Here is a 141530-nt window from a genome sequence, read left to right as displayed (position 1 = left end):
TTTTTTATGGTAAACTCTACACCCAACATGGGGCTCAAACTCATGACCCCAGGATCCAGAGTCTCATGCTCCACCGACCAAGCCAGCCAGGCGCCCCGATGCGTTGTCTCCAACATCATCAAGATGATTATCATTGACGTTGTCAAAACACCTCTCTCTGTCCCTCCATCCCCCACTCTCGTGACAGCCTCCATTCCAGACTTAACAGCAGTCAGGACACCCCAGTCCTCTGCCAGTCATGCGTGAGTGGCTGGAGCTCATCTCCAGTATGAGTTTCCTATGGACGGACTCCGTGGGGACCCACGATACTTGCTGAGCTCCGCAACGGCCCGAATGGCCCCCGGGGCGCCATGATATATGAAGGACCGTTCAGCTGCATGTAAACTCCTGCGTGCCACTGTCTTGCCTCTGTTAGATCCCGTAGGCAGACTCTCCTGTCTTATGATACCTTAACATTGCTGCTGTCCTGGTCCCTTTAGACTACAGACCAGGCAGGAGTCAGGTGCTGGGGTATGGATATTTGTACGAAACTCCTTCTTCCCTTGTAGGATCCTAGACAGAGATGTTATCACGTTCAAGGTAAGCCCCTTGCTGACAGGAAGTATATTTCCTGAGACATCCAGTGGTTGAACAATCTTGCTGTCGATACTCTCTTGCATTGTTTCTGTGACCCCTCTCCCCGTATGGCTTTTATGCCGATTATAACTACTTTGGACAAACATTGTACATTATTTTTGAGTCTATGTTTTCTGAATTCTAGTTTGGCCAAGGATGGTGTCTGTGGGGACCTTTTATTTTCAAGATTTTATCTATTTATTTGACAGGGAGAGAGAGAGCACAAGTAGGCAGAGAGGCAGGCAGAGGGGGGGGGGGAAGCAAGCTCCCTGCTGAGCAGAGAGCCCGATGCAGGGCTCGATCCCAGGACCCTGGGACCATGACCTGAGCCGAAGGCAGAGGCTTAACCCACTGAGCCACCCAGGCGTCCCTGTGGGGACCTTTAAATCACCTCTCATAGGAGATCCCATAGGGAGAGCAGGAATATTGCTATCTCATGCTGACAAGCTCACGGCAACATTCTGTTGAGTCATCCCAGCAGCTGCCGCTCCCTGAGACCTACACTCCAGGTGCCACATACAGGAGTTACCCCTCCCACCAACAAGGTAGCCCCAGAGGCACTGGTCTGAGTAAGAGACCTCCTAGGGCAGAAGGTGCATCTTCCCCCTCAGACAGGGAATTCTTAGAGGACCTGAGTGATATCTCCCCCTTCAGACCCGAAAACTTCTGAAGGTAGAAGCTACATCTTCTCCCACTGTCCCACATACACATACAAGTTTATAATATATCCTGAGTACTGGGGAGAAAGTAAGGTAAGAAAGGGGGAAGAAAAGTCATGGAGGATACTAGTTTCATTCAGGCAGACTTCTCTGAGCAAGTGATATTTAAGCAGAGAACTCAATAACATGAGGAACGTGAGGGGCAGGCCATGTGGGGAAGAGCATGCCATGCAGAGGGAACAGCATGTCCAAAGGTCCTGGGGCCAGAGAAGCATGACTGTATAATGAATGGCAAGGGGGGGCCGTCAGTTTGGCTGGAGTGGAATGGGCAAGGGGCAGGTGAGGTCTGAAAGGTGGGCCATCGTGGCCCATGACACCGTTTTGGCTTTATTCTAAGTGGAGTGGGAGCCACTGTCGGATTTTGAGCAGAACAGAGACCTAATCTGACTTACTTTTGAAAGCATCACTCCGAAGCTCAGTAAAGAATAGACTGTAGGAAGACAGGAAGTAGGAAAAGGGTCAGACTCGCACGAATGAGTTTCTTACTTTTGCCAGTGACAGGCATTTAGCAGCTGAGGCTCAGAGGATGCCTGAGAGCCTCAAGTTATCCAAAGGCAACTTTGCAGGTGACTTTGGAAGTCACGTTCTGGCTCAGCTTTGCTTCGCGCAGAGAAGGGAATGGAATAACCACTAGGTGGCAGCATTGCTCCGCTGAGAAATCAGCGCGGGGCTAAGAAGGGGACCTTTCTGCCCTAAAGAGAAGGGAGCCTACCTGCCCTCGGCGACTGGGTTCCTTGGGGCCCTTCCCTGATGGGGATGACGGCAGTCAGTGTGGTGACTGTTCCAGGGGCTTCTGGAACAAGAAACACCTTTCATATCGGTTGACTTTTATGACTCTCACAGCAAATTCTGTGAGATCACCCTACTGGAACCTAGTAGCCCATTTTACAGATGAGAACAGGGACCCAAGGAGAGGACTGAGGCTCTGGCCCCAAATCCTTCAATGGCAGAGTCCAGGACTTCCTCTCTTATCTTTCTGCTCCTCCTGAACCTGGAACAGTGGTGGGGAGAGCGGCAGAGTGGGAAGGGGAGGTGGAGGTTGCCTTTGCCTGTGCAGGAGTACAGGGGTCCAAGAGGACGAGGAGCGTACGTGGAATGTGAATACAGCCTGGAGAGTTGACCGGAGCATACACCCTTGGGGACTCTTTCTGGGGGCTACCAAAACCCCATTATATCAGCTGGTAGAGGGGTATCGAAAGTCAACCCACATAAAATAAAAACCAGATCCAAAGTGATGGCAGAGGGGCGCCTTGGGTGGCTCAGTCGTTAAGCTTCTGCCCTCAGCTCAGGTCATGATCCCAGGGTCCTGGGATCGAGCCCTGCACTGGGCTCCCTGCTCGGCAGGAAGCCTGCTTCTCCCTCTCCCACTCCCCCTGCTTGTGTTCCCTTGCTCGCTGTGTCCTTCTCTGTCAAATAAAAAATATATATACTTTTTTAAAAAGGTGATGGGAGTAAAAAAAAAAAAAAAAAAGGTGATGGGAGAGGGAAAGGGGTTGTAATGGCCTGTCTTTATAAACACTCAGTGAATGGCATTATTATTATTCATTATCACTCCAAAAAAGAGAGAGTGGCTCCCCACATGTGTCTCCCCACAGACCAAGTCAAGCCCTCGTATAGAACACACCAAGTATCTCTCCTTTAGCCCAGATCTTAAGATCTAAAAGGAGATTTTTTTTTTTTTTTTTAGATTTCATTTATTTGTTTTTAAGGAATCTCTACACCCAATGCGGGGCTTGAACTCACAACCCCGAGATCAAGTTGCACGCTCCACCGACTGAGCCAGCCAGGAGCCCCTAAAAGAAGACCTTAGGTAACTATTAGATTATCCTCTCTGTCCCCTACCAGACTGTTAGTGCCAAGAACGGGAACTGGTCTCTTTGGGTTGCAAATGGTATCTTCAGCTCCCAGCAGTGGAGCGAGACACATAGAAGGTGCTCCAGAAACACGAAACACGAATGAATGAGCACGTGCATGAATGAATCAACACACGCATGAATGTCTTGCCCTAATCCCACGGGCCCCACTGGGTCCGTCCTGCCCCCCCGAGCTTTGCACAGCCCACAGAGGGAAGCAGTCTTTTGCTGTTTCAGGGGCAACGGCATCCCAGGGACCTGGAACTGAAGTAGACGAGACGGGCAGACAGAACAGAATGGGAGGTGACCCGGGAAAGCCGGTCGCAGCCCCACTCCTGTTCCCCCCAGCTCCTTCCCGGACCGCATGTCCTGCCCGGGCTGCAGGATGGAGAAGCCAGGAGAGCCCCGCTCATAAATTACATTTCAGGCAGTCTGCTGGGAAGATTAGGATCGCACTGGTCTGGAGCCAGAGTTTTCCAGCATCTCCCTACAGGAAAATCAGTTCGGGATAAACAGACTCAGCAGTGAAAGGGAAGGAGGGAAGGAGGGTATAGGAAGAGGGAGGGACGGGATGGGGAGAGGGTGAGAAGCGAGAGGGAAGAAAGGGAGAGAGGAAAAGGCGGAGAGATAAAAGACAACCAGAGAGATGAAGACCAGGAATCAGAGAGAAGGACCAGGAGACAGAGACGTAGACAGAGAGACAGCTAAGAGTTACCTATAAGAGGCACATCATGGAACGCAGCCCCAACTGCCTCTCCCATCTATGTTCTGGATCCTAGGTATGAGGCATACGCAAAAGTCTTTCTCTAGAGGATGAGACTGATGGCCTTAATGGTCCTGAGTCCCAAGGAGGAGAAGATCCCTGTTTGCATTTGTTGCTGCGTGCATCCCGTGTCTCGCCTTCGAGACCCCTCACCGTTTCCCCTCCATACGGTCGTGCCTCGTACAGAATGAACTCTTGCCTCCAGAAAGATATGCTTAAATTCAATTTCAAGCCATTACATTGTGGAGGGGAAAAGTCTGTAGCACTGGGGATTCAGGACACCTGGCTTTTGACCCCAGTCCGCTAGGAACTCACTGTGTGGCCTTGGGGAAGCTGTATGGCATCTCCGGGCCTTGTTTCCAGGCAAAAGAGGGCACTGGAGTAGTGGGCCCCAAAAGAGATGTCCAGCGCTAAGACTCCATAACAGCCTGCACACCTCTTTGCGAGCGAGCACCGGACCGGGAGTCCGGCATGCCCTGCCCCCAGCAGACTGAGCTCACACCTCACCTGGCAGGCTCATTAAAGTGCCAGCAACTCTGGTTAAAATACAAGCATGTCTTCCACCCGCGACGGCATCTGAGCCACCCCGTGGGTCGGGCTTTGTGATGGGGCCCATTATACAGAGACAAAACTGAGGCCGGACCCAAGGTGACTCAGCTCAGAAGCAGCAGAGCCGGAATCACACGGAGCGAGTGCACCCAACTCCGCAGCCGGGCTCACACGCACCGTGGAGGGCCGGAACCCAGAGAGGAAAACCTCAGAGGGGGCACAGGGAAGAGAGCGGTCACGCGCGCCCCGAGGCATGCCCGGCTCATCTGTTTTTAGGTACAGGAGATTCCAGGGCCCGTCTCCTTCCTAACCTCTATTATGAAGAAAGATTTCCTGGACAGACAGGGAAACCGAGGCTCAGAGGGGCTTCCAAAGCTAGGCTAGCCTGACAGGATACAGGACAATGTTTGGGACACATTCATGCTAAAAATAAAAAAATTAAAATTAAAAAATACTATGGATTGTTCATCTGAAATTCAAACTTCACTGGCGGTCCTGCATTTCAATGTGCTAAACCTGGCTGCCCTATATGGGACACGCCCCTCTCCCCACTCCCCAACACCCCTAAGGGCTAGAATGACTGGGGGAACCCAGCCTCTGTGTCTCTCCCTTTCCAGGAAGAGCCACGCTCACCCACAGTCCTGGGTCCTGCCATGAGCAAACACTGAACAAACACGTGGGAAACAATTCTGTTCCACGAAGCGGTGCGGCCCCGCCGTAGCTAACCGCCCCCAGCAATCTGGAGTTGCCCAAGAAGGGAGGCTTTAAAAGCGCCCCCCACCCAAGACCCTGCATTTCTGGCCTCTTCAGGATCTGTCAATTCCCAAATCACTCCTCTGGGCCTCAGTTTCCACATCTGGAAGCCCGTTCCTCTTCCCCTGTGGCCCTGGCCCACGGTACTGCTCCTACAGAAGCCCCATCCCTCCCCCGCACTGTATGCCTTCGGGGTCCCAGGCTCTGGTAGAGGCTTTGGGTCCCTCCTTCCAGGGTACGGGCTGCTTCTGCCCCACATGCCATGGGGCAGCACAGAGCAGGTGGGTTCTGCTGGCCCCCTGAACCCAGCCCCATGCATGCCCAGCTGTGCATGTCCTATGGCCCTAGCCCCCAGGATAGTGCCCAGCACACCAGAGTCCCCTCTCATGCTAAGTAAACAGCGTCCTGCCCCGAGACCCACAGGAAGCCGTCTGTGTGGATCGTCTGGTCTAATCCCCGCTACCACCATACACCACCCTGAGTGCGCTCTTCACCCAGAGGCCCTAGATTTACCTGCCGTGTGTTATCTGCCTGCCAGGCTGCGTCACATGAGCTCTGCCCATCCCATCTGCTGTGTTCGCTGCCGGATCCCAGGCTGGCCAGCCGGGCCAGGCTCGGAGGAGCTGGGCCGGATGAATGAGCAACACTATATATGGTGAGCGTTCCTGGCCCGTTACAGAGGAGGACACCTGCGGCTCGGAGAGATGAGGGAAGTGGCCCAAGACACAGACAAAGTGTCTTGGGCAGCCTGCCTCTGGATCCTGCCCTATTACCTTCCACCCTGCTGAGTGAGCACAGAAAAACAATCACAGGTAAGAATGAATGAATGCACAAATGCGTTTGCCGCCCTCCTCCCCTTACCCCGTTCCCACAGGGCCCCATGGCTCCCTAACAGTGGGCGGCAAAGCAACCCCTTCAAATCTGGAAGGAATCACCCAACCTAAGCTCTTGACACTTGACCCTGAAATGTCATCTCATGGGATCTCGCTCAGAGACGGGGAGCCACCGCCCTGAGTCACACAGCACCTTGGGAGGAGACAGGTGCCCAACCCCCTAGGCCCAGGCCCTTGACCCAACCCCCTGCTCCCCTCTGAGCCCGCCCTGTACTGATAACAGAGCCGCAGATGTCCAGTCCAGCCCTGCTCCTGCCTCGCTGTGTGACCTTCCGTGAGTCATCGCGCCTCTCTGAATCTCTCCTGCCCTTGAGCGGGACTGTTGCTCCCGAACCCGCAGGGCTGTCGTGAACATCACGAAGTCGTGAACATCACGAAGTGAAAGGCTGGACCAACAGCTCAGCTTCTGCTCCGTAGACCACACCAGCCGCCTCCCCCTCTTGGCCTCCACCCTGCAAGCACTGACTGGGGCCTGACAAACCCCAGAGCCGACCTGACAACTCTGTGAAGTCTGAATCAGAGGAAATAATTGAGGTTAATTCCTCAGCATCTCCATCATACCACCCACCTCTCCTCCCAGCAGGCCGGGGAGGATTTATGAGTTAATGGCGGCATTGTCATGTAAAGGGCTTTGAGATCCTCCGAGAAAGCCCTGGGGACGTGGGAAGTATGAAATGGGAGACATAATAGTATTAGCACCCAATTACTCCGGGATGATCACTCAGACTCCCCTGAAGCCATAACTGGAGAACCATCCCTTCCCTGCCACCCCTCCACACGCCCCTGCGAGGACCAGGCTGGGCCAGGCAAAGGCCACTTCCAGCTTGCTGTGTGGTCTTAGGAAGTTCACACACCCTCTCTGGGTATCTTGCCTCATTGGTGTCCGAGGGTCCCTACGAACAGATGGATAATGTGCCGTGCCGACCCCTCCAGCCCTGTGGGTGGCCCTACAGCTCTGCATCGAGGGACACGGGGGCCAGAAAGCCAGGGATCTAGCTCCCAGCCCAAGCTCCTTCCCGAACACTGAGCCCACCCACCCCATCGCAGGGCACAGAGTCCAGTGGGAATCGGGCCCTCTGATAAGAGCGGCTCTCACTTAACACACTGGGATGGGCCAGCTTCCATACAGCACACACAGTCCTCACCAGAGCTCCATCACGAAGCTACTGTAATCATCCCCAGTGTACAGATGGGGAAACTGAGGCCAGGCAGCAGGTCCTTACCCAAGGGAAGCAGCGAGCAAGGCTTCAAATCCAGGGGGCTCCAGCTCCACTCACTCTTCCTATGTGCTCAATAGAAGCTTGAAGGAACCGCCCCAACTTTCTCCATGTTCCCAATGGGGACATCTGCCACCTTTCCGCTGCCCACAGCCCTCTGCCGCCTCCCCCGGTAGGTAATAGAGCCTGATCAAAGCTTTACTGAGCCTTTACTGCACACCAGCCTCTATGCTGAGTGCTAGCCCTTCGTATCTAACTCACCTCCCAGGAAATCGGTGTTTCCATCCCGGTTAACAGTGGAAGAACTTGGCCTAGCGCGCCACCCGATTTCATATTCTTTACAACGCTTTTCGCTTGCCCAACTGGTCTTCTCAAGCGGCTGTGTCCAGGAAGGTGCCTATCCGGCTAGCCATGACTTTGCAGGCTCGTCGGGCCCTCCTATGCTGGGCTGGGTACCCCGCGTTTGGAAGGGTGCTAGGCACTGAGAGTTATAAATACGGGCTGGAAGGCAGCGTCTTGTAGGCCCGGGAGCCCTCTGCACAGGGGTGGGAGGCTCGCACTTAAAGGCAGCCTGAGAGAGACCCGGATGGGGTGGAGGCCGCTCACAGGAGAATCAGCAAAGGCGCGAGGCCAAAGCTCCGTCTGGCCCAAAGCCGCGTGATTTCTGGGACCGACACGCAGCCCAGCCCGTCTGGCACAGTTGGCACCTGCCGAGAGAGAACTCAGATCCCCTCTCTGGGGCAGCGAGGGGTCTCTGGGGTCCCAAAGCAGCTCGGGGTCCCATGGATGCTGGTGACGCACCCGTCTTTCCCATGCACAGCGACCCATGGTTTCTGGATAAATCCAAGGCAGCCCCCTCCCTCCTCAGATGCTACCAGCAATCTCCTTGTCTTTGCCGGGCCCTTCATCTTCCTCGTCCTGCTTCCCCCCACCCCTCCACGGCCTCCCCCACCCATCCGAAGTTAATTCCTCGGAAACTTTCCTTGGGAGCAATTTCCAGTTCTTATTATGCCCGCTGCGCCGGCCCAGCTCGGTGCTATCTAACTCCCTACAGCAGGGAAGACAGCTGACACTTGCCTGGAATAGCAGAGGTGAAGCGTGGCGGGGGCGACTCCCAGGATTATGATAAGGGCTCACAGGCCGTTTGGTATGCCGGCCCAGGCCACACGCTTTACCTTCCATATTGGGGTGATAAAGATGATTTTCCATGCTGGTCCCTATCTCCTATCAAGACCAAACATTCAAATGCAGCCCTTCATTCCCAACCCCCTCCCCCTGCAAGAGGCTCCCTCCTCCAAAGGAAATTGAACCTCACGATTTGAACGGGGGAAAAAAAATTAATTGAAGTAGCCAGGTCATTCCCTCCCTAGGACGCTCGGATTTAATGAAAAAATGGAGGTGATTTTGAAGGCAGGCGTGTTCGTGGGGTACAGAGAAAAAAGGGGCTGGAAGGTTTTTCTCTGGGGGGGGCACTCCAAGGAGGCCCCACTCCATCAGGAGGACTCAGGACCAGGGCACCAAGTCCCACCCCACTCCGGGCTGTGCTGACCGCAAAATTGTCACATCGCAGAGGAGCCTGCAAGCAGGAGGGAAATACTGACCCAAAAGAGAGGTACTGGGGGGAGGGGGTCCAGGGAGGGAGCGTGACTTCACTTCTCATCTCAATAAAATTTTACCAAAGGAGAAAGAGGCTTCAGGAAGGTGTGGGTTCCTTTTCTTGATTATTATTTTTTTTTTTAGGGTTTTGGAATTGTTTCCTGAGTTTGGAGTCTGTCAGCAGAATATTTATTGTACTTTATGGTGCATTAGTAACGAGATTGTCTTCCCTCTCCACAGCCGACTTCAACCCCCCCCCCCCAATCTGGAAGGAGAGTGTATTAAGTAGGAGGATTTCTTTTTTGCCAAAGTCAGCAGCTGTGGCAGAGACGCCCCAAGTCCCGGAACTCCGGCTTCGGTGGTATCGCCCATGGGGCCTCGGGGAGGGGGGAGGCACCCCGGCTGGGCCCGGCACCCATTGCTGTCCTCATTCCTCCATCCCTGCCCACACAGCCCCCCCCCGGCACCCCCACCGAGCACCTCCCAGCTTCTTCAGAGGGCCACTGGGAACCCCAGCGCCCCTGGGCAGGGCACCCCAGCCCATGATGGTCTCAGACCAGTCACAAGTTACAGCCCAGACGAGAGGATTACCAGCCGGCAGGAAAGGGCCCAGAGGTGGGGAGGACCGGGCTGGGGAGGCAGCCCATCCAACCCCCTCCCGCAGGAGCAGAGGGACAAAGGGGCCGGAACAGAGAGGCTGGCCGCCCAGCCAGCTGCCCGGCCCTCAGAGGCTTCCCATACAGGTTTTACAGGTCTGCCTCGGAGGCGGGGAGAAACTGGCCACAAGCCATTAATTACAAATTGGTTCGGGGAGGGGAAGGCCAGAGGAGACATTTCCACATCCCGGCTCCGATCTCTGGTGGAAATTCCTCCTCCGTCCAGGATGGGCCCCAGAGCAAGCCCAGGGCCTGGAGAGAGCCCGGCACCCGCCCTCGGTCTGCTCGGGAGGCCGCTCAGACGGCTGCCTCTCTGGGCCTCACTTTCCCCATCTGTCAGCCCAGGGGTTGGATCAGGTCATCTCGAGGGACAGTCCTGATTCCAATCGTCACCATGATGACGATGACGAGGGCTAATGCACCAGGTGCCACGTTTGCAATGTCACTGAGCCCTCCCAGCAACAGCGTGGCCAGCACTGTGACCCTCAGGGTGCAGCGTGGGGCCGGAAAAGGAGCAGCGAGTGCCATTGGCTCCCCGGGGCCCAGGAAGCCTCATCATGAACAGGGAGCCACGGGGCCCAGACCCCGTCCTGCCGGGCTCCCCCTACCCCATGACTCCACACCGCTACTTTGGACAGTTCCATAGGCCTCGGATTACCCATTCATCTTCCAACTTTTCCTCATCAACTAAAAAGAAAGAAAGAAATGTGTCTGGAATCTTAAAGACTCCTGGAGGAGCTCCCGTGCTGCAGCAGTTCTCTCCCAGGCCTGTGCAGATGCCAGCTAAAACGGGGGAAATCCAAGTCTGGGTCTTTATTCTAGGAGGTAGACAGGGCCACCAAGCCCGGATCGTAGAAGCACCGCCTGCTGCAGACCCTGGGCTGGCACTCAGCATCTTTCCTCTTTGGCCAGAACCCCTAGGTCTCTGGGCGCCTCTCCTCCAACAGACACCCCCGCCCACACTCCCAGGCCCGTGCAGGGCTTCTCAGGCTCACCACTGACGTAGGGCTCCGATAACTGTGGGGTGGGGCCCTCCTGTGCACTGTGGGCTGTTGACCAGGCTCCTTGGCCTCTGTCCTCGGTAGATGCCAGCAGCTCCCCGCCCGTCCCCCAGCTGCTGTAACCACCACAAATATTTCCAGGTGGTGCCTAGGATTCTCAGGGGGACAAAATTATCCCCCAGTGCAGATCCACTGCTCTAACAGTGAAAGGTACAGGGACCAGGCTACCTTGGGACAAATGCCCCTATCCTCTGTTCCTTAGTTGTGCCTTCAGCATGCTGCTCGGCCTCCCACGGCTCAGTCTCCACACTTGAAAAACGCAGGTGATAATGATATGCAAAGATATGACCTAGAGGTTCATGAGGCACATGTGAGGGGCTCAGTCCAGCATCTGACAAGTGTGTACAACCCAAGGAAATGATCATGAGTGGGGGGAACAGATAGTGTCACCCAGACAAGACAAACGCCGATGATGGCAGTCACTGGGGCTAGGGCCGATGTCTTCGTGAGCTGAGCATATCACAGGTTAAAATTTATCTTTGGGGTTTGAGACCCGATCCTGAAAGCCCTGGTGGTCCCATTCTCCAGTCCTTGATCTGAAGACTCCACTTCAAGGTTTGTGTCCTTTTATTAGGTCACCAGTCCTCAACCCTGGGACAGTTTTCACCGCTAGAGGACATTTGCAATGTCCAGAGACATTTATTGTTATTTTTATTATTATTATTATTATTACTACTACTACTACTATTCAGAGAAAGAGAGAGTGGGAGGAGGAGAAGAGGGAGAGAGAATCTCAAGTAGACTCTGTGCTGAGCCTGGAGCCCAATGTGGGGCTTGATCTCACGACCCTGAGATCATGACCTGAGCTGAAATCAACATTGGACGCTGAACTGACGAGCCACCCAGGCATCCCTGGAGATAACTTTGTCATAGCTGGGTGGAGGGCAGGTGATTTGGGGCAGGTTAAACATCTTACATTGCATGGGACAGTGCTCCATGACAAAGAATTACACAGCCCAACATATCAGTGGTACCTAGTCTGAGAGACCCTGCATCAGATAGATCAAACCCACTTGCTTTCCCTTTTTGCCTTGGCCACTAGGAAGCTCAGAGCAAAATTTTATATTCAACTGCCATAGCTTCTCTTGGCCAAGGTTTCTGACTCAACTCTTAGCTCCCCTCCCATTTTTAATTATATCTTTTTTTCTCAACCTTCCCAAAATAGGCCTATAGAATTTTTATCTCATTTTGATCATGTTTTATTGTTATAGGAAATGGGCAAATAAACCAAACCAAAGCTAATCCCTGTTGAGGTTTTTTGAAGGGATTTTTTTTTTAAGATTTTTATGGCTTGCAGTTTGTCTCATAAGTTATACCATCCTCTCGACAGCCATGAAAGGCGAGTGGGAGAGGAAGCAGGCCCAGGCAAGCGTCTCTGTGAGTAAATGAAACTGGAACTTCCACGTGAATTAAATGAGATATCAGCAACTGAATGTATCCTATCGATGTGCTTGGATAGGGAAGAGCAATAACTATCAATACACTGACCGATTAATCCCCATGGCAACTCTTTCAAAAATGACACTATTTCCTTTTTAAAGAAGAGAAACCTAACATTCCCAACCAGTGTGGATGACTCACTTAGTATCCTCATCCAGAAGCCAATTCGGTTAATTCTGTGTCTACACAGGCTACGTTCCCCGGATGGCTGGCACATTTGGGGCTAACTACCCACTCTCAGCCAGCCTCATCACCCCAGGGCCCCCTGCCCTCTGCTGCCTCAGACTGTCGGATGGAACGCTCAACTCAAAACAGCAAAAGTGGTACAACCCAACAGTGGAATGCTATTCAGCCATAAAAAAGAGCGAAGTCCTAAGACGCTACAACACGGAGGAACCAAGAAAACGTCATGCTGAGTGAAAGAAGCCAGACACCAAAGGACACATATTGTAGGAGTCCCTTTATAGGATCTAAATTCTCAGGAGAGGCAGATCTAAAGAGACAGGAGGTAAATTAGTAGTTGCTTAGGGCTGGGGTCAAGGGGAGGGATGGGGGGTGGTCGCTGTTGGGTGCTGCTCTCCTTCTGGATGGGCAAGAATGTGCTAGAAGTGGATAGTGGTGAGGGGTGCACATTGTGAGACTATCAAATGGCACTATGTTGTACACGTAAGATGGTAAAACATGGTATATTTCATGTATGTGATTTTTGCCACAGTTTTTTAAAATGTATAAAGATTAATGACAGAACATAAGAAAAAAGGGAGGGAGGAAGGCGGGGGAGGGGGGGAGATGGGCAGAACCAGTCTGACTTCCCTGGGTAAGAGTGTGTGCCCTTCTTTTTCTTCTTTTCATCTCATCTCTAATATTGGAATATCGTTTGCACAACAAACCAACCAAAAACAAAACAAAACAAAAAGAAGAAGAAACACACCAAACCCAGACCGCTGGGACAGCGGAGTCTCGCTAACGTTGTGGAGAATCAGCAGGTCAAAGAGGTGATCTGATCGGTCTGTCCAAGGGTTATTTTGTCTACACAACACGGCACAGCTGGTTCGAAGTTTGGGGTTTTGTTTTCTTTTCCCTCGCTTTGACTGGCTGCCTTAACTTGGCGAATAAGCAATTTGAGAATGACTGGGGAAAAATAATATTTTTACTCAAGCCTAGGTTTCCAAATTGTCCAATTAATAGAAGAGGGAAAGTCCTTTCTTTGAAGGGTCTGGCCTCAGGCACTTGGAGCCCCAGTGAGGTTTGGTCCCTCTCCAAGCCATGGGGAAACGGCTCAGGGAGCCTACTGGGCTACACTCGTCCCTGGGGCTGAGAGGAGAGGCTTTCCTTCCACAGGTGGCTGGGGGCTCATCCCAGCACTATTTACCCCAGGAAAGCACCCCCTCCAGTCTCAGTTGAGGGTCCAAAGGAGGTGCCAATAGCACCTTCCAAGCAGCTATTACATATGCTTGTCTTCAAGCAAACAAACAAACAAAAAACTAAGGACGCGAAGATACATTTTCACACAAATTTGAGTAAAACAGCCCTTGAGCCCATGGCATTATTGCAAATGGGAAATATTGGCAGCAAACACTTGAAAACGCAAGGAATATTTTGTGATGAGCGGTTTTGATTTTGTTCTGATACTTTGCAAAGAACGAGTGTTGCTTTTATCCTATAAAACTTTTTTTTTTTCAAATGTTTGCGGGAAATATCAAGGACCAGCTTTCCCTTTGAAACGGCTTCCAGCTTGCAAAGGGTCTGCACTCCTCCTTGCTGTCTGGCTGTCACTGCAGCTGCGGTGGGGGAAATCCAGATCACAGGCAAAGAAGCTTCTGCAGGCTGCTCCTGGCCGCGTCCCAGAGACATCGCCTCGGCACAGAGCGATAGACAAACCCAGCCTGAGAGAGGCAGTGGGGCTTCGGGGGACACACAACCTCCCCCCCAGGAATGTTTTTCCCCATCCCCCGTTCCTCCCAGGGTGGACTTCTAGAGAAGGTCGAGAGTGTCCTCTTAGATCCAAGTGAAGGTGCTTCTCCCCGAGTATTCCCTCCACTCCCGCCTCTCCACTTAACTGGTTGTGTGTCCTTGGGCAAGTCATTGGAATCCCTCACCAGGAAAAATAAATGCTTGTTCCCGTGAGGTTCAAATGAACAAGCCCAACTTTAACCCTGTGTTCAGGACCCTCCGAATCCGTGTCAACTCTACCAGTGGGGAAACAGAAGCCCAGAGTCCCACAGCTGGAAAATGGAGAGCCAGGATTCGAACCCAGATCCCTGGCTGCTGGGCCCAAGCTCTTTTGAATGGTTTTTCATTTTTTTAAAAAGATCTCTTGGGACGCCTGGGTGGCTCAGTTGGTCAAGCGGCTGCCTTCGGCTCAGATCATGATCCCAGCGTCCTGGGATCGAGTCCCACATCGGGCTCCTTGCTCAGCAGGGAGCCTGCTTCTCCCTCTGCCTCTGCCTGCCTCTCTGTCTGCCTGTGCTCACTCTCTCTGACAAATAAATAAATAAAATCTTTAAAAAAAAAAAGATCTCTTTATTTATCTGAGAGAAAGAGAGAGAGCACAAGCATGGGGACGGTCAGCAGGAGGGGGCTGAGAGGCAGAGGGAGAAGGAAAAGCAGATGCCCTGCTGAGCAGGGAGCCCGAAGTGGGACTGGCTGTGGGACTCAACCCCAGGACCCTGAGATCATGAACTGAGCCAAAGGCAGAGGCTTAACCCACTGAGCCACCCAGGTGCCCCACTGGTTTCTCCTTCTTGTGTCCTCGTTGCCCCTCAGGCTACAGCTTGAGGACGGACAACCGTATCCGGTTCAGCAAACATTTGTGAAGAATTTAAATACTACTTCGTTGTGCGACTCCCAGCTCTGAGCCACTGTGCCAAGTGCTGTCCGTGCATTAGCTCATTTCGTCTGTCAACAGTCCCTGAGAGGTAAGCATTGTTCGTATCCCCATTACACAGATGAAGAGATGAAGACACTGAGAAGTAAACAGACTCACCTGCTATCTCTGAGCTGGGAAATCAACGGATCTAAACCCAAGATCGTCTTCGGGGCTGAAGATTAAAATTATTGGCTCTGTGGCTTGGGTACTACAATGGGTATCTCTATAGGACCTGGGGTAATGGATTCCAAACGGACTGTTTGCCCCGAGTGGGCTCAGCCTATATGGCTGCCGGAAATCTTGACCTTGGCTCCGACTTACAGCTGGGCAGCAATGCTCCAGGCCTGGAGCTGGTACATGGAGACTCCCAGGATGAGGCAAAGACGGTGGTAGCGTGAACCAGCTGTGGACATTACCCAGCTGCTGGAGACAAGCTAAGATGTTCTTTTCCTTCTGGACCTTGGATGTGACCCGCTGAGAAAATAGAGGTGCTTCCTTCCTAACCTCTTACACATCATAACATGCACAGAAACGGATCCTAGTGGGGATAAATAGATGAGACCAACAACTTGCAGCCAGGGACAGCTGGCTCAGGCCCCCACACCCCTGCACTCCCACCCCAGGTTTGGGCGGGGAGGGTGCAAAGTTCGGGACACCAAGTGGGGAGGCATCGTTCAGGAGTACTCCTCACTACCCTCTCCTCTAGGATTTACTTTTCACCTGAAGGAAAAATAAAGAATATTCTTCTAAAGGATTTTGAAAGGACATCCAGGAGCGCCTGGGTGGCTCAGTGGGTTAAGCTTCTGTCTTCAGCTCAGGTGATGATCTCAGGGTCCTGGGACTGAGCCCTGCATCAGGCTCTCTACTCCGCAGGGAGCCTGCTTCCCCCTCTGCCTGCCTCTCTGTCTACTTGTGATCTCTCTCTCTATCTATCAAATAAATAAATAAATAAAATCTTTAAAAAATAATAATAATAAACATTTTTTAAGAATTGAAAGGACCCCCCGTTCATTCCAAGGAAGCTCAGCTTTAATGCAAATTCCCATATTTAACGTAAAACCACTCGTGTCCATGAGTACTTGAAAATGTGTTTGACCTGACAGCACATTTGAATGGCCCATATTTTGCAATCACAGCAACCCAGTATTAGTCAACACTTCCCTGTGAACATGTCTTTCAGGGAATAAAGAAAACTGAAACCTGCTCTTTTTATCTGTGCCCATAGGTATCTTCCTTCCTGTGGACTTCAGCCCGCATCAGTGTTTTGGGCACGGATACACACACGTGCACACACGTCCACACACTCTTTACAATCCCATGGGTTTCTTCGCTAAAATTAATCAATATGTGAGACATACTTCCATGAACCTTCTCAATAATGCCCAGCTCTGGACATTCAGGACAGAAGAAAATTTCTAGGTTTAAACCATGAATGCAAGCATAGGGACCATCTGACCCCATAATTAAACGGAGAAGCACATTGAGACCCAGAGGGGAAGTGACTTGCCCAAGGTCATACAGTAAATCTGTGCTGGAGCCCAAGTGGGTACCCAGGCCCCCTGGCTCCCGGTCCAGCACTGCCCGGAGAGGAATAAGAATAGAAGTCATTGTCTAAATTCAAAGGACACAAATACCACTTCTCCATCCCTGAGGAAAGCCAATGGAGGGAGTCTTTGCAGACACAATTGCCACAAAAAGTTTTCAAAGCCTTTCCTAACCTAATATATGTAAAGAAATCTTTGGAGAGTCATTCCCCATTAATCAGCTGTCAGCAGCATTCTGAGGGAGGGGAGGGGAGTGGAGAACGGAGAAGACGAACTCATTTTCCAGAGCCTGTCTCCAGGATTTCAAAAACGAGTTTAGCAGAGCCAGTCACTTTGGGGGCGTCTGAGAACATGAGAAACGGCTCTCACACCCTCGTATGCTCTAAACCTGCACCATGATCCTTCTGATTTAGTGTCTCACACTTTAGCATGCCTCAGAACCTTCTGGAAGGCTTGAGAAAGCACAGATGGCTGCCCTCACTCCCTCCACCCCCCACACCAGCCACCGCAGATACAGCAGGTCTGATGTGGGGTCTGAGAACTCGCATTTCTAACCAGCTTCCCTGTGATGCCCATGCTGCCAGTCCGGGGACCACACTGAGAATCAGTGCTCTGGGGGCCATTGAAGCTATTCGAATGACCCAGACAAAAGGGTGAAAAAAAAAAACCCCAACTTTATTCACCTGGGGGCAGAATAGTGTGGCAATCAGGCACGAGACTCAGAGCTGGGCAGAGGTGACTGGCGGCAAGCTCTGCACAGACTCCAGGGGCACAGGGCCATCTCAGCTGTTCATCAGTGCCTGGCCCCAGGGCTGGCACATCAGGATGCCGGAGGGACGTGTGCTTCCGGACGCTCTCTTTGTTGCTGGGTGGAGGCAAATCACACCGGTGCCTGCCCACTCCCCAAGCGGAAAGGAAGGGAGAGATGGCCAAGGTCTAGGGGAACATGGAGAGTGACCCATGAGACTCATTTCTTTGCCTTGATATTGGGTTGGGGGGTAATTCGGTACTGAGGCATGAACATGGCCCCCAAATCTGTTTCTTTTCATTGTAATAACTTCCATGTGGATGACTTCATTATTTAAAGCTATAACCCTCATTACAGAAAATTTAGAAAATGCCTGGAGGCAAAAAGAAGAGAATCAGTATCTCCCAGAATCTTACCCCGTGGTAGCACTCAGCATTTGGCTATACCTCCTTCTGGGGATTTTTCTCTGCACATACGTATCTTCTTTTTTTTTTTTTTTTTAAGTAAGATCATGCTGGGACCCCTGGGTGGCTCAGTCAGTTAAGCATCTGCCTTCAGCTCACGGCATGATCCCAGGGTCTTGGGATCGAGTCCCACATCGTGCTCCCTGCTCAGCGGGGAGCCTGCTTCTCTCTCTCCCTCTGCCCCTCTCCTTGCTTGTGCTCTCTCTCTCTCTGTCAAATAAATAAATAAACATCTTTTTAAGAAAATAAAGTAGGATCATGCTGATTTGGAAGCTGCTTTTTTTTTCCCACTCAATTTTCATGAACATTTTTCTGGATGATTAAAAATTCTGAGAGGTAGTACACTTCACCCCAACTCCTACCCAGCACAGCGTTCTGCAGAGACAAAAAAACAGGGCCATTCAAGATCCACCTGCATCTTTCCAAAATCATCTATTCACTCAGTTAAGAACAGCAGACCTTAAAGGTGCCTGGCTGGCTCAGTCAGTTAAGCGTCCAACTCTTGATTTTGGCTCAGGCAATGATCTCAGGATTGTGAGATCGAGCCCCCTATCAGGCTCTGTACTGAGCGTGGAACCAGCTTAATATTCTCTCTCTCCCTCCCCACCCCCCCCTCCTTCCCCTGTTCCCATACTCTCCTCAAAAAAAAAAAAAAACTTAAAAATAAAATAATTTTTTCTTTTTTTTCATATTTTATTTATTTATTTGACAGAAAGAGATCACAAGTAGGCAGAGCAGCAGGTAGAGAGAGAGAGAGGAGGAAGCAGGTTCCCTGCCGAGCAGAGAGCCCAGGACCCTGAGATCATGACCTGAGCCGAAGGCAGAGGCTTTAACCTACTGAGTCACCCAAGCGCCCCCAAAAATAAAAACAATTTTAGAAAAACACACACAGACCCTACAACTAGATTGTCTGAGTTCACACTGTATGTACCACTGACTAGGTAGGGGACGAAGGACAAGCTCCCTGACCTCTCAGTGGCTCATTTTCTTAGCCAAAACAACAGAGGTGGTAATCTTGGTACAGATCTCAAACAGTAGTGAGGACTAAATGAGCTAAGATGGTTGCTATCACAGAGTTAAAGAAACATTACACAAGTGTCGGTTTTTACAATGTGTCCTTATGATGGCTCCGGAGGATTCCTTTATATGCATGTTTCATGATATATTTGTCAATGTTATACTGTTTGAGATTTCTCCCCCCCCGTTTTCCCTATTATAAAAAAAAATTGTGAAGAATATATTTATATCTCTGCACGTGTGCGTGATAAGTTCCTAGAAGTACAAAGTGATATCCCAAGGATGGTTCTAAGTATTTCTAGAGCTTTTAAAACACACTTTGCAAGTTGCCCTTCAGAAAGCTGGTACCGATTTACTCTGCCACAAATAGTATAGGAGAGTCCCAGCTTCCAGAACTCTCAGCAACCCTGTTGCTTTTCCCCTCACAACTGCCACTTTAATGGGTGAACATGGCACCTCATTGTCTTCATTTGCCTTGCTTAGGTATCTGGTAAAATGGATAATTTTTCATATGCTTCTAGCCCTCGTGTATTAAAGATGTAGGTCTTTAATCAATTGCCTGCCTGTGTCTTTCTGCCTAAAGATGGTGTGTCATCCTTATTGATTTGCGAGAGCTCTTTATATAGCAAAGACACTGAAGTACTGAAAGTATTTTCTCTGGTCTGTCATTTTCTTGATTTTATTTTTGGTGGGTTTTTCCCTTGTGTGTTACTTTGTTCCCCTCAGATCCACTTGTTAACTAACAGAGGTGCCCTCACTCTCCCCCCATCAGTATCCTTCCAGCCGGGTTCCATCAGCCTGGGGCCCTTTTAAGTTTGTAGCCTGGGGCCATCCCTTTGATTTACTGCCCCCTACATAATGAAAAACCCAATTGGAAAGTGGTCTATCAGGTCTGTCCAGAAGTCCTAGATGACCCCAAGTCTGCTGGGCTCCTACCCCTGCTGGCAGCCCAGGTCATAGGTCATCACGCCCCAATGACCCCCAAAAAGGAATAAATCAAACCCCCTGGTGATAACAGTTGATGCCAGCCAACTGGTTTGGCTGCTTGCTTTTCTAAATTTCCCTGATAATTTCTGGTAGAACGTAAGATATAGCCCAGGGCTTCAAGAGGAAAAATAATACTCAACTGCAGATAAACCCTAAAAACCGCCCCTTCCTGAGCCCTGCTAAGTGCCAGCACTGTGCACACATCTCTCCAGCAATCCTCCACAAGCTGAGCGTTACTGTGCCCATTTCCTAAATGAGGAAACGGAAGTTCAGAGAGGTGAAGTCACTTGCCCTAGGAAACCCAGCTGGTGAGGACAGAAACCAAGATTAAAACGGAGCTCATCGGGTTTCAAAGCCTGCGCCCTGTTACAGAGCTCCACTCGCTGGACCCACCTGGGTTAACCCCCACTGTGCCCCCCGCTCACTCCAGGACACCAGGAAAACCACTTTACCACCCTAATCCCATTTTCCTTCATCTGGGGATGACCACACCCTTCCCCTGTACCATACAATATGGAAGCGAGAATTGAGTTTTTAAAAAACGGACATGAAGGGACACCTGGGTGGCTCAGGCGGATAAGCATCGGACTTCGGCTCAGGTCATGATCTCGGGGTCCTGGGATTGAGGTCCACGTTGGGCTCCCTGCTCGGCCCTCTCCCTCTGCCCCTCCCCTGCTCTCACACACACACACACACTCTCTCTCTCTTTCAAATAAATAAATAAAATCTTTTAAAAACTAAATTAATAAGCCAAAAGTACTGGTGGCATGAAGGATAAATCTCAAAAACACTGGGCGGAGCTTCAGAATGGTACACAGGGCGTACCGTTAAATAAACTGTAAAAAGTACAGATTTTCAGATAAATATGGAGTAAACTCATAAAAGCGTGTGTATGAATTTCCTAGGGCCCCTGTAACAAACATCTTCAAACTTGGTGACTTAAAACGACAGAAACTTACTCTCTCATGGTCCCCAAGGCCAGAAGATCCCCCGTCACTCTAATGCATGGCCAAAACCAAGGTGTCCCAGGACTTGCTCTTGCCAGAGGCTCTGTAGTCAATCCGTTCCTTCTCCTGGCTTCTGCTGGCTGCCAGCATGCCTGGGCTTATAGCCATATCCCTCCAATCTCTGTCTCTTCGACCACAGCACCTTCTTCTCCTCTGTGTCAACTCTCCCCTTTTCTCCTCTCTTATAGTGACACGTGTCATGGCATTTCAGGCCCCCTGGACCATCCAGGATCATCTCTCCATCTCAGGGTCCTCAGTCTGGTCCTATTTGCAAGGCTCCCTTTACACGGTAAGGTAACATTTACAGGCTCCAGGAATTAGGACGCGTGATTCAGCCTATGACAGCATGCATAGAAATGCAATGTGCCAAATTCGTGCCTGTGCTTGCTTCCAGAAGAAAAGAAAGGGAATGCGGGAGGGGACAGGTACATTAAGGGGCCAACAGCATCTGGAAGGACCCATCCTATAATACTGTCTGTGTGAAATATTTAATAAGTTATTTAAAAAAGGGGGGGGCGCCTGGGTGGCTCAGTGGGTTAAAGCCTCTGCCTTCAGCTCAGGTCATGATCTCAGGGTCCTGGAATCGAGCCCCGCATCGGGCTCTCTGCTCAGCAGGGAACCTGCTTCCCCCCTCTCTCTGCCTGCCTCTCTGCCTACTTGTGATCCCTCTGCGTCAAATAAATAAATAAATAAATCTTTAAAAAACAAAACAAAACAAAACAAAAAAACCTTAAGCCCTACCAGCTCCTAGCTGTGTGACCCCACGCAATTTATTGCACATTTATGGACTTTTGGCTTCTTGTCTGTCTTATGGAGTTAATGATACCTACCCCACTCAGACAGAGACTATGTCCGACGTGAAGTGCCTATTAACAGTTAATGGTAACGCGTCACCAATAACATCATTATTGTCGCTGTCCTCCTGAAACCGAGGAACATTTCCTATAGCACGCCCACGCACATGCACACGCGCGTGCCCACGCCCACCCTCCTGAGCGAGAGAAAGTTTTTCTGCTCCCAGCCCTGGTTTCTGAAACTCAGCACTGGGAGGGGGTGGGGAGAAGAGACCAGCTGAAAACTACAATGGCAGGAGCGGGGAGGGGGGAGCCCCTTTGCAAAGGTACTTTTTGATCTCCTCTAACTGCCACTATAGAGAATTAGATGGAATTCATTTTTGTGATGAAGGAATTAATGGTTATGGAGAGAATCAGGTTCAGGTGGAAGACTTGAATCCAAAGAAGGGAATAAAGCCTTGAAATTCAAATGAAAAATTATTATATAAGCATAAAGGAAACCTATTTTACACCTGTAAGACTAAATGTATAAATATGAGCCAACTGCTCCCTCTGGGAAATGGGGATTGTGCTTCTAATTCACCTAGACAAATATGCAGTGCGCCCTCCCTTCTGCCCATACATTTCAATGAAGACCTAGCACCCGCCAGGTGCTCCTGGGTATCCCCAAACTGGCCACCTCCTCCCTCAGGGTAGGCACTTTCTAACCAGGCAAAAGCCCCTCTGGCCTCCCCAGAGCGCCCAGGAGGGAAGTGGGCTCCGGAAGCAGAAAAGTCCTTGGACAAGGTCATCGCAAAGGCTCCCTCACCGAGCCACCATTCTCTGGTCCTGAAACCCCCATCCCCACCCCCATGGACTCCCGAGGCAGGACGTCCAATGCTATGGTTATTAGAATGTTTTAGCTTCATTCATTCATTCATTCATTCATTCATTCATTATTCAGTAGCACCTCTGAGCACCTGCCATGGGCCAGGCTCTGTGCTCAGTGCTGGGCATCATCTGGTCTATAAAAAGGGAAACTGAGGTGGCAAGAGACTATACAGGAGCAAGCAAGAAAGAAAGCAGACTTTAGCGTCAAAGAAGTCTTCGTTAAAATCCCTTCCCTACCACCTAATATCTTTGACCTTGGGCCAGTATTAATTTGACCTTGGATGTCCCAGGGTCTCAGTTTCCCCCCTCTGTAAAACAGAGATGCTGAGAGCCACCACACACGGGGACTTTGAGATTAAACAGCCTTGCTGTTCAATGCCTGGCACTGGGCAGGCATTCAAAAATACTAGTTATTGGGGTGTCTGGGTGGTTCAGCGAGTTAAGCCTCTGCCTTTGGCTCAGGTCATGATCTTGGGATCCTGGAGCCCCACATCGGGCTCTCTGCTCAGCGGAGAGCCTGCTTCCCCCTCTTTCTCTCTCTCTCTGCCTGCCTCTCTGCCTACTTGTGATCTCTGCCTGTCAAATAAATAAAATCTTTTTTTGAAATGCTAGTTATTAATATTGGTGCATAAGAGCAAAAAGTAATATGATCATTCAACTTAGCTCTTTATTGAGCACCCTCTGTGTTCTTCTAGACACTGAGCTCGGCCCTGGAATGCTTGCAGAGGTGAATACAGGAAGGTCCCAGCGGCCGACTGCAGAGGAAGTAGGAAGCGAGGAAGCCAGCGTGCACTGAGCACCGACTGCGGACCGAGGCCCCCCCAGTTCTCATCACTGCCACTGACGACACTGCAGAGCAGCCACATTTGAGTTCCATCGAAGCATCTTTCACCACACGTACGGCTGGTCACCCTCCCCACGTTCCAAGGGCTCTAGGAGATCTCAGCACACAGAAGGCACACACCGAAGGTTCGAAATCACTGAGAATCGCTGGTGGCACGAGATTCAAGCCCAGGTCTCCCCTGCCTTTTCCCAAGTCCAGATTTCCTGCTGGTGCTAGAATTCATTCATTCATTCATTCATTAGGCCAATGAAGATTCACAGAGCATCTCCTGTGGAACTTGGGCTACAACTATAAATACAAGGAACAAGGGCTCCTGTACCCAGGAGAGGAAAGACCCCTCCCTACGGAGGAGGCCATGGTGGAGGAGGGGTTTCCCCAGGAGACCAGGAAGGAGGAGCCCTGGGGACCAAAGGAGCCCAATCCATCAGCCTCCCCTCAGCTATCTGAAGCGGGGACCAGGCATCCTTTGATGCTTTTTTCCTCATTCCCATCCCACCCCACCCCCCAAAAGCCTGGGAGCCTGGAGGGAAAGTTGGTCTGGGCTCCTGGACTTCCCAGGAACCTGTGCACAGTCAGGAGCTCCAGGCCAGCCAGAGCGGGGCGCCAACACCTCCCCCCTTTGACTTGTTCAGTGAAAAAGCTTTGCCGACTCCATAGATCCTCAGCTGTGATAAGGTAATTGGGCAAACGCGCAGTCTACAACCCATGAACACCAGACTCGGCACAAATCGAACTTGGGAGTGGTGATCTAAAGGGGCCAGAGAAGGCAGCCCAGCGCCATCCATCAGACACTCGGTCTTTTGTTCAGGCAGCAGGAGCTTGGAAGGAGCCTTCCGTCCTGTCCTCAGGTTCCCCAAAGGTTCCCCAAAGTTTCCAGGAAACCGAGATTCCCCTCCCGCACACACCTCCAGTCCTCCTGCCTGCACTCCCGGGTGCACACCTGCGAACACATACATGTCCAGGTACGGGCACACGCATGTGCTCTCCTACACTCTGACATGGGTACACACCCGCTCTCAGCCTCACATAGGGCTCCGAGCACCCTGGCGCTGGGTCACCTCTGGGTCTCCACCCCCTTTAGGTGCCCCCCCCAATGGAAGAATCCTCCTCTCATTCTTACACCAGGAGTGCAGAGGAGACAGGGACTGCCCGGCAGAGGGGAAGGTTTCTACAGATATTAGGGAACACACTGCAAAGATAACCTTGACTGCATTTCTGGAAGCCAGTGGAACACAGTTAGCAGGAGCCCAGAGGAGAAAGACGAGGACAGGAGAAGTCGAGGAGAGGGGAGGAGAGGAGGCAGGAAGAGGCTCACCCAGATCCTATGAGGAGGTGGGCTGGGGAGAAGCTGATTACTATTACTGTTGTTATTAACCTTGGGAATTGGACTCCGAGACGTACTATTTTAGTCCTGTTTTATTTTTCTGGGGCAAAGGAAAATGTCAAACCAGAAAACGTCCCAGTTTCCCTCCCCTTCCTATTCTGGTTTGGACAGATATTTCAAGATCGCTCTTCCAGGAGTGGGACTTCTTACGAGAGAATTCTTAATAGGAGATTGCGGGCGTGGGGGCAAGGTGTTCTTTCTGGAGAGTTCCCCTTCATAAGCGGCACTGAGGAGTGCCAGCGTCCGGAACCGAGGGAGCCTCCAGAAGGTCCTTTGTTCATGGATATTCCATTTCTCTGCCCGTCCCCACGCCCACCCCCTCCTCTCTCATTATCAAACATTTGAAGACTGAATAATTCCGTTTGTTGATGTCTTTGGCCAGAGCCTCTGAACACGCAGAAGGCCTGCCGAAATCAAAACCCCCGGTTTTCAAGGTGGATTTATCACACCCTTTAAAGGAAGATTCATTGGGTAATCGCTTTCAGAAAGTGCTCATCGCACAGGGATCTAAAATAAAGAGTGCCCTCCCCCTTGGGCTGGGGGAGCAGACCACTGGCCACTGGGGCCAGGAACAAGGAAGCCTCAGTTGTGGCCCTTGGTCTCCCACCCGCTGGACCCACTCATTCACAGTCTGGGGTGGGAGCAGCCAGAGAAAGGCCAGCTTCCCCAGTTGATATCAACCTGGCTTCTCGCTCCTGATCCCTGGGCATAGGTCTCTCTTGGGAGAGACCGTTGGGAGGATTCATTTGGGAAACTTGGGAGGAGGAATTCCTAGGAGCACTGTTGTTGCCCTTAAAAGGAGGTGTGGTGGGGCAGGAGGTGGGGGACAGACAAGGAACTCAGACTGGACAGGGAGGGGAGGAGTTAGGAATCGGTTAGCCAAGCCAGAGAGCAAAGAGTACAGGAGAACTTTCTAGAGGGAGGGGGGTGCTAGAATCAGGCTGGGCTGGGCCGGGAGACACTCCTTTAGAGACAGCCCCAAGTAGACACAAAGCAGAGGAGGGGCCCTTCCGGAAGGTCTTTGCCCAAACCCATCTGGACCAAAGAAAGGACTTTTCCAGGAAAAGACCCTTTTCCAGGGTCTGAGGTATAGCCTGGTGCGGGATGGAGGCCCCAGGACACCAGAGAGGGGGTAGCAGTGGCCGGGATGAACAGACTAAGAGAGGAACACGGCTGGGGAGGAGTCAGAAAGGCAAGAGGTAAAAGGGGGTAGAGACAAAAAAGAGATGAGACAGAAAAGTGTATGTGTGTGTGTGTGTGTGTGTGTACATGTGCGTGAGCATGAGACAGAGACAGAGAGAGACAGGCAGATGGAGACAGAGAGAGAAGAGGGAGGGAGGAAGAAGCAGAGAGAGAGACAGAGATTAGGGTGAGGGGCTGAAGGGAAACTTTCCAGGCCAAGGCCAGCCCAACACAGACAATGCAGACCTGAGCCCCTTGGCGCTTACAGCGGCTGGAGGTCTTAGGAGTTGATGAATGTCTGTGTGGGGAGTGAATTTGGGCAAGAGGGTTAGCCATGGGGAGCTGAGAGGAGAGGAAAAGATCCCCCCCACCTCCAGCTGCAGCCGCCCCAGTTCCGAGGTGAACCCCCCTTTCCCCCGCTGGATGTGAAATTGCCATTTCACCCCGCCACACTTCTTAATTGTTGCAAAAATCATTTGTGAAATTGGTCTCCAACAGGCGAGAACCGCCACGCTCATTCCGACAGACACCCCCCTCCCTCCCCCTCCGCCTGCCCCGCGGGAGCCCACGGAATCCCCAAGCTGCAAAAAGTCAGAGTTGGTGCCTCCAGCGGAGGGTTTAGGGGAGCCTGCTCGGGGCCTCCCTGGCAACCGGACCCTCTGTAGGGTGCGGCCGGAACCAGGCGACGGGTTCGGTCCTCCCCAACCGCGCCAAATGCCTGGGGCTCAGTGTGCCCAGTCACAACCGACTGGTGGCCCCCTGAGCCGAGGGGTAGGGCAGGCTGTGTGCTCTCCCCACTCAGCTCAGAAGCCACACGGACACCAGCCACAAAGTCAGTGAGGAGGGACTGAAGGTTCCAGGGTCCACACCCCAGAAGTCTTTCCTGCCTCTGGGAACTGACCGAAAAGTACATTTACACCTTCCAGACGGCACTGAGAGCTAGCCAAGGCAGCATGGAAGAGACCCCAAAACAGAAACACAGACACAGATCCTCCCTTAGAAACACAGAGCTAATCAGACTGGCCTACAGGAGACCTACACACAAACCCACCTTCACGCGGACACAGGCAAAGACGCTCCCGGGTCCACCCACACATCCAAGAGAACCGGTGCCTTAAATCCCTCCAAGCCAGGACAGAAATTACTGATGAATGAATGAGTGAGTGTACAACATTTTGTAATACATACGTGTATATGTGTGTGTGTATTTATGCCTATCTGTATGTGTATCTCAGAATATACATACATATATTAAATACATAGCCACCTCTAGAAGTCAAGGCAAACCAGACCCTCCAGCAAGACAAGAAGTAAAATGTCCCAAATCGAAGTCATTTTCCCCCAGACATACACATTGTGGCTTCAAACGTCATCTCCCTGTCTCTCTCTCCGTGGGGGCTGTGGGTACAGTGGGGTCCACCTCCAATGCAGAAAGGGGCCCAGAAAACCTTGTAAGTTCCCTAAAACTCAGGGTTTTGGTCTCGCACCCTGGCCTGGGCAAGGCACCCTGGTGTCCCCCTTTCCAATTCCAAAGCGACTTGCCCACCCCCAATTCTGGAGCCACCGGAGGGTGTGGGTTTAACTGCTTTTCCGTAGGCCCCCATTCCCAGAAAGCCTCCCCGCCAAGAGCCTGATGAGCCCCTTGTGCTGGGAGAGAGGCGAGAGGAGGGAGTCTGTCACATGCTGAGAGGGGCAAAGGTCACAGGTGAGGAAAAGGGGAGGGGAGGGGGGCGCACTAGGGCCAGCCCGAGGAGAGCCCCCCAGGCCAAGACAGGGCTGACCCCAGGACCGGGAGAGGGCGGGCAGGGGCGGGTTGCGGGGTGGGGGCCGAGTTGGAGGGCTGGGTTTATTTTATTGTATCTTGCCTCCAGTGCTGGGCCGGAGACACTCTTTCCCGGGGGAGACAAAAGGCCTGCTGTCCTGGCGTCCTGCCCCGCTGGGAGGGCGTTTCGCCCCCGGGACTCGTGTCCCCGGGCAGGGGCGTCTGGTCACTCGGGCAGGGGGGAGCACAGAATTGCAGGACCTCTGATGACCACCCCCACTCCTGACCCTCTAATTGGGACGCGTCCCCCTCTAAATTGTGAGCGGAGCTCAGCATTGACGGGCCCAGCGCTCAAGGTGGAACCAAGTCCTGACCCACCTCCCTCCCAGACCCCCTCGCTGTCAGCCTCAGGGCGATGGACTGCCTGCTGGAAAGGGGTGCTGGGTTGTGGCCAGGGGGTCTGAAGAGGAAGAGAAGTTTAAGCCCCGCTGGAGACGGGTGAAGAGAAAGGGAAGAGGAGGGGGAGAAGAGATCGTCCCTAACATCTGGCACAGCCGGTTTTCTAAGCTCTCTGCTCTTCCCAGAGCTGCACAAAGCGGGCCAAGAACTGGACACCGGGGCTGAGACATTATTTCACAGAGAAAGTCATAAACCCTTCCCTTGAAGTCACCCCAGGCCGGTCCCCCGTGTGCCTAGTGGCAGAAATTTCAGAGTGTGTGAGTGAGATGAAGGAGAGAGGCAATCAGCTGACTCTGACCCTGGGAGGCCAGAGAAAAGGCAAGAATCCGGAGGAGCCACCAACCCGAGGCAGACATTCCCAAGCAGCCGGGACGCTGAGAGGGCCGGCGGCGGGCGACCGGGGGGCCGGGCCCTGCGCCGATTTGGCCCATTCGTCAAAAGAAGACACTTGCACAAAGTTGGCCCCCTCCCCTTCTGCGCCCTCCCCCAGCCCCGGGGCCTCGCTCCCTATGTGTTAACGGGCGGTTCAAATTCTCCCCCCAAAAAACGAGGTCGAGCCGGGGATTAGAAAAGAGAGGGAAAAAAAATATTCGTTGGCGATTTCTTTTCGTTATTGGTCCTCAGCTGCCTTCCGCCCTGGCCCCCTTCCTTTCTCATGAATAAAAGAAAAGTCCGAACCTATCAGATCTCGTTCGCTGCCTCCCCCCGCCCCCCACTTTGCCGACCCTCTTCGTACTCCAGTGGAGCACTTTTGCACAACTTACCCAGCGGATCACTCGCCCCCTCGCTTCCCCTCTTCTCTTCCCAACCCCGTCACCCCCTGTCGCCTCCCCTCAAGCCCCGAAACTCGAGAGCCACCGCCTTCCCTCCCCAAGCCTTGTGGGGGGCGGGGTGTGAGCGCTGGTGTGAGAGGGAGTCGTGAGTGTGGTCTGGGGAAAGGCGTGGAGAGGAGTGCGGGGAGCGAGCGCGCGGGCGCGAGGATAAATATATAAATAAATACGGAGGAGAATCCACTCGGCAGCCTCTGGGCGCAGAAACTTTGGCCCGGAGCGCGAGAGCGCGCCGCTGCCAGTCCGAGGCCGGGGCCCTGCCTCCGGCCGCGTCCCCCGAGCCCCGCTCGGCCGCCCGGCCTCGCCTCCCGGTTCCGCCCGGCGCGTCCGCCCGCACAACTTCTGGCCGAGCGGAGCGGGCAGAGGCGGACTTGGGGTTGCTGTGTTTGTTTGTTTGAACTTCCTTGTCACCACCTTCCCTCCCCCCCACCTCCGCCCCCACCTCGCCCCCCTCCCCAGCTTCTGGACGCGTTCGACTGCAGCCCGGGGTGGGGGGTGGGGGTAGGGAGCGTGTGTGCAGGGGAGGAGGGGGAAGAGGTTAAAAAAAGAGAAGTGGAAGAAGAAGGAAAGAAAGGGATCGCAGCAGGGGTAAAGGCAGCGGACGGGAAGCGATTTCGGCCGACTCTGGACTCGTCCGCGGCGTGCGCAAGAATGGCGGCCCTTCCCGGCACCGTCCCGAGGATGATGCGGCCGGCTCCGGGGCAGAACTATCCCCGCACGGGATTCCCTCTGGAAGGTAAGAGCGCCTGGGCTCGCCGCGCCTCCGCTCCCCCGCCGGGAACCCGAGGTCCTTGGAGAGGCAGCGACGTCCCGGGGTGGTGGCGGCGCCCGCGGCAGCGGGAAGGGAGGGGGTCCCCTTCTCTTCTGGGGACCGAGTCCGGGCGCTGGACCCCCGGAAGTTTCGGGGGCCGACACTTGTCCGTTTTTGCGCGGCTTTCGGTGACCGGCGGCCTTCCCCCGCGGGGCGGAACTCCCGGCAGATCTCGGCCCCGAGTAAATTTCAAGTCCTAGCGAATTTCAGTTCGTGGCCACTATTTTCAGATACTTTCCCCGCGGTTACTTTCTCAGCTCTCTGCGCACGCCGGCTACAGCGCTTTCTACTCTCGGTTTTGAACGGTTCCTTTTTTCTGTCCTGGTATGGTCCTCCAATCCCTTTTATTTCGAAATACCAGCCATGTGGGGATAGCGTCTATGTCTAAACCAGAAGGGCTATCCGCTTCTTCCAAAGCACCCGACAGGAATTCCTGCCTTTGGGTTAGAAAACAAACTAACTTGAAATAATAAGTAGTAACGATTTTTCCCCCAAAAAACTTTTCGCTTGGGCTTCGGAACTCTGCGACTCTCCTGGGAGAGACCCTCAGGACGGTGAGCGGGCACCGCAGTGTCCGGACAAGGGGAAAAAGTGAATTCTGTAATGTGTCCTCCGCCAATACCCAGCACCGGGGTGAGCAGAGAGGACTGGCAGTGCTCGGTTCCCGGCTGGAGGAAAGGGTGGGATCGCGCTGCCAAGACCCTTCCCTGCGTTTTGGTTTTGTTTTCTTTTTAAACTAAGGGAAGGCCATCAACCTGTCAACAAACCGAGGGGTCGCTGGGTATCTGGGGGTGGGTCGCCCAGGGTGTCACACAGAAGTGGGGAGAGATAGGTGCCACTTTCATTTTTTAATTACTCTTCTTGTAATTGTATGAGCCCCTTGTGCGTGAGGAAGGGTAAAGGAGGCGGGGAGGGGATGGACGGGCAGGCAGCCTGCGAGCTGGGGAGGGAGGGGTCCCTCTGGCAGCGAGATGGCGCGGGTCCCTGAATTAGACTGAGGCGAAAAGAGTGGCTCCGTGATCAAGTGCGCGCTTGCAGCCACGCAGGCGGGAGAGCGCACAAGCCCGGGGATTTGCCGTAGCACTCTCCTGTAGCGAATGCAAGTAAAACAGGCGGCCGAGGACGCACAGCGGATTAGAACAATATTTGCCCAACATGACGGAGAATACTGAGGAGAGCCGAGCGCCGGTCGCTAAAGAGGCTCTTGAATATAAAGTTGGGCGCTGGAGAGCTCTCCAGCGCTAATGGCATATCCCGCCACGGAGACCGAATGACTCTGACTTGGCGACGCACGATTTCTGATTAAATCCGAGGGTGGCTTCAGACACCTACTTTTACAAAGAGAGGTGGGGGGACCAGGAGCGCGAGGGAGGAGGCGGTAGGAACGGCTGGGCGGCCGAGCCCCTTCTCGCCTCCTCCCTTCCAATTACACTGGCGGCTCCCTCCACTCCCGCGTCTGTGAAATCGTTCTAATCTGCCAGATCTCCGCAGCCGCCTTGTCCCCAAATTGGGGGAATGGAGGCAGGATTAGTGCACCGGGTGCCCCCCAACCTTCTGTGAGGAAATTGTGTAGACTTTGCATTAAGGCTTCTGAGGAGCTCTTCCCTCCCCCGGCGCACTACAGCAGGGGTGCCTGTCTCCCTGGTTCCCAAAGTCACCCACACGGGGAGACGCTGGCCCATCCATGTACCACCCTCACAGAGCCTACAGGGACAGATTCTGGATTTCCGAACCCAAATAAGTATTTGATACTGGAGCTCGCTGACAGCGGAGCATTGCCCCCAAATTGCCCCAAAACGAAATTAGAACTTTGAGAGGCGTTGGAACCATGGGGAGTGCCTCAAGGGACAGCCAGGTGACCCCAGAGGCAGTGACCAACAGCATCGTGTCACCAGTTCCTCGGCTGTTCAATTATAAGTAGGAAGATCTGCTGTCCAGGCTAGGGCTGTAAATTCTGGTAATTAACCAGCCTCTTCTGGCTCCCCCCAAAATGGATCAGTCTTGACCACTTAAGGCATGGAAATGACCAGTGAGAGGGGCCACCTCTCACTAGCAATTGGCTTCCCTAAAAGGCAGGCAGCCCTGTGGCCCAAACTGCATCCTGGGGGATGGAGCCACTGGACCCCCAGACTCCCAAGACTCCACCAGCCTCTTGGCTCTGCTCTCTCCCTTCCATTCACAGAAGCATCAGATCCCTCATTCTCCGTTATGTGACAGGAGTGGGGGCACACAGCATCTGGGGGACTGAAGTCGCCAGCTCTCTCCATCCTTCCAGGACCCTCTCTCAGCTTTCTGACAGTTTTTTTCCTGACCTCTGAACAGCCACACCTCCAAATGGGGGGAACCCGCAGACCCTCTGTCAGGGGTCTTGGGGCTCACAAAACTGGAGTCAAGGGGCGTTCTCACTGTCTCATCCCCATTCACACCCTGTGCCTCTCTCCTTCCTCATTTCCCCCTCACTCCTCCAGTGTCCACGCCACTTGGCCAAGGCCGGGTCAATCAGCTTGGTGGGGTCTTCATCAACGGGCGACCCCTGCCTAACCACATCCGCCACAAGATCGTGGAGATGGCCCACCACGGCATCCGGCCCTGTGTCATCTCCCGCCAGCTGCGTGTCTCCCATGGCTGTGTCTCCAAGATTCTCTGCCGCTACCAGGAGACTGGGTCCATCCGGCCTGGGGCCATCGGCGGCAGCAAGCCCAGAGTGAGTGTCTCTGCTGCAGAACTGGCAGTCGGCCTTCCCATAGTTTGGGGATCCTGGCTGTGGCCCCTCTCACTACCTTCTGTCGTCCAGTGCCACTGGGGTGTCCATATGCCTCTTATGGAAAGTACAGGAGGAGAGTATCCTCACCCCCAGATATCCCCTTCATTATTTGGATTTCTAGGGGGTAAGATAACTGAGGTTCCAGGTTGTCCAGGACTTTGAGGCCAATGAGTCATCCCCTGGGCTGCTCCTACATCGGCCCAGACCCCCAGCATCATCCCAGACCAGGGGAACTCTCCCCTCAGTCTTGCCTGAAATAGTGAGCGATGGGGGGGGGTGGAATCCCAGGAGTCCTTATTAGGTCCTATCTTATTACCTGTCACTACCCTATGCACCGGGCTGCCTTCCTTGAAGGCAGGCACAGGTTTTGTGAAAGGGTAAAGCCAATCTCAGAAGGGGGTGGGGGAGGGGAGGGACATGGGACCCAGAGCCACCAGCCTGGCCTGGGGCTCTTGGGAGTTTGATATTAAAAGTGTCTCCTTCTCCCCACCTCGTGTCTCCACTCCTGCTCTCCACCTCCACCTCTGAAGCAGGTGGCGACTCCGGATGTGGAGAAAAAGATCGAGGAATACAAGAGGGAAAACCCAGGCATGTTCAGCTGGGAGATCCGAGACCGGCTGCTGAAGGACGGACACTGTGACCGCAGCACGGTGCCCTCAGGTGAGAAGGCAGCTGAGCCGGGCACAGCACGGTCTGGCTCAGCTCGGGCTGTGCAGGGCTGGAGCTCAGACAGGACGGAAGGTGATGAATGACAGGGAGCGCCAAGGAAAGTTGTGAGGAAAGAGAGCAGGAGGGCAGAGTTAGAGCAAAGGAGGGAATCAAAACCGAAAGGAAGATGGAGGGAGGGAAGAAGGAAAGAAAGGAGAGAAAATTAGGAAAGACAGAGAAAGGAGAAGGAAGAAAAAGAGGAAGAAGGAGAGAAGGGAAGGGTCTGTCCTAGGAGGGCTGATCTCCTCGGCTCCCTGGACCCCTTTCCCCAAGTCACTCTTTCCGTTCTGTTAATGCCACCAGCTGGCAGTGGGTCCCAAATAGGGAGGCCCTCCACCACGCTGCCCATGAGGCAGCAAGCGGCCTGGGGTGGACATGCATGTGTGCAGGTGTGCAGGGGGGAGTGGTAGAGAAGGGCATCCAGGTATACGAGGTGGGGACACACACCTGGTGTAGGGGTGGCAGTCACAGGGGCTGGAGGGCCTCTGGCAAGGTCCTGGGGAAGTGGGCGTGGGTGTGAGTGCATCCAGGGGTTGTGACCGTGTTAGGCACAAGTGTGTGCAAGGAGGAGTATAGGAATGCCACTGTGAGAGTGTCCCAGGTGAGTCCCCTTCCCTAGCCAGCGACTGCACTTGGATGTAAATGCTTAAATGGGGATGGGGGCGGTGTCAGTGGGTGTGAGTCCACTTGCCGTGCGTGGCGGGAAGGACTGCGTGGCTCTCTCCCCGGGGACCCAGGTCGCCTGGATCCGCTGCCCCAACAACTTATACTTGCTCTTTTGCCTTTGAATTTCTGAGGTTTAGTGAGTTCGATTAGCCGCGTGCTCAGAATCAAGTTCGGGAAGAAAGAGGAGGAGGATGAAGCGGACAAGAAGGAGGACGACGGCGAGAAGAAAGCCAAGCACAGCATCGATGGCATCCTGGGCGACAAAGGTAGGGAATCTCCGGGGGGTCTCCACCGCCGAACCCCGCATCCCCGCGCGAGATCGTGCGGACCAGTGGTTCGCTTCCGCCGCCCAGGGCTAGCGACCGCACTTTAGCGGGAGGACTCGCAGCCCCCGGGGCAGCCGGGAGCCCCTCCGGGTTTGCGGAGAGCGCCCCCCTCGGTGCGCCCCGCACCGGGGCAGAAGGCGGAGCCGGGGCGCGGACGGGCCTCGGCGTCCCCGCGGAGCCAGCCGCAGGTTGGTGCACTGCGCGCCTCCGAGTGCGCAAGCCCCGCGCGCTGGGCCTGGCCGAGCGCTCCGGGGCGTGTGCCCTGCGGGGCCGGCATTTTGGCGGCGAGTCCCGGTGTGGATCTATTATTTATAGGACGCTTGGACAAGGGGGCGGGGGGCGAGGAAGGAGGAGCCGGCCTACGGCTCCCTAAATGAATTTGTTAACCAGACCCGCACACGCTCTCTAAACGGTCCCTTGAAACCCTGCCTGACAGTTGACTGACCGCTGCAATCAATAAAAATTAGCGAGGGCCGCCGCCTAAGCCTCAGCCCCGCGTTGCCAGGGGCCCGAACCGAGACAGTGCCGGCTGGGTGCAGACGGGCGCACCAGTCAGCGCTTGCCTCTGGCGGGTCCAGGCGTGGAGGCCAAGTTCCCCAAGGCCCAGGATCGGAGGATCTCTCAGGCGGGGAGAAAGCTTCCCGGCGGCACCCACCCTCTCCCCTCGTGCAGCTCCGCCGCCCCGCCGGCTGGGGTCTGAGCCTTGCGCCCTGCTTTTTCTCCTGGTCGGCTAGGGAAGGCGTTTATCTTTCAAGCGCCTGCACGCCCGGGAAAGGGGCGTGTGCTTTTGTTTCTTGAGGGGTGGGGGGGAAGTCTTCAACATTACCGGCCCCCCGAAGTTCTCTTTGAGACTTGGTCAGTGTGCCTTAAGTGGGGGAAGGGGGTGAGAAACAGAAGTAGAGTCACAAAGACTGGCTGGGGAAAGGAGGGAGCCCACAAACGGGCATGCCGGGAGGCAGCAGGCAGACAGGAAAGACAGTGGTCCCGCAAGCCTGCAAAGCGGTAGCTGTGGAAAAAGTGGGGGAGTGCCCCAAACTTGGAAACTTGTAAAGAGCACATTTGGCTTGAATTTCTTTCCAGAGGTGTCTCACCCCTCTTCTCGCCTCCTGTGAACTCCTAGCCAGGGTCTCTCTCTCTGCAGTTGTCAGTAGTCTCTCCCAACCTTGAAGATGAACTTCACAGACAAAGCCCGCTTCCAAAGACAACACCCAGGGAGGCCCAGCCCCCACAGGCCTGGTGGAGGGGGAAGGTGGGAGGAGGGGCAGGAGCAGCCCCTTTGAGAGAGCAGCCAGAGCTGGGGAAGGGGCGGGCTATTGACATTCAGGGCCCCAAGTGGAGCCCAGTCCCGCCAGGGACAAAAGGGCAAGGGAAGAAAGGGAGCGAGCTGTGCCTGGCACCCCGCTGTGCCCGGCCCGCCTCGGAGCCCGGGGTCTTCAGTGGGAAGCCGCCTGGTGCAGCTCAGGAGCCCCTGGCTTGGCGGAGACAGCCCAGAGCCCTGGGACCCCTGCAGGGGGGGACCCATTCTTGACTTCAGTTTGTATCAGAAAGGGACTTGGTTGGGCTTCTTCTTTTTTGTGGGGTGGGACACATTGAACTTGAAATGATCTTTCCTGGTGAAATACCACACAGCAGACACCGTTTCTGAGAAGTACCGGGCAGAAGCAGAAGGAGGTTTGGTTTTATTCGGAGAGATTTTAGGGTGTGTGTGTGTGTGTGTGGCAGGGGTGGGGGTTGCCCAGCTCAGTCTGTGAGGAAGCAAAATAGGTAAGTCTCTTCTGAGAAGGAAGGAAAGGAGAGGCAGGGGATAGAAAGCGTGAGCTTTGGGGATCCCTTTGGCTCCAGGGAGTTCGGGCGCTTCTGGCGTTGGCCAGGGCTTCCGAGACCGGCTCACAGGCAGCTTCGCTAGAGAGAGGATTTCCCTGCAGCTGAACCAGGAAGCTCCAAATCTCCAAGGGTTTAGAAGGAGCCTGCTGGTTCCAGATGGGAAGGCAGAGAGCACAGGAGCTGCAGAAATGAAACGGAATCCTTGGGTCTGGTATCCAGAGAGCCTGGCAGGTTTTGAGTGACAGTGGGCACATCGAGTGCGGGGACCGTGAGCTGGATGGCTGTGTAAAAATGCATGTGACTCTCCGTGTGGCTGTTTGCCCATGGGCCTTTGGATCATTGTGCCGTGGGTCGTATTCTGTGCAGGTGGGGGTGGGGTTCTGCGTGGATGCGCAGGGTGATTGGACGCGGGTGTGAATGAGCAGAATGACAGTGGGGATGAGGGACGGTTGTCTGTCCCCCAGGGACAAAACATATCAACCCCCTGAGTACCTGGGGCAGTAGGCAAGCATCCCAGTGAACCACCCAGCTGGAACATCTCCTCTCTCTCCCAGGCCCCAGCCATCAGTTTCATGGCCAAGTTAAAGGGGAGAAGACCTCCTAACCTCCACCCAAGTCGACCAGGTGGGGAGAGGCAGAGAAGCCTCAAAGGGCAGAGCAGGGGGAGGGGTGCACACCAACAAACTTTGTTTTGGTTTCTTGCTCGTGACAAATGCTTTCTCCAGGGGTTGCCCCTCTCATGGCGGGGAGCCTTCCAAGAAGGGGTTTAAGAGCTCTCCTCTTTAAGCGCTAAAGAGAGATCCCTCCCTGAGTCCGTTTTTCCCTATCGTCCGCTTGGCATTTAATAATGTTAAGACTTATTAGAGCTGGTAATGAAAACTGGGGCTGCTGAATAGGAAACTGTGTTGCAGAAGGGTGTTATAGCTCCCAGGCATGGTAAGAAACTATTTATCCGCAATCAGTCCTCACTCTCGGAGTTTGAAGCACAAACGTTAAGTTGAAGGGTTTTAAAGCAGATTAAATTGAGCCTTTATTTCTGTGCACTTTCATCTCTGAACAGCTCACTCCTGCTCCCCTTGGGCTGATATTCATGAGGCTGTTCATATATTTTTTTTTTTTTTTGCTCTTATCCTTGTTAAGACTGAGTTATTAGGATTGTTGGTTGTGAGAATTTCAGACCGCAGCGGATAGGGGCTCCAGCCGTGCTCTGCTCACCTGGAGAGGAAAATGGACAGTTCCTTGCCCTCATCCACTTGGACTCTCTTCTCCTCACCCCTTCTCCGAGGATCAGGGGAGAGACACAGGCCAGAGACCCAACCGGGAAAGGTTTTGAGGACGGATGGGAAAGGAAAAGCTTCTTCTAGTTTGAGCCCAGGGAGAGTCTGGTGGGAAATTTGATAGGGGGTTGCAAAAAGTCAAACCATTTCTCTGTGGGAAGAAATAGCAAAAAATAAATAAATAAAATAAAAAAGAAAAGGCAGTAACAACAGCAATAAACAATAAGAACACCAAAGTCTCATGCATCTGACAATGTACAAACTTGGGCTGAAACTGACCAGATCAGACATGGGGCTCCACCTGGGTCTCTACGGTACAACGCTCAGAGAGGTCACAATTAATAGGAAACAAAGGAGGAGGTCGCAATATTTAAAAGAAGAAGAGCGAGCGTGCATTTCCTCTATGGGGAGAAGTGCCATGGTCAAAGTCCATCCAAGATTTGCCGACTTCCCGGGTATGAAAGACCATCCCGGGTGGGGGCCGAAGGTGGCGTGTGTGAGGCAGATCTGTGTTTCTGTGCGTTTTTCCTTCATTTATTTTTAAAGCAGCAAACGTACAGGTGTGGAGTGGGAGATGACGGAGAAGGCTCGGAAAGGAGGGGAGAGCCCGAAGTGTCGGTTTTAGACACTTGTAAAAGGAGGTGGGAAACAATTTAATTTGGCAGCGCCGCTAGCTGCTAATGCGGTTTTCGGTCGTTTGCTACCCTGGAGGAAGCTGTTTTGATTGTGTGTACAAGGACCTGCCAAATTTAATTAGGCTCCGGGGGAGCGCATGAATAGGGAAGGGGGAGCACGGCTCCCCTCGGCACACACCGTTTTTTTTTTTTTTTCCCCCAGCTTCACACCTGGAAGGGGCATTGTTTACCGGATAGGCCAGAGCTGCCGTGGGAAGGGGAGGAGGCGCAGAGAGAGGGGCCTGGGAAGAGGGAGCGAGGGAGGGGACGAAGATAGTCCATTTATCAAGAAACAATCTGCATTGATTTAAACCAACAAGTTCCCTCCTCTGTAAATGTGTGTTTAGAGAAAGGTAATTGACACTCCACCATATCAAAGGATTACCCCGGGTTGGCAATCTAATCAAACAGAGTCCAGGCGGGATTTGAGGCTGTTCAGAGTGGGATCAGCTTCGCATAATGGGGGCTCGGAGGAAGATGGGAGGGTGTCAGGCAATTCCCCGGCTTTAGGCTGCGCTCCGTGGTGGATATTCAGCGAGACCAGAGGGAGAGAGGGGAGGGGGAGGTGGGGGATGGGGTGAGCGGAGAGGGGGCGAGCCCACACTGGGCTGACAAGACTCCCCCTTTCTTCCCTCCATCCCCCCGACCGAAGAAGAGACAGAGGGGAAGGAGGGAGCTGAGACGAACGGAGAACAACAATGAGATAAGTATTACAAAGGCAAACACTGGCGCTCGCTCGCTCGCTCGCAGCCCCGGAACCCGCGGTACATAAACAAAGTCGGCAAACTGTTTGCCAGATAAACTCGTGCCTAAATCGAGTGTGACGGGCAAGGAGAGTAGAGACAGAAGGAGATAAGGTTGGAGGGGGAATGAACGAACATAATCTAATAGAAGACATTTAGCAAACAAAGTTGAAACAAGGGAGAACAGGCGATCGGAAGGTAATTATCCGCCCCAGAGATGGAGGGAAGACTTTGGAGGGCGGGAGGTGCGGTGGGGGGAGGCAGGAGCCGCGGAAGAGCTGTGTGTTTGAGGGGGGGGTGTCTTTGGGACTCCACGGGGAACCAGGAGAGGGTCCCCAGGGCCTGCAGAGGAAGGGCTGGGCTCCCAGATTGAGGATCCCGCGCAGCTCCAGTCTCCCAAACGCGTTCTAAACGGGGTGGGGGTCCCCCGCCGCGAAGGCGTGCGGGTTTTATGTTCACCTCCGGGCACGCACCGCCACACACCGGCTGTTTCGAGGCGTTTGTACCTAAAAGACTCGTGTGCGCGGCACAGCCGTGAAAGGAATTAGATATTTACCAGTTTGAAATAAGCCTGGCTAAGAAGAGAGAAGAGAGAGAGAGAGAGAGAGAGAGAGAGGGACGTTGAAAAGACGAGGCTGGGGGAAGACTTCAAACGAATTCATCATTTGGAATGGTGGAGGGGAGATTTACCAGACAGTATTGGGAAGTTATTTAGATATTAATAACACATTTTCCTGAGGCGCGACCACGGCAGCCATCTGCGCTGCTCTCCGAGCTATTTGGCTGGGTGAAATATGGGCGTCTCAAATGTTGGGAAGAGATAAGGCAATCAGGCTAACCCTGGTCCTAAGACGCCATTGCGGCGTTAAACCCGGATTAACCTCCCCCCACCCCCGCCGCCCCCTCCCCTTTCACAGCTTTCCAAATTTTTCAGTGGAATTTACATGGAAGGATTTAAAAGCACATATAACAGTAGCCTTAAAGCAGTAAGGTGATTATTCGGGCTTTTTTTTTTTTTTTAAAGAATGTCCTTCTGAAAATGATAGTTGTCACACACTACGTTTTATATAAATAATATTATATGAAAACATATATATTTTTATATACGGAGAGAAGGCTGAGCACATGAGATTTCCTACCAGGCTGCCTCTTTGGAGTTCCCGTTTGCCATCACCGGCAAAGTTGATGAGGGCTTGGCTCCTAATGGGCACCTATAGAAACTTGAAGTGTACAAGGCCCCTGGTTCTGGCCCCAGAGTTCGCCTAAAGCCAGACAGAACTCACACCCGCAGAGGACACCCAGAAGTGCCTGGTGAGGGGAAGCCTTCCTACTGCTAAAAGCATAGAAGAGAAACCCCAAAGGGGAGATGCTCCAGGGGCTTTGGGGCCTTGAAGGCCATGACTAAGATGGGGGGGCACATTCCGGGAATTCCAGAAAAATAGCTCATCTCCCTCTTCCACCCCAGACTAATGAGGTAATTAGGAAACCCAGTTGGGGATGGGGATAAGAGGGGATTGGAAGGTTGGGTTGCCCCCCTCGGTTTTTGCTGTCCTGCGCCTTCCTTCGTTCTCCCCCTCCCCCCAACTCTGGCTGAAAGAGGAAAAGGTGGAAGTGGGGTCAGCGCTTTCTGACCTGCTCTGGAGCGATTGGCCCCGGCTGGGGTCGGGCCGGGGGGAGGGAGGGAGCTTGCCTTCCCAAATCGAATCAAGGCAGAACGGTGACCTAAGGGGGAAACTTCGCCATTAGTAGATAGATCTCTCCAAAACTTCAAACAAAGTGGGGTGGGGGTGGGGGGAAGGGAGTGGTGAAGCAGGGTAGGCAGAGGCCAGGCAGGGAAGGAGTCCGGAGAGAGAGCACAGAGGGGACCAGGAGGCTGCAAAGGGGAGGGGCCTAGAGGAGGGAGAGAAAGGGTCGAGGGCAAAGGGGAGGTGGGGGCCAAAGGAAGGGGTGTAGGGAAGGGGATGCCGAAGGATGGTCGGCTGCACTTGGAACTTCAGCCTTGGGGGAAGAAGAAAGGTTTCCCCTCACTGCAGTTTCGGGAGGGATGAGGGGAAGGGTGTGCACCCCAAATCATGCTGCGATGAGGCCCCAAAGGCATTCCAGGGCGCCTGGGGTGCTCCCGCCTGGCCCTCTCTTGTGCAGCTGAGTGAGGGTGGGTTTCAAGAACCCACAGAGCTCTGCAAGCTTGCTGAGGAAGGCTCCCTCCGGTTTCCCTGAGACCGCGGGGCAGCTAATGGTCCAAGTTTTGGTCGCAGGGGCCCTGGCTGGGCGCTGGGTCTGAGCCCAGGTCGAGACCAAGGGAGGGATGGCAGAGACCGGGGAGACGCAGAGCCATGGAGGTGGCACGAGGAAGAGTCAGAAAGGAGGAGAACAGCAAAAGAGGGGAGCGAGGGAGATCGCTGCGCGTTGACAGAATCCCCGGGGAGCAGGCCTCCGAGAACCTGCCCAGAGCGCTTGAGGACGCTGAGAAATGCGGAGGGACCGAGAGGGGCGCGGAGCCGCAGGAAGAAAGACAAAAGGACGCAGAGTCACCGAAAGGCTGGCCTGGGACAGGCAGATCAGGAGAAACCGCGGGACCTGGAGACAGCCCGCGGGAGAGCGCGGGCGGAGAGGGCGAGCGCGCAAAGCCGGGCGGCGGCGGGAGGCGGGCGAGCCGCTGTCGTCCTTTTGATCCTCGGCGGCTTCCCCTTATCAGAAGCGCTTTCGGTGACACTGGCACAAAGGCGGTTCATCATATTACAGCGCGGCCCGGCGGCTCGCTGCGATCCCGCCGCTTAATTAGAGGCGAGCGAGTCGGGCCAGCGGAGCGGGAGGGAGGCCGACCCCGAGGCGGGGGCCTGAGCTCCGCGCTCTGACCCGGGGCGCTGGGAAGGGGCCGGCGGAGAGCCTGGCCCAGTCGGGACTAAGAACGAGGAGGGGGGCGAGCAGGAAACCCTTATTCAGAGCGCTGCTAAATAAACAGGACTGTCGGGGAGGGGGTGGTTCACTGTCGGGAGAGGGAGACTCGCTGCCTTCCGAGTTTTCGCAGCAGCCCCTCTAAGTTCTCAGCTTTGGGGAAGGGATGACGAGCCGGCCAGAGTCCGCACTCTTGGGCTTCCCACGCTGCCGAGTGGGGGCTGAGTGAAGGCAAGGTTGCAACCCTGGAGAGCTGAAAGTTCCGTGCTGCTCTGGGCCCAGTTCACACCCGCAGGTTCCCAGCGGCTAAGAGTCCCGTTCCCTGCTCCGAAGGCATGCCCTGTCTCCACCTGAAGCCAACTGCGCTAGGCGGGAGGAATCGGGAGGGGCAGAGTGCATTGCGGTGGGCCCAGGAAGGAAGGGTCCTCGAGTCTATCCTGCCCCCAACTCATGAGCAATGTCATCTTGGACAACTTGCTCAGTTTCTCTGGGTCTCCGTTTTCTCCCATGAAAGCCAGAGAACTGGACTGAGTCAAAGATTCTTGTCCTTTGGGGGGACCCTAGACCCCTTGGAGAATTGGATAAAATGGGAAAAAAAAAAACTGGCCAATCACACAAGGCCATTCAGATAGAATTTTGCCAACAGTATAAAGGGGTCTGTGGGCCTCTAGAGGCCACACCCCTTAGGAACCTCGCCTATGCAAGTTTCCTGGTGATTCCAGTGTGTGTCCCCCTGCCCCACACCCCCTCAGCAGCTCAACCCCAGAGCGGGAGCCCAGGAGCTCAGGATGAGAGAAGAAACTGGGGGGGGGGGTAAGAGTTGAGGCTGAGAGCCTGTCCTCCATCTGGTCCTTGCTGCTTCCTCGCCTTTCCAAAACAGAGGCAGCAGAGCCCCCCCCCCCATTCATTTGTTGGAAGCATCCTTTCTGAGGATAAAATGAGCACAAATGCTGTGTTGCCCTTTTGTCTGTTCCAGAAAGAAAGAAAGAAAGAAAGAAAGAAAGAAAGAAAGAAAGAGAAATTTGTTTCAAAGGGTCAATTTCTTCAGTCTATAAAATTTTGTTGAGCACCTACTATGTGCCGGCCATTGTGTTAAGCACCCAGGGGTACCTGAGAAGTCAGGAAGGTCCCTGCCTTCAGAAAGTTTTGAGCCAGGTGGTTGAGACGGAAAATAAACAAGCCCAGGAGGAACAGACCTGCCTCAGGGCATGTGTTTCTGTGCATGTTTACCTGGGTCTCCGTGTGTGCCTGCCCCCTTACCGGGCTGCCTGTGTGTTCTGGTGTTTGTGAGTGTTGCCTTTGTGTGTTTGTGCAGATCTGCGGGTGTGTGCAACAATGGGCTATGTCTGGGCCAGAGCCAGATTTGGCCAGGCAGCCCCCAACGCAGCTATGGGAGTCATAGACATCCGAAAGGGCCTGGAAGCACCCTGGGTTTGAGCTGAGCAGAGGAGGAAGGAGTAGCCAGGCGGCTGGGCTCCGGAGCCTCTCCCCTTCACTGTGCTCTTTGTTTGCCTCTGAAAAAAGATCAAACAGACCCCAGGACGGGACAGAAAAAGGGGTGGGGCATCGGCCCAAGAAGTAGCTTGGAAAACTCCACCCTGAACTTTTCTGGGGTCTTTTCCATGGGACCCAGACCAGGCGGAGCCCCACTAGAGGGGCTACCTGCCTCTCCATAGGACAACCCCCCCCCCAGTTGCCAGCCTCTGTGGGGGTAACAGGTGGAGAGGGTCCGCTCCTGGTTCGAATTACAGTTGTGGGTCTCTAAGCAACTGGGGAAAGTGGAAAGAAGGCAACATTCAGGGGAATTTCTGTGGGGTGTCCTGTGTTTGGATGGTGTGTTGTCTTACTTCTGCATGGAGATTGTGTATCTGGAATCAAGCCCTTCAGTTCCCTGGAAACCTACCTGCCCTATAGTCTACACCACCGGCTTTATCTGATTTAGAGTTCACCTCTAGAGCAACAACTTTGGGGTTGGTAGGGGTCAGGGGGAGTTCTAAGGAACCTTCTAGAATGATCTCATTCCCAGTGGAAGCCTGCAGAAGAGCTTCTTTCTCCTGCACTCTCTTGTAACCACAGAACCAACTCCCACTGTTGGTCCAGCAGCAGAATGGGGGAACCTGGAACTTTCCAGCCCAACTTTGTATGAACCCCTCCCACCCCCTGTCTACCCCCACCCCACCGTGGTCCTCATCCTTGCAATTTTTTCTCTTTACCTGGAGAGCTTGAGCTTGGAGTCACACTCTCCGGAGAACCAAAAGTCCAATAGGAAAAAAGAAATTCCAGTGTATGTGTATGTGTGAGAAAGGGCGCAGCTAGGAGATGCTCTTCTGCTTTCTTCTACCGATTTTTGCCCCCCTCTGCCCCAGTCTGTACCCCTTCCTCTATTATGTCCCTCCAGCTGCCAGCAAATGCCGGCCCTCTCCCATCTTTGGTGATGGGGGAAGACTGAATCATCAGGCGGGTAGTTTCTGGGATTGATTGCAGGTGCTGGGAGTGAACCCTAAGAAAAGAGGTTCTGGAACTTTCTTTAATAAATGGAGGTGGATAACTTTCCTCTCTCCGGAGTCGAATTGTGCTCAGTTTGGGACTTTTCCTTCGATGGCCTATACAAGGGACACGACCAAGCGTAGCTGGTGCGCTCAGAGCTCTGCGCAGGGGTGGGGGTGGGGGCGGCGATTAGGCTTAGCGCTTGTAAACGCGCCTTCCCCTCCCCCTGCTAAAAACAAACAAACACGCAAACAAACAGAAACACCTTTCCCCCTTTTGGCTGCGTGGTAGGTTTGAATGCTGGGAGCTCGTCTTCTGGCTCAGTGACTTCCGGGGCCCGAGCCTCAGGTTCCCCATCTGATTAGTGGGGATAACCGCCCCTCCCCACCTCCTGCGGCAGGAGGAAATAAGGCCCTGGAAGGCTCCTTGGAAACTGGTCAGCGGGTCCCAGGAGGGGGAGAGGGAGGCTCCAGGAGTTTCTCCTCCCCCGGCCGTGCACCGCCCCACCCCCTCGGGCGCAGTCCCCGCTCGCGCCTCAATGGCCACTTTAGAAATACAAACAACTTTAGAAATAAAGTAACCAAACCCCCGAAAGGGGCTTTGAAGGGGCGAATGCCTGGTGGCGCTTTACTATGGTGTGGGCCGAGGCCCCAGCCTAATCCCGCTTTCATTTTCACCGACGGCCGCGGGGGAAGCGCTCCCGGCCTCTCGGCCCCTCAGGAGGCTGATTAGGCCACAAAGGGCCCCCATTATCCCGAGAAGAAAACCGGGGGCGGCGCGGGGCCGGGGGAGCGGGGGGAGCGGGCCGCCCGCGCCCGGGCTATTGACTTAGTGGATGAAGTCAAGAGCGGGCACGCTGGGAGCCCCGGGGGAGGGGGACGGGGGCGCCGGGCAGGGGGGAGGGGCCGGCCCCGCGCGGGAAGGGGCGGGGAGACCCGAACAAAACAGCACGCACAAAACCCCACAACAAAACCCAAGCTGCGGGCGAGGGGAGCTGGCGGCGGAGGGACGAAGCCCTGGGTCTTCTGCTGGGTCAGCTGCCCCAGGCCGGCGGCCCGTGGAGGAGTGGGGTGCGGGGCGGAGGAGCTGGGCCCGCCCGGAGAGGGAGTCGGTGGCTTTCTTGGGGGGAGTGCGGGGGGAGGAGAAAGTCACGGGGCCGGTGAGACTAGCGTGTCTGTCGCTGAGCAGCGTGGCGGTGGCTTGGGCACGAGGCTCTGGCTCTCAGCCGCTCCCTTCCTCCTCGGTGAACCTGGGGAGCGGGGGTCCGGTGATGGGGACATCTGGTGAGCAGAGGCCACTCCTCTGAGATGCTCTCGAAAAGGTGCTTGAGTTAGGGCGGCTGGGGAGGAGGGGGTTGAAGGACAAAGATGAGCCCCCTCCCCAACCTGAAAGATCTGGGCAACTTTGAATGAGGTACCCCCCCCTCCCCCAAGCCTCAGTGCTCCTACAAAACCGTCCCACCCATTCTGAGCCTTTGGCTCAGGTCATGATCCCCGGGTTCTGGGATCAAGTCCCACATCTGGCTTTCTGCTCAGCAGGGAGCCAGCTTCTCCCTCTCCCTATACACCTCCTCCAGCTTGCACTCTCTTTCTCTCTCTCTCTCACTCACTCTCTGTCTCTCAAATAAATAAATAAAATCTTAAAAAAGAGAGAGAGAGAGAAAGAAAGAAAGAAAGAAAGAAAGCAGGCAGGAAGGAAGAAAAGAAAAGGAAAAAGTGGGCCCTGCAGGCAGCTCTTCAGGCCACGGAGGGCCAGGGGAGGAAGGCAGAAACCGCCCAGCTCCTGGGACCCAACAGACACTGCTAGATGTGTGGAGGGTCGTTCCTTCCTGGGTGAGTTCTGCCCCCTCCCAGCTTTGGTGGCCAGGGTGGGGATGGTCAGGGTGAGCCCTATTCAGTGATTGAAGGAGATGGCAGAAACCTCCTGCAGGTGTAGAGGAGGCTGAGGAGGGTATGAGACACAGTCCCCCCCATCACATCCCCTCCCCAAGGATAGCTGCTCCCCATTTGCTTGAAATAGGGGTTAGGTCTAGGCACTGTCTAGAAAGACTTGGAAGATGCTTTGAAGGCATCTTGGCTCTTCATCCATTCATCCCACAGTGGTCACTTAAGCCCTGCTTCCTGCAGGCTGCTGCCCTGGGGTGGGGGTGGGGGCCATACACTTAGAGCCCAGGCTGTGGGCCCCTCCAGGCTGAATTAAGAAGTTAGGACTTGTTCCAAGTGCGGTGGGGAGCCAAGGAAGATACTGCAGCTGGAGAGTGATGGACGGAGCAGAGAAGGGACTGGAAGGTGTGGGGAGGCCAGCTAGGATCTTAGGGTTTCGAAGGGAGCAGGGGAAAGGTACAGAGAAGGTGGAGAGCAGAGCATGGGGGGAGAGATGTCACGGAGAGGTTGCCCCAGCCTGAGAAGGGGGAAAGGCGGGAGGAGGCCTTGTTCAAAGTACTCCCCTTTTACCGGATGCCTTGGGGTGCTGAACCTGTGGCCGGCTCCTAGGACAGCTAGCCTGACCCTGGAATTAGGGGACTCCAGGGTGAGATCCCCAAGGATGAGTCAGAGTTGAACAGGTCTTAGAGCTGATCTGGCCATTTTACAGATGGAAAGGCTGAGGTCCAGAGAGTGTAGCATGAGTGAGCCCGGAGGAGGGAATGGTAGCTCTGATTCGCTGGCGGTTGCCTTCATAGAGGAGCAAAAGTGCTGGTTGAAGTCTTGCTTCCAGGAGCTCAGGAGGCCCAGGGTGAGGCCAGGGGAAGTCTGGCGTCTGTCCATCCCTGCCGCCTGTCACCCTTTGTGCTTAATGTGATGCCTGCTTTTTGTTGTTGTTGTTGTTCCATTTCACAGAGGGGGAAACTGAGGCTTGGAGAGATTTGCTCAAAGAAGTAGGAAAGGAGGGTTTTCTCCTAGTAGGACCCCGAGACCTTTATCCTCAGAAGCCTGAAGGGCACAAGTCCGGCCACCCTTCCTGCCCCATCGGCACAGCTGCAGCCGCCAGCCCCCGCCCCCATTCTTCAGGAACCCTAGATCCAGGCCCAGGGGAGACTGTGGCTCCAACCTGCATCCCCCCACGACCGCCCAGGCTCCCAGCACCCATGGCACCTGCTAGTATTTTGAGACTTGACAGATGTCACAGACTTGGCCACCTTCCTGGGAAGAGTTCTTATAGCAACAAGGAAAAATAAAAGCCAGAGGGAAAGGAATGGCAGTACCCAGTATTGGGGCTAGGAATGGAGTTCAGACCCAGTGTGAATGGCCCCCGCGGAGAGGCCCAGGCTGTGATGCTAACTGCTGTGTAACCCTCGACAAGCCACTTAATTTCTCTGGTCCTTGCCCTTGTGTCTGAACAATGGCTAGGCCCAATCAGTCTAGTGGTTTTCAAAGTGAGTTCCGTGGAGCCTTGGCTCTTTTGAGCCGGTAGCAGGCGAGGACCCTTGGAGCCCTGAGCCTCTAGGCATGTTTGCACTGGAGGAGAGGAAGTCAAAACCCAGCGTGTTCCCCTTTGACAGAGGGAGCTCTGGTGAGGCAGGGCTTTGTCCCAGGGCGGAGCAGGGACTACCTCCAGTGGAGGAGGGGGAGGGCCAGAGGAGCTCTCTGTTTACGCCAGGAATCAGAGCCCGGGGCTGTGGTTATTGGTCTTCAGAGATAAGCTGATATTGCTTATCTAGTGACAAATGATTCCACTCCTCTTCTATTGCCTGCATTAGGGAACTTTCTCTCCTGGCTAGGAGGTCTCTTCGGAAGAACAGGCATGGCTGGTCCCCAGGCACTGAGGTCTACCTTTTGAGTCCTGGCTCAGCTTGCTGTGTGCATAGGGGGGCCATTACCCTCTCTGTGCTTCACTGGCAGCTACTGGTAGTGTGGCTGGATTTCAGTGCCATCCCAGTGTGGTGCGGGAAGGAGGATTGAATGCAGAATAATTCAATGCAGAGTGTAGGAGATGGAAAGATCCAGGAGCCAGGACGGCCAAAGGGTGTGTCCCAGAGTCAGCCTGGTACTTGCGCAAAGGGTGCACACGTGGGCACTTTCTTGATTTGGAACATGGGAGAGGAGTGGCTTTTGGGTTGAGCTGCCCTGGTCCTTCTGATGGACACCCCAGTTGGCAGTCTCTGGTCCGCCGCAACACCCCTATTTACAAATGGAGAAACTGAGGCCCAGAGAGGGGAAGAAACTTGTTCCTTGTTGCCCAGCAAATCGGGAACAGAGTCAGAGCAGGGACCTGGTCTCCAGACTGTTCAACCAGGCACCATGAATGGACCGTTCTTCCAAAGTCCCTGGGTCCCTCACCGTTTATTACTGTCACCTGCCCCTACTGAGGGTCTGACCGGCAAGGCATCATCCCAGGAACAAGGGGACTGTAAGGGTAAGACCCCTGCCTGTCCTGCCATGCCAGACTCCTGCCCACGCCATGGGCACGGCCACCCAGACATTCCCTCTCATTTCAGCTCTGGGTCCAGCTCTTCCACCCAAAGGGAGCGGTGGGCAATGGCAGTAGCACTGAACTCCTAATCAGCAAGACCCCACGGTGGGTCCCCTGGCCTGCTGCTCCCCTCTCTGAACCTTGGTGTTTCCACCCACCCTTTGGAGATACAAACTCCAAAAGGAGCACAGGAGCTGAGACACAGAAGACGGGGCTGGCACCCAGGGCGTGTGTGGTCAAAATGAGGTTAAAAGGACTGAAAGCAGTGGGTAGGGAGCAGAGGACCCGTAGAGGCTCCTAAGATAAGACTTTCCCAAATCAAATGCAGATGGTGTTATCAGGGCCTCTAAAATACATATGCATAGTTTTCCATAAAGATTTACGACCGAAGTCATAGGTACCTGTAAAATGTCAAGTTGTTTTTTTTTTAAAAAGCGGACAAAATAAAAAATGGAAAATCTTTCTACTCCCCCCAAGATGATCTTGTTGAGTTTGGCGGTATCGCTGTCTGGATTCATGGGTCCTGATCTGTATCTGTATCTAAGCATCCAGCCGTGAGTCTAGATAGAGACCTGGGTAGTTAGAGTGGCAGGGTAGCAACTGAAGCTGGGGACACTAGAGACCCCGGGGGTGAGCGTGAGACCCTAGAATTGAATTCCAGGTATAGGTATGTGTATGTACACATGCATTTCCATGGGATCTTTAGTTTTCCTGGGTCTCTAGGGCTCAGGGTCCCCAAAAGGTTAAGCACCTCGTGGTAGGAGATTTGCAGCTGTGTGTCCTCTCTAAGGAGGGGCAGCAGAAGCTCCCAGTCCACCTCCCACTCCTCCCTGCTCCTCCCCAGGGCCCCTCAGCACCTCTCCCCTCCTCCTCTCTGTTGTGCACCTGCCTGGGCTTCCGGCCTCCCCTGCTTCAAAGCAGCAAGCCAGGCTTTACCTGCCTGAGCCTCCAAAGGGGAAGTGGCATTTCAGGCACTTAATTAGACCCAGGACAAGAATAGAGGCTGAAGGTCTGGTCAGGCCAGGCGGGATTGCTGGGGGATTAACACCCAGGTAAACCCATCAAGGCTCACCCGCCTCTTGGCGGGGGCAACCAAGAGAATCCCAGGCAGTGGAAAGGCTGGGCCGACAGCTGGGAATCACATTCCCCAGGTGGGGGGCGGGTGGACGTGTGTGCAGGGAGGGCAGGGGCTGGGAGGAGAAGGGAGGCCCCCTCCAGCTGCAGCCTCCACCATCTTTCTTCCCCTCCCCCCTCCCTAGTGCCCCAGGAAGGCGGAGCTGGAACTACCATTTTATTCCCACAGCGATGATGTGCGGAGCATCTCCTGTGTGCCAGACGCATAGTTCTAGGGGCTGGAAGCACAGCCTCGAAATGCACAAGGCCTCGGCCCTGGGATGCTGATGCCCTGGGGGGAGGGAGGCAGTGAGCAGGTTCACAAATCAGGGAACACGGTCAGAAGGTGCACAGGGATTGGGAGAACAGAACGCAGAGTCACCATAGAGAGTGGCCACCTGGGGAGGTGAAGGGTTAGCATGGAGTCCTCCCAGAGGAGGTGATATTTGCTCTGAGAGCAGGGTAGTAGGAAAGCAGCAGCCGTCCACTTAACATCTAATACTCAGAAGCCTAGTCCCACGGCAGCTGACCGTGTGCCAAGCATTGGGTTAAGCACTTCTGTGAACCCATGCAGTCCTTCCAAGGGCGCCTTATATTAAAATACCCATTTGTAGATACAGAAACCGAGGCACGGGGAGATGCCTAGACCCCTGGGCACAGACAGGCAGGTACGTCTCATTGGAAGCCTGTATTGTATTCTCAAGGTGCCCACTTCCTGCTACATACAGGTCCGGAGCAAGTGTTCTATTTGCTTCCTGTCACCTGACACCCCCCCCCCCACCGTCCCAGCCCAGCCCCACGGGGATCTAGTATCCCAATTTTGCAGATGAGAGCAGAATTCAGAGATGTTTGCTCTGGCCCCTAGAGTCACACAGCCAAGTAGCAGAACCAGGCCTTACGTGCAGTTCCCGCAAACTCTTCCTGTCGTGACGCACCAGCTCTGTGGCGGGCACCTGACTCTGGGATGCCCTCCTGGCAAACTCCGTGTGTTCCTGGGAAGTGGCTTCCCTCTCTCCGGAGCAAAGGGCTTGTCATTAACCCAAAGATTCCGCAGGAAGGCTTACGGGCATGTCTTCTCACAGGAGCGCCTTGCCCATGTGCGTGACTAGTGTTTGGGATTATGAATGGAGAAATCCCAGTTGGCCTTGGGAGTGTGTTGGAAGGGAGACATTGGGACTCTGCTGAGGGAGTGTTCGTTCTTGTGTGTATTTTGCTGTTGCAACTGTCCTGTGTACGCACGGCTGCTGATGGACCATCTTTTGGAAGCCAGGAAGGGAGAGTGCGGGTCCTGGTTAGATTGGGTAGACTGGGGCTGGGGGTGGGAGTGGGCGGCTCTCTGTCTTCTTCTGTTGGTGCGTGTGAGTAATTCTTTCCCCAGCTCCCCAGAAAGGTTTAAGTGACAACAAAAGGTTTAAATGCCATGGAGAGCCTGGGGGATGTATATACATGCGGTCACATGCATGTCCCCCTCCTCGTTGTGGTGTCTCAGCCTCTGCCTCTTCCCCGGGCCCCCAGCCCAGCCCTGTTGCACGCGGGTCTTTCTTTCTTGGGATTGCAAATATGTCAAAGATTAACACTGCAGCTGGCCGTGGCCCTGAACAATGGTGAGATCTAGGAAGTGCAGAAGTAGCCGGAGAGACAGGACAGCCTCGTCCAGAGATGTGGTTCACAGAGTCTGCCCACTTGACTTGGAGTGACCGCCCCCCCCCCAGCCCCACCCCAGCTCCATGCTCGCAACTGGAAAGGGAAAACAGTCTGTAACGAAATTCTCTCTGGAAAGAACCCTTCCCACAAAGTGCCCTGCACTGGACCAGAGGTTAGGGAAAGCTTAAAGGAGGGGGTGCCCCCTCCCAGGGAGAAATAGCCAATAAAGTAGCACATGAGAAAGGGGGCAGAAGCAGGGAGGGGAGCAGCTGGAATCCCACCCAGACCCTGTAACCCAGCCCGAGATGCATCCCCTCCAGCTCTGTTCTCCTGAACTCGGACGACAAAACACGACAAAGTAAATAAAACCAAAGCACAGGGATGTAATGCCTTTTTCCTTCCTGAATCTCTGCTCACCCACTTCCTCCTGGGGAGCGGCAAGGGAGACAGATGGCACCTGAGAACGTCATGGGCTGCCCGGGCTAGCAGAGGGGGAAAAAAACCAAACAACGCCGGGTGGGCTCCTTGCAAGGCTGCAAGTGTTAGACACGAAGAGGTCATCCTCACCCTCCGTGGGGATGCAGCTCTGGGAGGCAAGCTCAGGACGGAAGAGGACATGCCAAGGGAGGGGCGCTTCTCCCAGAAGCCCCACAGTCCCGCCAATATCACAGGTCTTGCTAATCCCATTTTACAGATCAGGCAGCTGGGGCTGAGTTCCTAAGATCAGGACTAGAGAAAGAGGCAGAAGGAGTTAGAACCTGGCCTCTTCTTCCTGCTTGGGGTCCAGAACTCATGTCAGCCCCTGGGCGGCTCAGGAAGGGCAGGTCCAGGGGAGAGCTAATCTTGGTTTGAACCTGCCTATCATGCCACAGTGACGTCTGCTCCAAGGCCAGAATCGCATATGCACCCCTTTTTTTTCGGCATAATTTTTATGATTTCATTTTGACTGTTACTTTGTCAGGAGCTGGTCACGTTTCTGCAAGCTCCTTCCCAGTTCATCTCTCCATAAAAAATAAATACCATTTTAAACAAAGACGACGTACTCCCTTCCCGTGGCCAGAAGCTGGTCTCCCTGGATTCCAGTTTCCACGGTCAGAAACAAGGGCTGCGGGCCCGTCCCAGCCCGGGCCTGGGAAGCTTAGAAATGCAGGTGGCAAGTCCCCTCCGCAGATGAAGCCACTTAATTACCACACAATCAATATGCAAACAAGTGCCAAACTGGGTTTGAATCAAATTTCTCATTGGGGACCCAGTGGGGGAGGAGAGCCCAGAAGAAGGGGGGCCCATCAGGGGTGGGCTGGCAGGGAAGGGGACCGTAGGATAAGGAGATGGGCTTCGGCGGGGACCCAGGCCCCCCCCAGGGGGCCACTCAGAGGTCCCCTGGAGCCCTCCCGGTGTCTGGCGTGGGGCCCGGCTCCCACTGAGGGGAGCCAGGGTCCATGGCCCAAGGCTGCCGTTGGCGGGAGGTTTTCCAGACCTGTCAGCTGAAGTCTGGCGGTCTCCACTAATTCATTTGACTCGGAAATCTCAAATTGACCAGGTTCCCCCTCCCCTCTTTAAAACAAACTCATTAAACTTGTCAACACTCATTAGGCCTGTAAAACATTGAACTAGAGCCACTGGGGAGACTCGAAGAGGCTGTGTGTGTGTGTGTGTGTATGTGTGTGTGTGTGTGTGTTTGGGAGCATGCACAGCAAAGCTGAACCAGGACCTGGGAGACGCACCTCCCAGGCTTGGCCAGGGCAGAAGTCCCGATTCCTTCCTCCTGCCTATGCCTTTCATTGAAGGTGGAACAGTGTGGGGGTTGAGGCGCAGTTCCAGAATCAGACTCCAGTTGGAATCTGCCTTTGCCTTCCCCCTTGTCTGATATGGCCCAGGCTCGTATCCTCTGTGCCTCAGTCTCCCCATCTGTAATATGGGGCTTTTATTTTTTATTTATTTTTTTAAATGATATTATTTATTTATTTGACACAGAGAGAAATCACAAGTAGGCAGAGAGACAGGCAGAGAGATGGGGTGGGGGGAAGCAGGCTCCCCGCTGAGCAGAGAGCCCGATGCAGGGCTCGATCCCAGGACCCTGAGACCATGACCTGAGCTGAAGGCAGAGGCTTTAACCCGCTGAGCCACACAGGCACCCCCATATGGAGCTTTTGATAGGAACCGCCTCCCTGGGCTGCTGGGAAAAGTACGTGTGGAAGGCTCTCGCAACAATGCCTGGCTCATTCTAAGAACACGGCCACTGGTAGCCATTACTGTTGGTGGTAGTGGTAATATTTTTAGCTATTATTATTAATAATAGCTTCAGATGGGGGTGCCTGGGTGGCTCCGTCCGTTGAGTGGCTACCATCGGCTCAGGTCCTGATCCCAGGGTCCTGGCCCAGCGGGGAGCCTGCTTTTTCCTCTGCCCCTTCCCCTACTGGTGTTCTCAGTCTCTCTCTCGCTCTCGCTCTCTCTCTCAAATAAATGAATAAATAAATAATCTTAAAAAAATAATAGCTTCAGATGTAAAAGACCGCTTAGTTGGGAACTTGGAAATTTGGAGCTGGTAAGATTTGAGTCTGGACCTCAGCTTCCTGCTTCGGGACCCTGGATCGGGGGTTCATTTCTCCGAGGCTCAGTTTCCCCGAGGAGGATGAGCAGGATGTGCGTCGGGACATCGGCTTGTGCTGAGAAGGGACTTAGGACAGATGGAGCCAGAGCTAGCGTGGCGTCCAGCCCCGTAGGACTGTGAGCGATACCCCTCCTTCTTTGTCCCACCTTCCCACACCTCACCATGCAAAGCAAAGCTGGGGTGGGGGTTGCCGATACCGGCTTCCAGGAGAGACCCCGCCTGCGGGCAGAGGTCCCCGTGGCCTCAGAAGCGGAAGGAAACACCGCACCCTCCCTGCCCTCGGTAAAGAAAAACTCCTCTGGTTTTTAAAAAACCGCCCGATGGGGAAGGCAACCAGGAGACCCCGGATCTAAGCGAGTCGCTGGAGGGCAGACTCCTGCCCGCTGCCCGTTCTAATACACACTCGGCTTCCAAGAAATTCCTTCTCTCTGGGCTCCCTACAGCTGCGAACTGGGCCTTCCCCACCTCTGCCAAGGGGACCAGGCTCCAGCGGGGCCCAGAGACCCTCGGCCCCGAGGCCGGCTCCAGGGCCCCATGAATAGCGGTTTTGTCTGGGCCCCCATTTAAGGATTTGTGGCTGTAGTTGCGATGTGTTCTCTCTGCCTTTAAAGTGGGGTGTCGACGGCCTTTCTCCCTTTCCCTCCCCCATTCACCTTCTTATTGAGAATGCCTCCTTAAAAAAAAAAAAAAAAAAAAAAGCACCACGCCGGCCTTCTGCTACTTTTCTTCTCTCTCTGAAAATGAGAACATCAGCTATTGAAGTGGATTGATGAACTCTTCCCAAAAGTTTATTAAGGGAAGGTTAGACAAAAGCCCCCAGGCCCGCAGGCAACTGAGCAGTCAGTATATATACTGGCCCTTTTGTCCCCCCAGGGCCGACGCATGAATACCTCTCAATGGCCCTCTTTAGAGTGACAAGATCAAGCCAGACAAGGGCTTGTTAAAAGGAACTTCGAGCTGTTTCTCTTTCCCCGGCCCGAAGCTCCGTCCCCCACTCCTCCTGCATTAATGTACATCTGCCCCGGGAGGAATAATCAGCTGGAATTCTGTCGGTTTTGTGTGGGTTTTTCTTTTTTCCTAACTACGCCCCTCCTCGCCTCTCCCCTGCCCCCACCCGCCCCTCCTCCCCGGCCCTGCCCGCCCCCTCGCCCAGAGGCCCTCCGGCCATATGTTGCCAGCGCAGCCTGCTGTGTCTTTGAGGGACCCCAGGGTGGGCGTTCGTGGAGAAGAGCAGAGAGTGGGGTTCTCGAGACTCTCGCTCTTGCCGTCTGTCCTCCTAGTAACAAGCACCCTCACCGACCCTTCCCTGTGTCCTAGGGCTGGAGGATGACCCCGTGGGCGTCATCGCTCCTGTGGGCATTTACGGCAAGCTGGAGGTCCCTTCCCGCAAGTATGGACAGAGCAGTGAGGCGGCACGGCCGTGCCTTTCGCGGGGACCAGTGCTGAGTTGGGGGGTCACTGTGTGCCCACCGACTCCGGAGCCTCCCCTAACCCCCCTCCCGTTTTCCGGCGGCTGCGTTTGGAGAGGGTTGAGACCCAAAGCCTGTGTCACCCCAGTTACAGGCCGGCTCGCTCACCGGCTGGCTGATGGCTCGTTGGGCTCAGGGAGGGTCCCCGCGCCCCGAGAGGGAGGTCGTCTGGGAGAGGCCTGGACTCCGGCATGCTGGGTGGGCAAGGCTGAGTGCCACCTGACAGGAGGCTGGGACGTGAAGGGTCCCTGGGAGAATCCTGCCCTGTCCGTCACGGCTGAAGGAGAAGATGCTTCCGCTCCAGTAAGGCCTGGTGCCTTCTGACTGGGATGCGGAGTGTGTGTACACGTGTGTGTGTGTGTGTGTGTGTGTGTGTGCGTGCGCGCGCGTGCGCAGATTCACTGTCCTGGTGAGCTTAGCTCTCTGCTCCTATCCCCGAGCCAGACTGGAATGTCCTTTGAGGGTTTTCTCCCCAGTCCCAGCACAACACAGTAAGCAGAGTAGGTGCCCAATAAGCACTTCCTAAATCTAGAACTTTCCTTATACACTTGAGCAGTGGACGGGAGAGGGAGAGGGACCACCAGGCCTCTGTGAGGCTTGAGGCTTAGCCCCTCCCTCACCACCCCTATCCCTGCTCCTCTCCCTTCCCCCTCAACCCCACACCTGTCTTAATTTGGGTTCCAAGGAGGCCTGAAAAGGGAGCACCCTTAAGGATCATGGATCACAGCGTCACTTAACTTCAGCTTCTGAACAGCCGGCCTCACGGCACAGTCGGGGAGGGTGTTGGCCACCGTCCTCCCTGGGGAAAGGGATGGAGAGAAAGGGAAGGGGGTTCCGGCAAGTAGCAGGTAGAAGGAAAAATCACTCTTGTCACAGAGGTGGGAGCCTGGCCTCGGCCCCTGGTCTTCCCTCCCCCGTGGGGCGACTCGCTGTCCCAGTCTACCTGAGACTGTCCTGGTTTCAGCACTGAGAGTCCCGTGTCCCAGGAAACCCTTAGTCTTGAGCAAACTGGGTGTTGGGTCCGTCTGTTCTCCGGCATGCAGGGATGGTCCCTGTGGCCTGTGAGGCTCAGGTCTGTCACCATCCAGTGGGGACATCTCAGCCTCACACCAGCTTTGTGAAAGGACTGGGTGGGCAGGGAGAGGGCCCGCAGAAGGGCTGTGAAAAGCATGGGGGAGCCCGGTGCGTGGAGGCATTCCCTTGGAGAAGCCTTTTGGGTGTCTGTACTTTGTGCTAGGTGGCTGGGATGGGGGCCGTCCTCCGTGGCTGGAGCCTGGGGTGGGGGGCCTGTCAGGGGAGGGGAGCTCGGCCCCTTGCTTTAGACTAACAGAGTTCTGGGCCACGATGGCTGCCGGCAGAGTCACCCCCAGGTCTGGGACACAAAAGTGATACCATCCAAATCCAGATCTGCTCCCAACAAAGTGGGCCTCTAGCAGATGCTCAAATCCTCCCTTTTTTTCCTACTCTGCTCATCCCCCAGACTCCTGATTTTTTTTCTGGCTTAAGGACAGAATTAAAGGAAAGGAAACGGGAAATCCAGATGCGGAATCTATAGAGAGAGACTGAGGGAGGGCCGGTGGGGGGGTGCGGGCAGTGAGTGGGGCATGGCGGGGCAGGGGTGAGTGGGGCACGGCGGTGTAGGGAGGTTATTGGGGGACAGGGGGCGAGTGGGGCAGGCGTGAGTGGGGCACAGTGGGGCAGGGAGTTTGTTTAAGAATCATCCTTATGTAAGAAATCTGCCTGTCCTCCCTCCCCACAGATGAGTGTTGCTATTTCATGGATGATTCAAGTCAAACGTCCCCCAAGGAAGGGCTATGACCCCTGACCCCCGTAACCCGCATTTAGCACGTTCAAAAGCCCCTCCTAGCCCCAGAGAGCTGACCTGAGCTGGGACCAAGGCAACCGGGCAGGCAGAGCTATAAACTCGCCAGGCTCCTCGGGCTCAGGAATCCTGAGCGAAAAACCAGAAGAGGACCAGAGGTGGGGCCTGTGAGCACATGGCCGAGGAGGGGGTGGGTGCGGACAGGAGGGTTGTCGGGAGGTGGAAGGGCTTGGGGGGAGAAGTGGACGTCGACCCCTCGCCTAGGAATGGCTTTCCTCTCTCTGACCCTAGTTCCCACCTGTGAAATGGAACCAGAACCACTGTCTCCAGCAGGGGTTTGGTAAGGATTTGGTGAGATAACATGGGTGACAGCCACTGCCGTGAGCCTGGGGCATCACAGGGGCTCAGCCGAGCCAGAGGGGAAAATGACAGGAACAATGTCATCAGCTGGGGGCACAGACTAGGTAGGGGTCGAGTGAGGATTTCGGGAGTTGACCCTGCTGTCCTCTTTGGGCCCTGAGTAAATGCCAGGCGTGGGGCAGAGGTGGACGGCAGCATGGGAACGTCCTTGTCCTCAGAGCCCCCCTTGTCTCCCTGGGGGAGACAGGAAAACATATTCAGTGTGAGAGGTGCTTGAGGTGGGACCCAGCCACTGTAGGAGATTTGGGCTTTAGGGTTCATGAGATGGAAATGCACTTTTCTTTCTTTCTTCAAACTCACATTTCCTGTGCATCTTTCCAGAAACTTTCTGATCCCTGCTCCCACCGGCCACCCTCACCCATCTCAGACCGGCCTTGGTGTGTCTACGTCTCCTGTGTTAGCCTAGAGATCCCTCCCCTCTAGATCTTCTAGAAGCCCACGTGGGCCTGGGTTCCATGTCAGCTTAGCTCTTTTCTGCTCTGTCATCTCAGACAAGAAATAACCACTGTGAGCCTCAGTCTTCTCATCAGGAAAACAGGGTGAATGACCCAACGCACAGTGTGGGAAAGATCGGAGCGCTGGGTGCCGTGCCCACACACAGTAGGTCTTCAGAGCAGGGGTGCTGGTGCCGGAGGCGGGCCCGGAGCCCAGGCTGGTTTCTGGCTGCAACACAGCAACCCAGGCTCCGGCCTGGCCTTTGAAGCTTTGTGCATCTCCTTATTACCGCAATTAATTACCCAGGACAATGGCGCTCAGCCCTGCCCTCTGCCCGCGCCTTCGAGTGGCAGGGGGTGGGCGGAGGGCACCACCGGGAGGAGGGAGGTTAAGCGGCTGCCTGTTTGTTTATGGGCCCAGGAAGCTTTATTGGTTTTACACTCCAGCCTGTTTTGAAATCAAAGAACGTTTCCAAGGAGGGGGTGGAAGCCAGCCTCCGGAGCCCAGAGAACAGCCTTATTTATTTTTTGGTCCCTGGTTGAGCCCAGCCTGGTCCTCTGAGGTCTGCTCCAGGGCTGGACCGAGGGGCTTGGCGCTTTGCCAGGGACAGGGCGGGCACTCGGGGGCCAGGGGAGCAGCCTCTCTTCCGTGAGCTTCTGGCAGGCCGGGGAGGACCCCGAATTGGGGCGGGGTGGGGGAGCAGGGAGAACTCCGGCTTCCCAAAGCCCACAGCGAGCACTTCTGAAGCATGTGACCGGGGCCCTGGCCAAGTCACGCCTCGCCTCCTCTCTGAGCTTCGGTGATCTTGTCTTCCAGGGGGGCCTGAGGTCTGTGACCCCTGCCCACATCCTGGACGGACACGCTGAGGATGCTCAGTGGTGTGACATAACCTTTGTGAAGAAGGCCTGGCGTTGCCCCTTTGTTCCTCCTTTAGCTGGCTCGTCCCTTCATTCATTCCTGCCATCATTATGCGCTTGCCCTGTGAGACGGGCCACAGCTTCCGGTCAGGTTTCTGCTTGGAATGAGGGGAAAAAGGAAGCTGGTGTCCGACGTTCAACAACATTTTATTGGTTCTTTATTATACGAGAATGACACGCTTGTGGTGGGGAAAAGAAAGTCACAGGCTAGAAGGGTGTAGAAGGAAAAGGTTTGTCCTTCCCCCCGACCCCCGGACCCCCGAGCCCCAGTTAAATATTACAAATAATTTGGGAATCTGATCGTCTAGATATCTCTCCTCCGGGAAAGGTGCGCACGTACACATATGTTTATTTTGGCAAAATGGGCTCTGCAACGCACACCATTCTGGACTTCGGTAGTGAACGGCACGTTGGGGACGTCGTTTTCTGGAGGCTGGTACAAGGGGGCTTCCTCTACTGGATGTCTCGCCGACAGTGAGTTCTATCAGTGGCTTTAGTCGCTGTCAGTCTGACAGGTGAGGACAGAGGTGCCTGTCCCCGTGCCTGTGACGCCCACCTGTTCATTCTAGAAGCCATTGCTGTCCCCATTTTACAGAAGGTAAGACTGAGGCTCAGAGGCCAGGAATGATCACCACGGGCCTCCTGCGGGAAAGTAGCTGAGATGGAATTTGAATGTAAGTTTTCTGATTCTAAGTCCTCTGGAATATTCTGGGGTGTGTGGAGGGGTTGGCCCCGCCCTAAAATGTAAGCACCACGTTCAACGGACAGACTCCAGTTAGGAACAGCAGCCTCTCTCTGAGGCGAAAAATGAGCAGCCCTGATGTTCTCCTGACCCGCCAGGAGCCTTTAGGTGGCTTTAACACGAACTAGAAGTGAAGGTCAGCTGCTCCCGGCCCATCCAGGATGGGTCACTACCACCCCAGCCTCCCCCCTCCCTCCCCATAAGAGAAACTGGGAGGTTTAGTAAGCACGCCCCTCCCCCATTGGCATTAACAACACGGGGTGTCTGGGCTCTAGTTTTCTTTCCTGATCTGGGACCTTGAAACTCACAGCTGCCCCAGATCACTGTACAAAGATGAGGCTTTGGAGCAGAAAAAAAAAGGGTCTCCTCCATCAGCACCTCCTCCCCTGTCAGCCCTGGAAGCATCCAGCCTGACCCTCTCACTTTCACAGATGGAGGGGCAGAGGCTCCAGAAAGGTTAAGTGACTTGCCCAGGGTCACACAGATGATGATCGGCAGGCCCCGCACAGATCCCAGCCGGCTGGAAAGGTGATCTTATCCCTCTGACGCAGCGGTGACCTCTCTTGGGGCCCCCACACGGCCTGGAGCCACATCTGGGTTTTTTTTCCCTCCCCACTGTTGAGAGTCTTCCGAACCCGGAGGAGGCCAGGAGGTGTAACAGATGGGGAGCTGGCGACCTGGGAAAAGGCAGACAAAGCTTCCCATGCGGCCAGTGCTCGGCAGTTCCCGAAGCTCTCCCAGGATTGCGACCCTCCCAATCCTCTGTGAAGTGGCCCATCACCCCTGTTGTACACATGGGGAAGATGAGGCCCATAGGGTGACAGACACCAGTAGCTCCGAGTCACACAGTGAGCGATGGGGTGTCAAACCGGAGGAGAGGAGGGTTTTGGACCATCTAGATCAGTGCCCCCACTTTACAGATGAGGAGGGTGAGGCTCGGAGGAGGGGGAGCCAGGAAATCCCTACTCTGGGACCTCTTCCCTATACATAGGCTGACCCCCTGGACACATGACAGGTGAACCCCAGGTCCTGAGAGGAAACAGGCGAATGCGGTCCCTTTCCCGGAAAACATTTCATGAGTTGTAGTCAGAGATGCCTCCCGCTCCTAGTGATTCTAACTGTGGCGGTGTCAGGTGGTAGCGAGGCTCCCAGGTCCCGGAGTCAGCTAGACCCAAACGCCCATCCTGACTCTGCTGTGTGTCCTTGGGAAAACTACCGCATCTCTCTGGGCCTCAGCTTCCCCAGGGGCAACACGGGGCTTCCTATAGATCAGCCGTGTCCCTTAGATGGTATGACGCATGCACACAGCTTAGCAGACTGCCTGCTTACTGTAAGTGCTCGATAAATGTGGGTGGCTTACTGTTTATGCAGTCAGGGCAGACAGAGAGGGGTTGACGGCGACCCGGCTCTCCACGGCAGTGGCCTTGACGACACTCTAGAGCGTTTATGGTCTCTGGCCAACACAGAAGGCCGAGGTAGGAGACTGAGCCAATGAAACTCATCCCATTTCAAAATAATTTAGTGTGGAGGGGAAAATGCCCAGTTCTACACTCACCCCAAACCTCAAGCCTCTCCCACCCCCTCCATGAACAGTGGCCCAGTTGTGGTCTAGGGGACACCCTGAGGGCTCTGACCTGTGGGCTGGGTTGGGGTGGCAGGCTTTCTGCCCCAAGCCCCAGGAGGGCTAGTGGCACAGGTGAACACACCTGCATGTACCACATTCTCTCTAATAGCTTCGCCGTAAGAGCTTGGGGAGCACCGTGGGGCCTGCCTCCCCCCGTCTCCGCCCCCCATGCCAGCCAGTGACCGTGGGACAAGCTTCCGGGTGGGGGAAGGGGTCAGTGGGCCCAGAGGTGACCGTGGAAGGCATCTGGCCAATCATGGAGCCCAGGCACCTCCCCGTTCATTCCCTGGCAAAGTCCTCGGGGTTCAGCCCTTCACCCAGGTGCTACGTGGCAGCGTTCCACCTGAAGACAGGCTTTGAAAGTCAATTATTTGAAACCAGGGAAGCCAAGGCCTCAAGGGCCTCTCAGAGCAAACAAGCTTTTGGCACGTTTGGAGGAAAGGAAACAGGATTGAATTTCCCCTCCAACTCACCTGGGGAAACATTCAGACTGGTTGGTGGGGGTGGGGGACAGGCATCTGGGAGCTTGACTCCAGTGGTAAGCGGAACGGGGCAGGGGTCCTTTGGGGTCATCAGGAAAGGCCCCCGAGACATTCTATAGCTTCCCCCAAAGCAGCTGGTGGTAGGGCATAGACTTACTGAGAGCGAGCAATTCTTCCTTCGGTCCGACTCCGTTCCCTCCTGCTGCAGATCCAAGACGGCGTGACCCCAGAGGCTTGTTCTTGGCTCGGCAGCTGAGCTGAGGAGCCAGGTTCAAGACCTGACCCTACCACAGCTACACGCGTGTGCCGCTGGGCAGCCCGCGTTACTGCTCTATGTCTGTTCCCCATCTGTAAAACGGGGGAGAATAATAACACTGTGAGGCTCTTGGTCAAGTGTGAGGTCTTGCCGAGAGCGAAGGGGCAGGGAGACGTTAGTTCTGTGGCTGGGCTTCCCCTCCATCCTTCAGAGAGCCGCAGGGCAAAGAAGGATGCTTCAGTCTCACAGTCCTGACTTTGCAACAGCCCCGTAAAGGGAGACCTTTTCCCAAGAAGCTAGACCATCACACAATAAGGGAGCACAAGGCAGCCCAACTCTAGCAGGTGTACTCTGGAGGCTGGAGTTGGAGGGGTCTGAGTTTAGATGTGAGGAAATGCACACTTATAGTCTTTACAAGTCACGAGGTCCTCGGGGTGAGGAGGGAGATGAGAGGGGCAGGTGTGGGGGTGGTATTTGCTCTGAGAATGTGGTAGAGGCAGTGGACCACCCCCGCCCCACCTTCCGCCCAGTCCCAGGAGCTGCTGCCCCACTTGTCAGCTTTGCCTGGGACCCCTTCCCCTGAGCTGGCCCAAGAAGCGCCAAGGTTTGGGGAGGGTCTAGTCTTTTCTCTACCCCCAGCCAAGGCCAGTGGGTCACATGCCCCCTCCCCAACTCCCAGTTCTCACCTCCCTCTGAAATCTCCATCATCTTTCCTCCCACACTCACTCTGAGCCTTGCTGCCTCGGGAGTTGAATAGGAGAGATGGGCAAATCCAGAGCAAAACCCAGGGGTCCAGAGGGGTGGCTCTCAGCATCCCAGTGCCCAAGCTGCACCGCAGACCATTATTCTGGGATTCCAGTGAGCAGCCCAGGTTGAGGACCCCTCGCCCAGAGTCAGAGCTGTGGGTGTTGAAACCACACGATGCCTGAGCCTCCCTGTCCTGGCTTCCACGTCCTCACCTGCAAACACCTGGGGCCACCAGAGCCTTCTCACAGATAGAGGGGCCACAGTGTGTGAGACAGCACCTGGTACCTAGTAGGTGCTCATTAAATGCTTGTTAAGGTAATAATGGTTTCCATTCAAGAAGCCCTGCTCTGAGCCAGGGATTTTTGCATACATTTACATAAGCTTTTCTCTGGACCTGGATTCCTGGCTTGGCACGTCTTTGCCCAGAAGGAGGGTTGTCTTTGTCCTGGTTTTGGGCAGGCTGGTGTGTCTGGAGGCCCTGCAGGAGGACCCTGGCTGGTTCCTGTCTGGACGCATCTTAGGTAACCTTCGGCAAACAGTGACTCAGCCCCAGCCCAGTCCCTTCCCAGGCCAGGACTTCAAGTTTCTTCCTGCAACATGTTAGAGCCCACGAGGAGATAGCAAGCAATTGTGTCAGTTTTCTTTGGGGCCCCAAAAGAACGGACGTCCTGAGTACCGGGCCCTGGGACCTGCCGCCTTCCTCCCTGGCTCCAGCCCATGGCGGTGGCCGTTCACGCCGCCCCAGCTGCCCAGCCCTGGCCCAGGCCTCGTTCTCCAGCAAGCACCCTCCTCTACCCTCTCGCTTCCCCCTTGGGGTGGGGGCGGGCTCTCAAACCCTAATTCATGAAACCTGCTAACTTATAGCCGAGATCCGCAGTCCCTTGGGAGTATCCGTCTCTCTGCCCATCTGTCCGTCTGTCGCACGTCACTCACTGGTCTGGCCCAGGGCCTGGGGAGTGGGTGCCGGCCGGCCGGGGGGGGCTGCAGGCTGTGCAGACCACAACCCACACCTGCGTGCCACCATCCACCTGGCTCCTCATCCCATCAGGCACCACTTAGGGGCATGTACCCTTAAATGTGGAGGGTGAAGGCAGGGCGGGAGATGCCTTCAGAAATGGAAATGGGACCCATTTGTTTATAATTTACTCTCTGACACTTAACGGGAACCCGATGGGACCAATAAAGGCCCCTCACTCACCCAGCTCCTACCTCAAAAGTGCTGGAGCCCGTCCAGTTCTCTGGAGGCAAATGCATCCGGCAGCGGAGGGGACCGCCTCGCCCCCCCACCACATGCCTCCCTCCCACCCTCCGGCCCCTCTCTAAACTTTTGAAAGACGCCTCCCTGTTCCCAAGATCAGTGGGGCTGCCAGCCTTTCCAGGCTGTGGGGCAGGAAGGCGGGGTGGGGGGGGGCTTGCTTGCAAGGTAGAGAGGGGCCAAGGACTAGAAGAGTCTGGGCACAGGATAGGCAAAGCGAGGGGGCTGGTGATGGAGGAGAAATCCAGTTTTCAATTTTCCTTAAGAGAAAAATGAGTGCATGAGAGACAGAATAATTTTCCAGTGTGCAGGCTGTAAGTGAAACCTCCTTGAGACATTGCGAGTTATTAAGAGGAGGAAAGAAAAGAAATTGTGAAATCAGTTTGCCTTTAGCGGGACTGTACAATGAACTCTTATTTCCAGGGGAATCTAATTAGCGGGCAGGCAGCCGAGCCTGAGAGCCATGGGAGCCGAAGGTTGGGCTGGGGGGCCCCCCGTGGCTGCGTGCGAGGGGGCTGGGAGGGTAAACACAGGCTCAGCTGGCTTGAATTCGAATCCTGCTCCTCGGGTCTGCTTTATGTCTTTGGATAGGCTTGGCGCCCACTGGGCACTCCGTCTTGGCTTATTTCCGTCCTTCAGCAGCCACTGAGGTTACTAGTGTCCACACCTCCAGCACAAACCCCTCCGTCATCCCCAGGCACTCTCAAGAATTCCTGTGACTCAGAATCTCCCCTCTCTCACCACTGACCCTCTGAATCTGGTCCCTGGGTCCCCTCGCCTGGCATCTCACGTCTGTGAGGCCCCCAAACAGTCCCCCTCCCCTGACCCTTGCAGGATACGTAGGACTCTTTTACTAAAAGATCATATTTTGTTGTCATTGTTCAGAAATATGCAACAGAAAGTGAAATCGTCCCTGACCATAAGCACATGCACGCACATGCGTGCACACAGTAGGACCATGGCGAACAGTAGGTGTGTGTCTTTCCACACTGATTCCCCAAAGCCCAGGACCCAGCACCTTCCCATGAGAGCCATCCGTATCTCAAATGCCCCATCCCCTTCCTCCACATGCAACCCCAGGCCCGAGGAAGCCGACCTTTCCAGCTGCCCCGATCAGGGCTATTTGGAACCGGCACAGTATGGCACTTGGGAAGAAGGGGAGGGCGCAGGGGAGGGTCAGAAAAGACGAGCTGGCGGGGGAATGTTCTCCACCTTCCAAGGCCTTTCCTCCACCCTCACTTAGAGAAATGAAAAATGAAACGGCAGGGGTCTGCGCGTGGGCTCGGAGCCCCGATGGACTGGAGTCCCGGCCCTCACGTGGCCATGTGCAGCTGTGTGACCTTGGGTAAAGCACCGCCCTTCTCTGAGTCTTCTCCTTGGAACCGCTCGGACATCAGGGCCCGCCAGGTCTGAGTGTTGGGGGCTGATGCCAGTCACCTGGGGCACCAGCCAGGCCAGAGTACCTGGTTCCAGGTAAGGGCATCCCTCCCTGTGTTCCCTCTGTGGGGAGGACCGAGTGCCCTTCAGAACTGGGAAGCCCCATCCCTCCGCCCCTTGAACCTGACTTTGCCCTCTGAGAACTGCTACATTTTCAGATTCCACCCCCTCCCTGCTGGTTTAATGTAGCTAACCTGTGGCTGGCCACGTTTTGGAAAAATAGCATTATATATTCTATCAAGAATCAGCAAACGGGGCCTGGAGTAGTAATTACCCCAGGGTGCGAGTAACAGATTTTATTTTTATTGATCAAAAAAATTTTTTTTATCAAAAGCACATCAAACTAGAAAAGGCGTAAGCAGCAGGATCAAATTGGATTTTAACTCCCTTAAAAACTGGCTCCCTCCAGCAACCCACGGCCAAAGCCGAAGGCTCTTTGCCAGGAGATGCTTACCTTACGGTCCGGGGTGGCTGGGCGATCACCCCACGGCAGTGGAGGTGACCTCGAAGACGTCATTAAGACACCACATTTGCATTGGGGCCACCTCTGAGTGGACCAAACATCTGGGTGCAGAAGGGAGAAATCAGCGGAGTACACGTGTGTTGGTTTCTAGAGCATCAGTCCTCTGGATCTCTTGGAGCCGTTCAGATGGCTAGCTGGGGCTCTCAGCTTGGGGCCAGGCGTCTGCTGTTGCATGAACATCTCTAATGAGATGGTTTTGCTGGACGATCCTAACCTGCTCACCAGGAGTCACTCTGGCTTGAAAAACAAACTGTCACAGGCGTCTGTGGGAATGTTCCAAGTTACTGCATGGCTCTGGGCACATAGGAAGAGGCCACACAATCATGCATTCACTCACTCGCTCATTCATTCATTCAGCCACTGGACAAACATGTGTTGAGCTCTTCCCATGGGCCGAGCCCTCTTTTGGGCATTGGAAATTAAGCAATGAACAAAACAGATTTAAAAAAAAATCATCCTTCTGGAGCAGAAACATTGCCTCTCCAAATAATTCAAACTAGGAGACAGGAAGGTGGGTCAGGGAGGAAGCAGGTGTCAGGTGTGGTCCCTGATATCAGCCTTGTAAAGGTCAGTCTCCTGATACTGTGACAACTCTTTCCTGGGATGGTAGGGGGAGGGGGAAGAGGACCCAGGTAGGGAGCCAAGGCAGAGAGAAGGGGGGAATGGGTCCTGGTTGGGACTCCAGGCATCCTGGGCTGGGGTTTCTCAAGAATTTGAAGACCGAGGGGCACCTGAGTGGCTCAGTCAGTCAAGCATCTGCCTTCGGTTCAGCTCATGATCTCAGGGTCCTGGGATTGTGCTCCCTGCTCAGCGGGGAGTCCGCTTCTCCTTCCCCCCACCCCCATTTGCATTCTCTCTCTCTCTCCTCTCAAATAAATCATTAATCTTAAAAAAAAAAATCTAATGACCCAGACACCATGGCAAGTGGCAGGAGCAGGGACCACAGAGAAGAAAGTTTACCTGCCAAGCTTGGCTCCTTGGCTGGGCCCATCCTGGGCTGAGTCTTCTCCCCACCAATCCCCGTGTGAAGAACACATCAGGTTTGGGGTCCGTTGGGGGACAGGGGGTGCGGGCTTGGCACTCTGTTGCAGTCCCTCTGTTCTGATAAGAGGGAAGAAGAGTCACATGCTTCCCCTTCCCCCAGAGCAGCGTGGTTTTTGTGTTGGCTGTTGCTGCTTTTCTCCGTTTCTGTAGAACAGTGGTTCCAAAGTGGGGTCCCCGCCAGCAGCATCAGCACCACCCGCAGACTTGTTGGAAATGCTCTTTCTTGGCTCCATCCATCCCACCCGGGATGGATTGGGGTGGGGGCCGACACTCTGTGTTTCAGCAATCCCCCCAGGGGACTCGGATGGGCTAATGCTGGTCTGCAAGGTACAAGGGAGGGGGCTCGATTTACCTGGAATGTATCTGGTGACTTTGGGATCCACCCAGGGTTGACGGAGGCTTTACAACTTAGCATCTGAGAAAGTGTCCACGCCTTTCCCGAGGGTTCCCGGAGGAGCACTGAGATGACGGGCAGGAAGGTGGTGAGAGGACATGGTGCCTGCTGAGCTCCTGGTACACAGGACGCCCTCAGTAAACCGGAACCCCTGTCTTCCTTCTGTTCCTTGACAGTGGTACACCAGTAAGATAAGAGCCTAGTGTTTCATGGGGCCAGTGCTGGTCACCTTTGAAAAATCAACTTCATCAACTGTGAGAGCAAGAGGATCACAGCATCAGGGAATCATGCCCCAAACAGGGATGATTTTGTCCCTCCCACCCCCTTTTTTTTTACAGTTGAAGAAACAGAGGCAGGGGACACAGCATGTCCCAGCGTCCCCGTCCTCCCTCCAGCAGCCCTCTTCTGGCCACTCAGCCCACCTCCTCCCCCCTCCTGTCCAGTCCTGAGTTATCTTGCACAGAGACACACAGTGAGGAGTCCGAAATGAGCCCCAAGGTGCTTCCCACGAAAATCTTTTGAAGCCAGACTTTGCGTCTGTTTCATTCTGCGCTGCACCTGCCATGGCTGGCTCGAAGCGGGCACGTGCTCGGCACCTACGCGAGGAGCGGGTGGGTTCCCATCTGAGGACAGGCGCCTGGGGCAGGGAGAGAGGGTGGCGGGCCCCGGGGGCCCCCTGCTCTCGGTGGGTACAGGGGATGGCCCTCCCACCGGCCCGCCAGAACCCTGGTCCCTGGGACGTGACTCCGAGCCGGTGTCTGCTTTCAGGACCAAGTTTTCCAGGGTTGGGGCATCTGCCTGACATAATACGTAACAGTAATTAAGAAATAAGCCGCCTTGCCCAGCTTCACAGCGATCATTTGGCTAAGTAACTATCATGGTCCAGTGCCTCAAAAATCACCATTAGAGTACGCTCCTTATGGCCATAAAATTTCTCGTTTTCTGCCTTTCATCGGCCTCCCCCTGCAATCTTCGCCTTGCTTTATTTATACATTCGTCCGCAAACAATGGCAATAAACTCTTTCCCAGAGTGTTGCAAATCAGAAATTTGTCCACATTTTTCCACCACCTTCCACTGTGGACTTGCTCTGCCTGGGAACAGCCCAGCCAGGCCAGCTGGAGAGGCCGGGGTGCGGCAGATTGATGGGAGCGGGACAGGGTGGGGTTGCCCGGGAGAACGGGCGGGGAGGGGAGGGGAGGCCGAGAATGCACCATGAAAGGCCTCTGGCTGCCCAGCGACCAGCCCAGCCTGAGACACAAGGGGCCCAGGACTGGCCTGGGGAGGGGCGGCGAGGGGAGGAGAGGGAGGGAGAGGGAAGGGGAGAGATAAGCCTTCTTCCCTACCCCCTTCCCCTAAGAGAAGAAGAAGGGCCTGGGGACGACTGAGAAGCAGAGTAGGAGGGCCTTGAAGTCTGTCCTTCCCCCCGTCCCCACAAGAACAGAAAAATCTCTGCTGTCCCACTGTCCCACAGCGCACCGACTTAGAATCCCAGTCCCTTCTGGACCTCCTCCCTACTCCCATCGATCGGTCATTATTTATCTACCAATAGGCATTTATTGAAAGCCCTGTTGTGTGCCAGGAGTGGTATTGAACTCTGGGAGTGTGAAGTAGTGAGTATATCAGATATAGCCCTGGCCCCCTTCTCAGGATTGTTCCTAGAGATCCAGGAGGACCTCTGGTTTTTAGGATCGGGAAAATGGTGCTCAGAGAGGGGTTCAGACTTGGCAAAGGTCACACAGCAAGTTGGAGGCAAAGTCAGGGCTCTAACCCAGAGCTCCTAGTCTTTCCCACCAGACTCCTTGGGGTCCCAACTCTGGGCAAGGTGACCGTTGCCTCATCTGGCGAGGGTGCTGGGTGCCTGTAGCCGGGGTGGAGGGTGCTTCTGCCGCAAATATTTGCATTTTACCCAGAATGCCTGGACGCAGCAAAACGTGGAGCAGTACCTCTAGTTCTTGGCTTTGGTTTTGGTCTCCAGAGAGGAAGTCTGTTCTAGGAGGTGGCCTTCCCAGGTCAAGCTTGTAGTTTCTTTCTTTTTTTTTTTTTTTTAAATTTATTTGACAGAGAAAGATCACAAGTAGGCAGAGAGGCAGGCAGAGAGAGAGGAGGAAGCAGACTCCCCGCTGAGCAGAGAGCCCGATGTGGGGCTCGATCCCAGGATCCTGAGATCATGACCCGAGCCGAAGGCAGAGGCCTTAACCCACTGAGCCACCAAGGCGCCCCAAGCTTGTAGTTTCTAAGGAGGGAGGCTGCCTGCTATTAACGCACCTCATCCGCCCCTGGCAGTGGAAGCTTGGCTTGCTTTTCCGTTCCTACCGACTGTCATTAAGAACATTCTAGAATGATAGGACCCGCAGTGCTGTTACCCAGAACGGGGAAACACCCAGTTATAATAGAGAAATCAGAGTTTCCACCTTCGAGACACTCCCAGTCTGATCGGGAAAGCACAACCTCTCTCGAAGGCCGAGGGTCCTCAACTGGATGGCAGGGAGACCCCGTCCTCACATGCAGGAAGTTCGGCTGAAGCTCTCGCAAGCCGGATGATCCGGTGTATTTGGTTAACAGAAGAGATGAATTAGACGTTCATCGTCCGTCTCCAGCAGGAGCCAATGCCAAGTGCTGGGAGGGTGGCGCGGGCGGCGGATGCCTCCCTCGGGGGTCCAGGGAGAACCTCGTGGTCTAGGTGGACTCGAGGTGCAGCTTTGCAGGAGGGGGATCTAGGAGGTAGAGTAGAGCATCAGCCCAGGCCCCAGAGCGGTACGAAGGCCTGGAAGGGACCTGCAGGGTAAGGGGCTCCTGGGCCCTTGCAAAGCCATTAGATGCCTGGCTCCAGTGGGCCTCCGGGGCCAGCTGCCCGGCTTTCATTTACCCTTTGAGCCTCCTTTCCCCACCTATAGAATGCGGCTCCTCACACCCGTCCCTCTTAGGGTTTCCGCAGGATGCTGCGATTCGAGGCGGTAAAGGCACCCGGCGTGGCCAGAGCACGTCAGCTGCTGCTAGGTTTGTTCTCCGGAGGCCTTCGTGCCCAGTCCTGCCACGGGAGGCTTTGTGCGACCTCAGAGCCCCGTCCTCAGAATCCGAGGGTCCAGCGAGCCCCAGGTAGAAGCCATTCCTCGGGGCTGAGTCTGGAGGCAGAGGGTTCGATGGACGAAAGGAGGCAGGGGCCAACAGGGGTGCTGAGCCCTTTTCCACTTCTGCCTCCTTCGATGACTTTGCAACTGGCTGAACCCCTCTGCCTCCCGGAGTTCTAGCAGCGAGGAGGGGCGAAGGGGTGGCGGGCAGAGCCAGTCGGGCCAGCAGGCTTGACTTCTCAGGCATATGGCCCTTTCACAGTGGCATTGTGGGGCGCCGACGGGTGGCCGGCTTGCCTTTTCCTCGCCCGCCATGCGGGGCAGCTTCATCTGGCCGCTGGGGCCCCAGCTGCTGTTTCCCCTTCGCTGACCTTGAGGCCTCAAGCCAGGCTTCCGCCAGGACCCACTTCCTGAGGGCCGGGCTCCCTCTTTGGCCCTTCGTGCCTGCGAGTTCCTGTGCCTGCTGTACCCTCTGCTCAGCGGGCGCCTTCTACGTGGGGGATTACCTCCCCGGGGGAAGGAGGACAGGGGCGGTTTGTGGGCCTCCTGGGGTTTGTGCCAAGCACTCGGCTCTAGGAGAGCGAGGGAGGGATAACAAAGGGGTCTCCGTTCATTCAATCATTCATTCACACGTGCATTCATTCCTTTGTGTTGTGTGCTCCGAAAACGTGCCTGCCTGTGGGCGGGGTGCAGAGGGAGGTTAAATTCTCGGGTATGCCGGCACCAGTAACACCAGCCGTAATGAGGGGCGCCTGGCTGGCCCAGTCGGTGGAGCGGGCGACTCTTGATCTCGAGGTTGTGAGTTCCAGCCCCACATCAGGAACAGAGATAACTTAAAAATAAAGTCTTTTTTAAAAACCCAGCAATCATCGCCGTCATCATCATCATCATCATCATCATCATCATAGTTTGTGTATATTGAGCACTTGCTGTATACCCAGCGCTGGTATAAACCCTTGTCTTATAGTAATTCATTTAATCTTTGTGCATGATGACTTATGATTACTTTCCTCATTTTACAGATGAATCTGTGACCCAGAGGAGGGGAGTGACTCCCGAGTTAGTGTGGGGAGCAGGCCAGAAGTACCGTGTGAGAGGCACCGCTTGGTGTTTCTTGAGGTCACTCCCACCCCCACCCCGTGTAGCCACATGGCACCCTGCAGGGTCGGCACACGGATTCTTATTCCCAGGAATGGGTGGGGAGATGGGGATCCCAGAGAGTGAGTGACATGTTCAGGGTCACACAGCAGCTCAGGGTGTGAGCCTGGAGGACCAGCTGCCTCCTGCCAGGCTCTCTGAACCAGAGGGGACTCTGGGTCTGGAAGCACAGCTGCTTAATGGCTCAGTGTGGGGAGGGGGCTCTGGATCCCAGCACCATCCCATTTCAGAAATGAAGAAAGCAAGGCTCAAAAGTTCAATGATGCTGCCCAGCATCTACAGCTTGTCGGGGGCGGATCTAGAATTCAAACCCAGGTCCATCTGACCCCGCGTTTTTCTCCCCACTGCCTGCCAGCCCGGGCCGCAGAGATGGGACCCATTGACAGGCTTCCTTTAGGTGCTGGCATAGCGGGCTCTGCCACCCGCCCAGCACCAAGTTTGGCTCTTCCTGTCCTTACATAAGGTCGATGAGTAAATGGCTGAAACAGTGCAAAGAAGAAGTGAAGAAAAACTGGTGATTATTTGTAAGGTTGTCTTAAAGTCAGAGGAAGAGTGTTAAAGGAGATGGTGAGCTGAGCTCCTCCTATAGTGGGCTTGCTCGTGCCCCCAAGTCACCTGCCCTCTCCCCTCCCCTAGTCCACAGCTGCTGTGCCCCCTTCCAGAACTCCGCATTTGCAGCAAGTGATGCCAACAGGTTAAAGAGTCCGAGTTGGGGGGCGCCTGGGTGGCTCAGTGGGTTAAGCCGCTGCCTTCGGCTCAGGTCATGATCTCAGAGTCCTGGGATCAAGTCCCGCATCAGGCTCTCTGCTCGGCAGGGAGCCTGCTTCCCTCTCTCTCTCTGCCTCTGCCTGCCTCTGTCTACTGGGATCTCTCTCTGTCAAATAAATAATAAATAAAATCTTTAAAAAAAAATAAAAAAAATAAAAAAAAGAGTCCGAGTTGGAAGGACTCTCTTGAGATCTTTGTTTTAACCTCTTGCTTTAGCAGGGAAACCTTATTTTAAATAGCTACACCCAGACAATTCCGGCCCTCTACACACTCTCTCTTCTTTCCCACATGTGACTGGGCCTTGGTTCACAATTCCCTGCAGAGACAGCTCTGGTTCCATCGCAAGACAGTGTGGCCCTGAATTCTGGCAGTGCAACGACAGAGTACCACTTCAAACAGTACTGCTTCCTTCTTCCTAGAGATGCCCCTTCCTAGCAGGAATGTATAAAGAGTGCCCTCTAGTGCCTAAGAGCAGTACTAGGCTGTTTGCAGAGAAGCCATGACCCAAGAACACCCCACAGGACTCCACATTTTGTAATGCAGATTCCCACCTGCAGTTCCAAGTTTTAAAAAGGCAGCCTGGTGGGGATGGATAGGGACTTCCCAGAGAAAGAAAAGTTTTGTCAGGTTTAGGTTGTAATAAAGTGAGAGTTCCAGCTTGCATCTCCTTTCCTTGAGTTGGGAGAGTGAAGCTGGGCCGTTGACTCAGTTGCTGGTGTAGAGTCAGACAGAAATCCCCACCTCGTCAGTGCCTCTCAACCCCCAGGAGCCCCCAGGAGCCCCCAGTCCAGAGGGCAGGACTGAAGTAAACCAAGTGTGGACAGTTTGACTGAGCCCCAGCAATGACAGCACAGAGGTGGGCGCCTCTGAACCAGGTTGGGGTGGGGGATGACCTAGGAAGGCTTTCTGGAAGAGTGATCCCAAGCTAATCGAAAAGGGTGAGGATCAACCGAAGCTCACATTTCCTGAGCACTGCTGTCCCTGGTACTGTTTCATGTGCCTCACTAGCCTCTTATTCATTCATTCATTCATTCATTCATTCAACAGATATTTATTTGGTCATTCACTTTGTGTCAAACATTGGAGACTTATCAGTGAACAACAAAGATGAAACCACCCATTTTCATGGAGCTCTAGTGATGGCCCAGACGATGGGGGGGAGGGGCAAAAACATAGAAGAGTTGGCCCATGTGATTGTGATATGTGGTGTGGAAAAAGGCAAAACAAATAAGGTGGGCAGCGGTGGGGGGGTCTCTAATATTATCCATGATTTACATCCAGGCCGACTGCTTCAGGAGCCTGTGCTCTGAGATGTCCGCTCACTTTGGCCCAGACAGTGGCCAACGGCAGGCCTAGGGGGGCACGGGGAGGGTGCTCCAGGCAGAGGGCACAGTCTGTGCAAAGGCCTGTGGTTGCCAGAGCAGGAGATGGTTGCTGGAGTCCAGGGAGAGAGAAGAGGGCATAACGAGCCAGGGCTGGGGGTGTGGCTGTAGGAGGGAGGTTTGGAGCCCATGGGGATTCTGAGTCCTGTCCCTGTCCCCGGACCCCTGCTTTGGTGCTGGGCTGGCTGCCTGGGAGGCACGAGGAGGGAGGGAGAGGGTGCTAGGGCTGAGTGCCAGGCCTTCGATCTGGACACCGGGGTGGCGGTGCTGAGGTAGGCACCCAAGAGAAATGCGGGCAGAGGTGGTGGACAGGAGGGGCTGGCCTCCAGAGAGCTTTCATGTGGGCTCCAAGCCTGGGCTCTCTGTCCCCCCCGAGCTGGGGATCCCGGCTCCCAGCCCTTGTGTGGGGCCCGGCTCCCGCAGGCACTGGTTACAGCTGAGTGGTTCTGCTGGAGGGGCCGGGAGGGGCTCCCGCCCTGGCCCCAGCTCGCTGGGCCCCCAGCTGAGCTGTAAATGACTTTTCCATTTTCCGAGACCTGCGCCCAGGCCTGTTTGGTATTCAGGGACGCCGGGCCCACACTCGCCAGCTCTCGGCTCTGCCCGAATTACTTGATTAAAACGCATATCAACTATTATGTGATTCGTTTCTCTGCCGCAGCTCGAGCCGGGCCTATGTTAAACTGTAATAAAGACTGGGTTCGGAGGCAGCGGGGAGGGGGAGTGCAGGAGCCCGGGTGGGAGGGCGTCGCTGAGTGGGGGTGGGGGGTGCACTCAGAGAAGGACCCAAACCTCAGGGCCACCGCCGTCCCCCTCAGATCTAGGAGGACTGGGATCCGCAGCCTCCTGCCCTCTGAGAAGTTGGTAGTTCCATCTCCTTTCAAGTGTCTTCCTCTGGCCAGAGAGAGAGCAGGAGAAGTTTGGGGATGGGAATGGAGAACAAGCCACATGGATTCCCCCCCACCCCCCGGCTCAGAAATGGAATCTTCTACCACCTGGGAGTACTCCGTGGCAAAGGGGACTTTAGCTGGGCTGGGAGTCCTGAGTCCTGGGTTTTCTTCCCAGCCCCACCACCCCAGGACTACACTGATCATCTGTAAAATGGGGCTAATAGTGCCTGCTCGGTCCTCTGGGGTTATTGGGGGAGACTGCGGCGGAACAGGGACAGACCTTGTAAACTGTAGGGTGCGGCGTATACACATTGGGTGATGACTGTTGCTGTGTGTCTGAGTTCAAAAGGCACTTTGTAATTGTTCTGCCAAGCCCTATTCATTTAAGAAGCCTTTACTGAGCGCCCGCGGTGTGCTAGGCACAGTCTCTGCTCCATTTGGGGATCTCCCAGTCTAATGGGACCGAGAGACCCAGAAATAGGCAGGTTCGGGGTCCCCTGATGAGCTTTGAGAGCCCATGAAGGGGTCCAGAGACCAACGTGGACGCTCTCAGGAAGCCTTGCTGGGGGAGGCCCCCATGAACTGGGTTCTGCTGCATGAGCCGAAGGAAGGCCAGTGGGAGGGGGGTGAGGTTTCAAGCAGAGGGAGCTCACGATTATAGGCAGGAGGTGTGAGATGGTCTGGCTTGGTCCTTTAAGGATGCCGAGAACAGGCCAGGGAAGCAGGTGGGGTGATGGGCTCATCTGCGCACGTGGTGGGACCTCACTGGTATCACAGAGGCTTCCAGAATCAGCGGCTTTGAGCACCAGCAGGCTTGGGAGGAGGAGCAGTGGCTGAGGTAGAAGCTGGAAGGGTTGGTTCCTGGTGATTTTCTCTCCAATTCCAACAACTTAGCCTAGGGCTGGACTCGGCCCTGAGCAGACCTCATTCTTGCCCACTTTTAAGCTTTGACAAACCCAACAGCTCCCGTCACCCTTCCTGTCCCTCATCCACTTCATTCTCAGAGGCTCTCCAAAGTCCGGCAGCTGTCTTGTGTTCTGTGCCTGTCCTGGCCCCAATACTTATGGAAGCCGTGTTTCCTCTATCAGACTGGGAAATTCCCAAAATGGTGTGTGTGTGTGGGGGGTGATACCTCCTCCATCAGACTGGGAACTTCCTAAGACAGAGGTTCCCCCATAAGGCTGGGAGGTGGGGCTGTTTTATCCTTGTGCTATGTTGGACTCCCCACATCCCTGAGCAGAGACAGGATCCAGGAACCCAGAGAGCGGGTCCCTCACCATATCCCTCTGTCTTGGGGGCTCTCCCCACACCTGCATGAGCTCTGTCCCACCCCTCTCTGGGAGCTTTCCATCTCACAACTGTTTGGGGCAGAGGGCAGGAACTGCTGCTGGCCAGGAGGCTGCTCCCCCACAGCCCACCCCCGGATCCTCTGTTCAGTGAATGTGCTTTGTGTCCATGCTGCCCACGGGACCCCCTCCCTGTGCCCCTCTGGGTTATGCAGTGAATTTCAGGATCAAATCCTTGGGAAAAGTTGTCTTTGGCTCTGAGCCCCAGATGTGCTGGGGAAGGTGCCCCAGGATGCCAGCTGTGCCGGCTTGGCCTCCTCTCAGTGATGGGAAGCTGGGCAGCCAGGAATGGGGAGATGAGGGGGTTGGACCTGACCCCAGGTCTCTGCCTTTGGGGATAGTGTAGGCAATGATGAAGGGAGGGCTCCTTGCTTTTGTCTCCTTTGTCCTGTGGCATCACAATCAGGGACAGCCTGGCAGTGGCCAAGAAAAATCAGGGATGACTGCCCAATGACCAAGACAGTAGGAGGGAAGGAAGGAGACCTGGGACAGAGGGGCATTACTCAAGCCCGGATAACATCCGAGCTCTGGATGCAGCCCTATGACAACATTGCCCATCATGCCGTTTGCCACGCCAGGCCTTGGCAGATACTCTTACCGTGACCTAGAATGCCTGTCCCATTACCTAACATCTAAGAAGCTGTATTGGGTGTTCGGGGGAGGAAAGAAGAGGTTGTCCCTTGTGGGAGAGGCCTAGACCTATTTGTATAACAGACCTTTAAAGGAGCTGAACAAGAACAGGAGTGGAAACAGGCGTGGACACTTCTTGAGAGATTATGTGACTCAGTTTCTCCCTTCTGTACAGTGTGATCACATGATTGACTCAGACTGAGTGCTGTGAGCACAGTGTACCCAGCCTGGGGTGGGGGGCACCACCTAGCAGGTGCTCTGTTGACGCTCTGATGAATGACAGAACATCTCCAGAGATGGACATGGGAGGGGAAGGGGAGAGAAACTGAAGGCAAAGAGGAAAGAGAGAGAAAGCAGGAATGGGAGGAAGATCATCTCTGACAGCCTGCTTCCTCTTTCCCTCTCCCTTCCTTGGTCTTTTCTCCTGGCCCTACTCCGTGCTCCCCACGTTCCCCCAGGGGCCACAGAGGGTGAAGCTCCAGAGCCCCGGCTAGGCTATTCCTTACTAACATCCCCTCTGCTGGACCAAGATAGATAAGAGGCACAGGATCAGTGGGGTCGGGAAGCCAGTTCAGTCTGCAGGGTGTCTTCAGCTCTGATACCAAGGAGCTTGATCAAGCCCTTCCTGCAACCTCATTGTTCTGGACCTGGCCTGATAGCTCCATCGAGGGCTGAGAAATAAGCTGGCTCCAGACTCCTGGGCGCTCTCTGCACAGGAAGCAATGACCTTCATCCACCCCCAGACTCCAGGGGGGTGGAGGGGACTATCAGGTAGGGGCCCTGGCCACAATCAAGGTTGTCAGGTAAGGTCTTCTCTTCCAGCCTGGAAGTTTACTCACAGATTCTGAAACAGCCCAGGAAGGGCCTTTGTGTAGAAGTCAAAGTCCAAACACTTCATATTACAAGCAGGGAAACTGAGGCCCAGGGAGGGAAGGTAGCCCTCCTGGGGTCATGGTTCTGGGGATTTAGGGGTAGAATCAGGTCTGGAATCTAAGCTTCTGGGCTGCCAGCCCTTAGCACATGCACGTGCTCTCTGTCTCCCTCCCTCCCCTTCTTCTGGCCTTCCTCCTAGCCCGAGGTTTTTTTTGTTTTGTTTTGTTTTTAAGATTTTATTTATTTATTTGACAGAGAGAGAGAGAGATCACAAGTAGGCAGAGAGGCAGGCAGAGAGAGAGGAGGAAACAGGCTTCCTGCTGAGCAGAGAGCCCGATGCGGGGCTTGATCCCAGGACCCTGAGATCATTACCTGAGCTAAAGGCAGAGGCTTAACCCACTGAGCCACCCAGGTGCCCCCTCGCCCTAGTTTTGTGATATGTTCCACAAATGCAATAGCACTTCTGTTTAAACTGTTGTTTTAAAAATACTAACTATAAGTAAACATAAAAGAAAAAAAAAAACCCACTGGCTCTGTCTCCCCAAAGGCTAATGTTTGTTCATCTTTTGAGTATAGTGTTCCATAATGTGTCATGCGTGCTTTTTCCAAAAACGGAATCGACCTTTGCACACTGGTTTATACCCTGCCTTTTCCTTTTTTTTTTTTTTAAGATTTTATTTATTTGACAAAGAGAGAGAGATCACAAGTAGGCAGAGAGGCAGGCAGAGAGAGAGGGAGAAGCAGGCTTCCCGCTGAGCAGAGAGGCCAACACGGGGCTCCATCCCAGGACCCTGAGATCACGACCTGAGCCGAAAGCAGAGGCTCAACCCACCGAGCCACCCCGGCGCCCCTACCCCGCCTTTTTCTTCAAGTGAGGTGCATGGAGGTACAGTTCACGCATAGCAAAATTCTCTCGTCTTAGAGAATATAGTTCTAGGAAATTTCAGCAAATGTATTTCATCATGGGACTACTCTGAGTCCTATGTCGTGGCCATCCTTCTGTGTCAGTGGAACTAACCAAAGTACCCAACTACAGGGGATTTAAAAGCAAGACCAGTCATGCCATAAAGTATGTAACCAGTCCCCTGAGGCTGGGCATGGAGGTTGCGTCCCCCCTTCACTCTGGTGAGCAGTGCCAGGGGAAACACGCTTCCTGAGCTCAGGAGCGATCCGACGGTCAGCGCGGCAGTGGGTGGGAAGGCAGGCACAAAGCGCCCCTCCGTCTCACTAGGCCCGCTCCCTCTCCTTGCCTCCCACCCGGCTGCAGGGAACCGGCTGGACGAGGGCTCAGACGTGGAGTCAGAACCCGACCTCCCTCTGAAACGCAAGCAGCGCCGCAGTCGGACCACGTTCACGGCGGAGCAGCTGGAGGAGCTGGAGAAGGCCTTCGAGAGGACCCACTACCCGGACATCTACACCCGCGAGGAGCTGGCACAGAGGACCAAGCTGACGGAGGCACGTGTGCAGGTGAGGCAGGGCCGTGGGTGTTTGCCCTGCGGGCATACTGAAGCTGGCGGAACGGAGAAGGTGGAGGTGGCCCGCGTCCCAGGGTTGAGTGGGTGCCCAGAGGGCTCTCCAGCAGGTGGTCCAGGGACTGTGTAGACGAGGGAAGCCACTGGCACGTGATGCGGAGTAAAGGGGCAGTAAGTGCTGCTTGACTCTCTGAGCACAGGGTGGGCAGCCCTGGGGAAGCCAAGACGTGCAGCGAGGCCTGCTGGATTGTGCTCAGCCCTCCGGGGAAGGGCCAGAAGAGAGGGCTCGGGATGCATAAACGGCTCCAGATCTCTGATGAGGGGAGGAAGTGACTAGGAGGGAAATTGCTGAGAGGCCTAGCTTCTTAAGACAGGTAAAGAGTTTCCCGTTACAGGCAGCATGCAAGCACACGGAGCAGGCACATTCCTGGTGGGTTAGAAGCATCAGAGGGAGGATGGGCAGACCTCGAACACTCCCTCCACGCCCACGAGTGTGCGGTTCCTCATCAGTGGGGCTGAGGGGTGGGGAAGGTGGAGAAGGAGCCGAGCCTGCCTGGGCTCCGCCTCGCCACCTGGCCAGCAGCGGGGGAGGGAGCAGCTTCCTGTCCCCAGGTAGGGGAGGAAGACAGAGGGTCCCGTTGGGCATCTCCCGAGGAAACCCATTCCTGGCCCGTCTTCTCGGCGAGCAAGAGAGACGGGTCTGTAGGAGGGCCCCCCAAACTGCTCACTAGGGACTCCCAGCCGAGGGCAGGTAGCCTTTGCTGGGCACCCACTTTGAGCCTTCTCACACACGACCTGGCGGAACCTCAGACCACCTTGTCAGGCAGGGCACCTCCAGGCAGGCCACAGGGGCGGAAAGAGGCTCGGAGAAGAGGCATGCCCAGGGGCACAGAGCTGGGCCCGGAACTCATTCCTGCCGGATTCCAAAGCCCAAGTTCTTTCCATGGGGACGGGAGAAGTTGACTCAGAGCCTAGGACTTGAAAGCTGTAGGGAAAGTTCTAGAAGCAAGCTGGTACGTAGGCTCTCCAGGAGCCAGTGTACCTCTCTCCACCCTCCCCACCCCCACTCCTGGAGTGGGGGGTCCGGGGCTGCCTTTGAGGGAGACCCCCAGGGGAAGGGGGCAGGCGGCAGCAGCCAGCTCGTCTCATTCCCGCCCCTGCTCTGCAGGCTGATATCTGAGCCTGCCCTGGGCTCCGGGCCTCCCTCCCCCGGCTCTGATCCTCTTGCAGCTGTTCTCCTGGGCACATTCCTGGGCGCTTTCTCATTCCCACGTCTGGCGGCTGCGGCTGCTTCCCACCACCTTGAAGCCTGACTGCGCCTTGTAAAATTTCCTGGCTGTCAGGGCCGTGCTTTTATTGGCCCAGGGGACCCAGAAACAGGTGTCACTCAAGGTCCAAGGACGGAGGGGGGCTGGGAATAGGGGAGCAGACAGAGCCCAGGCAAATGCGTAGTGAGGGAGCCAAGGCAGACCTCTTGCTCATGCCGACTCCTCTGCCATCCTTTGGGCTCCCCCAAGGCAGTGAGTCTTCCCACTTTTAGCCTGAGAACTTAGCTTAACCCCAGCAGGGCAGAGGTCCGTATACATTGAGTTTTAAAAGGACAAAGGTTGACTCCCAAAAAACCAGGACAGGAATGATAGAACATTTGGCCTGGAGAAGAGATTTGGAAGAGGCAGCTAAGAGGCCCCCGAGGGTGGGACTGGGAGCCACAGGCCTGGGTTTGCATTGGTCTCTGACTCCAATCAGCTGAATCACCTTCAACCGATCAGTTTCCCTTCTTGAGACTTAGTTTCCCATCCATAAATAAAGGCAAGGAACTAAATGATCACTAAAGCTCCTTAAAGTTCTGGGATTCTTACTTACTGACAAGCAGAGCTGCCTTGTGAGGTGATGAGATCCCCATTACTGGAAGCATTCAAGCCAAAGTACAATGTCTAATGGCTCAGAAAGCCTGGTGAGAGTGCTCCTGCTGTGGGTAGTCGAGCAGGGAGCTCAAAGCCTCCTGAGCACTGCTCCGAGTCTATGGTGTTGGGGTCTCGGGTCTCTGTTTCTAAGAGTCTGTGGTTCTGGGATTTTGCAGTCCTGAGACATGTCATCTCAGTGGCCCCAGTGAGGTGGTGGGAGGGTAGAGGTGGTCAGAACAGGCTCAGAGCCAGAAGCTGAGGTATGAGGTCCAGCTCCAGCATGTACCATTCTGGCCTTAGTTTCCACATCTGCAAAGTGGAGGTGACATTAATAGCCCCCCTTATTCTAAGGGTTTAGTTTTTACACATGAAAAAAACACACACTCGAGGTTAAGAAGTGCCTGGCACACAGAAGCGCCGTAGGTGGGGTACATTCTTATTAAGCTGCACCTGTTCTTGGTGGTTCCCATTCTGGCCACCCTGGGAACTCCCGGTGCCTTCCTCTGACACTCACTTAACGGAGCACCTATCCCATGCGGGATGCTGGTCTAGGCGCCGGGAACCCAGCAAACAGAAATCTCTGCTGTCGCGGAGCTGGTAGCCCAGGAAACAAGGAAACAGGAACACGTGTCAGGCGGGGATCTAGTAACCCAGATGCGTTCCCTCCCTCGGGCTCTGCTCCAGCGGGCTTTTGAGGCCTGCAGGTGTCACTTGACATCCGTGATGTCTGGGGGAGACACCCCTGTCTCGCCGGCAGCAAGCCACCAGGAAGTGTGGGAAAGGGGGTCAGGCAGGAGGACACATGCCTGGGGACCAGTAACTTCCTCTGGAAGAATCTTCATTTTTAAACAGCTGGGGGCCAACCGTGCATCTTCCTTGGAGGTTAACAAATCCACTTTGTCCCAAGTGCAAGGATCTCTGAGCCTGTGTATTTCCTCCAGAAACAGAGCCACCCTGAATGGAATCCCATTTTAGAAGCACTAGAAGGACTCGCTGATGAACCACGGCGACCGCATCTTTCCCTGACAGTAGATCGTGTTTATCGTGCCCTTCTTCTGTGCTAGGGGCGATGTATTCCACCTACGTTATCCTTAGCATCCTCCTTGTAATCCTAGAAGGTCGGTACGGTCAGTCACTCCCTTTCCAGGTGAGAAACCTGAGCTTTAGCGGAGGACAGAAATGTCCTAAAGACTCAGTTACGAAGCACCGGTGTGGGAACTTGAACCCAAGTCCGCCTGTCCCATTCTTTTCTTCTGGGCTCCATCCGGAGAAGGGCCAGATGGAATATTTAGCTCCGTAAAAGCTGCTTCCTGCAGCGTCCTGCTCCCAGGGCGAGGTATTGAGAGAAGGATCAAACATGGATACCAGACCTCGGCCCCTGCTCTCAAAGAATGCAGCGCTGATCGGGGATTCTGGGTGGGCGCTGGGGCTACCCCTGTCCCTCCCGGAGCCTCCGCTCCCCTCCTGTGAATGGGCCGCTTGCCCTGGCTGCTGGCTAGGAGCTCCCCCACCTTAGCCATCAGAGGCTTTTCCAGAAGGAGGATAGTTGCACATGTTGTTCTAAGCACTTGGCCGGTGTGAACTCATTGGAGGTCCAGAACCAGTGAAGGGGATTGCCAGTGTTAGGCACAAAGGGAATTTGCCCATCTTAGCTAGGAGTCAGAGGCAGGAAACAAGCCGAGGCTGTGGGGCTCTAGAGTCTCTGCTCTTAATCATCCCGTTATACTTTCTGAGGAGGGAGGTGCCTGCCAGGAGGGGGGCATTCCAGGGAAAACAGAACAATAGAGGAAGAAGAGGTGAGAGAATTGACGGCAAAGGGTGTGTCATCTCCTCCAGGAAGTCCTCCCAGATTCTGAGAGGTGGAGCCAGAAGCCCATCCTCACACCTCCTCCCAGCACCTGTATGTCCCCTGAGCTTACTGCCCTGGGAAACAGGCATTCTTTGCCTTGTCTGTCACGTGCCCAGGCAGAGGGCAGCTTGAAGGAAGGCTGGGACTGTCCCGTTCTGCTCTCCGTCCTTAGCATCTTGCTTGGCATGGAGCAGAGTCCCAGCAATGGTTTGAGATGAGAAGGAGGCGGGGAGAAGGAACAGACCCGGAAGGATGGGAGGGGAAGGACGTTTCCAACCTCCTTCCGTATTCTTCATTCGAGGAAGGGGTGACCGCCAGCTAAGGGACAGCGACAGCGTGCCACACGGGAGCAGCGGGTCCCACACCTAAGTCATTCTCTGACCAGCTTCGAGATTGCTGCCACATAATACCAGTTACGCAGATTGTTATTCAGTTCTAAAATAAAATCGAGAGGTTTTCAAATGAAAGCATGTACCCCTGTTGCATAAGGAAGGCCTCTGGAAACACTAGGGAAGGCCGGACAACACGGCGGAGGTCCCGCAGGAGAACAGCACAGGCAGGGGCTCCTCTCTGTGGGCTACAAAGGAAGCTCAGCAGGTGTTAGCCAGGCACGGAGGCCGCATCAGCACCAAACCCAAACCTTGTCTCCCACACGCCCGGAAGGCCTGGAGGACAAGCAGGGAGGTTCAGGGCTCTTTAAGGTCTGCTGTCTGGGATATTCCTCCAGCGTGGAGTGCTAGGAGGCACACCCTTTGGGAAACACAGAATGGAAACGAACATGAGCCCCTCCCCCTCTCCCAGAAGCAGGGAGCGAGGAGACACTGCCCCATTTTCACCGGTTCAGAAGCTCCTCGGTCCAACAGTTGGCATCCATCCCACCAGGAGACCCCTGGGTAGTGGGAAGAAGCTGGGACCTTAATTTTGATCCAAAGCCCATTTTTCACTCCTGATCTGACCGCCTCCTCTCCTTTCTCTGTGCGTCAGAGGCGGCCTTTCTGTTCATCCGTCTCGGAAAGTTAAACAGAGCTTCTCTCCTCCAGAAGGATCCAGAAAACGAAAGACACCAGGGGCACATAAGCACTCTGCTCCCCACCATCCAGCTGAGACTGCCCTCCCCCGTGTCTGCAGACGTGGTCTACCGGTTGGGGGAGGGGATCTTAAGTGATCCTATGCCAGGAGAGGTCAAGGTCTTCATTTGGTGGAGCGGTTGGCTCCCAACTGAGACTTACAGCACCAGCCCTGGCAAAGACACACCAGAGCATGTCTCTATAGCCTTGTTCATTCGTTCGTTCTTTCGTTCATTCAACAAGTATTCCGTGAGCACCTATGGAGCCATAATCGGTGAGCAAGGAGGGTGTGGCCTCTGCCCATGGGGCTAGAACCAGAGGGGGAGACAAAGAGAAGCATAGCCCAGAAACAAATACATAGACTAAGTGCGTATGTGGGGGGAGCTCACGAGGAAGCTGGAGGCCTCGGGCAAGGAGGCAGGACCTGCCTGAACTTGCCTCAGATGCGGTGATGTGGGAATCAGAGAGGAGGAGGCATTGCCAGTGAGCCTGCTGGTGGAGGAGTCGGCAGCGGGAAGAGGGTCTCGGTTAGAGGGAACAGCATGGGAAAAGCCCATGGGTGGAAAAGAACCCTTCATCCCCCGAAGCAGCCCTTGGGTCCCATACTCATTCCCCTTTTTGGGCCTAGAACTCATTGCAAATCCAGACAGGGGAGTTTAGAAAGTTAGACTGATTTAAGTTTGAACCTCAGCTTCATTACAGCGAACTTCTGTGGTCTTGGGCAAAGTATTTGACCTCTGTGGGCCTCAGTTTCCCCTTCCATGAAATGGGACTAAAGGGATGTATCTCATGGGTCTCTGTATGGACAGACGTGAAGCACCAGCCCAGGGCTTGGAGCAGAAGAAGCCTCAAATGTGTTAGGTTATTTTTCCACGGATGCCTGATGAATGCTTGTGTCTGTGTGAGGTGGGTTTTCCAGATCAAGGGGGCCTGTGCTGGGTAAACAGAATTTAGCAAAGCCAAGCCACTTGGCTCTGGACAAAGGACTGGTTCTTGCATCTGTCTCTGGCCAGTGGGTCTCATTCAGGCGGGTTCCTGACATAGGGCTTCCTGGAGGAGGTGGGGGCAGCCTGTGTTAGAACGAGGGTGGTCCCCCACGAATGTCCTTTAGGACAGGAGCTGCTACAACGGAAGGAACACTGCACCCAGAGTCCCCCCAGACCTGGCTGTGCGTCCTGCTTACCCTGTCACGTGGATGAGTCACCCGCTGTCTCTGCATCACTGTTTGCTCATCTGTAAAATGGGGATAACAATGATACTCCCCTCGCTGGTGGTGAGGACAGGATGGGATCATGCCCACGGGAGGGCTCTGCCCGCTGTCCCGAGCTGCAGGAAGTTGGGGATCTCCTCCCACAGAGGAGGATCCCGGCTAGACAGAGGGTGATGGCTCGGCGACCGGTTCTAACTGTGGCCCAGCTCTCCACTCGGAGCCGGGCTGAGGGCTCTCCACTCTCCGCTCTCCACCCCCCAGGTCTGGTTCAGTAACCGCCGCGCCCGCTGGCGTAAGCAGGCAGGAGCCAACCAGCTGGCAGCGTTCAACCACCTTCTGCCCGGGGGCTTCCCGCCCACCGGCATGCCCACGCTGCCCCCCTACCAGCTGCCGGACTCCACCTACCCCACTACCACCATCTCTCAAGGTGAGTGTGCAAGCTTGTCGGGGTACCCCAACCACACCCCTTCACCCCCGCCCCCACATTCCTCCCTTCCTTAACCAAGAAGGAATCATACAGGCTAATTTTTAAAGGTTTTATTTATTTACATGAAAGAGAGAGAGAGAGAGAGAACATGAGTGGGGGAAGCGCCGAGGAAGAAGCAGACTCCCCAGTGAACACAGAGCCCAGATGAACACAGAGCCCAACGCGGGACTCAAAGCAGGGCTCGATGTAAGACTCGTCCTGACCTGAGCCCAAGTCAGATGTTCAACCAACTGAGCCACCCAGGGGCCCCAGGGCTATTTTTTTTTTTAATGTCCATTTGTCTATTTGCATATGGATAGACTATTACGACACCCACACACACAAAGGTCTTGCCCTTGAACTTCTTGGTTCTGCTCACAGACCACAGAGCATCCAGGTGAGGGCACAACATAGCCCTCCCACACACTTTTAGCACAGAGCTTCTCAAACTGTCAAGTCATGTGCCTCTCCTGCAGTCACATTAAAATGTAGAAGTGACAGACAAGGTTACCCTCCCTTCCAAGACCTTCCCTCTTCCCTCTCTTCTGCCCCCGCCCACCAACTCTCTTCCCCACCCAGCACACATTAGCAGTCCCACTAACTTGACGTTGGACTCATGAAGTCCCCATGGCTCCTTCTTAAAGGGCTGGCAGGCTGGAGTTCTGGAAGCCCAGGAGGCAGGGGACCCTCCCTATGATTCTTGATGAAAAATGGAGGATTGTCCCGTCCTCTGGAGGCTGCGTGGAGGAACCCTAGCAAAGCAGAACAGCAACCCCACAGTCAGGAACAGGCTCAAACCCTGGGCCCACCACTCTCTAGCCTTATCACCTTGCCCAAGTGCCCCGACCCCTCCAAGCCTCAGTTTCTTCATCTGTGAAATGGGAATCGTCTTCTTGCTTCATACCCTTAGCCAGTGCTCGTAATGGCACTTGGCAAGTGGTTGGTGCCCACAAAATGCTATCGGGACAGGCCTGGGTAGATTAACAGAATCTCCAGCAAGGTGTGACTCTGAGTCCAGATGACATTTATTGAGCACCTACTGTGTGCCAAACACTGAGCAACATGGCTGGTTCACAGTTGCCTTGGAGTTACGTGGAACGTTGCTTAGCTGTCTGTCCAGACTCAGTCCCTCGTGCCCAGCCCAGAAGCCAGCTTGCCCCATCCTGAGTAGCGAGAGTAGGTGGTCCCCTCCCTCTGCTGGGTGGACACTGGGAGGAGGAGGCTTCTGTCTCGTTTTCCAAGCAGGTGCTTCTTTCCCTGTGCTGGGACACCCACCATCCCTGGGCTGGGGCCCCTCGCTCACGCCCTCTTCTGGGTCTCTCCACAGATGGGGGCAGCACCGTGCACCGGCCGCAGCCGCTCCCTCCGTCCACCATGCACCAGGGGGGGCTGGCCGCGGCCGCCGCAGCCGCCGACACCAGCTCTGCCTACGGAGCCCGCCACAGCTTCTCCAGCTACTCGGACAGCTTCATGAACCCGGCGGCATCCTCCAACCACATGAACCCCGTCAGCAATGGCCTGTCTCCCCAGGTAGGTGGCCTCACCAGTGGTGCCCGGGAAATGGCGGGCTCTTGGGTACCTTGGAGAGAGCTACAGTGGGAAGTGGAGATGCTCCTTCCACCTTCACTGGGCGGTGTTCTGGGATCCTTCACCCTGGGTTCGTGTTCTTCAAGCCGCAGGTCTGGGTGACCCAGCAGGCGGCTGCAGAGAAAGGGCTCTGGCCACCAGCAGCACACAGAGACCACATTATAGACGCGCTCCTGGCCTGACAGCCCCCCAGAGCTTATGAAACCAGCCCTCCACCCACCTCATGGCTGCTCAGTCCATAAAAGTCGGGTATTTTCACACTGCGTGTGGGTGGACGCCTTGTACCGTTTCCTGTGGGATGCTGACCGTGGTTCGCGCTTTGTTCTAGAACCAGGAGGCCTTCCTGGATGCCGTCCTGGGCTCCCTCTCTTGCCTTTCCCCAGGAGTGACCTGTGAGTGAGAGGCAGCATCCGATCGGTAGTGAGAAACACAGCTGCGGTTCTAGACTGGGAACTCTGCTCCCATGGGGTCTTGGAGCTCGTTCTCTTATGCCCAATGGGTTGCTGGCGAAGTCCTTCAGTGCCTGCCCCTGCTGCCAGAAGTCATGGGGCCACCCTTAGATCAAGTCAGAAAGACAGGGCTGAGGCTGATGGCAGTGACTGGTGGGTCTGGGGAGCAGGGCGTGGTGATACACGTGGCCTTGAGAGTTCTTTTCTGGGGCTACAGCAGGCTCTCACATACCCCCGGAGGAAAGAATTAAATCCAAGGTTGGTTTCACCCTTCCTCCCGCCTTCTGAGTCGCTTCCCTCATGTCTGTGGGGACACACATGGCGCGAGCTTTTCTGAACAGTTGTGCTTCCGGTAGGAAAGCTGGAGCCTTGCCGGGGGTTAAATCCCATCTCCACTGCTCAGGGCGTTGGGAAGTTGGCATCGCTGAGCCTCGGTTGGTCCCCCATTGAACTAAAGAGTGATTAAACCAGGTGTTGCTGACCTCCTAAGAAGGGTGTTCTCTGAACTTAGCATCTAACTGGCCAAAGCCTTAGCACCCAGCCTGGCACAAAATAGGGACCAAAAAACATTAGTCCTCTTGCCAACCCCCCATCGCCAAGATAATCCAATTAGCGTGAGAAACCTGTTACCTGAAGAATAAAGGGGGCCAGAGGGAAGGTCAGCTCCAGCCCCCCTGACCACATCCATCTAGTTTCTTGTTTTTGTCAATAAAGTTTTATTGGCACATAGCCATGCCCATTTATTTACGTATTTATGGCTGCTTTGGGGCTATAACACCAGAGCTGAGAAATTTCAAAACAGACCACCTGGCCCACAAAGCAAATTGTTTTTGCTATCTGGCCCTTACAGAAAACCCATTGCCAACCCTTGGTCTAAGACCTTTGCAAGAATGTTCATTTTCCGCCTGGTTTGGGTTCATCCCCGTTTGCCTCTGTTAGTGAGTGTGGTTGACAGCTGACTGCATTTTTGTGTCATCGTTTATTTATGGGTGAGATTCCTTCCCCTCTCTCTGTCTTGATTTTTCCCATCCATGAAATGGGGATGACACTAGCATCCATCTCATAGGGTTGTTGAGGAAGCTGTGAGCCGACGGGCATAAAGCGCGTAGCCCAGGTCCAGGGCAGAGCTGAGCTCTGGCGGACTTGATCAGCTCCTTGCAGAGCTCCTAACGGTGATGCACCATGTCCTGTTGGGGCCCACATTATGGGGCGGGGGTGATGCAGCCTGCAGACCAGAATGCTTACCCACTGGAATGTAGCTGGCGTCTTTGGGGTTCAAGGCCATGGCTTCAGTACTGAGCACCACACTGGCTGAGCTAACCTTCCAGAAGGTCAAGAGATGGCCAGGACAGGACCCAAGAGCTGGCTGGGTGACCGTGGCCACGGAGACCCGAGGTCTCCACACCTGAGGATGCGGTCCAGGCCTGGCCTCACGGTATGAGACAGGTCACAGGAGCATCACTCGGAAGTCTGAAGAAGGATGATCAGACTATATGGACCAGACTTCTCACTTCATGGATGGGGACCAGGGACCCGTTGGCCAGGCAGAGCCCAGAGTCTAGGGCACCGTCTTGCTGACTTGCAACCCACTGTCTCAGCATGGGCTGAGGTGTCTCCCCAAAGCACAGTTTTGTCACAGGGCAGAGGAGAGACAAGCAAATAAAGGGCCCCTGGCTTCTGGAGCTTGGCTCAGGGATGGGGTAAAGAGTAAGGATGTCCCAGGAGCTGTGCGAGCCCAGATATAAGCCTCAGGGAAGGAGGATAAAAAGAGAGAGGGAAGGGGGGTGGAGAGCCATTACTGTTAGCAGCCAGTAGCCTGACCTTTCTCCCTGCCTGAGCTGGACCCTCGCCTCTCCTCCCAGAAACCCTTGCTTGGGAGGCTCCCCCCGTCCCCACTCCAGGCAGAGAGGCTCTGAGGACATGATGGATTGGGCCAACTCCGGAGACTTGCCCAGAGGTTCCCACCGAAGGTGTGAAGACAGATGGCGGGTCTGACGGGGGCAGAGGGGACCGGGAGGTGAACAGCTGCCGGCAGGGAGAGGGGGCTGCACGGAGTGGGGACAGGAGGGCAGGCTGTGTGTGCTTCTGCCCGTGTGAAGGCCGGGGTTAAGCTTCGATCGCTTCCGGAGGAAGGGGGCAGCCGGGGGTGTTTCTGGGTCTGTGCAAGAGTTCCTGGTATTTGTGAGTCCCGAGACGGCCCCTCCTCCCTCTGAGCGGGCCAACTGCATCGCTGCCGTCTCGGGAGGGGTGCGGGCTGGCGTTCTCCACCAGGATGGGTCTACTTCCTTGGGTCTCATCCCCCCCACCCCTATAGCAAGGTAATTGTCCAGAGCTCATGTGGGCAAGAGGGATGGTGTGGGCTCCGTCTGGGATGGGGCTTCCCCTACTCCCAGACTGCAGGTAGCCTTGGTCCTTGTTCTTACAAAAGCCCAAAGGGATTCTTTTGGGGAATAAACTTGGGGCTCTGCTGAGCATATGCTCATCACACTGGCCGGTGTGCTGCTGCCTGGAGAAGCCCCCCGTCCCGGGGCCCGACCTGGGTCTTTGTCTCAGACCCAGCCTGGGAAGAAGGGGCTGTCAGGCCTCAGAGACTCCACGGAGAGACCCGGCCAGCAGAATCCCATGGAAAAACCATTGATTCAGTTCTGCCTTGGACCCTGCACCCTGGCTGTCAGAGAACAAAGAGTTACAGAGGGCCTGCCATGTGCCAGGCACTGTTCTAGGCCCTGGGGATAAATCAGTGCACGTCAGAGATGGAGACCCCCTGCCCTCGTGCAGCCGGCGGTCTAACAGGACAGAGAGACAACACATAATAAAACTGCAAGTTCATGCAATGTGTCTAAAACCACTTTGGCAAGGGCAGCTAAACTTTCGAGCCCCTGGGACCCGCACCCTGTTCTGAGTGTTTCCTCTACCCTTACTACTTGGGCAGCAAAACCAGGATTCTGCCCTCCTTCCTGGAGCCTGAGATCAGAACTGACACTACCCTGTGACCTCAGAAATGTGAACACTTACCCTCTTTTTTGGAGACTGGCTGGCAGCAAGAAGAAATCCTCTCCCCTTCTGCTCGGTGGAGGCGGAGGGGAAAGCTCATTCAACCCATGTCTTGGATGAGAAGACTGAGGCCAGGACCTCAGGTTAGGGGCCAATGGACAGAGTTGAGTCACATGGGCAGAGGCTTTCTGAGAACTTCAGACACCAATGAGGCTTGGTTCCCTCGTAGCCCCGCCCCAAAGCCCAGCTTTATGAGATCAGGGACTCAGCGCTCAGGGCACAGACGTCCCCAGCTTTGCGCATGGGGTCTTTCTGAAGAGGTACAAGGAAAACCAAAGCAGTTGACCCTTGAACGATGTGGGGATGAGAGGTGCCCACCCCCCACACAGCTGAAAATCCACGTCCAAGTTTTGACTCCCCCCAAAACTTTGCTAATAGCCTGTCATTGCCCTGAAGCCTTAGTGAGAAGGTAAATAGCCCATGGGTACCTGTTTTGTAGCTTCTATTTCTTTTATACTGTATTCTTACAAGAAAGTGAGCTAGAGATGTTGCCATAAGACAACCATAAGAGGGGCACCTGCGTGGCTCAGTGGGTTAAGCCTCTGCCTTTGGCTCAGGTCATGATCTCAGGGTCCTGGAATCAAGCCCCGCATCGGGCTCTCTGCTCAGTGGGGAGCCTGCTTCCCCCTCTCTCTCTCTGCCTGCCTCTCTGTCTACTTGTGATCTCTTTCTCTGCCAAATAAATAAATAAAATCTTAAAAAAAAATAAAAGAAAGAAAACCATAAGAAAAAAAAAAAAGAAAAGCAAAGCATAAGGAAGAGAAAATACATTTGCAGCGGGGCTGTGCTGTAGTCATTGAAATACAGCGTTTAGAGCAGCGCCTGGCACAGACGAGGCGCCCCGTAACTGTTCTTTATGTGAGAATAGGGCAGAGCGTATGAAGTGTCCCCACACATTCAAACCCATGCTGTTCGAGGGTCAGTGTACTGCCCACGGGACGTAGGGAACTAGGATTCGCAGACCTCCTAGGCTGAGGTCCTTGGAAACGGCTTAGGTAAAAAACAACCTGGGACAGCTTAGGGCAAGAGGAACCTTTTGTGGCATGAACGTGAAGACAGTGAGCAATCTGATGCCTGTCGTGATAGGGCACGCTGATGGGGGAGTGGGCAGGGATACAAAGGGGACACCTGTGTATAGGTCCCTTAGGATACCTGCCCTTAGGAATCCCCCAGTCTGATGGGGGAGACATGGCTCCTGCCCTGAGGGACCCCTGGCCTGAGAGAGGAAGGACTCCGCTTCCATCCTCAGGAGCTCCCAGTCTGAAATGGAAAAAACTCTATCCTTCGATGCCCTAGGGCAACGGTAGAAGCCAGGGCTCTCCCGGAGAGCTCCCAGTTTGAGGGGACACAGGCTCAAAAAGTCATTCCCGGCTGCTCACCCTCCAGAGTCCCGAGGAAAGAATCAGGAGTGCAGTTCTGTCGTTCGGTCGAAGGCTACGGGCAGGGAGGGTGCCTTGTGCTGGGGGCTTCTTCAGGGTCCCCTCAAACTGGGAGCTCTCTGGGATAGCCCTGGCTTCTACCATTGCCCTAGGGCATCTATGGATAGAATTTTATCTATGGATAGGGCATCCTTAGCTTGAGCTTCCTACCCCCCCCCAGGCTTCTTAGATGCACATTCTGTCAGAGTTGCAAGTGGAAACTGAGGCCCAGACAGGGAGTGAGAATTGCTCCAGGCCCCCAGAACCCCAAACCCCCAGCCAAGGGCTCCTGCCACTGCCTCCCAGAAAGGGGGCGTTTCTTTCTTGCCACCGCTGCTCATCTCGCTCCACATTCCTCGTGTCCTTTGCTCCTCTCTGGAGCTTAAGGGGAAGGAACCTGTAAAAGGGATTTACATATTTACCTTTTCCCACACTGAACTCACGAGACGCACTCGAAGTGTGTGGTTCTCACGTGGCCACGATCACCGTACAGCAAGTCTTTCTGTCCTTTGGGGCTCCTTAATGTTCTCTTCTCCTTCCCCTCTTCTGCCCAGAATAATTACGGCGACAGCTAAGGTGGAGTAGACGCTCCTGGCGGGCCAGCTGGGACGGAGAGAAACTCTATAACCACTTTCCCTAACGGAGTCTTGGCCAGATCTCATGACTTTCAGATTATAGATGAGAAAACCAACTCGTTCGGGGCCATCCATCCATCCGCCATCCATCCATGCACCTACCATGTGCCAGGCTCTGTAGTAGGTTCTGGAAAGTGGCAGAGCTGGGATTGGAAGGGTCTGCCTCCAGAGCCCACCGGGCTAGCTGTTCTGTTCTATCTGCTGCTCCCCTCCCCCCCAGGTGCGTCCTGCACCCCATCTGGCGAAGCTGAGGTTGGCACCCACGGGGCATGGTCAGGTTCAGAGTCCGAATCCACAAATGCTAAGCTTTCCCTTCCTCCTAAAACAGATAGGAATAAAGCTCAAGGCTTTATTTTAATTTCTTTATGAAAGGGATATCCGAATGCCTCACCGTAACAGATGCCCCTCCTGGCATCCTGCGAGTGCCCCAGGGGAGCCGTATACCTATAGAGAGCCAGATCCCACGGAAGCGCTCTGGCTCTAGGAAGTCACTGAAACTCTGCAGAAACCCTCCGCCTGGAGAAACAGGTTCAGAGAGGTTCAGCAACTTTTTGAAGGCCACAGAGCCTCTGAGTGGCAGAGCCAGGACCACGCACTGTGCCTTGCGGTGACCCTCAGCGGAATACGACCGCTGGCTCTCAGGAACTGAGCTGTGCCCCTCATGCGGTGGGCTCTGGAAACTCCCTGTGCTTCTTTCTCCTATCACTTCCTCCTTGTGTTTTTTTTTTTCTCTTTATTGGCGACACTGCGTTTATAATAAGCATTTAAAATGAGTCTTGCTGGACCAGGGACGAGGAAGGAGGAGGGAGTGGGAGATTTGTAGGCAGGAAGACGGGAGGGGGATGGTGGGGTGTTAAATAGCCCAGAATTTTTAAAAAACTGATGCAAATCACTGGTAGGAGAGAAAATTATGTGCAATTACGTCCCGATATTGGAAGGTTTTGCCTAGCCCAGGCAACAAGATCTCATTAACAAGCAGAAAATAAGATTGAAATGGTGTGTAAAAGAGCTGAAAAATGAATTTGAATGCTGCGTTTGTCCACAATTACCCCCTCCTTCACACGTATTTTATTGCAATTTTTTTATTATTCTTAATCTCTCCATTCCTCAAAGCAGATTGGGGACATCCTGGCATTACCGGGGCATCGGGAGGAGGTGTGGAGGATTTCCTGCTCCCCTGAAAGGAGACCCTTCTTTCGCACATTTTCCAAGGTTGGGTTTTGGAGGGATCAGAATTCATTTCTCCAGCTTAGTGGGTTGTAGGAACACGGGGCTTTAACCCCAGCCCCCAGCCGAGTGAGGAGTGAGCGCGCCTCTGCGCCCCGCCCAGCCCTTCCTTCTCCTCTCTTCTGGGCGCCTCTTCTGCCTCCAGCTTCCTTCCCCGTGCCTTCTCAAGATCTCTTCCAGGCTTGCCCTCCCCCCGGGGATCTCTCCCACAGCCCCACCCCCAGCCCCCCAGTAGGAGGAAGAGAGAGGCAAGACACTGCACGGCCCATTGCCATCAAGCAGCTCTGGGGTGGAGTTCTGGTTCAGCCATTTAGTGAGTTGCTGTGTGGCCCTAAGGCAGCTTGCTTAACCTCTCTGGGCTTCAGTTTCTTTCATCTGAGGATGGGAGTGATCATCCCTACCTCTCAGGGGGTGCCATGAGGATAAAGGGAGAATTTGAGTGAAATGCCTGGTACATAGCAGGTGCTTAATAAATTCTAAATCCTTGCTCCATCCCTCCACCCCCACCCCCACCTCCGCATCTGTATCTTGGCCTCCGATTCAGCCTTACTCCCTTCCGTCTCTTTCCTCCTTCCCTTCCCTCCTCTCTCTCCTACCCTCCCTTCCTTTAGCTGGAAAATGCCTGATTCGGTTTCCAGTCCAGGACAGGGTAGTATGTCCCCCTGCCCCCAGTCCTGGGAAGAGAGGGTGCTGGGTGCGGGAAGCACGCTCGTCTGCAGAAAACACAGGGAAAGGCTATCTCGGCTCTCCCAGAAAGGATGAGCAAGGATGGAAAGTGACTGGCTCGGGTTGGAAGGACATGGCTCTGACTCTGAGTGGTTTTCCCCAGGATTACAGAAGAGCTGAGTCATCCCATCCAACCCACAGACCCATTTCTCATGGTGACCAGCAGTAATGGGGTCAGGGGTCAGTTGGTGGGAAGGGCTAGTCTGTGGCCAGAGTTTCTTAGCCTTGAAGCCAAATGCCACTGGGCAGCATCTGCCCCCCTCCCCCGCCAGCTGGCTTTCTTCGTATCCAGTGCTAGCCCAGCTCCCAGAGAGCCCTCTGCCACATCCACATCTGCCAACCTCTCTTCGGAGCCCTGATCGAGGTGCCAGGCGGGGGCGGTGGGTAGTATCGGCTCAGCTCATCAGGTGACCCCGCACCCCAAGTGTCCTTTCCCCTTGACTCCTAGCCAGGCCAGCCCTAGGGCAGGGGTGAGTCCCGGGGCGCATAGAATCGGCCGTGGGACCCTGGGCATCCTTGAGCCCAGCCAGCCCCTAGAGGGACAGACCCTGCCAAGATCCTGCTCTCACAACCAGCTTTGCCTTTGTCCGCAGTTAACCCACCTCAGTGGGAAAAGCTGAGTTATCCCCCACCGCCGCCGCCCCCGCCCAGCAGCTCCTGCCAAACAAAACCACCTGCTCCCGTCAATCAAAGGCTCAGCTCCAGCCCACAGGGAGAGGCCGGGACAGAGCCTCATCTCCTGTGAAAACAGACCCCTGTTTATTTCTCTGCCTTTCTCACCCCTTTTTCCTGGGTGGAGGGGAGGGGAAGCTGGGGAGGCAAGACTGGCTGGGATCAGGAACTTTCCAGACTGCGGTTGAGGAAGGCAGGTCATGCCTATGTGCAGGAAATGCCAGGAACTGGGGGGCCTGGTTTATTGCTTCTGGGTGACTTTAGAGTCTTTTTATCATCGAAGGAGAAGTAGGAGGGTCACCCCTGGCCCTTTCTCCTTCCTTAGAGGACCGGGTGGGGTTCTGGAAAGATAGCGTCTGAAGTCCACGTCTCTGAGTCTGGAAAAGAGATGTAGGTCAAGGGCTGCCCTCCGTCGGGGCTGCTCTGGGCCGTTTTCTTCGCCCACCACCAAAACAGGTGCACCAATCTGGACTTTGCACCTTGAGAAGCTAGGGGTGCGAGCTTGCCCCAGGCAGAGTGAGGCCGGGCGCTCAAGCAAGGGGAGAAGGGGAGCCTGGATGGCAGGGACCGTGCTCTTCAGTGGGACCACAGGCAAGGCCTCAGCACCTGGTGGCTGATAATTCATTTTGGTACCATACAGACCCCAGCGTCTGGCACATAGTAGTCCTCCAACCACCACTGGTGAGCCCCTAAGCCTCTGAAACCTGATCACATGCTCTGCTCTGTTCCCAAAAGGTTTTTGAGGCAGCGGATCATTTGGCTTGTACTTGAGTGTCATTACCTACGATTCCCTTCAAGTTCATTTCCCTAGCTCCTGTTCCTAACACAGCTTATAGGGAGGCTCAAAAAAGAAACGACATGGCTGTCTCTCTCTAACCACGTCTATTTCAGGGAAGACAATATTTAGGGAAGGGGTAGGAGGCTGGTGCTGGCAGGACAACAGCAAATCATAGGGCAAGTACGAAACCCGTGTCTAGTGCAGATGCACCCTGGGCAAGTGGAATGATCGTACAGCCCGGGGTTCAGATACCAGTTTCCTGCTTCCTTGCTTTGTGACCACAGGCAAGTTACACGAGCTCTCTGAGCCCCGGTTTCCTCCGCTATTCGATGAGGCCGATACCGCTCACCCTGCAGGATTATGAGCAATAATGACGCCTTGTTCATGGGAAACACCTAGTACCATCCTGGGCATAGAGTAAGAGATTAATAAGTGACAGTTTTCTCCTCTCTGCTTCTCCCTGCTCTGATTAGAAACTGAATGAGCCTCATCCCTCCTTCACTTTGGCCATTTCCTTTCTGGGACCAGAGGTCTGGCTTAGCCAGTTTTCAACTGGAAATTCAGGAGACTGAAATTCAGGAGATCTGAGCTCCCTGCCAGCTCTGCTTCTCGCCCACTGTGCAACCTTTGGTAGATGCTTCCCCTCTGGACCTCAGTTTCCCCATCTGTGCAATGAAAGAGATGGACCGGCTGCTAGTAAGGAACCTTCCTGCTCAGAGTCTGCGATTTCTGTGGGTTCTTTGTACGAGCCTGTGAGTCATGGCCCCTGGATCTGTGGGCAGGGGCTGGCCCTCCTCTGTGTCCTGTACCTCCTCCTCACCCTCGTGGGGCCCCAGCCTGGGCCTTCTGGGCTTCCCAGCAGGCCTTCGCTTTAGCCTCCCAGAGCTGCCTGGTTGGGTGGGAAAGAATGCAGAGAGAGGATTTGTCCTTCTTTGTGATTAGCACGGGGGCTTGGAATGAGACAGTCCCGGCAGATAGAGGGGAAGAAAATGAGGGAGATTAGCAATTAATACAGCAGGCAGATGCGCCGAGTGGCTCCAGGCCAGTCCCTGGGGTCCCCAGCGGGAAGGAGGCCGCCAGGATGGCCAGTGACTGGACCTGGGAGGCCGGGCAGTTCCCCAGCTAGGCCATGCAGGGGCTACTGGGAGAGAGGGTCTCCAAAGAGTCACACTGTCCCCTGCCCCTAGGATGTTGTGCCCGCTGGGACTCCTCCTGTGTCTCTCTGCTGTGTCTCTCTGCTGGGACTTCTCCTCCCCCACCCTGTCATCTCGAAACTGCTCCTGCTTATTCCTTAAGACTTGGCCAACTTCCGGGACCTTCGCTCACCCCCTCGTAGTGGGTTAGTTGTGCTCTCCCTGCGCATTTGTCACATTTTATCGTTGTATTGAATGTGCTTGTATTACTAGACAAATACTAGATAAAAAGAACTGTTCCTTTTCCGGAGCACTTACATAGGCCAGACACTGTGCTAAGCCCCTCGCGTGGGATCAGCTCATTTAATCTTTTTGCACCATCTCCTTTGGAGGGGGAGGGCCTCCCAAATGGGGGGACAGGGAAACCAAGCATTTTAAATCATTTGCCTGAGACAAATCCCTAACAAGTGGCAAGCCGGGGACTTGAACCGCCCGTCCGGCCCCAGAGACCGTGCTCTCACCCGGCACATGTCATGAGAACGGTCTGTTTCCCGCTTGCTGGTGAGTTTTCATTGCCGCTATACCCAGTGCCCTAAGAGGCACGAGAGCGGGGATATCAAAACGTGGGCTCTGGGGTCCCTGCGCCTGGTCCCAATCTCTAGCACTGTCACTTCCTACCTGCGTGATTCCAAGGAGATTCTGCTCTTCCTCAGTTTCCCCCGCCTTCAGTTGGGGCTAGCAGTTGTTCCCATCTCATAGAGTGGTCCGAGGAATGAGCACATTGAGATCTGCAAAGCGTGTTGGCATCTGGCACACTTCGGGGTAGCTATTTGCAGATGGGGCTCCAAGGCCACACAGTGAGTTGGGGCAGGGCCAGGCCCCAGACATCCTGTTGCAGAAATAATGTTCCCCCGGTGTCCTGAAGTTCCCCTGCTCCTTCCTGCCTCCTTGTCTAGGCAGGCATCTGCCCTGCCCCAACCTCAGCCCCAGGGTTCCCCTTTCTGTGGACCCTCTCCAGCAGCCCCTCCTCTCTCCTGGCCCTCTCCCCAGCTGTGAACTTTTCTCCAACACTTTTGGGAGTGGGGACAGGTGTTCTGAGCCATCCCGGGGAGTTCGGCTGCAGGATAACGGCTGACGGAGAGGAAACAGGCAGAGGACATCCTCCCCTGGGGCTCCTGGGAGCATCTGAGACCCAGACCAGTGTCTCCCAGGCACCGCTGGCGACTTTGGAAGGTCAAGCCTGAGTGCCATCCCCATTCCTGTGCGGCCTCGGCCGGTCACTTACACTCAGCACCTGTTTCCTTGTGAGTGATGAAGGACAGCACTTTCTTTAGGAGGACAGAATCCCCCCCACCGCACCCCCAGCCCAGGCGGTCATGCCCCCCCTTTCCTTCTTCTCCAGCCAGTCTTGCCTCCACGTCCCATCCCCATCCTTCAGCCCAGAACTTTCTCTTGGTCCCAGCTGATGGGAAATGAACCCCGGGTTTCTCCTGGACACTTCCCTCTGCTTCCCATTTCTCCGCGTCCCCCACTCCTTGCTCCAGCACCCCAGTCCTCCCTGCCCCGTGTCCCTCACCCCACTTGCACCCAGGCTGCTCTCAGACCCCTCTCCTCCCTCCTCCCTCCTCCCTTCTCTCCGCAAATCCAGTCCTGCTCTCCGTTCTCTTTCTCCTAATCTCTCATTCTTCTCCACTCCTCTCGTTTCCCTGTGTCCCCAGCCCCCGCCCTCCCAACCCCCCATTTCTCCTTTCCCAACCTCCCCTCTCCGACCTCGCAGGCTCACGACCCTGGGTGGGAGGGGGTGAGGCTTCGGGCGGGGGGCTGGGCGCGGCTCCTGGCCGGGAGAGGGGGTGCTGAGTCTGGGCGAGGGTTGGGCGGGTGGGGGGCGCCGAGGGATCGGCCGGATCCGCGCGCCCGCCCTCCCCTCCCCGCGCTCCGCCGCCGCCGCCGCCGCGCCTTTGATCCATGGCCCGAGGCCGCCTGACAGTGGAAAATGCGGGGAGACAAAACCACTCAGTCAAAGTGATTCCCAACAACTGTCTCCCCGAGATAAGGACGCGCTCGGGCTCAGCGGCCTGCTTAATTCCTGCTGCCCGGGCCCGGGACCGGGGAGCAGCGCGAGCCCGGCCGCCCCCGGAACGCGCGCTGCCGGTCCGGCCCGGCGGTCCGGCCAAGTGCGCACGGTGGCCCAGGGGCCGGGCGGCGACAGTGGGCGAGCCGGGGGCCAGGCTGGCGCTCCGGAGAGACGCAGGCAGGAACTCAATTCCTCGGCGGGGCCGGGGCTCCTCCCCCACTCCCCGTGCATTCATTCCCTCCCCTGCACCAGTGCCCTTGCCCCTCCCTCCCCAGGAACATGCTCACCGTCCCTCTCTTCACTTAGCCAAGCCCCCATTCATCTGTCTGGTCTCAGCCCAGAGGCCACTTTCTCTGAGAAGCCTTCCGGACCCTCCAGTCTGGCCACACCCCCTCCCGCAGTAGCAGTTTTGGCTCTGAATTCTAACTTTCTGGATACTGTCATCTCCCCCTAAAGCCAGGACCAGGTTATCCTGGTGGCCCATGTCTCCACCACAAAACCTAGCACACAATAGGGATCCAGTAAACAGCTGTGGGCATGGCTGGACATCCTGGCCATTCGTTCTTTGCCCAGCTCCGTGGCCCCTGCCTTCAAGGACCTTCCTTCCGGTTAGTTCTGCAAGAGACAAGTAAGCAAACCAGAAGCCTAAAGCCTCTGGAGAGAAGGGGATGCCCCAGACAAGGAGAGGGATGGGGGTAGAGGGGTATCTGTGACCCCCACCCCCCCGAATTCCCCTACAAGGGAAATCCCTTCCTCTGGGCTGGCTTGGGCTGGACAGACCACCTGGAGGGTTTCAGCTGTGATTCCAGCCACCTTCCTTGGCAAGCTGCTGTCCTATTTGGAGGTTCGGGAGGTCAGATTTTGTAAAGTAAACCAGAAGGGAACCTCCACCATTCTACCAAAAACCTCCACAGAGCTGTCTTTTGCGGGGCAGAGAGAGCCAGCAGGTTCCCATTGGTGGCAGGGCGTGGAGGTCACGGGGAGGCAGAATTCAGCCCAGGACGTCTGCATCCAAGTTGGCATGGAAGGGGTGATGTCGTAAAACCCTGAGCGCCCCATTTCTGGGGGGCAGCAGCAGAATCTGGTGTCGGGGATTCAGTAGAGACTGTAGTTCCCAAGTCTATGCATCAGAATGATCTGGAATGCCTGTTAAAAATCTAAATCCAGGCTCCACCCCGACTGGTTGATGCCCTAGGTCTGCATGGGGACCAGGAGAATCCGTATTTTCAAAGACACCATCAGAGGCGGCCTGGATTATCAAAGCACTGGATTAGCAAGCTTTGGCCCCCTGTCAGCTTCAGGAGCACCTTGACCTCCCCTTTCTTTAGGAAGTGACCTCAGGGTAGGGTCTGTCTGAACTGAACTGTTCAGATCCTTTCCAGCAGTGTCTCTTTCCAGCAGTGTCCAAGGCAGAAAGCATCCTAGAAATAGCGAACTCAACCCAGTGCCTCCTCTTACTAAGACAGACACCCACGGTGGCCCTGCACCCTTTTCACCGCCTAGAAGGACTCAGGGATTAACAAGGCTTTTCGGAGGGCACGAGTTGGTATGCCAATGGCTGGACGGACAGCCTTGCCTTCAGCTCTGCCTCTGCTCCCGGTGTCATGGGCGATCCCCACTTTGACCCAAACCCCTGGGAAATCTGGAGTGTGGAGCACCAGAGGAGGAGAGCTGGGTGGGATGTGTGAGGAAGACCCACCCCTGCCCAGCTCCTGTCCCTCCATCCTGCTGGTCTCTTGGGGACCAGCGAGAGTATGAGGGCTCAGCATGCACCCCTTTCTCCAGACAGTGGGTCTGACCTTTGGGGTCGGAGGGTAGGGGTCTTGCATGAGCCCCTGTCAAGTGTCTTATACAAAGGGGGCACATCCAGGCTGAAATTGAGATGTGATGCCCAAGGCAGAAATTCCTGAGCCTCCCACAGGGCCTGCCTTCCCTTTCCCACCACAGATAATGCTCCCACCCCAGCTCCCGCTTTCCTAACTCCCCATGTCGTCCCCTAGGTCCCCTGGATGCTGACCTCAAACCCAGCAGATTCCATGCTCCCTCTCTAGGGAGGAAGCAGCTGTCCCAAATGGGGTCCTTCCCTGCTTTGGCTCCCGAAGGAGCAGGAACGGGGTGGCTCTTTCAGATCTGATAATGTCCATAGTAACGGCAATGACATCATCGATTTGTTTAGAACCTGGATATCCAAGAGTACATTTGCCCTGTTGCATGATTTGATCCTCACTGAATCCTGAGGGTCTGGAGTCATCAGGCCCATTTTGCAGACTCAGAGAGCCAAAGGTCAAGGTCAGGAACAAGGGATAACGTTGGCATCAAAACCCAGGTCTGCCAGATGGCAGAGAGGAAACTCCCCTCTGTGCTGGGCTGCCAGGACAGGCAGAGGCTGGACTAGACCCTGGCTGCCCTGGGTCTGGTCTGGATTTCAAGGTCCCAGGGGATTCACGTGTGCAGGGAAGTTTGAGAAGCACCGGCTGAAGTGGCCTCTGCAACCGCCCAGCCCTCAGAATCCCCGTGAGCTCCCTGTGGTGACTCAGTGGACTGCCCTGGACAGCAGAGGGAGGAGAAGGGAGGGGCCTTGGAGGGAAGGCCTGGAGGAGAAGCAGGGGAGCAGGGGAGGTGGCCTGAGGGTTCCCCTGGCCCGGCAGTCCTATGCTATGGTGACAGCCAGCTGGGCCAGGGTGTGAGCCTGGCACCCGGGTTGGGGTAGTCTCGGGTCTGGTACAAGAGGCTCCAGGTGGATGCGGGAGGCGCCTCCTGCCGGAGGTATGCAGGAGTGAAGGGCAGAGAGACACCGGCAGACCCATAGAGAGACAAGGTCTAAGCTGCTTCAGGGAAAAAGGGAGCAGCAGGGCATGGGGAGAGAGGGAGAGAGGTAGGGGGAGATAAAGAGAGTCTGGGGGAGAAGCACATGGAGGGATAGAAACAGGAAGAGAGAGACACCCAGAGACTGTGAGAGACAGAAACAGGGAGGAGAGTGAAGGAAAGGAGAGACAGAGCTATGTGGGGAGGGGCACGCAGACAGGGGCAGGGACAGGGACAGGGGCAGGAAGACAAGGCGCAGACAGGGAGGCCGGCAAGCCAGGCATGATGGGGACTCAGGGACCCAACTGGAGGGACACGAACTTACAGAAGTGGGGTGGGGACAGGGAGCTGAGACAGGAGGAGGCCCCCGAAGCTGGAGGGGGCACACGGAGAGAGGGTTTGAGGGAGGTACAGCGGGCTCTGCAGCACGAGCCCCAGCGCCACCACCTCCCAGCCCTGTGCCCTTGGCTCCCTCCTCCTGCAGGAAGGCAGCAGCCGCAGAATGGTGTCTTCATCCCCCTACTTGGTAGCCTGCTGCTCTGTGCTCCCTCCTCCCCTCTGCAGGCCAGGTGTCCATGGCAGCACCTTTTCCCAAGCAAAGGGGGCTGCCCAGGCCTGACCCCCAGATGCCCTGCTCCCGGCCCTGGCCTCCTGGCGGGGCAGTGGTTGGTCTCAGAGCCCCCGGAGCCTGGGTTCAGAAGTCCTGCCCTTCTGACAAGTGTTTCCCTTTAGTTCCAGATGCCCCCCCACCACAGGTGCTCCCTGTGATTAATGTCCCCACCCCCCCAAGCCAGAGACCAACCCCTCCTCCCCAAGGCAGCACTGGGACTGAGCCTTCCAGAAGTCCCTCCTTGTTCCTCTCTCTTCCTGCACCTTCTCCAGCCACCAAGGGCAGAGAAAAGACCCCCTCCTCGAAGCCACGCTCAGACAGGCCGGTTGGCTCAGGCTGAGGTTTTATTCAGGTCTCTGTTTTCCCATCTGTGTGATGGCATTAACAACCCAGCTGCTGCGGTTGAGAGGAGGTGGTGTCCGCGAAGGGCCTGGAGCCCCGTGGGGTGACACAGGGAGAATTCTGGGCTCCGCTAAATGCCACAGTCACTAGTGGTGGATGTGGGGCGCAGAATAACGTTGACACGGACAGAGGCACAGGGAGTTGAACTTGGCATTGTCAGATTTTGGAGGGGGCATACAGGCTTCAGCAACTTGAAGGCTCTTTGCCGTGGCAGGGAAGGGGCCACGAATCATGGGGTGGGTACGGCCAGGTGGTCGAACTGCCGTCAGTGTTGGGAACCATAGTCAGAGATGGAGACTAAGTTTGAATTGGTCAGGGTTGAGTGGGAGAGTTTTCGATAATAACTCCCCAGCTGGAGGCAGTAGCTAGCAGCTGTGTGTTCTTGAGCAAGTGACTTGACCTCTCTGTGCCTTGGTTTCCTGCTCTGTAAAACGTGGGTACCGATCTCGCAGGGGTGTGGTGAGGAGCAGAGGAGTTAGTTAACACATGCAAGGCTTGGAACACTGTCCAGATGGAGCGAAAGCCGTGAAGAGCTGTTAGCCAGGATGCCGAGCGGTGGTATTTGGAGGTGTCATAGGCACAGGGTCATGGAGTTGGGCCGTAATGGGAGCTGGGCCCCGGCCTGGCACTGGGGCGCACGCAGCGTCGGAGGGAGCAGGGACCCCATTCCAGCTCCTTTCCCGCTTGCCCAGCCCCCTTCCCCAATAACCCGTGGCATCGCCTTCCCAGCCTGCAGCACCCCATGAGAAAGCTGCTATCTCTTCCCGCATCTCTCCGGGGCCCGGGGACCTGAGAGAGACAACATCTCTCCGCAGCCGTCCCCAGCCTCTTGTTTGTTTGGTACGTCGGAGCCGTGGGCACGTTTTTGCTAATTTTGTGACTGCCTTTATCAAATGGGGATTCACAGGCGCTTTATCCCCGATAAGTGGATTAGTCGGTGAACTAAATAAGACGGTGTGGGACTCGGGGCTGCTCTGGAGAAGATATTTGTTTCGTGAAGAATGGAGCCTGCGTTCCCTGCCCTGTGCAGGCGAGGCAGGCCGGGCAGCATTGCCGCTGGAGGGCCCTCCACACTCCTCCTCCTGGGGCAGTGGAGCTCAGAAGGGGGAACTCGCTCCGATGCAGACAGGAAGTGGGAGGGAGCCTGGGTCCCTGGAGGACAGGCCTGTGGGTCTCTCTGGGGAGGGGAGCTATGCAGCCTTGGAGTCAGTCCAGCCACCGCGGTACACCTGGGCTCATCTGAAGAGTGTCAGGTGCCCGGGCAGCAGCTTCCTCCCTTCTCCCTTCTTCCCACCGTCCTAGCCTCTCCCTTCCTTCCTCTCCTGTCCTCCTGGCCCTTCCACTTCCTTTTGGTTTCTTTTCCTGGTCCCTCAAACACCTCCGGGGGCCTTTTGCTAAGGACTGTGAACCCAGACGTGGGTAAGTCTGGTCCTTGCGTTTGCAGACAAAAGCACAGAAGCAAACCAGTGGGATAGCAAGAGGCGACTCCAGGTGCGCGCTGGGCTTCTCAGCTTCTCTCAAAGTGCCCCTGCTACGGGTTGAGTGTGTGCTCTCGGGGCCCTGGGGACACAGACCTGCGACACGGACACGCACGCGCCTTTCGGGTTCTTCGCCACTGCACCGCCATGTTTGTTGGTCACAACAGGGCGGTAAAGTAGGGTCGCGTCAGGTCTCACCAGGAAGTTGCGCCACGTTCGTCTGGTGACTTGGTGTGATGCGTGTTGTTGCTCAGCGGCGTGGTTGTCGGGCCGGCCGGGGAGGCGAAGAGGACGGGGCCATGTGGGGTCTGGGTGACCAAGAGGGTGATCGGATCACAGAAGCAGAGAGTGTAGAAGGAGGGCCTGGATCGGGGCAGCTGTGCAGAGGTCAAGGCCGGGAGGCGGCCAGCACGGTGCCCGGGACAGGGGTCAGGGCAGAGATGTGGATTTCCGAGGCGAGTCTCTCTAAGAGACCCGCAGGTGGAAGGACATGCTCGGAGAGAGAGGAGAGGAAGAGGCCGGGAGGATGCGTGTTCCAGCTGTCCCCCCACAGCTGGATGAGAACAGGGTGAGCCACGGGGAGGGAATCCAAACGTGTTCTTTTTTCCCTCCCATTTTTAATACAAGCGGCCAGGAACTTGAGGTCTCCGTTCCGTGCTGCAGCAAGGATCTGGTTGAGGGCGAGGGGGGAGCGGAGACTCAAAGGAGGAGAGAAAAGGCTGGAGCAACGCATTCGGGTCCCCAGCTGGTCCTTAGCAGCGTCTGTCCTCCCCGAGCTGCCTCCAGCTGACTGTGATTTTGCTATTTATTTACATGTAATTATTGCTATGAGGTGCAGATATTAACGCTGTCAGGACCAATTTGCTCTGACATTTTTCACTCGCTCCGTGCCCCGCCACTGTCGATGGAGCCCAGGGCTCTCCCTGCTCGGGCCGCTGCGCGCTCGGTGGCCCGGCCGGGAACCACCCAGCCGGCAAAGAGTAGCGTCAGCGAGCTCACCCGGCTCCTCTGCAAACTCATTAAGCTTTGAAATTGAATTTGGTCCAGGAGAGGGCTGGCTGGGCCCTGTTCCACCCGGCCTAGGCTGGCTCGGGGCCTCCCCGCACCCCCTGCCTCGGAGAAAACCGAGAAAACCGGGCAGGGGCTAGTGGCCGAACCTGGCAGAGGGCGGCTGGTGAAGACGGTAGAGGGGCCCTGTCGGAGAGGTGGGTGTGCACACAGCCCCGAGACGGTCACGGCGCAAGGGTAAGGGGCAGACCAGCAGGAACCCTCTCAGTTCTGTTACCTGGTCATCCTCCAGGAAAACCAGGCTGCTCTGAGTCTGAAGGACGTCACCACGTTGGATCCCTGTACGCACCTAACAAAGAGGCTTTCCTATGGAGTCAGCCAAGCATCTTCGCCAGCCTGCCGGGAACGGCATCACGGGGGAAGGAAGGATGCTGAGCCTGCCCTGCAGTGGGTCCCTTAGGTAGATGCTAGAGGGAGAATCGTCTTCAGAATTATACCTTCTGAGTTCAGATCCCAGCCCGGCACTCACTCATTGTGTAGACTGCAGCGAAGTAATTCGCTTCCCCGAGACTCAGTTTCCTGACCTAGAACCCGGATCAGCCGATACCCTTATTTCCTTGAACCTAAGACAATTCCATGTTGGCCCGTCCTTGATCTTATCAGAAGGCATCAAGAAAAGCTTCGCACGAAGCTCTGTGGTCACTGCTGCCTGACACGGATGCTACCTGGCTGCTGGGACAGCCCCGGCAAGACATGACAGGTGGTGAAACGCATTCCAATTTCGGGAAGATAAAAACACCCGTCCTTCCAACTGCAGGTCTAAGGGGTAAATGGCAGGGCTGCCTGCCCATAGTAGGTGCTTGGCACACAGTAGGTGCTTCATAAAGGAAGCCAATGATTAGTTTTCCTTTTGAGCCTCTCAATAACGGGGTTGGGTGGGGGGGGGGGTGTGCATTCGGTCATTCTGCTCCAGGGACTTGGCTCCTTGGAGAGGGGACGCCGGGCCTGAGCTATCACGGCTGGGAGTCCTTAACGCATTGTGATATGTGCCAGCTTGTCTGCCCAGGTACTAACGAGGCCTCCCTGCCAGCACTCACTCCCTGCCACGGCCAATCTGTGTCCTCGTCTCCAGCAATTACCAAGGAGGAGCACCCCCCACACCAGGGGGGGGCGAGAGCCTAGGCCTCCCCCTTCCCTTCCTTTCCCAACCTGGACCCAGAGTCCAGGAGGCCCCCTTCGGCCCCCCCCTCTCAGCCCTCCCACCCCCACCCCCAGCTCAGCCAATTAGGCCCCTGACACCTGGAGCCCCGGAACCACTGACGGACGAACTGTTTCTGTCACTTGCTCTCTGTCTTTCATTAGGGCCGCAGAGGAGGGGGAGCGGGAGGGGAGGGGGAGGAGATGGGATCTTTCATGCTTAGTAAGGCCAGATACATTAATTACAAAACGGCCATTTGCCGCGTGAAAGTGTGCTAATTAAATTTATGCAATCATTATCTTTAAATAGTCATATCTTTCCCGGCGATCGGCCCCTTCCTATTCCAGCCCCGCCGCCGCTCAGAGCGGTTGCTCTAATCCCCCTCCGCCATTATCGCCCCATCAGAGATGGTCCCTGAATCCCACTGCACCCCAACCCACTAGCTCCCGCCCCTGCCGGCAGCCAGGAGTCCCTGGCCATCCTGGCTTGGACACCTTACCCAGGAATCATCCAGGGAGGGGATGCCAAAGCCAGCCCCTCTCCAGGGCTTCCAGATATTTCTAGATGTTTCCAGATTTTGGAGATTGACATCTTGTAGAGCAAACATTGGAGATGTGTGTGCATGTGTCTGTGTGTGTGTGTGTGTTAGAGAGAGAGTATCTTTAACTTCTTAGACAATGCATGGGAGTCATTCTGTCCATCCCCCCCACTTTTAGTCTTTAGTTGGGCCCCAAGGACCCCCAGGGTGGGGAGGGGGCTCTGAAATCCACGGAGGGGAGGAGCCAGGTGTGAGTGTGCCATAAGACCCCTCCATTTTTTCTTTTCATTTGTGGAACTCCTTGCCAGGCCCTGTGCTGGGGATGACAGATAAATTCATTCATTCATTCATTCATGCATTCACTCAATCAATATTAGTTGGACATCTACTACATGCCAGGCACTGGGACTAGGACAGCAAGTCTGCCCCCAGCAGCTCCTGGCTAAATTCAGGGTCAGGGTCAGGGTCAGTGCCACGGCAAGGCTGACAGCATCCTCTGGGTGAGGATGAGCCCAAGACTTCCCATTCCTTTCCAGCCTAGCTTTCCTGCGTCTTCCTCTGTACCCTGGGAGTTCTTACCCAAGCCTGGGCTGAAGACTTTCTCTGCAGAGTCGACCCTCCCTGCCTCCCTCTGCAAACAGACAGAGCCTCTCTCCTGGTCTTTTCAGGTCAGCTGTGTTGGACTTTTACGTGGAAGGGAGAAAGAACCCAAAGGAGTCTGGGGCTGGGGAGTCCCCCTCTGGTCAGAGACAGCAGTCAGTGACCCGCGGGGCCCCCAGCCCTGGGGTATACCCTCCCTTGGGGAGATCTGATAGAGGGGCACCCAGGACACATATTTGAACACACACACATGTGCAATACTGGCACACATGTAGACTCACAAACACACACAAAGTTCATATATTCACACACAGTCCTCTCATGCACACACACGTGCACACGCATAATATTCTGACACACATGCAATATTCCCACATGTGATATTCCCATGTACACCCACACTGTACACACATGCGCGCACGCACACACATGCACGCACGTGCACACACGCATGGACCCAAGAATGACCTAGAGCTGTCTATGGTAAAAGAAGACCAGAGTCAGGTGCAGGACAATAGTATTGGGCAAGAAGTCAGGGGTTGAGGGTTCTTGCCCCACTGATGTCACTCCCCCAGGTGACTCTCGGTGAGCCCCTAAGCCTGTCCCTCATCTGGAAAGGTTGGAGGCTTGAAGGGAAATGCTTCGGAAACTGTAAGGTGCCGTGCTGGGCCAGAAAATGGCGGTAGCCAGGCTTAGAAAAGCATTCACGGAAGGCTGGTGGTGGCGCAGGAGAGAGGCTGGGGTCAGGGGGTGCGTGGAGGGGGCAGGGGAGCCGGCTGGCCAGGCGGGGCACCGGCTCTCCTGGTTGAGATGTGCACAGTGGAGGGAGGGTGAGGGCCATAGGCAGAGAGATGGAAGACGAAGGGGGGCGGGGATGGGAAGACCTGCAGGAAATCTTGTTTGGAAGCTCAAAGTCAGCACCCGAAGCCCATTACCGCTGTCCACAGGGGGCAGGGAGAGAGGAGGGGGCCCGATCCTCTTAGCAAGACGGGAGCAGTGGAGAGAGGGGGAGCGGGGGTGCTTGGCTGCCTGGGTGGGTGATTTCTCGCTTGCACTAATCCCAGTGAGGAGCTGGGGACGGGCGGTGGGACAGGCTGGGGGTGTGTTTGTGTGATGTGTGCCTGGGTGTCCACTGGGGGCTGCAGTAAGGTGAACATAGGCTCGTAGGCTTGCATCAGTGAGCTGGCGATTGTGTTGTGAGATTGCAGTGTGTGTGAACGTGTGTGCGTGTTTGCATTTGGGTCTGTGACGCATGTGACGGGCTGTGACCTAGCTGTGTGCATATGCACACTTTTTCGTGTGTATCATTCTTTGTGTGTTCGTGTTGGCGTGTCTGCCTGAGGCCGTGTGCAGTCGGCACGGGTGTCAGTGTGTTTGGTGTGTGCGCCCATGTCTTCTCCACGTGGGTAAGGACTTGCCGTCATTACTATGTGTGTGTAGCAATAATAACAACGATTTGAAAGCAGTGGCTCGCAAACTTGGCTTCACATTAGAATCACCAGGGGCAGCAGGCTTGAAACGCTCCTGATGCCCAGACCCTCAGACCAACTAATCAGTATCTACAGGGTGAGAGATCCTGGCAGCAGCATTATGTGTATATATATATATATTTTTTAATTTTATTTATTAGAGAGAGAGGAAATAGAGAGAGGGGCAGCATGAGGTGGGGGAAGGAGCAGAGGGAGAGAGAAAAGCAGGCTCCCCGCTGGGCAGAGGGCCCTGATGCGGGGCTCCATCCCAGGACCCCAAGATCATGACCTGAGCCGATGGCAGACGCCCAACCAACTGAGCCATCTAGGCACCCCTGGCATTGGCATTTTATTTTTTTTTAAAGATTTTATGTATTTATTTGTCAGAGAGAGAGAGAGAGAACAAGCAGGGAGAGCAGCTGGCAGGGGGAGAGGCAAGTAGAGGGGGAAGCAGGCTCCCCGCTGAGCAGAGAGCCGATGCGGGGCTCGATCCCAGGACCCTGAGATCATGACCTGAGTTGAAGGCAGAGGCTTAACCTACTGAACCACCCAGGCGTCCCCACTGTGTCGGCATTTTGAAAGACTTCCCCGCTGATTCCAGCAGGCAGCCAAGGTGGGGAGGCAGCAACTGAGCAGACAGAGCCCAATGGGGCAGCCGTGCCCCTCCTCCCCTGCCCTCACTCAGCCCCCGTGAGCTCCATCTGCACACAGGGAGGGACTCCAGGCCCCAGGCCCTTGGGGACCAGGGTGCGTTGTGAGCTAGGCTGCCCCTGGTAATCCCTCAGCTCACAGAGACATAGATCATGAAGTTTGAGCATTGCATTCCATTCCTGGCCATCTGTGCCCTTGCCTTCTCCCCTGACGGTGGGAACAGGCTGCCTTCCAAACATGTCCCCCTCCCTCACCTCTTGTAGGATCAGAAGTAACCCGGAGCTGAGTTGGAGGTTGGAGTGGAGATGAAAGTGCTCAGGGAGCCCCGCCCCAGGCTGAGGGCAGGAGGGAGTGGCAGTGAGCCCAGGGATGGTGTGTCGTTCGTCCCTCCGTGGTGACACTCTCCTGGAGTGGAAGTCACCACCCCCTTCAGGCCTCAGTTTCTGCTGGAGACTTCACAGACTGGCCATCAGGGCCCATGCCCTTCTGTGTGGGGGCAGGGCTTCTCCACCCAGAAAGCTCCCAGTGTGTGCCAGGCCCCTGGGGAAGAAGGAATGAGAAAGACACAGTCAGGACAGGGAGGAGTTCCTGGAGTCTGCCCTCCAGCGTAGATGTCAAGCTCAGGCCAGGTGCCTTCTCCAGGTAAAAGCGGAGGGGAGTACAAGCCCGTGCTGAGAAGAAGCCCCGCACCCGGCATTGCCTTAGACCTTCCAGGTGCATTTCCTCAGTTACAATGCCCCTATAGGTACCTACAATTCTTGCCATGCCCATCGTACAGATGAGAAAGCTGAGGCACAGAAGGTTAAAGAAATCACCGAGGGTCCCAGCTCGCCCATGGAGGAGCCTGGATGCTGGTGCTGGTGGTCTGGCCAGCAGCGAATGGCTGAGTCCCTCTGGGGTCTCGGGGTCCCCTCTGGCCCTGTGGAGATGGGGCTGGCTCCCTGACCTGCTCACAGGTCCAGGTGGTCCTTGGCCTCCTCCCAGCCCTGGTCCCATCTCCAGGTCCCACTGTCCTGACCTCTCCAGGCGTGATCCCTGCCCCTGCTTGTCTCCTCTGTGTCCCTCCGTGGTCCCCAGGCGCCCACCCCGCACCCTGCCACGGAGCCCCCGTGATGGCGATCCCCTTCTAATTGCAGCCTCGCTCCCGAAGCGCGCTTGGTTATCACAGAGGGTGCAGATCCCACCGCTCAGCCTCCTCGGTCCCAGGCCCTGGGGCCAGCTCAGGAGCGGAGGGAATTAATTACATTTTTCCCATCCCCTTCTTTTAAAGGAGGGGAGAGCGCCACCGCGTCCCGGGGAGGGGGTGGCGAGCGGAGGATGTGGAAGGAGGGCTGGCACGGGGCTCCCGCAGCCCGCACCCCCCAAACCTGCTAGCCTCTCCCCAGCGGCGGAAGGGGGATGAGGCCGCCCCTTATTGATTTAGTCTGGTGGAGGCTGGGACTGATTTAGAGCAGAGGGAGAGGAAGGGGCTGGGGGCGGGCGGGGGCTGCGGCGGGTGGGGGCCCGAGGAAGGGACGGCTGTCACTCAGCCTGACAGACAGCCCGGAGATTTGCCTTCAGATAAAACCTTACAGATGTGGAGGTCGGTATTGATTTTGAGTTAGTAACGGTAACGTACCAAGAAGTAATACATTAGCGAAAGCAAGGTCACCGGGAAAAAAGTAAAACCCACCGGGGTAGAGGCCTTAGCATTCTTGAGGGGGGTGGATTACCGCATCAGACTGGGACTTCCTCAAGTTCAAAAGTTTGCAGGCCCCAGACTTTGGCTGGGCCGCTAACCCTGGCCCAAGCTTCCTGCTTCTGAGGGCGGAGAGGGGCTCCCAGGGGTCCAGGGGCCAGCCCGAGGCCACAGAGGGCCACTTGGGTCCTCAGCACCCCCCACCGCCAGGTTGTCAAGGGCCTCTCTCCCCACTGTCTCTGGCACAGCCTAGTGGGAAACAGCACAGATCCGGGTCAGGGAGACACAGGTTCAAATCCCAACCTGCCGCTTCCTGGCTTTGTGATCTGGGGTGTGCCTTTCCTCTTCCCTGTGCCTTTCCTCTTCCCTGTCTGCATAATAGGGGGAATAGTAGCTCAGTTGCTCGAGGAGTCAATGCTACCACCTCTCTTCATCTGGGTCCTGTCCCACTTGCTTGGAAACTGCCGTGCCTGGAGACAGGGCGTGGGATGAGATGGCAGCCCTTTGATCCATAGGCCGCCAGGGACCGTGGGAGAGAGTAAGCAGCCTCCTCGCATCCCCATTCACACCTATCCCAGATGTGGATTTGATTTGATGTTCCGGGGCAAATCCCATTGAACAAATCCCATTACAGGAAAAATCTCCCCTGGCCTGAGCTGGTGCTGAGCACCACCCCCCCGCTCCAGCCCCTGGGCACCACACAAGCCCCTTCTGACAAACTCCAGGAGGCCTTGGAACTCTCAGGATTTTCACTCTCAGCATTGACCTTCTTCCTATTTCTTAAACCTGCTGGGTATGCTCCCACCCCAGGGCCTTTGCACTTGCTGGCAACTCTGCCTGCAAAGCTCTTCTGCTACATCCTCCTTTGGCTGGCTCTTTCTGGTCTTGCTAGATAGCACTTCTTGGGGAGCTCTTGCTTGACTACTGCACTTATCCCCCTTGTTTATCCTCTATAAACACTTCTCAGCATCAGAAATTATATTATGTATTTATTGGTTTGTTGTCAGCCTCCTTCAGGAAGGGCTGGCTCCAGGAGGGCACAGAGTGGCTGGTGCTCACTGCTGCATCCTCCATGCCCAGCTCAGCATCTGGCACATAACAGGTGCTCACTATAGATTTGTTAAGTGATATCCATGCATTCAGCTGGTTTTTCTGGGTTCCTAGTATGCAGCAGGCACAATGTCTGTGCTGGCGGGGCAAAGGTGGGTCCAGCCCTATCTGCAGCCTGGCACATGGTAGCCCTCTATGAAATGTTTGTTGAATGAATAAATGAATGAATGACAGATGTCTTCGGGAAACCCCGTATCACTCGGTAGCCAGGACTCAAAGTGTAAGGCAGGAAGAGAGGGAGGAGTTAGAATAGGTAGGTAGCGGTCTGATCGGAAAAAGACTTTGTCCTGTTTACCTGGGAGGTAATGAGGAGCCACTGATAATTTTTTTAAGACCTTATTTATTTATTTGAGAGCAAGAGAGAGAGAGGAGAGAGCAGAACCTGGGGGAGCAACAGGGAGAGAGAGAAACAGACTCCCCGCTAGGCAGGGAGCCCAACGTGGGGCTCGATCCCAGGACTCTGGGATCACGACCTGAGCCGAAGGCAGACACCTAACCGACTGAGCCACCAGGTGCCCCACCACTGATAACTCTTGAATGCTGTGGTCAGATGTGTGGCAGTTCTCTGTGGGTCTCTGTCCGCCAGGATGAGTACCGTCTGTGCATAGCTCCCAGCCCATCCCAAAACATGCTCCTCCCCTCCCATTCCATTGTCTCTTGTGGGCTTGGCGTGTTGGCGGTGTGCAGGTGGGAGCATTAAACTGGGGTCTCGGGGCACCTGGGTGGCTCAGTGGGTTAAAGCCTCTGCCTTCAGCTCAGGTCATGACCCCAGGGTCCTGGGATCCAGCCCCGCATCGGGCTCTCTGCTCATCTGGGAGCCTGCTTCCTCCCCTCTCCCTGCCTGCCTCTCTGCCTACCTGTGATCTCTCTCTGTCAAATAAATAAATAAAAAAATCTTAAAAAAAATCTTCTTAAACTGGGGTCTCGCCAGAGCTGGAAGACCCTCCCGAGAGTCTCCCCGTGCCCACAATTACCCTCCTGAAGGAAGGGAAGTGGGGTCTGTGTGTTTTTCCTGAGCCTCTGAGTCTATTTTTGGAGTCCAGGCCTCCTTGCAGGGGAGAGCAGGGTTAATGCTTATATTGGGGTGGTGGGGGGGGGCGGAAATGGAGTGGGCGGTGATTTTCTTAATTTAGATGGAAAGTGGGGTCTAGATTGGGCACCTGATTGGCAACAAGGAAGAGAATCAGGTCCCCTAGCCCCGTGCCAAATGCTAGATTCCTGAGTTCGCCCTCAGATCCCGCCCAGACACACAGCAAATCTCCTAGGCCCCAGAGAACCCACCTGCACAGTCGGAAAGCAACAAACACAGCCCACGCTGTCAGCCATCCTCACCCACCACCCCCTTCGGGGGGTCCTTCTTGCCGCCTCCCCTGTACCCCTCCCACCGAAGAGTGTGAGTTCAGGAAATTCCACGGGTCAGGCCATGGCCCAGAGTAGCTAGACCCCTGCCCGGACCCTCCCCTTCTCGTACCCCCATCCCCACGTGTCTGCCTTATTGATGGGGCTGATACACCATCAAGATCCCCCCCCAGCTGTAGGGGAGGCAAAGACCAGCCCTCCCCAGGCCCAGTGCCCTTGACTCTGGCTCTGGGGGGAGGGGGAGCGAAAGGACCCAAGAGGGGGAGCCCAGGGTGAGGGGATTGTGCCCGGAGCATCCAGGAAAGGGTCAGGGAGAGGTTGTGCTCCTGCCCTAGCCACGAGGGGCCCCAGCGTCACTCACCCCTGAGCAGCGGCTGCCCGGGGCACGAGCTGCTGCCGGCCCCTGGAGTGAGGACCTCTGAAGGGGTCAGACGCTCAGACCCACCCTGGAGAGTCCGTTGTGACCCTGTCAGGCGAATGGGCTCAGGCCTCTGTGGGGAGCTGCTCCCCCCAGGCTTGCAGTGAGGTGTGGAGAAGCCTTAGCCTTTTGAAGGTCTCTGTTACTTTGTCTGAGGAAGAGGCCTCACGGCGCAGCCTCGCACACCTCGGTAGGCCTCTGGACTGGGAGAGCCATGTGAGTTCATGCCAAGACGAAGGGAAGGAAGGAGAAAGGGAGGACAAGGCCTGGGGACGCTGGCGCCCTGTTTCCAGGAGCGCAGGCCTGGCGCAAAGCCCTCTGCACACAGACGCCAACTCGTGCCCCCCAGCCCCCCTCTGAATCAGGGACAGTCGTCATGTCTTTTCCTCAGGACTGTGGGCAGTCACGTTGCTAAGGGACACCTAAGGCTGTCAGTGGAGGAGACCAGGGGCTGTCCCTGGCCTGAGGGTTCCATATGCATGCCCTCGACCCCCGCCCTGCCTCAGTGTTTCCGGTGGGGACAAGTCACAGAGGAGATGGTAGAAGTTTCCAGAAGGCATCCAGTTGGCAACAAAATCATTGCTTTGATGCCTCTAGGCTGTCTTCTCCCGAGAGGCAAGTGGGGAAACCCGAGAACACAGCCCTGCGCTCGGGGGCTTGGAGCAAGCCTGGGCTTCCCACCTGACGCTGAAGTCTCCCTCCCACAAGGCACGTGGCATCCCCAGGAGGCCAGCAGGGTCCTGGGCCCTGTGGGTCGGCAGCACAAGGGCCTGCCTCTCCATCATCTCCCGGGATGGGACGGGACACCCGCGCTTCCACACAGAGGGGTGCCTAGCTGCCTGCATCGCCTTTCCCCACTCTTTCCTGGAGAGCCGGACAGCAGCTGTCACCTCCTCCAGAAGCCTTCCTGGACCACCGGACTCGCCCTTCCCTGGGTTCCCACAGCCCCCGCTGAACGGACTCTGTCGTGCCCTCACCACTTCATATCCTGGTGGTCTGCTCCCTGCTGCCTCCTCCACCAGATGTAGAACATCCCCCCTGCCAAGGGCAGGGACCGTAGTTCTTCCTCCACTGAAGACCCAGGGCCCAGCCCGAGGCCTGGGGCTGCAGTCACCATCAGTGCATGTTTGTTGAAGGAATAAGTGAACACATCAGTGAACCGACACCAGGTTCTTTAAGCTGAGTGTGGAGAGGTGAGCCTCCCCCTGCCAGGCTGGGATCCCCAGTCCTATTTGCTGTCCCGGCCAAGCAGGGACGCGGTGACGATCACAGACATCTGAGATTTACCAGAGTCAGAGAAAGATACCCGCGAGGCTCTTCGAAAGCACTGACCATGGATGTTGGCATTGTAGGGGCAGGATCTCCAAGTCAAGAGCAGAGCAGGCCTGCCACAGGACTAGATCGAGAGTCCTGTTCTAACCTCCGTGTTGGAAGATGGGGGCCTCCGAGTCTGACAGGGGAGGCATGGTTTCCTGTCTCAGAGGAGCCCCTGTCTGATGGGAGAGACATCAGCTAGTTTGTGGGTTCATTCATTCGTGCGACAGGCACCAGATGTCTCTTAGAGCCAGGCCTGGGATACCCAGGAGGGGAACGCGGCCCTCCCCTGCCCCCTGGAGCTCTGGATGAGGGGTCTTTCCATGGGTCAGGATCCGACCAGGAGAAACCACCAAATGTCTTACCCACAGGGGCTAGCAAACCCAGTGAACTGAGGCTCTCGGTGCCACACAGGGATGTCGAGGGAGCAACCCCAGCCAAGAGCCCGTCCTCCGAGCCCCCCACGCCCGCCACTCGGGCCGCGCTGACCGTCTCTCCCCCACAGGTAATGAGCATTCTGAGCAACCCCAGCGCCGTGCCACCGCAGCCACAGGCCGACTTCTCCATCTCCCCGCTGCACGGTGGGCTGGACTCGGCCACGTCCATCTCGGCCAGCTGCAGCCAGCGGGCCGACTCCATCAAGCCGGGAGACAGCCTGCCCACCTCCCAGTCCTACTGCCCGCCTACGTACAGCACCACCGGCTACAGCGTGGACCCCGTGGCTGGCTACCAGTACGGCCAGTACGGCCAAAGTGAGTGCCTGGCGCCCCAGGCGTCCTCCTCCCCTTCCCTGTCCCACTCCGAGGACCATCTGTTGATTTGTAGAGAGCTGCAAGGTGGTGTTGGGGTGGGAGCACCCATTTCACAGACGAGAAAATCGAGGCCCAGAAAGAATGGGCTGTTGCCTTAAGCTGATACTGAGCCCCGGCCCTGCAGTCCCGCTACTGTGGCTCTAGGGCAGTGCTGTCCCATAGAACCGTACTAGGAGCCACGAACGGCATTTACAATTTCCTAGTAGCCACAGCTGAAAATGTATGGAGAAGCAAGTGGGATGACTTTTCGCTAACATCTTTTGTTTGGCCCAGTATATCTGAAACGATCATTTTGACATGTAATCCATACCGAGTTATGAGTGAGATGTTCTCACATTTCTTTTCTCATGCGGCGTCTTTGAAATCTGGCCCCTTTTAATTCAGACACTTAAGTTTTCATAGAACTACTCAATCTGTATTTAAATTTCATAAAATTACAACGGAGTAGTGGATTTACACACCCAAGTTGTTCCAGATATACTGTAAAGTTTCCCAATTATTAAACTAAATCAAATTTCAGTTTTTCACATTTAAATTAGATTAAATTAAAATGTAAAATCTGGTTCCTCGGTGGCACGGCCACGTTTCAGGGGCTCAAGGGCCACGTGTGGCTGGCGGCTGCCATGATGGACGGTGCGGTTCTAGGGACCCTGACCCTTTCTGCCCCCAGGTGTGGGGGGACAGCTGGATTTTCCTCTCTGTCCCGTACCCACCCCCCCCACTGTCCTCACCCCTGTTTGCCCCAGACTTTGAGCTGGTCTCATGTGCCCTCCCCGGCCAACATCGCCCTGGCACCTTGCCTAGATGGGGGGTGGGGAAGGGGGGGCGGGTGACCCTCGGACCAGAGGCTACAAAAGGCAGAGCGACCCAGCCACAGCCTCCAGCTGCCGGACGGGCGGTGTGAGGGCAGGCGGGAGGCACTGGGAGCTGGGGTCACCGGGAGGAGGCTCCCCTCCTCCCCCCACTCCTGGCAAAGGCCTCACCTGCTGGTGTCAAACTAATCAGAAGGGCATTGGGTGAGAGGCTGAGGTCCCAGCCCGAGGGTGTCCTCTGCCCCCCCTCCACCGCCGCCCGGCCGGCCTCCCTGACCTCTGCTTCCTGCCCCCCACACCAGCCGGTCCTCCTCGCTCGGCCTTGGCCTCCACAGCTAAATGAGGGCCAGCTGTGCCGGCCTCCACCTCCAAGCTGTGTTCATGGCCCCCGCCCCGTGTGTGTGTGTTTGTGTGTGTTCAGTGCATGTGTGTGCACCTATGTGTATGAGAACACACACGGCATAGATAGGTATGATTTGTGTGTCTGTGTGTGTCCTGTCATTCGGCATACACGTGTTTGCCCACACATCCTTGTGTGTGGGTGTGTGCTGTATGTGTGAGTGTGTGAGGGGCACATGTGAGTGTGTGTACACATGGCTGTTCATGTATCTGAGTTTAAATGAGCCTGTTGCATCCATGTGATAGGCGTGTGAGTCTGTGTGTGGACACACAAGCGCTCACGTCTGGTCCTGTGAGTGAGTGTGTCTGTCCTGCATACACACGTGTGTTTCAGTGTACATTCAGGTGTGCACAGGTGGTGTGCCTGTGTGTGTGTGGTGGGCATATGTCACTCTGGGGACGTGGGTAACAAGCAGGTGCACATGTGTACAGACGTGTGTAAGGGTGTGCAGATACATACATGTGGCTCCATATCTGAGTGTATACGCGTGCGCTCTGGCATGCACAGATGCTTTCCTGTGTCCGCAGATCCGTAGATGTCCTGGAGTACACGTGTACAAGCACGCACACTACACGGGCGGTGTGTAAATCTGCGTGCGTGTGTGCTACGGCATGCACCTAGGCAAGGCCGCGTGTACCTGTGTAGAGCTGTGCCTCGGGGCACAGACACGTGGTGTTGCCCATGTGTGTAGCCGTGCCTGTGTGGAGCGGCGTGTGAGGGGCAAGTGTGTGCAGGCGGTAGAGCACGTGTGTGCAGGTAGGGTGGAGGGCAGGGCTCGCACGTGTGCATCCGAGTGTTTCCAGAGGGGCCCGGGGCAATCCCCGGCCCCAGCCCCCGTGCCCGGGCAGGGCGAGCAGGACACACATGCTCTTGATAAAGAGTTGAGAGCGGCTCCGTGGAGGCAGCGGCCGGCCTGGGGCGGGCGTTAGTCACACCCGGAGCCCCGCGCCCTGCTCCAGGGGTGCCTGCCCAAGTCGGAAATAAAATTAACCCCAAAGTCAGCATGGGGGCTGCAAGGGAGGGGGGATCAAAAGGGAAAGGGCCCAGGAGGCGAGAAAGGAGTGTTTGTTCCCCCTCTGCTAGGGGAGAAGCTGGCCAGAGCCATTTCCCCTCCCCCTCCCCCCCTCTCCTTTCCTTTCTCCTCACTCTCCCCTTCTAGCTCCAGCCCTGCCTCCCTGGCTCCTCCAGGGGGTGGCTCAGAGCTCCTCCTGAGCCATATTCTCCAGCCCTATCCAGAAGGCATCCCTGGGGCAGACCCCACCCCTCGCCACAAAGTTCCCAGGGTAGGGCTGGGAAGGGCTCAAGGGAGAGTTGGCCCCACTATCACTGATTCTGCCCCCAGATCCCCCTGCCCCTGAGCCTCAGTTTTGCCATCTGGGAAATGGGAATCCAGGGACGAGACACCCCCCCCCCGAGATTTTCCATTGCGCCTTCTTCCTCGCCTTTGACATTCTGGGACAGCCAGGGACAGGGACAGGGGCACATCACGTTGCCACTGACCACCTGCCCCATGTAAATGGGAGACCGAATACCCCTATGACTGGGCTCCCAGCCCATGTCCTTGCCCAGGTCCGCCCATCCCCTGCTCCCATCTGTCCCGAGCATGAGTCCCGCCCACGCATGGGGGCTGATTGCATGGTCCTCATTTCACGCCATCCTCAAAACCCCACCCCAAGTAGACTTTATTTGTCCACAGCTTACAGTCTCTGAGGGGCTAGGGACTTCCCCAAGGTCACACAGGAGGTGGATGGTGGGCCCTAGGTCCTCTAACTTCCAACCCGTTTCTCTTTTGGCCAAACCACTGACTTGTGTCAGACACTCTGTAATGATACACATCTCGGCCCACGTTTGTATAGCAGATTCACGTCCACAACCCCACAGGCACCAGTGCGCGGAGAGCTGCACACACACAGATTGATTCCTGAGTGTGCACTAACGTGTGTCTAGACACATGGCTTTGAGGTTTATCGAGCACCTCCTGTGGGTCTCGCCCTCATGGCTGCCCTGTGTGCCCTGCACGTGGTTTATTCCTCCTGGAGAGAGGAGGAAGGGGATCCCAGAGAGGCTATTTGCCTGAGATCCCGCCTCCATGTGAACGCAGCCACGCCCACAGCCACGCCCTCCGAGAGCCTTGCTGGTGGGCGGGGCGCGTGCACGTGGCCAGACTCCTCAGCTGGAGAGTCTACTCCTCTCCCTGGGCCCCTTGTCTTCCCAGGGACACCTCCACACCTTCTTTTCTTGTCCCCAGCCATCATCTGTCCATCTGTCTGTCTCTCCTGTCCCTGGAGGGAGTGGGGGCAGGGGGCAGGGACGGGGCACACAGCAGATTAGTATGGCCCTGGTGTTCCCAGAGGCCAGGGCCGTACTAATGATGGGGCTGATAGAACGCAGAAGTGTGAAAAGAATTTTAATAGATCTGACAAGTCTAATAAGAATTTGTGTCTAGAAGGGTCCTCCTCTGGGGCCGCGGGCTGACGAGGCGGTGATGGCTGAGATTTGTTTACTGGTTGGCATCTCCTGCCAACTCCCGATTAATCTAATTTGAGACATTTAGAGCCCAGGCGCGGGCACAAGGCAGAGGAGAAGGGACACGGAGAGACAGAGGGACAGGGAGGGCCATTGACAGAGGCCGTAATGAGAAATGTCACAGCCCCGCCCTCACCGGCCTCGGCTCGACCCCAGGGAGAGGCAGGCTCTGCGCACGAGGGGTGCCCTTGAAGTTGGCTGCTCATCAGCGAAGTTGAGTTTCTTGGTGTCTCCTTGCCCATCTTGACAGGATGTGCGTGTTACTGTGCCCTGAGCCCTGGCTGGCAGCCGCGAGAGGCTGAAAAGGATGACCCAGAGGGACCACAGGCACAAGCAGGACAAATTGGGTCTCCTCCAGCTCACATGCTATGTATGACTGTGGGTCAGCAACCTTTCTGTGCCTCAGTTTCCACCTCTGGAAAATGGGAACAGCTGTGCCATTGCTGAGATTGTTGGGATCGGTGAGAGGTGAAATGAGATCGCGTCCACCCAGCCCATAGTGAGTGTGCAATGCAGGAGGGATCAGGCTATGTCTTTCTGATTGTTCCTCTGAGCCAGACCTTTCCATTCCACCCCTGGGAAGAGCTGGGTGTGAGGCACAATCAGGAGGAGTAGACAGAGCCTTCAGCGAGTCAGAAAAGGTCACCTGACTTGGCCACGTGCCCTGGGACCCCCCCCACATTTCCTGGAGTAGAGAATGGGGCCAGTGTAGGATTTGGGGTGTAGAGTGCTTCGTAGCCCCTTAAGTGCTGTGCACACATCAGGGGTTCCTCTGTAGGACGGTGCCAGTGAAGGTGTGGGGGTGGTTAGGAGCGGGCACCAGAACACCTGGCCTTGAAATCTGGCTCCACAGCCTAAGAGCCATATGACCTTTCAAGTTACACAGTGTCTTAGGGCCAGGCCTCAGCCGCATCATCTGTAAAATGGGATCGTGGAAGTGAGCACACAGGAAGTGCTTAGACCAGGATGGGCAGAGCACCAGCTCAGTAGGCGGCAGCTCCTTCCTCTCTTCCTGCTGCTGCTCTGCAGATCGGCTTCCTCCAGGTCCCCCAGGACCCAGATAAGACCTGCTCCAAGGAGCAGAGATGAGATGCCTGAGGCCAGAGATCAGAGCTTCTCATGCTTCCACCCAGAGTGAGGGGCAGATCCAAGGCAGGACAAGGCTGGCCACCACCACCTCTGTGCTACCAGCTGGGAGTCTGGAAGCTGGGCGACCTCAGGGACACCACTCGGGGGCTCAGCTCCAGCCCAAGAATCTGGGAAGCTGAGGAACACAGGGCCCATCTAGGCACTCCAAAAACCCCAGGACGTTTGCATATCCTTTGGGAAACTAGGTGCAATCCCTGAGCCCTCTATGCCCAGCATCTTTAAGTGCATCATCTCATTTAATCCTCATAAAAGCCCTTGAGGAGGCTGGGATTTATTGTACCCATTTTATAGACAAAGAAACCAGCCTGGAGAAGCCAAGTGACTTGCCCAAAGCTGCATGAACCAGAGATAGTTGGGACTCTGAGTTGTTTCATTCGCACCTCATTTCCTTCCTACCTTCATCAAAGGTCACATCTGTTCACTGAATCCCAATCCTACAAGAGCCCAAGGCCATTGAGCTCAAGGAGCACTGACGAACCTCTTCATACATATTTTCTCACCTCATTCGCCACAATTCTTTGACCTAGGTGCTATCATCATCCCCATTCTATAGACAGGGAAACTGAGGCTTGTATAGATGAGCTGGTGTGCCCCAGATCACAAAGTAAAAGTTGGCGGGTGCAGGATTTGAACCTCTAGGGAATATGGCCTCAATTACTGATAACTGCCCATCTCACTTCCGTGGGCCTTGCCCCCTGGCTGTTCCCACACCTCCTGGCCCTACCCTCACGGTCCCTCAGTGGGCAGGTGACAGGGAGAGTATTCGGCCAGGCCTTTTGATTCCAAGGCAGCACTCATTCAATTTATTCTCACCTCTGGATCCAAGAGATCCCAGGATTTGGATTGGCCACAGCCACGGATTCTGGCTTGGGTGGAGGCATCTCTGTGCCTCAGGAGACCTTGGTCACATGCCAGCCAAGTCATCTGGTCAGGGCTGATTTCTGCTGTAGCCTCATGCAAGCACAGTTCATACAATCAAGACAGAACACGTGCACGCTTGAACCAGAAGTCGCACATGCACACACACACATACACTGACACGTGTACCTGGCTTAGGTGCCACTCACCTGTACGCACCTACCTGTGTGTGCACAGGCATCCCCACTGTTCTACTCATGCAGGTACACACGGCTTACCCGCATGTACATGTGTGAGCCTTGTTCATATGTGAACGTTCACGTTCGTGCCCATGACTACACGGAGGTTTTTGTTTCCACTGTTCATGCATACTCACAAGTACACACCCTCAGACTTTCATCTCCCCACTCTGGATAGCCAGAACTTCAAAGCTAAAGGTCTCAGCTCTCTGCATATCAGGGTCCTGGCTTCTTCTGCATTGACCCCTCAGCTCAATTGCAAATTCTGCTTTGCTTCTTTTTAAAAAATTTTTATTAACATATAATGTATTATTTGTTTCAGGGGTACAGGTCTGTGAGTCATCAGTCTTACACAATTCACAGCACTCATCATAGCACACGCCCTCCCCAATGTCCATCACCCAGCCACCCCATCCCTCGCACCCCCCCAAACCATAAGAGGCTCTTAATCTCTGCTTTGCTTTTGAGTAAGGGATGTTGCTTTGCCTCATCCATGAGCTGGGCTCAGGGTCCAGAGAAGACAGAAGGACCTTGCCCTCATTACTACCTGGGCTCTGTGGGATTCACCGGACTTTCCCCATAGCAGACATACATACAGGTGTGTTGGAACTAATTTCTTCACTCAGCAATGTAGATATCCTCTGTACCTTCTTACAGAACCCATGAGAGAGCTGAGCAAATAGTAAGTGTTAAGTAAATATTTTTTTTTATTTATTTATTTTTTTGACAGAGAGAGAGATCACATGTAGGCAGAGAGGCAGGCAGAGAGAGAGGGGGAAGCAGGTTCCCTGAGGAGCAGAGAGCCCGATGCGGGGCTCGATCCCAGGACCCTGGGACCATGACCCGAGCCGAAGGCAGCGGCTTTAACCCACTGAGCCACCCAGGCGCCCCAGTGTTAAGTAAATATTTGTTGCATGGTCAGAGAGGAGATAAGAGGAAGAGTTTCATGAAAAGATGGGTGGATGGATGGGTGGATGGATGGTTAGTTGGATGGATGGATTAAAGAACAAGTAGACAGAAGGGTGGATGGATGAATCAATGAATGAATAAATGTATGTATGGATGGATGGATGGATGTGGAGCAGAAGGAAGAATCGGCAAAAAGAACCTCAGTTTCTAGGAGTTTCTCTTCTCTTTTTTTTCCCTCCAGCTGCTGTTGATTACCTGGCCAAAAACGTGAGCCTCTCCACACAGCGTCGTATGAAGCTTGGGGAGCATTCTGCTGTGCTGGGACTCCTGCCTGTGGAAACTGGCCAGGCCTACTAGGGCCCTGGGACAACTTGCCCCAGACCAAGTCCCAGTCCAGCCCTTACTGATCCCTGAGCCTCCCAGCCTCCGTCCTTTCGTTGCCCTGGGGTCCCAGGAGGCCAGGAAAGGAGCCCATTCCCTTCTCATAGCCAGCCCTCTGGAGATGTGCAGCCAGTCTACCATTCACCTATGTTCAGGAGCCCAGAGTGATCCCCCTTGGAGTCTGCCCCTTCACTGTCTCTCCCGGAGGGTTTCTGGTTAAACCTGCAGTCCTCCCCACAGTCAAATCCTGTCCTGGACTCTGTGCTATCTCAGGCACAGAAATGGAAGCTCACCCTGAAGAGAGTACCTTGGGCACCCAAAGGAGGACGGTGGCTGGGATGAGGTACTAGAGCCCTTTGGACCAGACTCCAGTGAGTGCCCTGGCCAGAGGTGGGGTGGATCTCAGAGGGTCACTCTTAGCTGGAAGTGCTGGGAACCAGCCCTCCCAGATGGATCTCTGGCTCAGGCCCAGAACAAGAGCCCATTCCTCCTTTGGATGCTGGGATGTCAGCAGAGAGAGGACCCTAGCCCTGTAGTTTTCCCAGGGGAATCACCCAGGAATTCTGAGGACTCCAGCACCCTCCCCACACACCTCTGCTGGGTGTAGGAGAGGAATCTAGCCCAGCAGGGGGATGAGAAAGGGCAGATAGAGGCCTCCCAGGAGGCAGGGTTCACCAGCAGTAGACTGCTGGGTATAAGGACCCAACTTAGGCACCCAGAGGCAGCAGGCGTCTAGACTGAAGCCCAAATGCCAACCTTGCCCACCCCATGTGGGGTCTGGGGAGCCCACAAGCCCTTCAGTTTTCTCATTCTCTGAATCAGATGGGAGGGGGAGGGAGCAAGTTTTGTGTGAAGAGGCAGAGGGCAGGCTCAGAAGGGGGCTTCATAGCTGGGGTCTCTCTGCTTGTGGGCATCAGACCCCTGTCACCAAAGTCTTCAGGGTTATGCCTTTGAGTCCACAACCCATGGAGCTGCGATCTCTCCCAGAGCCTCCCTCGGAGACCTGAACCTCTGGGAAGCGGTCCTCCATCTGCCCTTTAAGATGCTGGGGTGCACAGAGCTTCCCTTGGAGTGCTGGAGGAGGTTTCTTGGACCAGCAAGGACTGCTTACCCACAGACAAGACCACCGATTCCCCTTAACATTTTGGGTGAGAGGGGGTGTGTCCCTGTCCCACTGACAGTGGCACCTTTCAGTGTTGATCCACTCTAGGCTGAGAGGGCCTTGTCTGGTCATCCAGCACAGCTGGGATGGGGGTGGTGACATTTGTGGCCAGTCTTCAGGCCACCACTCCTGTACAGGTGGGGGACACCAGAGGTTCCAGAGAATAGGGGAAAAGCGCCTTCCTTGGCCACACCCATGGCTTCCTCATATCCCTTCTCTTTAAAAGTCGAGACATTTGGGGAATGGTTCAAGCCCCTGACTATGCCTCCCTTGGGACTTTCCACCACCTTCACCTACTTTCAAAATTATATTCATCTTCACCATCATCATGATTATAATCTACACTTGGATCACATTTATCAAGTGCTGCTAGGTTAAAGGCACTTGTGACGGGAGACACAGCACTGAATCTGCAGAGACTGGGCCAGATTGCTTGTCCCCACCTGGGCATGTGAGGCCACCTCTTTGCTCAACCCATGCACCTTGCTCTCAGCCAACAAGACATTCCCAGAGGGAAGGGCTGCTGCCTTGAGAGTCAACCTGAGTTCCTCCCTACTGGGGAACTGGACTGGCAAGATGCTAGGATGCTTTCCTGCATGGACGCCTCCTCTGTGACAGATGTTCACCTGCTTCTCATCTTCAGACTTGGTATATCAAGCCTGTCCTGGGCCGTGGCCAGGGGGGCTTGTATCTCTGGTTTAGAGGAACCTATTCATACGTGGGGATAGATAGACTTTCTGGTAGCAGCAGATACCTGGACATGTGTAGCCCATGGAGTTCAACCAAGGTTTCGAATGAAGCATCTACTGCAGGAGACTTTTGATCCTTCAAGCTCTGGACAGAAAGGAAGACTATGTCATCCCCTGGTGACCCAGTCCCTGTGTTTGAAACCAACACAGCCAGGAAGCAGCTTTTAAGATCAACCACGGTCTTCACTGACATTCCTTGAACGGTCAGTCCTCCCTGCTGGAGGACTGACTCAGAAATCGTCTGAGTCCCCTTACATACCCAGGAGCAGGGCTCTCAGGCAGGTGACATTAAAACCGCCCAGCCTCACCCCCAGGAGGTGACATTCCTATGCTAGGACCAATCCCAAACATCTGCCCCCTGTGATGAAATGGGAATAAACCAAGTGACTTATTATGTCCAACTTCTCTGGAGTTCTCCCAAGCCGCCATCTTGGTAGTAAATGGGACTTATTCCGCCTGGAGCCCCGCCCCCCTCAGAGAGAGACCCTGACCCTGACGGGTTTTCCCTAAAACCTTGTGTATTAATGTGTCTGGCCAACTTAGTTCATAAAACTCTGTCTTGTGTTGGCAGCTCACCCCTTCACTGGAGAGATAATGTGGGACAAGAGGTACAAGGCTTCAAACTTGAGGGTTGACCACAGCCTAGAAAGAAGGCCTGAAACTCAGTGGCCATGCCGGCCCAGAAACAATCCCCATCCATTCCTGTAAATAGAATCCATAGCAAAATAAGAGATGTTTCCTCCAACTTATCACAAGTAGCTGTTGGTCCTACCTATTGGGGGGGGGGTCCCTCTTCTGAACTCATTGTATATTAGTTGGAAATGTGGTGATGTGTTGTTCGTTTATAGGAAGTTGACTTTTATATAAATATATATATATATATATACTAAAAAAGGAAAGAAAACCCCCACAGTGTGTGTCGTGCTAGTGCCAGGGACCATCTGTAGGGATATATCTACATATTGTGTGTTTCAGATTATACATTCCAGGCTCTGTTGGGTTCTTTCATTTTTATTACTTTGTTTTCTCATTTGGTATTTCTCTCTTGCTATGAAAAAAAGTGATGTGTAAGAATCACGCTATGCTTTAGACTCTTATTTTTTACTTGATTTACCTTTCCCATTCTTTTGCCAGAAGAATATGAAGAAAAGAGATAGAGAAATGAGAGAGGAGGACAGAAGGATGAAGAGGGAGGTTTGCCCAGAAGAAAAATGAGAAGGTCAGATTTCCAATCTGACTATGGCTTGAGAGCAGAACAGGTCCCAGACTTTGCCCAGACTCCACCAAGATCCAGCGTTGTTTTAGATGGAGCTGGCAGAGCATTCAGAGATTTGGATCCTGGAACTTGGTGAAATTCCATGATTGCCCAAAAAAGACATTCTCTGCGGCCTCTCTCAGGTTGATGTTCTCGCCAAGCTCCCGATGTGCCCTTCACTACTGGACGCTTTTTGATGTTGACAGCTCTGTCCTGCAGAGACACCTAACCAAGACCAAATGGGGACAGGGGAGGGATACTCTGGCCGCCATCTTGAAACGCTCAGCAACAACTATGTATTGAATGCTTTTTCTGTCAACTCTAACGTGGCCAATCCCCCACCTGGGAAATATCTACATAGCACTCTAGATCATTCCTTCTTCCTAATAATTGCAACTTGGTTGCTTCCGTGTTTGACTCACAGCCATATTCCTCCATGTGTAAGTGAGTGTGTGTGTGTGTTAGAGTGTGAGTGGGGTGTGTGCGTGGGCCTGTGGGCACAAGGGTGTGTGTTTAAATATAATCGCACCATAATTTATTCAGCTATATGGAATAGTAGACTAGAAAGAGAAACTGGCATTTGCTTTAACTACCTGCTTGTAAGTGCTTCCTCTGTAACTCAGGCGTAACTGTTATACATTAAAAGAAATTAAAGCATTTCCGAGGTTCTGTGTACTCAATTGATTGTCATTAGGCAGCTGTCCTAAAAGGAACCAAGGGGTGGTTGAGAAGCTGTTTGACCTAATTCAGGGAGTCAAGGTAGGACCACTTGGTCCTCCAGTGCCAAGCAGGTGTTAGGCATATAGTGGATGCCTAATCAATATTTGATCAATGAATGGTGTTGCTTAAGCATCTCGCTGATGAAATTTCAGTTCTGTTCACTAGGCTAGATTTCTTGCTGCTGTGTTTAGAACCCTCTGTGGCCCTCTCCCAATACTTCGAATTTGGAAGGTAGGAGAGTACTCAGAAACTTTCATGTTTCAAAAAAAAAAAGGAGGAGAAGGAGGAGGAGGGAGTGAATGAAGAAGAAGAAGGAGGAGAAGGAGGAAGCTTCCATGTTTCCTTAAGAAGCAGAGCCTGATGTGGGGATTCATGGACAGGTGAATTTATGGAGGGAGAGCTCTCAAGGGAAATGCATAAGGGAGTGAAGGAAATAACGGAAATAACATAGGACAGGGGAAGGGGCTAAACGAAGAGCTTTAACTAGAGTCTAGTTTCAACCTAACAGTGCAGGGAACTCTGGAGGATGAGTAGCACAGAGTTAGTCTTACCTTGAGTGTGGAGGACTGGCCTTTTGTTCCAAAGTGTCAATCACTCACTGGCTGCTGGCTGTCCCTCAGAATGTGGTAGGTGAGTAAAGGCTAATGTGCCCAAGCGACTCTGGTCAAAGTGGCTCCTGTGGGCTGAGAGCAGTTCTCCAGAGAAAGGTGCAGCAATGCACCCTTAGCAGCAACATCACATCCACTGGGGACAGGTACACTGGCCTGGTAAAGGGGATCTGGGCAAGGCACAGCAGCATCAACTCCTCATATGTTCCTCTGGCTCTAAATCGGGATACCCATGTCATTCCAGGGTACTGGTTTAATCAGATAATCCCAATAGGAAGGGGCAATGTGGGGGAATTGCTGGGAGGAATTGTACATGGAGGACTGGTAAGGTATTTCTATGGACCTGAGTCCATCTAACCCAGCCAAGTGCTCCGCAGCAGGACTGAGGGAGGTTGGGTCTTCCCTCCCTCACTTAGCATCCCTGCAGGGTGATGAGCTTTCCACCAGCTGTCTAGGAACCCAGGAAGCTTATGTCAGAACCGGGGCTGTCTCCCACATTCCCCACCCTCCCACCCTCAACTGTGTCATTATTCAGTGAGTCAGGGAGGTATGGGGAAGAGTCAAGAACTGGTCAAGTAAGTAGTGCTCTTAGTTCTGCATGTGACTTGAGGTGGGTCCTGAGAAAATTTTCTCCCTGTCTCAGACCCTATTTCTCTCTATTAAAAAAAAAAAAAAACAGGCTAGATAATCCCTAAGGATCTTTCAGGTTACCCTGATAATAAACTGAGCCAAAAGCTGGTCTAGAATGTGGCCCAGAGAATGCCCCAATGGCTCAGAGCTGTCCACTGTCAGTGCTGGGAAAGCAATGCTCAGTGCTGGGTGCTGAGTGATGCCAAGTTGCTCCCGGACAAAAACTTGCCCTTGGAGGCCGTCAGAGAGCTCTCTGACCCTCCTCTCGGGGACCTTTTCTAAGAATCCCATCCCACAGACCAAACAAAGCTGAGAAATGTAATCTTCTGCTCAGGCATATTACTGCCCAGAATAAGACCAGGTTTCTTTGTCTAAAGGAAAAAGAAAGAACAACAATTGGATAGACAAGTGTATCAGTCAGTTATTGTCACAGTAATGCAATAATGCTGTGTAACATAGCAGCCTCTGTTCCTAGTCTCATTGCTCATGCACATCTTATATCTTTCCTAGAGTAAATTTTACTAGTTAAGGAAAGAAATTCCTGAGACAGGAGATACATGGGCCTTGAGTGGGGAGGGACACACAGGACAGAGAGATGAGGTTTCCATCTGCTGTGGTGTTGAGTCTGGAACACCTGAAAGCACAGCTTCCAGAACCCCACCCCCTCCACTCCCCAGGCTGCCACTGACTTGCTCTGAGCACAGAATCAATCTCCTGGCCCTGGTGATGTAAACACCTGTTGCAGGGAGTGGGGACTCACTTCCCAGAAGCACCCGGGAGAGTATGTTCAGGGTTCCAGTCACCTCTGCTCTCTCTTCCCCACTGGAAAGAATCAAAATGCTCCCCCAGGTAAATCCTTGTCCTTGGTCCCAGTTACCCTCTGTGTGACGGTAGACAAGCCACTTCCCCTGACCCTTGAAATAGGAATAATATTTGTCCCATTGTATCAGGCTAGAATGTGGTAACCAACAACTTCAAACCTCCGTGGCTTTTAACACCAAAAAGGCTTAATTTTGTTCTCATTCCTATTTGTGACCACCACTCATCATAGTCAGACTGATCGAGAACGGGCATTGTCTTGAGCATTGCTGGCTGCTGGCACCAGAATGAAAGAGAGATGTGGTAAATTGTGTGCTGCCTCTCAAAGTGTCTACCTGAAGTGGCTGGTGTACACATCTGCTCACCCTCCGTTGGCCAAAGCAAGTCACATGGCCACACTGAGCTTGAAAGGAGGAAGGAAGTGTAATGCATCCTGTGCCTGGGAGATGGGAGAGGGAACTATCAGGAACAGCACTTGGGATCCATGCCCACCTATGCAGGGGTTTTCTTGAGGATCAAGTGAGTCTAATGATATGAAAACAAACATTTCTATAAGGGCCCGCTCTGTGCCCCTTGCCAGGGTGGACCCTGGAGATAGGATGGGGCAAAGAGTGGCACTAAATGAACCACAAAGATGGTCTCTTCTCAGAGGGAAAGGGAACACTGAGTACAAAGTTCCTGCGGTGTACCGTGCATGCCCTTTCTGTCCTATCATTGGCATGACAACATTGCTTGGGGAGCAGAATTCACCATTAATGTATGGGGAAGGAAGCCAAGGGTCAGAAAGTTGCACAAGCTCACACTGCTAGTTACTGGTAGGGACTGAACTCTCCAAAAGAAGGCTTCCATGTCACATCCTAATATTGAAGTGCTGGAGCTGTGGAGCAGGGATCTTGTCTGAGGGTGGATGCTGATGGTCTGTACCCCATGGAAACCAAGCAGGCCTGTCCTCCACAATCTGGCTCAGGGTTAGAGAGCCCTGTAGGTCACGCCTGTCATCTGATGAGGAGAGACCAGCCAGATAACCCACAGGTAGGAGCACTGCAGTGACACCTCCCAGAATTTTTACCACACTCATTCTTGGAAGACAAGGGCATGTTGGCTAGAAATACGAGCTTTAGAGAGAAAAGACACTAACATTTATAGTGCCTACTGTGTACCAGGTGATCCTCAGCCATTGTTTTAGGTGACAGACCACCATCTGCAATGTGGTAAGCATTGTGCATCCTACTGTACGGAAGAGAAAAGGGTCCCAGAGAAGTGAGGCAATTGGCTCCACATCCCCAACTAGGAAGTGGAGGAGAAGAGATTCAAACCCATGACTCTTCCCCGTGTCCTGTCCATCATAGCAGGCTGCCTCCCCAAAATGCAGATAGGACACTATGTGAACCAGGAGGACGATACTTCTTGAAGTGTATCAATCAGCCATTGCCACTGTAGTGCTACATAATATGCCACTCAGAACTCTGGCTTATGACGAACATTAATTCTCACTTCCACAGTTTTGTAGGTCAACCATGATTTTGTTAAACTAGGCTTGGGTGGTATGGTAGGCAGATCACCTGTAGGATGTCCACCAAGATTCCTGTTCCCTGGTACATGTGCTCTTGAGAGTGGGTGGAATCTGTGAATATGATGGGATGGTCACAACCTTGACATGGTTACACTGTCTGGCAAAGATGATAGTATAGTCATTCTTGTGATTACCTTACATTACTCAAGATTCCATGACAGCAGCCTGGAGTGAGATTCTCCTGCGGCTTTAAGAAGTAAGCTGCTTTATCATGACAGCTATGACATGACATCAGGGTACCCTCCAGGAACTGAGAGTGACCCACGCAGTAGTCAGAAAAAAAGGGGGGGACTTCAGTCTTACCCAAGGAACTGAATTCTACCAATACCCTGAATGGGTTTGGAAATAGATTCTTCCACCATTGAGCCTTCTGATGAGATCACAGCCCCTGGTAACACTTTGATTCCAGCCTGGTGAGATCCTGAGCAGAGGACCCAGTTATGCTGTGCCCAGGCTTCTGACCTACAGAAACTGCTAGATAATAAAGGAGGGGGGAGTGTTGTGTTAAGCCACTAAGTTTGTGCTCATTGGTTATGCATCAATAGAAAACTAATACAGATGGGCAGCAAGACTTGAGGCTCTAGGTCTGATGATACTTGTTCAGGTTGCTACTGGGCCATGAGTACAGATCACCAGAGTTCAAAGGGCATCGTGGGGCTCCCATTTCAAACTTTTCAAACCCCATTTCAAGTTTCTTCTCTTGTCAGATCCACTAACATCCCATTGGCCAAGGCAAAACTCATGGTCAAGCTCAAGATCAAGGGACAAGGGAGTCCATTTCACCTACGCTGAGGCATGAAAAGAGTTTGGATATCTATTACAGAGAAGTTAAGAATTAGGACCCATTACTTGGGAAATTTAGCACACACACCAAAAATCCCTCTGCCTGGTTCTACCTCTTCCATGTCCATCAGTACACAGCTGACCATAAGCAGTTACCTCCATCATACATTTGAAGCCCATAGAGCCCCCTTTCCCAGCCCTGTCAAAATGGTCTGCGGAGAGCAGACTTCCAAGAAAGGAAAGTAGGGACTGGGAGAAGTCAGGGTGAGGAACAGGTACCAGTATGAAGTTTGTGGGTTATCAGGAACAGTTTTGGGTAAAACTGACAGGAACTGGAACATTCCCAGGCAGAAGGACTTGGGTAAGTGTTGGGGTATGGGTGGCTGGATTCCTAGATTCTTTGGACTGGGCCACATCCACCTGACCCTATAGAACTCCTTCCTTTTGTGAAGTTAGCCCTTAAGGCCAGCTCTTTTAGATGCCTATGTCATATGGATAAACATTTCCTTTTGCCAGGTATTTTATATACATGATTTGCCTGTGGTTTTAAGAGAGCAGATTGAAATCAAACAGCATGTTCCAATCCTAATGCCACTACTAGCTAACCCTGGGCAAGTAGTCTCTCTGAGGACTTGGTTTTCTCATCATCTGCAAAAATGGCATAACAATGGTACCAACCTCCAAGGCACTTGTGAAGATTACATGAGATCACAGAATGAAGAAACTGATTTCACTTTTTTTTAGCCCTTTTTCACAAACTTATATGACCCTTGGATCTTTTATTGTAGGAATGCTTGTTAACATTATAGAGAGATGCCAGGAGTTTCCTAGCAACCAATGAAAAATAGGAAAACTGATGAGTTACGATGAGGTACTGATGTCAATGAGAAAATAAGAAACTTGCTGAAGGGGCACCTGGGTGGCTCAGTGGGTTAAAGCCTCTGCCTTCGGCTCAGGTCATGATCCCAGGGTCCTGGGATCGAGCCCCGCATCAGGCTCTCTGCTCAGCAGAGAACCTGTTTCCCTTCCTCTCTCTCTGCCTGCCTCTCTGCCTACTTGTGATCTCTGTCAAATAAATTTGTAAAAAGTCTTAAAAAAAAAAAAAAGAAACTCACTAAAGGACATTCTCCCTAGTGTCTTTCTAAATAAGACAGTGTGATGTCAAAAATAAGAACTCAAGAATAAACTCCTGAAATATAAAAGATGTGCTTTGAGGAACTGTTTCTTTTTTTTTCTTTTCTTAAAATCTTATTTTATTTTATCTAAATGCAATTAATTAACATATAGTGTGTTATTAATTTCAGAGGTAGAGTTCAGTGATTCATCAGTTGTATATAACACTCAGTGCTCATTCTATCACGTGTTCTCTTTAATGCCCATCACCTAGCTACCCCGTCCCCCCTCCCATCTCTCTTCCAGCAACCCTTGGTTTGTTTTCTACAGTTAAAAGTCTCTTATGGTTTGTCTCTCTTTCCGATTTCATCTTATTTTATTTTTCCCTCCCTTCCCCTATGCTCCTCTGTTTTGTTTCTTAAATTCCACATATGAGTGAAATCATGATAATTGTCTTTCTTTGAATGACTTATTTCACTTAGCATAATACCCTCTAGGTCATCATCATTGCAAATAACAAACTTTCATTTTTGATGGCTACGTAATATTCCATTATATATATAAAAATTTTATATATTATATATATACATCTTATATGTTATATGTCTAGATCATATATATGTATATATACATATATATCATATATGTATTTTATATATATATATATATATATATATATAACCAGCAGACATTCTCTAAAGAAAGAGAGACATTCTCTAAAAGAAAGAGTAAAGGAAGTAGGGAAGTTATGGCCATATTTTAATGTTCCATTTTAGTTTATCTGTTGGCTTTTGGAACATATTTTAATATTTTTTTAGTGATTGGTCTAGCAATTATTATATACCTACCCTTTGCAGTCTAATTAGAGTTAATATTTTATAATTTCAAATAAAATGTATAAGTTTGCAACCTTGATGTTATAGCTGACATATGTATACATGTACATACACCGAACACTCCCAAACAATATTATACTTTTCCCTTGAACAATCATATATTTTAAAGAACTTAAGAGGAGAAAAGTAGTCTATTTTATTTTCCCAGATACCTCCCATTTCTGTTGCCTTTTCTCTATTCCTGAACTTCCAAGTTACCCTCTGGTACCAGTTCTCTTCAGCCAGAACTTCCTTTACTCTTTCTTTTAGGGAATGTCTGCTGGTTAAGAATCCTCTTAGTTTTCCCTCATTCAAGAGTATAGACATTTCCATCTTCACTTCTAAAAGATTGTTTTGTTGTTGTTAGGTATATTCTGGGCCGACAGTTTATTTTCTTTCAGAAAAGATGTTCCAATGTCTTCAGGCCTCTGTGGTTGCTGATGAAATATCTACAGATACTTGAACTGTTGCTTCCTTTTGCGTAAATGTAGTTTTTCTCTGAATGCTTTAAAGCCTTTTCTTTATCTTTTATTTGCAGAAGTTTGATTAGATTGTGTTTAGGCATGGTTTTCTTTGAGCTTATCCTCTTGGGGATTCACTGACCTTTTGAATCTGTAAATCTAAGTTTTCCCACTTATATTTGGGAAAACTTTAGCCATTACTTTTTTTTATTTAATATTTTTCCTGTATCTATCTCTTACTCCCCAATTTGGAGATTTTGATGATAGAAATACTAGGTCTTTCATGATTGTCCCGCAGATCTCTGAAGCTCTGTCCATCCTTTTTTCAATCTTTTTTTCTCTGTTCTTCAGATTAAATCATTTCTCAAATGCAGTGACTATCTTCTGTTATCTCCATCCTGCTATTCAACGTGCCCAGTGATTTTTATTATTATTCTGATATATGTTTATTATTTGAAATGATTCTGATATATGTTTATTATTATTCTGATTATATGTTCTGGTTACAAAATTTTTATTTACTTCTTTTTTGTGGTGTCTATTTCATTGCCATGAATTTCTGTATCATCACCCCTTTCAAGAACGTTCCCCTTACCTCATGGAGTGCAGTTATAAAAGCCATATTAAAATCCTTAATGATTCCAATTTCTGTCATTTCAGGGTTAGCATCTATTGATTGTCCTTTCCCTTGAAAATTGGTTGAGGTTGCTGGTTCTTAATACATCAAGTAATTTTAGACTTTTGAAACATTAAGTGATGAGACTCTGGAGACTGTTAAAATCCTTTGGAGAATGGGGATTTTGTTTATTTTGTTGTTGTTTTAATTTAGCAGACAATCAACCCACTTAAGTTCAGATCTCAAGATCTGTCTTGCCTTCAGGGAAGAGTAGTTTCAACTTGAGCCCAATGTGCAAAGCCTTCGCTATGCTGTTTTGGTCTATCCCACTCAAGTGCCAGTCAAGTGTTGGTCTGTGACTTGGGTAGTGGTTTATAGAATCTTTCAGTTTCAAAGCCATTGCTTTGTTTTGTTTTGCATTTTAATGTGTGTTCTGTGCACTCACAGCTAGAGGGTGAGGTAAGTATTTGTGACATTTCATACACAGAATTAGGGTTTCCTATTCTCCATCTCTTTCCTCTTGGAGATTTTCCTTATATCCCAGGGGCTCCCTTTTCTGGTCCTTCTGGCCAAAAAGATGAGGTTCTGTTAGCGTTTAACTTCCCACAGTGTCACAGTTGATGTAACTGGACCTGCCTTCAGGGAGAAGACACAGGAGAGCAATAGATATATTTTTTAAACCCTGTGACTCCTTCCACACTCCTCACAACATGGGACCCCTTTGCCTGGTTCCTCCATCCAGATGGACAGGTTTTCTCTCCGGCTTTTAAAGGCCCAGTTGCCACCACTTCCATCACCTCAATGATGATCCACCACAGGGGTTGGTCTCGGGGCTGGGCAGAGGTTGAAAATCAATTTTTAAAAACCCTAGAGATTTCTCACACTCTCTGGCTCACAGGAGATTTTTCTCATAGTCCTCTGGCCGGAAAGACAAGGTTATTAGCTCTGTCCCACCTGCAGGTAAGTGGGCTCCGTAAGACCACTGGTTCTGAAGTTCTCCATAAACTCTCTGCCTACTGGCCCCAAACTTCTGTGCCCTCTTGGGCCCCTGGTTCTGCAGGCAGGAGGTGTCTTAATGCTTGGAGGTATCTAAAATCACCAAAAGAAGCTGGTAAGAATACTTTTTTATTCATGATACATTTTATATGTGCTGGATAGAGCACTAAGCATTCTGCATATACAATCTCTCTCCATTCTCAAGTCGGCCCATTTTATGATGAGCCGTTGGTATCCTACTCTGGATCTCGTGCCTGGGGAGCATCAAGCTCAGACTCAAATGACCCCAGAGCCTGCCCTTCCCCACTTACTGCCTCAAACCCATGGACTCCCAATAAAGCAGTTGGGCTCACAAGCAAGGAGGTGGATCCCAGCTGTTCAAAACTTGAAAAATGAAAAAGACGACTATTTTGTCCTCTGTAAGTAAGAGTTCTAAGATCCAGTGGGAATTAGGAGCTGAACCTGGGATCAGCCGAAAAAAAAAAATTATATATGATTGCAGCACGAGGCTGAACTGGGCAAGACATGTGTGACTCATCTATTTGAACAGTTTTAAAACAGTTCATCTCAAAGAGACATTCCCCTGAGAGGTCAGTCTATGTCAGGTCCCATTCAAGGTGTTTTAGAGCAGAGCCGGGGAGGGACACATGGGTGATGTCAGTGACAGGAGAGCAGGCTCTGAGTGAAGGAAGCCCGGATGAGGAGCCTCCATGGTTCCCATCCATGGGTTCAACCTGCGGCCACTTAAAGGTCAATGTCAGACTCCACCCCAGACAACAGAATCAGCATTGTGGTGCAGGAGGGAGCGGGTAATTTTTAAGCACCCCAAGTGATTCTAAGTTGCAATCAGGACTGAGACCCCTTGACTAGCTGGGAGGAGGCATCAAGATCTACCCATCTTTCTCGGTTCATGTGGTGCTGAAGGCAGGTCGGAGACATGAGGCACAAAAAGCAAAAGGAACTGTATCAAAATTGATGCTAGCCAGTGCACTCGCTTGAGGTGAAGACCAGAAAAGGGGGACAACCCAAGGTGAAGACTCGAAAAGAGCCAAGACAAGTGGGCCCAGTTCTGCTAGTAACTTTATAATCTAGGGTGCCCTCCCATATCTCTGTAAATTCTAATCAAATGCAATTGTCATGGTCTTATTTTGTTGCTCATTTTCTTCATCCATTAACGTCTCTCATGTTGAATGTACATCCTCAGATTCCTGAAAAATCTCTCTCTGTGTGTGTGAAGAATTTGCATAAATATCTTTGTGCTCTAGACTTCCCTCTGTTTCTTCTCATGTTTGGTGATACTGAACTTCCTCCATGGGACTATATTTGAGCGTCACCTCTGTGTGCTAGATAACAGCCCATCCAATTTCGCCTCTGTCTCCACTTCCATAAACGGTCCTGGCAGCACACCTGTGCCAGCCCCCTTATGGGATGGCTAAACATCTGGGACTGGGATGGGAGTGGTCATCAAGTCCTACTGGACAACACCTTGCTCTCGAGGGATGACCTTCTTCACCACTTTCCTCATCTGTGATTGTGTCCCCAGAAGACAGGTTGGCCCTTGAATCCCACCCCTGGGATATATGGATCCATTCACCTGGTAGCGCATTTGGGTATAATTTTTCCAGGACAGAAGAAGTCAAAGACAGTGTCCCCAAAACCACCGTCACTTCTGACACTCGTTTCTTTTGGTGTTTGGGGGTTCCCAAGACTACCATCAGGTTTGATAACCTCCTATAAGGACTCAGAGGGCTCATTGAAAGCTGCTACACCCATGGTTATGGTTTATGACAGCACAGGGATGCAGGGACAAATCAGCCTGGAGAAGAGATGCATGATGGAATCTGAGGTCAGGTGGTGGGGGTGGGGGACTCCAAACACAGAGCTTCATGCCCTGTGGAGTCAAAGCCAGTGATAACTCCTTGCAGCAACAGGGTATAACAATATACACAGACTATTGCCAACCAGGAAAGTTCATCTAAGCTTTGGCATGCAGAGATTTCATTGGTCGTAGGGTAGCTCTATTTTCAACTCTCTGAGGAACCTCCATGCTGTTTTCCAGAGTGGTTGCACCAGCTTGCATTCCCACCAACAGTGTAGGAGGGTTCCCCTTTCCCTGATCCTCGCCAGCATCAGTCATTTCCTGACTTGTTAATTTTAGCCATTCTGACTGGTGTGAGGTGGTATATCATTGTGGTTTTGACTTGTATTTCCCTGATGCCGAGTGATGTGGAGTACTTTTTCATGTGTCTGTTGGCCATCTGGATGTTTTCTTTGCAGAAATGTCTGTTCATGTCCTCTGCCCATTTCTTGATTGGGTTATTTGTTCTTTGGGTGTTGAGTTTGATAAGCTCTTTATAGATTTTGGATACTAGCCCTTTATCTGATATGTCGTTTGCAAATATCTTCTCCCATTTTGTCAGTTGTCTTTTGGTTTTGTTAACTGTTTCTGAAGGCCCCATTATATTAGTCAGGTGAGGATTGGCTCTGCTGCCGAGACAGATAAACCCCAAGTCTCAGTGGGTCTACACAGGAAAGGTTTGTTTTCTCCTCCAAGTGTCTGTGTCATTTGGAATGTGTGGCCTCCCAGGTATCCATAGTCAGGGAGAAGGGTGGCCAGGGCATGCTGGCTCTTAGCTGCCTTGGCTCAGAAGTCACACCACTATTTTCTCACATGGAATTGGCCACGTGGCTCCAACTTGCAAGGCTTTCTGGGAAATGTAAGACAATTCATGGAATACTTGCTGGCTGGAGGCCCATTCCCCAAGCAGCAACCCTGAGAACATGAGTCGATCCCCAGGGGAGGCAGATGGACTCGGAGGGGAGCTGTTCACATGGCACGCCCACCCGTGCCCCGGCCCCAGCCAGAATTCCTGGAGGAATCTGAGTGCTTCACGCCAACTCTGGAGAGTCTGGGAACATGGGAATAATTCAAGCGACCCAGAGGGCTGATGAGGGAAAGAGGCCAGCCTGGAGGGAGCACGGAGAAAGAGAGGGCAGAGGGCTGGATGGGTGGGAAGGTGGCACTTCGGTCACCAGGAATTCCAGACGAGACCTCGTCATGCTGGGGTCAAAGGGGATGGACTTGCATAGAGTCAGCGTTCTTCATGGGGATTAGGAGTTCTATGTCCTCCTCACTCTGTGGGTAACTTGGGATTATAGTCCCTCCAGGGCCATCACAGGGCTCAGATCCTCCCTGGTGACCCTGACTGGAGGAGGACACGGACACCACTAAGATCAGCCCTATGATGAGACCGGTTCCCCCACGTCTCCATGTAGACAGTGAATAAGGACCTGCTGTGACCCCCCGGGACTCCCGCTGTTGAACAGGTCCCTCCCCTGTGCGGGAAGGGGCTTGCGCGCTCTGCGTTTCCTCATTTAATCCCCACAAAGACCCTACGAGCTACCGATCACTGTCCCCCCACTTCACAAAGGAGAAAACCGAGGTCTAGAGGGTCAAAGAAAATGATTCAAGGTTACGCCTTAGGTAGTGAAGCTGGGATTTGAACCCAAACTGGGAATCAGCATCCACACTGCTAAATGTGTTGTACAATGGAAACGTTCATGAAAGTAGATCACAAGATGTAGCCATCCACTGGCCTTGGTAATTATCAACTCCCTGCCAAGTTCATCTCATCTGTACCCCCCACTCCACATCACGGGCTACTTTGGAGCAAATTCCATGTCCCCATCATTTCATCCTTAGATACATCAGCCCCTGTCTCTAAAAGATAAGGAAGAGCCCACATTCCTTTTTTTTTTTTTTTAAGATTTTATTTATTTATTTGTCAGAGAGAGTGCACAAGCAGGGGGGGCAGCAGGCAGAGGGAGAGGGAGAAGCAAGCTCCCTGCTGAACAAGGAGCCTGATGCGGGGTTCGATCCCAGGACCCCGGGATCATGACCTGAGCTGAAGGCAGATGCTTAACTGACTGAGCCACCCAGGCCTCCCGGAAGAGCCCACATTCTTAACCACAGGTTCTGTTGTAGAGTAGACATCAATAAATAGCTACTGAATCAGTTAACCATCTCCAAGTGTCTGTCAAGTTGGAAGCGTATTGATGAGTCTAAAAGGCAGCCGGGAATGGTAGGAAGATAATGGGCTTTACTGTAAAGTTGGGGTTCAAACTCTGACTCTGCTAATTGCTACGACTGGGGGCACTAGGGGAGCTCGTGGAAGCCACATGAACTGCAGGTTCCTCCTCTGGAAGTTGAGCACCGTGATGCCATGACATGCCACGGTGCCAGGACTGAGTGAGAACGTGGCTGTGGGCACCTGCCATCTACAGGGATGGAGCCCTGCTGGTGACTCACCCGATGTCCCTGGGCCTGTGTCTCTTCATCTGTAAAATGGGATAATAATCATACTTACCCTAGAGGACTGCTGTAAGGAGCAAATGAGGTCATCCGTGTTAGATTTAGCAAGTCACTAACCTTAGATGCCTGAAGCGTGGCAGGGTATGATCTGGGAGAACGGTTACTCTCCTGTAAGCTAGGGCAGGTAAGGACCAAGCTACGCCCACAATGAGAGCCTTGCTTCTCCCTGGTGTCCCAGAACATTCACATTTGGCAGTCTGGAGGTCATTTCGGTGGTCACACCTGGGTGAGTGGAATGCTTCTGTCATCTAGTGAGCAGAGACCAGGGGCACTGCTAGACCCCTTACAGTACACAGCACAGCCCCCCACAAAGAGTTATCTGACCCTAAATGTCAGCAGTGCCGAGGCTGAGAAACTCGGGATTGGAGAGGGATCAGAAGGGGTTAGCTCCATTGCCCCAAGGCTGAGAGATAGAGGCCTTGGCTGTCCTGCATTCTATCCACACCCACTAAGTAAATGGAATTTTTCCATCCCTACAAGATCAACCGTTGAGCTGGTCTTTCTGGAAGACAGCTGGATGTGGCCGTCTGGTACCTTGTGGTTTAGGAAGTGTCCTCTCCAAGCCCATGCAGCAGGTCTGGAAGTGGCCAGGTCCTGGCGGATGGAAGATTCTGCAGAGTAAGGGCTCCTGCTCCCACTCAGAGTCGGAGAGGAGGGGGGTGGTTCCAGCAGCTAGATGTGCCTCTGGCCCCAACCTGGAGACAGGGTTGGGGAGGGTCTCGGGTGGGAGGCGTAGTCAGAGCAGCAGCACAGTGGAAGGTGTGTGGCCTTTGGAACCACATAGGCCTGTGTTCAAATCCTAACACTCTCAGTTACCGGGGTAAGGGTGCCCTTGGCTTGGGAC

At 54.2% G+C, this 141530-nt stretch overlaps 1 protein-coding gene across 2 annotated transcripts; it reads left to right on the top strand.

Annotated features, from left to right (window-relative positions):
• Window positions 1-29527: 29527 nt before the first annotated feature.
• Window positions 29528-123930, top strand: PAX7 (paired box 7; the record flags this gene model as incomplete). 2 transcript variants are annotated; one of them, XM_080802570.1, is made up of 9 exons in its annotated part: window positions 29528-29612; window positions 32156-32391; window positions 32982-33111; window positions 33963-34091; window positions 78777-78976; window positions 85273-85438; window positions 86805-87007; window positions 116374-116620; window positions 123815-123930. In XM_080802570.1, 9 exons carry the CDS (start codon window positions 29528-29530, stop codon window positions 123928-123930), a joined length of 1512 nt encoding a protein of 503 aa, XP_080658696.1. The 2 variants fall into 2 exon arrangements, with proteins under 2 accessions (XP_080658696.1, XP_080658695.1); XM_080802569.1 differs by having other exon boundaries at window positions 33957-34091.
• Window positions 123931-141530: the final 17600 nt, after the last annotated feature.

The sequence above is a fragment of the Martes martes genome (genome assembly GCF_963455335.1).
Source record: "Martes martes genome assembly, chromosome: 4".
Taxonomy (NCBI): Eukaryota; Metazoa; Chordata; class Mammalia; order Carnivora; family Mustelidae; genus Martes; species Martes martes.
This window is presented reverse-complemented; position numbering and strand designations above follow the sequence as displayed.